This window comes from Amblyomma americanum, chromosome 3, assembly GCF_052857255.1.
Source record: "Amblyomma americanum isolate KBUSLIRL-KWMA chromosome 3, ASM5285725v1, whole genome shotgun sequence".
Lineage (NCBI taxonomy): Eukaryota > Metazoa > Arthropoda > Arachnida > Ixodida > Ixodidae > Amblyomma > Amblyomma americanum.
Window position 1 is genome coordinate 50033315 of NC_135499.1, and position 142953 is coordinate 50176267.

Consider the following 142953-nt stretch of genomic DNA (forward strand, 5'->3'; position numbering starts at 1 on the left):
GTCTGTGTCAGTCGCCGTTCATCCAACGCCAACCGACCTGCACTTTATATTATATAAATATATATATTATAAGAAGAGGGCACAGGCGAAAAGCACTTTATTACTATCATTGGTTCCCACATGAAGAATTAAGGTCCTCGCCGTGCATGGAACGAAGTCGAGGAGGTTCCTAACGTCGTCGATGACGGCAGGTGTTCCAGGCTGACTTGCGTCAAAATATTGGTGCAGATGCTTTGTTTGGGAGTCACCCAAGACGACAGTCGTGGTCGTACTCCTTGGAAATTTCCATGTGATGCGTTTCGCCGTGATCCGACCAAAATTCAAAGTTGGAGACATCCGAAATGAAAACGTTGGTTTCCGGGGTATGTAGCTTATAAGAAGAGGGCAGAGGCGAAAAGCACTTTATTACTTATCATTGGTTCCCACATGAAGAATTAAGGTCCTCGCCGTGCATGGAACGAAGTCGAGGAGGTTCCTAACGTCGTCGATGACGGCGCCACTTAGAGACACAAAAGCAGGTGTTCCAGGCTGACTTGCGCGTCAAAATATTGGTGCAGATGCTTTGTTTGGGAGTCACCCAAGACGACAGTCGTGGTCGTACTCCTTGGAAATTTCCATGTGATGCGTTTCGCCGTGATCCGACCTGAATCCAAAGTTGGAGACATCCGAAATGAAGACGTTGGTTTCCGGGGTATGTAGCTTATAAGAAGAGGGCACAGGCGAAAAGCACTTTATTACTTATTACTTATAAGCTACATACCCCGGAAACCAACGTCTTCATTTCGGATATATATATATATATATATATATATATATATATATATATATATATATATATATATACACATATCGCACAATAAATAAAAAGAAAAAGAAACATTCCCCTATGCCCCTATGCGCCTTGGTTTTGGCGACTGTTGATGTCCGCCATAAGTTTGTCAAACGAGCCCCTCATTTCCCTCCCCTTGTTTGCTATTTATATATATATATATATATATATATATATATATATATATATATATATATATATATATATATATATATATATATATATATGCACTACCTGCCCACCATGTCAGGTGGCAGTGCAATTAATCGCGAGAGGCTTCTTGCGAGGAGTTACATGGTCGCAACCGAACCAAAGTCCCACCGATGGTACACCTGCCACGGAAGGGCATGGAAGAGCAGTAGAAAGGCATCGCTTGACCTCTGCACCACTGTGCCAGACGTGGTATGAGCACTCTTAGGGATGTGCGAATGCAAAGGAGAAAATGACCAAAATGAGCAAACTCATTATCGCTCTTTGAACAACTTTCATCCTTCAACACTGGATCTGCACACAGAAACCAAAATGAAAACCGAATCGCAAGCGCACCTAATTTGGAATAAGCCGAACAACGCAAATCGACAATCATTTCGACAATCATTTCGACACTCTTTTAATGCTTTGGTTTCTCCTTGCGACGCTGACATGGTTTTATTTTCTATTCGTGAGCGGTTGCGACCTAGCCCACTTGATTGTAGAGTCCATGGGGGCAAGGTTAACCATAGAGAGCGACGTTTGGAGCTCTAATTTAAACAACCAGGAAAAATTGAGTGGCCTGCTGCATTCTTCATGTAGTTCAAGTATGAATAGTACATATGTTTTCTTTGTTTGTTCGTTGCCTTACCTAGAAGTAAATACTGGTTCCCAAAACACTTCGATTAGCCTACGACATGCGTGAGGCTATTAAATATACTCAGCGTGATGCATGAAAAAGAAGCCTGAAAATGAAAGATAGACATTACGAGCAGAATGAATGTTTTGTTTCTCTTGGGGGGGGGGGGGGTAATTTTCTTACATTATCTTCAAGCATTAAACAAAGGTTAATTTTTCATCGCACCAGAAAGAGGGTATTGATGTAGTGGATTGCAAGCGCCTTTCACCCACTTTCGTTTGGATGCAGCGATAGACAGCCTTGTCTGGAAAAAAAACCAAGTGTGCCTATTTAAGCTAATTCTTACTATTAACACTGAAAACAAAATTCTTGGTGAACCGAGCAACACATTGCGTCAGCTGATGTTAGACATGATGCAAAGTGGCGGTGTGTACGCACATCTTGCTGTTAAACTGAATGCCTTTATTGGAGAATGGTGAAGCTGGTGGGTTGTGGAAGTACGCACTAATTGACAATTTTGCATCAACATCTCCATATACCTCTGGTTCCCCCCCCCCCCATCCCCCCCCCCGGCTCTCTATGACTGCTTGTTGCACCTGCAACCCCAACACCGTCCACGCCGCATCCCACGCTATGGCCTTATCACCAAGAGTACAGACGCTCTCTACCCCGACGCTGGTAAATTGTACAAGGAGACATGAGATCGCATTAAGAAGCTTCAGAACATGAAAGTCTTTAACCCCGCAGATGCGGAAGAACTGGCACAGCTTTTAAAGTTATTCAGAAAAAGTAAGGTAACCTCACAAAGAAGTATAATACGAAGATTATTGAGCACAGGCTAATAAAGAGACGCAGACCGAACGTTGTCAAGAGGAAAGGGATTAGAAAAATGTGATGTATGTGCTAAGAGACAAGTAGGGCTCAGTAATATAAATAATATATATAAGTAAGATAGTTATGGTAACCATGGAGTTCTACATCTATCAATACAGTAATCAAGAAGATAATAATCAAGAAGATAATGACGGATGCATCATTGCAGCAAAGTTTGACACCCAACTGGTAACAAAATCGAGAGCAAAGAAAGTTTAACAAGCAAAGCAATGTGTAAAAGCACTTGGTGGGGATCAGGTAACTGCCTATCTTTTCAAGAATAGTCGAGAGACGGTTCTAGAAAAAACTGGCCACCCTGCGTACACAATACCTTTATGACTTCAATGGCACATGTTTGGCTAAATATTACCTAGAGCTCCACAGCGGTGTGGTTTAGTAGTTTATGCACTCGCCTTGCATGCGGGAGGTACACGGTTCGATCCGTGGTGATAGAGAGTTTTCACCTGCTTCTCAGCTTCTGGTTTGGTTTATGGGGTTTTACGTCCCAAAGAGACTTCAGGCTATGAGGGACGCCGTAGTGAAAGGCTCCAGAAATTTCGACCAGCTAGGATTCTTTAACGTGCACTGACATCGCACAGTACACGGGCCTCTAGGATTTCGCGTCCATCGAAATTCGACCCCGCGGCCGGTATCGAACCCGTGGCTGCAAACTACGTACTGTGGTCACCTCTTCACTACATTTTAACGAATTTCCAAGATTAGGGTATTCTTTGGAACCAGTGCCAAGAGAACAAATGTAAAGTTGTTCGTGATTTCCTATATATTTAGCATACAGGCGGCGTTTCTTGTTAAATTAATGCTAGTATTTCTTATTCACCCACGGTTAATTTTTCAGGAATCTGTTAATAGTTTTAATGGGATGTGATCTTCAATGAAAGCCATTAGTAATGAGGTTATACTTTAATGTATACTTTAGTTATTGGAATGGGAAGTGATCCTTTTGTGAACCTGTGAATTAGAATGCCAAACGTAATGAATCATGAATGACATTCCTTGAATGTTATCTATATGCAGTAAGGTGCACCAGTGGATAGAATCTGGTTGAGCGGAATAATGCGTATATCTTGTTTCTCTGTGTGTTGTAGAGGTAAAAAATGTTTTCTGTAAAAGTTTCACCATGAAAAAAAGCATTACTTAATATGACTATGAATCGAAGTGTACTATTGCGATACGATGATGTGTAACTTAAAATTAAGGCGAAGCTTAATGAGCACTGTTATGCCGTATGCGGTTTTACTTGTGAGGCATTTCATCTGTGGAATTTTAAATGGTGGTCAAGTTCTATTCCATGAAACATGGTGTGGTCAGTTGCTATTAGTATGTTATAGTCGAGGCATATGCTTGGAGATTCATGGATAGTCTTGTTGAAAAGAGAATGACAAAGCTAGATTTAGAGGCATTAAAATTCAGCATATTATCTCGACACAAGTTTTCAGCATAAGCCTTCGGTTTTTTATTTGGGCAATCAGTGCGCTTGTCGAATGCTAATATGGCATTATCATCGGCGTATAATATAAATTGGCAAATGGTAAGACACGATAAGAGAGCATTCATATATATTAGGAATAGAAGCGGCACAGGGATGAAACCACGAACGCCCCCATTAGTAGTCTTGTGTGCAGAATAAGTACCTCAGATGCAAACTGCTTGGACGCAGTTAAATAGCTTCGAATACATACCAGTGCAGGACGAGATACTCCAAGGCAGTTTGAATTTTCAAAAAGTGTTTCGTGACTAATAGAATCAAATGTCTCCAATGATTCCATGAATAATGCGCCAGTAAAGATACCATGATATACAATTCAAGAACGAGACCGCAAGCAAGATCGATTAGAAAACAGGTCAAATTACGATCACTATGCCAAAGAAGTTAAGACTAGCAATGAGACGGGAGTTGGTTGTTAGATGTTCCTTGCCTTTTTTGAAGGCAGGTATTAGTTTACCTTTTTGATGCGCTAGGGAAGATACCTGTCTTGAGGATTAAGTTGACACGTGAGAGAACACGCCACAAAACAGACGAGATATGAGCTAGGCAGTGATGTACATGATTGGGTTGAGCAACATGCAGCTGATCGATATAAAATGAAGCAATGAACGCAATCGCAATGTCGAGAGGGCCGTGACATATAGGCGTATCTGATTATATTTCGGTTAGTGAAGCCGTAATAGGCGTCCTATTTAAAAATGAGTTGATCATTTGCCATTGTTTTCTTAGAATCGCTACAAGCTTGGTTTATTTTAGGTTCATTATATTTCTTGGTAGCCCTTCTGAGAAGCATTGTAGATTACAATGCTGATATTTTTGTATCTCGTGCGTAAATTAATATATTTTTCCGCAGAAATTCTGATAAAACTTCTAGTAAAGCATGGTCTGTAAGGGTTGGAATAACTTTTCTTACATGATATCACTGTAGTGGGTGCTGCATCAAGGACTTTATCTAGTATATTGGTGAAAGACTGAAAAGCAGTTCCTAGGTTATCGGTCAACGTAATTGCAACCGTTCTGTGTTTTCAGATTTTTCAAGAAACGAATGCAAGCTTTTCTTCCTAATCTCTACGTGATCATTATTGGGAACATAATTTATCCGCAAAACAATAGTGTAATCAGCGGTTATTTCAACTTCGACTACACCAACATTAGCGGAAGTGATCAGACTTAAAAGGGCATGATCAATAAGTGAACCGTTCTCGTGTCTACAGTATCTTGTTGGTAAGTTAAAAGACTTTCGTAGCCATATTAACTGCTTCTGACCACACGATGTTTCTTGGAATAGAACTTGACAGTCATTTAAAATTCCGCTGACATATTAACTGCCCAGCAAGAAAAACTGCGTACAAATGGCTGTACGAGCGTATTTTGGAAAATCAAATACAAGTAGATTAACATCGCGGCAATACAATTGTTGTGATGGTTAATTTTAGTGACACAAGCACTACCGGTTTGTACCACACATGAAGCCTGGAAGCGCCATTATGAGGAAGGGGCCCGCGAATTTTACTCTATTATAGACGAAGATCGCTCTTTCACTGGTGCCCCGGTATCTGCAGCACGCTTCCCGGGGGCGCATCCTTCTCGTAGTAGCGTATCTGGTTGTCGCCGAAATCGACCATTTTGCGCTCGCGCGCGAACCCGATGAACACTTCGCCGAGCGACGTGTCGTTGACCAAGAAATCCTCAAATTTGATCTCTTCCTGGAGCGAGTGCAGCTTGTAGATAACCTCGCTCCAGACGAGCGGGTACTCCGTGTTTGGCTTCAGCCGGTAGCGCATCTGGTCCTGCGAACGCGCGGCAGTTTTGCATAAATTAGTCGCTTTGAAGCGGCTTCGTTGCAGAGCGGAAAACTTTTACGGGGTGAGAAACTCATGTCCGGCTAATGATGTGTGTAACCAGACGACATCACCCGTGGAAGCATTAACAAGGCAGACGCTTCCAGCAGTTCCAGTTCCAAACAGCTTCATTTCGCTTTTGCAAACTAATGGGACAGTGAGCTGTAAGAATGAAGTGCTGTTACATCGTCACAATCTTCAGCCTGGCAGTGCCCATTGCAGGGCAAAGGCGTCTCCCATATCATTCCAATTAACCATGCCCTGTTCCAGCCGCGCCCACTTTGCCCTAGCAGACTTCTTAATCTCATCAGCCTACCTAACTTTTTACCGCCCCGGGTACGCTTGCCTTCTCTTGGAATGAAGTTCGTTATCCTTCACGACAATCAGTTACCTTGTCTTCACTTTATGTTCGCTGCCCAAGCCCATGTCTTCCTACATAACAATATAAAAATTCAAACAGAATTTCCAATACCCAGTAAATCTTAAGACTGACATCAGTTGTGCCGACGCTTAGCTACGATTTCCGAGTTAAGGTTTATGGTTTATGGGGGTTTAACGTCCCAAAGTGCCTCAGGTTATGAGGAACGCCGCATTGCAGGGTTCCGGAAATTTCGACCACCTTGGTTCTTCAATGTGCACTGACCTCGCACAGTACATGGGCCTCTACAATTTCACCTCAATTCAAATTCGACCCCCGCGGCTGGGATCGAACCTGCATCTATCGAGTCAGCAGCCGAGCACCATAACCACTGAGCCACCGCGGCGGCTCTATTTCCACATTACAATGAGACTCGTGCGCGTATTAGTCACGTATAAAATTTCATTCGACTAAGTTAAAGACTAAAGCCTCTGTAGTGGTTCGTGGCATCCGCCCACACCGACACTATTATGCGTAAGAATCGATCGTTCTTCCCCAAAAAGCAAAATTCTAATGAGCCGGTAAATATATTAGTGTGGGCAGCGGAAAAAGAAAGAAAAAAAATGTTACCCAGCGCTCACCACCTAAGGCCCAACGGGCTAAGCAGCCGGTACAGCGGGAACGACATCGTCCTGTGCCACTAGATTAGGGCAGCGGGTATCAAATAATTCTTCCTGGATGGTTAAGGCGGATGCGCAGGCAGCCGGACGACCTATTTGTGAACATGCGCAGAATAGATGCTTTCATCGTGACGCAGAACTGGTACTAATTATACCAAAACGCAGAAAATATTCATATCAGGACTGATTATTTGACATGGTCTTCAAATCCACCACCATCAGTTGCGCGTTGGTGGGTACAGGCGACTTAAACACCAGAGCAAAAAATAATCTTTGCACCATTCAGACACCGCCGCGACCACCACCAGAGAGATCGTTTTTCACTCCAACCGCGTTCGAAGCCATCATTAGTACTCCGGCGAGAACGTGACAGGTGGGAAAGAAACGAATAGCTTAATAAAAAAATTCTGGACTGCCGCGGGTCCGGACAAGTTCAGCAACCGAATTCTAAGAAATTTGGACGACACGTCGATCCGACAACTCGCTGCCTTTATGCAGGAGTGTTGGGAAGCCGGTCGACTACCGACAGCATGGAAGGATGCGAACCTTGTGTTCCTCCCGAAGCCGGAAAACAGCCGGGTTTCGAGCACCTGCGTCCCATTTCGCTCACGTCGTGCGTGGGCAAACTGATGGAACATGTGATTCAGACCCGGCTGAACCGATTTTTTGAGGACAAGTGTTTGTATCCAAATACCATGATTGGATTTAGACCGCATTTGTCGGCATGTGATGTCATGCTGCAGCTAAAAGAACAGATAATAGAAAATATAACGCTAAACACCAGGGTGATCGTTGGTCTAGACGTGTCGAAAGCTTTCGACAACGTAAAGCACTCGGCCATTCTGGAGGGTCTGGCTGCGTTAGACGTGGGTGCTCGTACAACTACATACGCGATTTCCTTACAAACAGAACGGCATCTATAAGCATGGGGGGTAACACACTAACGGGTATTCAACTGGGCAACAAGGGCACACCGCAGGGATCGGTGTTGTCCCCGACCCTGTTTAATATCGCCATGTTTGGCCTCCCCGCACAACTGGACAAAATTTTGGGGCTGAACCATACGTTGTACGCAGATGACCTGACTCTGTGGATGTGCAGGGGCAGTGATAGCCAAATTGAACTTACGCTTCAAAGAGCTATAGATGTAACAGAAAAATACTTAAAACCAATCGGTCTCAGGTGCTCGGCCGAGAAATCGGAAGCGCTATTTCTCGCGCCCATGCGGTCGCCACATCGTCGGCGCATAAAGCAGGACGGACCGTATAACGCGGGAATCACACTCAGGGTCAACGGTAATGTAATTCCAGCGGTTTAAAGCATTAGGGTTCTAGGATTACGAATTCAGGCGAACAGCAGGAACTCGGAAACGATTCAGAGACTAGAGGCTAGCACCAGTCAAACTTGCCGACTCCTAAAACGAATCGCTAACAAACATGAAGTTATGAAAGAAGCTAACCTCCTTAGGCTAGTGCAATCTTTTATAATCAGCAGGATAGTCTACGTGGCACCTTATTTGCGGCTTTACCAGGCGGAAAAGGACAAACTGGTAGTTTTAATCCGTAAAGGGATAAAAACAGCACTAGGTTTACCACTCTGTGCGCCAACAAACAAGATTTTGAGTCTAGGGGTTTCGAATACCCTCGAAGAGCTCATTGGGGCTGCAAGGACCTCGCAGTATCAGAGACTTTTACGCAGTCGTACTGGTCGCAGCATTCTGGAGAAGCTGGGGCACGAGCCTCGAGCGTGCTCGAGACGTACGGACCCGGTTCCTAGACAGGTTAGGGACAAATTAAAGATACCCCCACTCCCCAAAAACATGCATCCCATCTACCATGAGAGCCGGAGGAAGGAGAGAGCAGTAGCGTTGCAAGCCCGCTTTCAGGGAAGACAGGATGTCTTATATTCGGATGCCGCACAATGCACAAACAGTTCGGGGCACATTTCGGTAGCCACTAGGGAAAACGGAGGCCCGGTAGCATGCTGCAGCACCAGACACTCGACAGTAACGGAGGCGGAAGAGTTGGCCATTGCGCTGGCTCTAACTCAACAACAGGTTAAAATTATCGTGAGTGACTCAAAATCAGCGATTAGAAACTTTGACGTGGGCTGCATTTCAGCATTTTTTTAGGGATGCAGCGATGGCGTAGAGGTAGAACATTCGCCTCGCGTGCAAGAGGACCGGGGTTCAAATCCTGGTGCCGCGCAATTCTCCACCGGGTTAAAAAAAAAAAATCCGCGTGTCGATGGAATTGCATAACCAGGCCTGGAGTGCGGCCTGATCTCGGTGACCAAAACCGACAACGCACTCCCTCACCAGAGCAGGATTTGGCCACCCTGGTGTAGTACTTGGCCACAACCTTCTATGATCAAACCAATTAACCCTCGGCCGTCAGTCCCCAGCGGCTGCAGAGCAACTGACCACGGCGGCGGTCAGACCTGTGACGCAGCGGAGGGTGCTAAGAATCTCTGGCTCCGGACAGGCCGCCATTGGAATCTGAACCTGGCAACGTTTAACGCTAGAACTTTAGCTAGTGAGGCTAGCCTAGCAGTGCTGTTTGGGGAACTAGCGGGAATTAAATAGGATGTGATAGGGCTTAGCGAAGTTAGGAGGACAGGTGAGGCGTATACAGTACTAAAGGACGGACACATACTGTGCTATCGCGGGTTAGAGGATAGACGAGAACTAGGTGTGGGTTTCCTCATTAATAAGGATATAGCTGGCAACGTAGAGGCGTTCTACAGTATTAACGATAGGGTAGCAGCTATAGCAATTAGGCTGAATAGGAGGTACCAGCTGAAAGTGGTGCAGGCCTACGCACCCACATCCAGCCATGATGACCAGACCGTTGAAAGCTTCTATGAGGACGTAGAATCAGCAATGAATAGAGTAAAATCGCAGTACACTGTACTGATGGGCGACTTTAATGCGAAGGTGGGCAAGAAGCAGGCTGACGACCACGCGGTAGGTGACTATGGGATAGGCTCTAGAAATAGCAGGGGAGAGTTATTAGTCGAATTCGCGGATAAAAATAATTTACGGATCATGAATACCTTCTTCCGCAAACGAGAAAACAGGAAATGGACCTGGAAGAGCCCCAATAGTGAGATTAAAAATGAAATCGACTTCATAATATGCGCTAAACCTGGCATCATTCAAAATGTGGCCGTCCTCGGAAGGGTTCGTTGCAGCGACCATAGAATGGTAAGGTCTAGAATTAGCTTAGACTTGAAGAGGGAACGGAAGAAGCTAGCGAAGAAGAAGACCAATAACGAGTTAGCCGTAAGAGGGAAAGCACAGGAGTTTAGGATAGCGCTGCAAAACAGATATTCGGCTTTAACTGAGGAAGATGATCTTGATGTTAATTCAATGCACGATAATCTGACATCAATAATTACGGAGTGCGCAGTAGAAGTAGGCGGCAGGACAGTTCGAAAAGATACCGGGAAGCTATCTCAGGTGACGAAAGATATGATTAAGAAGCGCCAAAACATGAAGGCATCTAACACTACCGATAGAATAGAACTAACGGAGCTATCAAAGTTAATAAATAAGCGCACGGTAGCCGACATAAGGAAGTTTAATATGGAGAGAATCGAGCATGCTATAAAGAACGGAGGTAGCCTAAAAACAGTGAAGAGAAAACTAGGCATAGGTAAAAACCAGATGTATGCATTAGGAGACAAGCAGGGAATGTCATTAGCAATATGGATAAGATAGTTAACGTAGCCGAAGAGTTCTATACAGACCTGTACAGCAGCCAGTGTAATCAGAGCGCTAAAGAGAAAGACAGCAGTGCACAGCAATGCGTCATCCCGCCAGTAACGAAAGATGAAGTAAAGAAAGCCTTAGAAGCAATGAAAAGGGGAAAAGCAGCTGGGGAGGATCAGGTAACAGCAGATCTGTTGAAGGATGGAGGGGACATCGTGCTAGAAAAACTAGCCACCCTGTATACGCAATGCCTTATGACCTCGACTGTACCAGAAGCTTGGAAGAATGCAAACATTATCTTAATTCATAAGAAGGGAGACGCCAAGGACTTGAAAAATTACAGGCCGATCAGCTTACTATCCGTTGCCTACAAAGTACTTACTAAGGTAATCGCTAATAGAGTCAGGGCAACGTTAGACTTTAATCAACCAAATGATCAGGCAGGCTTTCGTAAAGGATATTCCACAATAGATCATATTCACGCTATCAATCAGGTGATAGAGAAATGCGCAGAATATAACCAACCTCTATATATAGCTTTCATTGATTACGAGAAAGCATTCGACTCAGTGGAAACTTCAGCAGTCATACAGGCATTGCGTAATCAGGGGGTAGAAGAGCCTTATGTCAAAATACTGGAAGATATATATAGCAACTGCACAGCTACTATAGTCCTCCATAAAGTCAGCAATAAAATTCCAATAAGAAAGGGCGTCAGGCAAGGAGACACGATCTCGCCAATGCTGTTCACCGCATGTTTACAGGAGGTATTTCGAGGCCTGAATTGGGAACAGTTGGGAATAAGAATAAATGGAGAATACCTAAATAATCTGCGATTTGCTGATGACACTGCCTTGCTGAGTCACTCAGTAGGTGAACTGCAAATCATGATCAACGAGTTAGACAGGCAGAGCAGATCGATGGGTCTAAAAATTAACATTCAGAAAACCAAGATAATGTTCAACAGCCTAGCAAGGAAACAACAGTTCACAATTGGCAGCGAGAGCCTAGAAATTGTGCCGGAACACGTCTACTTAGGGCAGGTAGTGACAGCTGATCCTGATCATGAGAGCGAGATAACTAGAAGGATAAGAATGGGGTGGAGCGCATATGGCAAATTCTCGCAGATCATGAGTGGCAGTTTACCAATTTCCCTCAAGAGGAAAGTGTACAACAGCATGATCTTACCGGTACTCACCTACGGGGCAGAAACGTGGAGGCTAACGAAAAGAGTTCAGCTTAAGTTAAGGACAACGCAGCGAGCCATGGAAAGAAAAATGATAGGTGTAACGTTAAGAGATCGGAAGCGGGCAGAGTGGGTGAGGGAACAAACACGGGTTAATGACATCCTAGTCGAAATCAAGAGAAAGAAATGGGCTTGGGCAGGGCATGTAATGCGAAGGCAGGATAACCGCTGGTCTTTAAGGGTAACGGAGTGGGTTCCAAGAGAAAGTAAGCGTAGCAGGGGGCGGCAGAACGTTAGGTGGGCGGATGAGATTAAGAAGTTTGCAGGCAAAGGGTGGATGCAGCTGGCAAAGGATAGGGTTAATTGGAGAGACATGGGAGAGGCCTTTGCCCTGCAGTGGGTGTAGTAAGGCTGATGATGATGATGATGATGATGCATTTCAGCTACAGCAGCACGAGTGTTGGCCGGCAGTCCACCACCCGTAGAACTGGTAGCGCTCATCTGGACACCCGCGCACCAAGGGTTGAGGGGAAACGAGAAAGCGCACGCACTGGCCCGAGGATTAGCTACTTTCCTGGATCCCAGTGGCATCTTGTGCACAACCCCTTCCCCCTCGCGCTATGAGGAGCTCCTACAGTTCGAAGATGACCTTAACACGTATCAGGAAACCCTAAACCATTACAAATTAGGCCGAGCGGTACTTCCAAAAGCAAGTAAGCAGCTAACCAAAAACAAATAGGTTGCGTGGCGCAAGCTCCAAACCGGAGTATTCCCTAACCCTCAGCTTTATAACAAGTGGCACCCTGAGATATTCAGCCCCAGGTGCAAACGTTGCGACGGTATAGCGGACATGATCCATATGGTATGGACATGTCCGAGCTTTGGACAACTTGACCGAACAGATGAGTCCTGGGAGCACTGCTTCACAACGAGGTCGAAACTAAACAACGTGAAGTCATCCGTCTCGCCCTTGCCGCTGCTGAGATCCAAGAGATCCCGGTCGACAGCTGAGGGAGAGGACATGACTGGGACCGAGCGGCGCCTCGGATACCCATCATCCTTTTGACGGGTGCTAATAAATGTTATTTCTCTCTCTCTCTCTCTCTCTCTCTCTCTGGAGAACATTTAATTTCTCATTAGCTGTGACATTGCGACAGCATCGCTTTGCGTCCACCAACTAGCTTCCAATACAGGGCCGACCCGCTTTCACAGGCACCCTTGCATTTGTCGGTCGACTGTTCAAATCCAGTTTGGACCTGACGTTACGATTAGCAGTTCTGTGTCACATCTCACGCATATTCAAATGCAACCGGCTACACTGTAAACAAGAATCAACCCAATTGAGAGTTTAAATGGTTGGCGCCACCCTTTATACTCCATGTGCGGAAACATTTACTCCATCAATATGGAATAATATGTGCTACATTACCTATTTTACTCCCTGCACTAAATAATGGGGTATCAAGGAGGATTCTTCTCCTCCAATTTTTATATGGAGTTTCTTGGTCTCAATGCCCTCCAAGTCCCCAATGAAGTAAAAAACACCAATTTGTGCCATCCGCCCCGCCACCTAGCGTCTCGTCTGCTTCTGGTCAGTGGTCTAATAATGACGGTGAGTGACGACCCCTTGTTTACCATCGACGCTGGATCTCTGCTCACTTCTGCCCCTTCACGGGCGCCTGCCGCTTACACGATATCGGCTTGTCGCCGTTTTCCGCTATTCCGATTTTCCAGCTAGATAACTGAACCGCTCTTGTGATGCTTCCAGTGCTCTAACCATACCTGACCTTCTTTTCTTAGTGTCGCCACTCCGTTACATCCCCCAGTTAGGCCTAATGCTCACACCGTTTTTCATTGTTGTTCTCGCGGTGCGTTGCAGCGGATCATAGTGCGCTGCATAACATGGAACTGTGATAGAACATGGTGTCAACGCTGAGCTCTTGTTTGAGCTGATTAAGCTACGTTTTCCTGAGTTATATTGATATGACAAGCCTACAGAAGTGAATATGAAAGCAAACAATGTCATGCCAAACTGCATTCACGGGTGTTTTCAATTTCAACTTATTCTGCTCTGGTTTTTAGTAAAATATAGCGTTGTGCATGACAGTGAAAACTTCTCCGTGACTCCTTTTCAGTTTTAAAATATTGATTCTAATACTATATCCCTTTATCTACGAAGATAGTCAGCCAAACGAGCTCGTGCAGCAAAAGCAGACGACTCCTGCCGCCTACACCACCGCAGGCCCGCAGACGGCAAAAAGAACGCGTGACGCGGGAATCACGTTAGGGCAGCGCAGTTTCTCAAGTTGCGTTGCTGGTGGACCCCCCAGCTACTGCCCGTTTCCAACCCTGGCACTGCTGTAAGAATGAGCCTGGATGAGGATGAATATACACGACGCCATTTTCGGCACCAATTCAGTGGGTAGTAAAAAAATTACTACATTGTACTCCTAATAGCTCCCTTGTATAAGGGAGTAAATAAAATCTCCTTTTGGTTGTGCGCTAGAGGACAAGCCATTTACTCCCATTTGGGTGTTTTTTTGTTAACAGTGTAGTACCTGTGTGATAATCCAGGGAGTCACATTCTTTGAACCCAAACCACATCACTGGGCAAGCTGGTATGTCATTCTGTATACAATAGAAAGCCATGCTGTGTAAAGCCTGAACAGCAATGGCCCCGATAGGTGCTGTTCTTTTATCATATTCAAATGCATTCTGTTCCAATTCTACTCTATTCCTTTGTAGTTCTTGCAGCTGTACATACTTGTGCTGACTGTTATTGGTTAAGAATGCGTATTTTGCCACTTTGAAGACGCGACACCGTTTCGACCAATTGCGAGTGTTGTACCGCCACTTTTTGGGCGACGCCGGGTTCCGTGCAGGGGAGCTATGTAATGCTTTCGCAATAATAAACATGCATTTTTCGCTTTCTCGTCCTCTTCTATAGTCGGTTAACACTGAAGAACAAGCGGCCAACGAGTCTCAAAGAACACCTACCAGCCAATGGCGTCGACCGATTTTCATGACGCCGCGGCTAATCCCCTCGGACCTGCTGGGGTGACAATACAGCAGCTGGCAAAGGGAAGAGAGATTAACCATGGCTTGATCCTACTAACTGCGAGGTCATGAGCATCGGTCAACGCCAGTGGCTGGAGGGCTTCATTTCAAGTGCATCTGCCGCTTTGTGCTTGAGTTGTATGTCTCTGTCACTTTCCCAACACGCACGACGCCCTCATGTCTGGGGGTTTTGTTATCGGAAATTATATCAAACAACCGACAGGAAAGTCTGCGATGCAATCATGGCGGCAGTCATAAGAAGTATACTGCGGGATTTGCTTTTGCGGAGAACTCGCCAATAGCATTGTGTAGCCGGTTGCGAGAAGACAAAAAAGTGTTCACACCTCCCGCTTCTCGGCGATGACCGAGTTTGGGAACTCGCGCTTGATGCCCCGGCTGATGTCCTTTATGGAGCCCTCCTGCGTGCTCTGCTCCACAGTGAGCTTGATGACGATGGTGCAACCCTGCGTGGCCGACTGCTTCAGGGCCACTGTGTCGCCGACACGTGTGAAGTCGCCGCCGGACAGGATGCCCACACGCGTGCACAGCTGGTCACACTCCCGCATACTGTGACGTCAAAGACACGCGACATTTCAGGAGCTTTATTTCTTTCATGCATGCTTGCTTTCTCTCCCCCTTTTTCCGCTTTCTTTCTTTATTGACTTATTCAACTCATTTAGTTACAGAAATGGCTTGCGGAACGCGAAAGATGACAGTAAACACACCTGACGGGGCCACGCCCCCTCTGGTTGCGGCGGATGCACTAAAATGTCCTTCCAGAACACTAATATGCAACAGAAGTAAACTACAACTACACTGTGAACGAAGAAGGGTGAAAAGAGATTAAACTGTCCTCTAGCGCAATCGCTTTTATAAAAGGGAGTGTACTAGAGGACAGCTTACTACCTTTTTCACTCCCATATAGGCGTATTCATGTTAAGAGTGTATCACTAGAAGCGTAAGCGATGTAGGGTGCAATGTCCCAATACGCGTAGTCAAGACACTTTTGAACCAGTTTCAAATTTGGAAGCGAAGCCAGAGAAAAATGCATCCCGCCTTTGATAGCCACAGGAGAACTTCAGTCTCTGTCGCTATCATCCGATATGTCACAATCTTCAATTAACTGTGAAAGCAACATTTTTAAAATGCGGCGTCTAGAGCAACAAGGGCCTGTAATAGGTCCTCCAGAGTGGTTCGTAGCAAATGCTTGGCCTTCGGTACTGCAAAGTTAAGTTGAATGCGATCATGTTTCTTATGGGTCATTTCTTAAAGCGTCGATAATCGCGCTTTAAGACGTCATACGTGGCGAAATGCAAATAGTAGCGAGGCAAAGGAAATAACTGAGAAAGGAATGGTTTTGAAATATGACGACTCACGTTACTAGCATATGTCGGCAATAGATCCCGATGATAACGCTCGATTTTAATGGCGCAAGAGTTTTCACCAAGGACTGCCGTGACGCAAAGTGTTTTGCGTCTACACAAGGCGAGGTCAAAGAGCTATTTTCCAAAAGTTGCAACCCAGCGAATCAGAGCACTAGGCCAGGGGAAGCTTGTACCCATTGGAAACCAGTGTGTACCCGGTGACACAGGTAATCAAACAGCGCACTTCCCGTATTCGAGGTGGATTCTCAAAGAGCTAGGCCACCGCTGCGGTGGTAATAGATTCTCTGTGTGGCGCGCATTTTGCGGTGCAGGACATTCGATGTAGTTAAGCGTGATCCTGTACATTTACGTTCCAACAGCGTCATTCTTTGCGACGCCGATAATGGCACTCTAAGCAGATGTCGTTCGCTATAGGTTATTTGCGATCTAATTTGGTTCAACATCTGCTGCACTCGTTTCATTCCGTCTCATGGCCATTTAATAGCATTTTTCCAGAAAAAATATTATCATTGTGATTCTATTGTTTCCCATAACCCCAGAACGTTGAGAGGTTTCTAAAACTTCAACTTGGTACGCAGTAATGCTATGCGAGTCTCGGCGGGTAAATATATTGACAAGCTAGAACATTTCTTTCCTTACGTCGTGCTTATTTGGGCACCGAAATCAAATATTTAAATACCGATAGGGCGGAAGAACAAGTTGACATCCCAGTTATTTACAAAAGTAGTTCAAGGAGCGCCTATTCATTCACTAGCGGTTTTCTCAATTTCTAAAAGTTGGTAATCAAATTAGTATTGCGTGTCGTGCTACAAACGCCCCCTGCGTTCCGTACAGCGTAATGCAGACAACGATAATGGCAATTCACATCACTGTCACAATAAACGCATCAAGCATAAGCCAAGGGGACAGTACATAAAACATGCGTCAATTTTCTACTTTATACGGTTTGCACCTACCATAGCAGCAAATGTGCCCCAGTTGAGATTGGCAGCACCACCGTACCGCCCGTAAAAATTCGTGGTGCTGACTTGTACATTTCGGACCATTGTCACAAAATTCGAAGCACGGTTAAGCCTGCACTGTGCAAACAGAATGTGGTAATCGTCATCAGCTCGAACAGGCACTGTGAAGGCTATCAGCAAGGCGGAAGGCTATGCGTCGTCCACCATCATGGCAACTGTGATGTCATGTACTAGCTATCTGCAAGAGAAAGGCGCTTAGCACTGGCGGAGAGCCCGTGCCGTCGAAATGACGTTTTTGTTGCTTTCAAGAAAGCTCTCAGGCACGATTCCCGCATTCAACGCAATTGTCGGGCAGCCAGCGGACCAGCTAGGTATCGCGTAACGGTCTTGGGGATGGCCACTTAAGCGTTCTCGGGTAGAAGGACTGTCTCAGTGGCTGATTAAATTTTGTGTCTTTATTTGCTTCTTTATTCTGATAGTGTATTGATGTAAGATCTCCGCCTTGTTGCCGATCTTTTCACAACATTAACTCTGCATATGTTTTAATGCACTGTAGCGTCTCTATGTCGCACAACTTAACTCTCTTAACATTTGACGGCGACCTACTCTGTATGCCTTGCGACCGGCCGGCGAAGGTTGGGCGACAACGGGCAAGCCCCTTTGTCACTTGATAGTTACCTGGGCTCCGGCAGAGCTTGTCACATTACACCGAGCACATCTCCAGTGAGGTCAATTTGTGACACGTTGCTCACTGAATGGTCTGACATCCTCACCAGAGATGCAACCATTACGAACGTACAAGCAACACTGTACAAATGCAGACTAACAGATCGCTTCCTGCCATCTTGCCTTGGTTTTATTTTGAAAGCCACTGTGGCGTCCCATTGATTACCACGCATTATCAAAACCAAGTTAAATCCTTGGTGCTCCTGAATACTCGCAAGGAATACCCTTACATCAAGCATGATGCTTTCTTAGTGGGTGGTATGCAGTTAGTCTTGCATTACACGTTCTTGATTAAAAAAATTGACTCATCTCCATAAATTGCACTGATGACGTGAAACTACGTCGGGAGCGAAGAAAGCTGTTTCGCCCAATTTCAGACGAGGGTAATGAAGAAAGGGGCTTGTTACGATATAGAGCCTATTCATTCCGAAATTTTGCGGGTGGCAGGAGGATCCTCCGTGGCAACCCTAAACACCGCCGAATCCCATATTGCCGCGAATCTTTGCAGTGTTTCTTCCGTCTTTAAATCTGCCGCCACGCCATTTTATCGCTTTGTTTGCGGCACAAGGCGCGACTTGACTGATCTCGATTGATCGCAGCCGGGCAGAGCTGATTCTACGTTGTTCCGGAATGTTCTAGTAACTTTGCACGCTCTATCTAGAAAGTTCGCCATCAGCTTTAAATTGAGCACGGCGACAGCGGCGGGCATTCTGTTCGATGACCGCCGAGCACACTTATCGCTTCGCCGCCGCCGAGTGATTCAGTCCATTGTCGGCGCAAGTCAGCCCAATAAACAGTTTTCTTTTAGAATACCTTTTGTTCGTCTTCATCGCTGCTTCGACTGCCGTCACCACTACGTGACATCTGGTGGAGGTGCGGGGTGGCCTTCCATGTTCCGGACGCCCCCTTCAAGTTGGGACGCCAGCCCCCGCTTAGCACCGGAGGGCGAGCCAGCAGTTAACCGAAACAGAAGACGTCTCCAGGGAGAGTAGCCGGAGTTCGCGACCCAGCCGGACAGCAACAGAAAACGAAATGACGCCGCTAGAGCACCACTGCCTCGCCAAAAATGTCGTCTCGATCATACTGCAGCAGCCGCGGGCGCCGCAAGCTTTCAATGGAGCCCTAGGCAAAGACACCGAAGAATGGTTGGACCAATATGAAAGCGTGGCATAATTCAACAATTGGGATGATGCGGCGAAACTCCGGCACGTCTTTTTCGCACTGGAGGGCTCAGCACGCACGTGGTAAGAAAATCACGATGTAATAAGAACACAGCACACTCCTAATACAACACACACAGCACACCACAGCACACCACAGTAATACGAGCACAGCACAGTAATAAGCACAGCGTCACGAACAACCAGCCGAACCGTCCAGGCTCAGAACAGAGAACGCGTTCAGTCCAGAGCACGCAGGAGCGACCGAGCGTTCGGCGCTCGAGCTTCGGAGTGTTCGGCGCTCGAGCTTCGCAATGTTCGGCGCTTCTCGTCGTCTTCTTCGTTCAGCGCCAGCCTCTGAAGATTCTAAACCCCGTGTCCAGTCTTACAATTCCCCCCGGGCGAAAGGGCGCCATCCTGGCGGCCTAGGGCGATGTGACGATGGCGGGGTCGTAGTAAGGTTTGAGGCGGGTCGTGTGGACAATTTCGCGGCCTCGGCGGCGATGATCAGGGGATGGCGTAAGGGGTTCGATAAGGTAATTGACGGGGGATGTCTGCTGAAGAATGCGGTAGGGTCCCTTGTACTTGCTAACAAGTTTGGAGGAAAGGCCGGGACCTGAGGAGGGTACCCAGAGCCAGACCAAAGAGTCAGGAAGGTAAGCGGAAGGAAGTGCAGGGGGATCACGGGTGCTTTTCTGCTGCTGCTGGGCGTGAGAAGTGAAGGACCGGGCAAGCTGTCGGCATTCTTCGGCATAAGTTGCGGCTTGAGAAAGAGCTGTAAATTCGGAAGCAACAGGGCGGTAAGGTAGAATGGTGTCCATTGTGCAAGAAGGCTTACGGCCGTACAGGAGAAAGTACGGAGAGAATGCGGTGGTGGCTTGAGCAGCGTAGTTATAAGCGTATGTGACAAAAGGGAGAACGCGGTCCCAGTTACAATGATCGGAAGCAACATACATGGCCAGCATGTCGCCGAGGGTGCGATTAAAACGCTCAACCATGCCATTTGTCTGGGGATGGTAGGCGGAGCTGGTGCGGTGAACAACGTTGCATTCCTGAAGGAGAGCTTCTACAACTTCTGAGAGGAAGGCCGGACCTCTATCACTGAGCAGCTCTTTGGGCGCACCATGGCGAATAATGATGCGATGGAGAATGAAGGATGCAATGTCGTGGGCTGTAGCGGATGGTAAAGGCGATGTTTCAGCGTAACGTGTAAGGTGGTCGATGGCAACGATGATCCAGCGGTTCTCGGTTGATGTGCTGGGAAGAGGGCCGTAGAGGTCGATGCCAACACGCTCGAAAGGCTGTACTGGGCAAGGCAGCGGCTGCATAGGAGCGGCGCGTCGGCGAGATGGATGTTTTCGTCGCTGGCTTGTGGTGGAGGACTGAACGAACTGGCGGACGTAACGGGCCATCCCACGCCAGTAGTACCGTTGTCGTGGACGGGTGAAAGTGTTCAAGAATCCGGCATGGGCACACTGGGGATCATCGTGGTAGGAAGAGCAAATGAAGGAGCGCAGATGTGTCAGAATGACGAGAAGCCACTTGCGACCATCCGGGAGATTAAAACAGGGGAAACATCACGCCATCGTCACAGTTTGTACATCCCAATGCCGCCTGTCAGAAATGATTGCTTTAAATTTAGTTTTTTCCCGAGAGCCATTAAGGAATGGAATATGTTACCAAACTCCGTTGTCACGTCACAATCACTAAGCGAATTTTTAGATAAACTGCACAATATTTTATGTTCTGCTTGATTTCTATGACAATGTTTTCGTTTTGTTCAAGTGGCAAACACAATTATGTATGAAATTTAGTGTTGATCTCAGTGTTTGTTTAATGTGTTCTTTTTCTGTTTCAAGTTTGATTTCCACTCCTGTAATAGCCCGCCCAGGGCTGACAGTATGAATAAATGAAATGAATGAATGAATGAGTTGCGGCGGGAAAGGAGCTCGTCTCGGATGGCGAAATGGTGGGACTGACGACGGAGAGCACGGGAAGGAGGTCGAGACGATTGGCCAGATAGGAGATCAAAAAGGCAAGTGATCCACGGGTCTTTGCATTGCTCGGAAGCCATATCAGCGAACTCAAACTTAAAAGAAGACAGGGCGGATATACAAGGCGCTACCTCAGATGGTACAGGGGAACGTGAGAGGGCATCAGCATCGGCATGTTGGCGGCCGGAACGATAGATAACGCGAATGTCGTACTCTTGGAGACGTAGAGCCCATCGCGCCAGTCGGCCAGAAGGATCTTTCAAAGAGGACGGCCAGCAGAGGGCGTGGTGATCGGTGACAACGTCAAAAGGGCGCCCATACAGGTAGGGGCCAAATTTGACGATCGCCAAAGGATGGCTAAACACTCCTTCTCGGTGACAGAATAGTTGGCTTCAGCTTTTGTGAGTGTCCGGCTAGCGTAACCGACAACGTATTCGTCAAAGCCTTGCTTGCGTTGAGCGACTACGGCACCGAGGCCGACGCCACTGGCATCGGTGTGGAGTTCCGTCGGAGAACGAGGGTCGAAGTGACGCAGAATTGGTGAAGTGGTCAGGAGGTGACGGAGTGTCGTAAACGCTTCATCACAGGCTGGCGACCAGGCCGAAAGGTCGTGGGTGGAAAGGAGCTTCTTCAGGGGGTCGACGATAGTGGCAAAACTGCGGACAAAGCGGCGGAAGTAGGAGCAGAGGCCGACGAAGCTGCGGAGGTCTTTTGCAGAAGTGGGCTTTGGAAATTCGGCCACAGCTCGCAACTTGGCCGGGTCCGGGAGAACGCCATCTTTCGATAAGACATGACCGAGAATTGTGAGCTGCCGAGCTTCGAAGCGCCACTTTTTCAAATTAAGTTGGAGGCCAGCGTCGGCCAGGCAGCGCAGAACAGTCTCAAGGCGCTGGAGGTGAGAAGGAAAGTCCGGGGAAAAGATTACAACGTCGTCTAGATAACAAAGGCATGTGTGCCATTTGAGCCCTCGGAGTATGTTGTCCATCATGCGCTCGAATGTGGCGGGAGCATTGCAGAGGCTTAAAGGCATGACATTAAATTCGTAGAGCCCGTCGGGTGTGACGAATGCAGTTTTTGGGCGATCGGCTTCCGCCATCGGCACCTGCCAGTAACCGAGAAGCGCCGAACATTGCGAAGCTCGAGCGCCGAACAGTCCGAAGCTCGAGCGCCGAACGCTCGGTCGCTCGTGCGTGCTCTGGACTGAACGCGGTCTCTGTTCTGTGCCTGGACGGTTCGGCTGGTTGTTCGTGACGCTGTGCTTATTACTGTGCTGTGCTCTTATTACTGTGCTCTGCTGTGGTGTGCTGTGTGTGCTGTATTAGTAGTGTGCTGTGTTCTTATTACAACGAGTCTTCCTTTACGACGTGGGAGCTCTTCAAAAAGAAACTTTTGAAGGTATTCACCAGTGTCGTGAGGAAAGAAAAAGCCGAACGACTCCTCGAGTCCAGCATGCAGCTTCCGAATCAGCCCGTCCGCGGTTACGTGAAAGAGATGAAGCGCCTCTTTCGCCGCGCCGATCCCCAAATGGCCGAGGAAAAGGAAGTTCTGTTTTAATGCGCGGCGAAAAGGAACATCTCTTTGACAGCCTCGTCAGTCAGTCGTCAAAAGTACTAGACGAATTTATGCAAGAAGCCTGCACGATCGAAAAGACCCTTGACGTCCGGGCGCGGATGTACAACTGCCCTTCGTCTTTGCAAGTGCAATGTGTCCGGCAGTGTATCTGTGCAATGTGTCACGACGACCGCCACCAGCGACAACTTGCAGTAAGTGATCCGCGAAATCGTCCGCGATGAGCTACGCCGATTACTGCCATCCGCCACACAGCCGCAAGCAGCGACTCTCATGGACGTGGTACGGGAAGAAGTCCAACAGGCACTTGATTGGCACCCCGACGGCCACAGATCCTCAGAGCATAACCTATGCCGCTGCAGTACACACTCCTCAGCCCCAACGACAACACCTGCATCCTCTCCGACATGAACAACTTGTTCCCGAACGCCACCTCCCTGCCCCCACCCGCCCAGCCTATGAGCGACGCTCAATCGCCAGAAAATGTGATGCCTGGAAGACTTCCGACAACCGGCCGTTGTGCTTCCATTGCGGTGAGACCGGCCATACTCTTCGTCACTGCCCGTACCGACGCATCGGTCTTCGACGATTTGCCGTTGTCGCCCCATGACCACGCTTCGGCCAACGTCCGCAGGAAATACACGAGTACCTGCGTCGAAAGGAGTACACGCCGAACCACCTTTCGCGCTCACCATCGCCGTCATCTCGCGCTTCGCGTGGCTACGCCGCAGCTACGCAGCCGCAGTACGAGGAAGGTGTCCCAGCCCCCGTAGGGCACACTAAAGACAGCAACCTCTGGAGGTGAGGTTGCTCATGAGCGAAACGCCGAAGATCCTCCACAGACCACGCCCCATGAATACGCTGCACCCGCTACGCCGCATGAAGACGCTACACTCGCTGCACCGACGCCGCACAAAATGACAACCCCGACCACGACGCGCCTTCAAAACGACGCCGCCACAGAGAAAAGCTTCGAAGACACGCCCCACCCGCGATTCCCATACCAGACGAAGCCGTGCACCGACGCCGAGGTCGAACTGCAATGCAAGAGCCAGGGCATCCGACTTAGCAGCGACTATCAACGGCCGGAAAGTTATCGCTCTTGTCGACACAGGCACTGATTACTCGGTGATCAATGGAACATTCGCTGCGCGGCTGAGGAAAGTCACAGCCTCTTCGGACGGCCCACAAATTCGGAAGCGACTGTCAGAGGACATACCTATCCTGCGTCCTTTGTTGCGCTACCACAATGCTCCCGCGAAGTGATCTTGAGCATGGATTTCCTTAATGACCATAAGCCGATGATCTACCTGCGATCGAAGCTGATCACGCTTTCGATGGGCGAGGCCATCCCTTCGATGAAAACTCTGGAAAATCACGTCGCCCTGAGTTTCGTGGAAAAAGTGAGCGTCGCCACCCGTTCAAGCGTTATCGTGACCGTAGGCGCCACGAAAGCCATTAACGCTGAAGCGATCATCGAGGGGAACATGCAGTAGCTTCTGGACCGAGGAATCAACATCGCAAGAGGCATCGCACATATCCGCAATGGTCAGGTCGAAGTACTGCTGACTAGTTTCAGTGAAGAATGCCGGCACATTAACAGAGGAACGCCGATTCCTTTCTTCAACGAAATATCCGACGTACGAGACTCCTTCGCCTTCTCGGACCTCTCCGCAAGATTCACTACACCAAGAGAACTCACCCACTTTCGACATCAACCCAGCCCTGCCCCGGAACAGACAATATCAGATCTGCAATCTGCTTCAAGCTACAGCGAGTGTTTTTCGTCATCGCCGAAGATCCGTCAAACGCCGATTGCCGAGGGATTGCCGAACGCCGATTGCATTATAACCGAACAGCACGCCCGAACCCTCCGTTAAAGCCCCTACCGTGTGTAGCCGCGAGAAAAAGCCATCCGGGATCAAGTTGAAGAAATGCTTCGCGACGACGACATCCAGCCATCAAATAGCCCATGGGCGGCACCGGTTGTTCTAGTGAGAAAGACGGCGACGTCTACCTCCTGCCCCGCATCGACGACACAATGGACCGGCTCTGCAAGGCCAAGTATTTCTCATCGATGGACCTCAAGAGCGGCTACTGGCAAAATGAGGTCGATGAAAGATATCGCGAGAAGACAGCATTCATCACTCCAGATGGGCTCTTCTAATTCAAGGTGATGCGATTTGTCTCTCTTCCTCACCAGCGACGTTTCAGCGAGTAATGGATACAATACTCGCAGGCCTTAAGTGGCAAATTTGTCTGGTATATTTAGACGACGTCGTTGTCTTTGCCTCGAACTTCGAAGAGCACCTCAAAAGACTTCGAACAGTACTAGACCCCATCAAGTCGTCTGGCCTAACCTTGAAACCAGAGAAGTGCCACTTCGCCTATGAAGAGCTGCTGTTTCTAGACCACATCGTTAGGAAGGAAGGAGTGCGCCCAGACCCGCAGAAAACAGCTGCTATTGAACAGTGTCCACCGCCGGCCGATAAGAAAGCAGTGCGCAGATTCCACGGACTGTGCGCATATTACCAACGATTTGTGAAAAACTTCTCGCGCATCGCCGAGCCCCTGACAAAACTGACGAAGGCAGACGTGCCATTCAAATGGGAAGCCCCGCAACCAGAAGCCTTTAAAGAACTTCAGCGTCGTTTACAGACAACACCGATCCTCGCGCATTTTGATGACACCAATGACACTGAAGTTCATACCGACGCAAGCAGCGTGTGCCTAGGCGCCATCCTCGTTCAAAGAAGTGACGGGCTGGAGAAAGCCATCGCATGCGCTAGCCGTTCCCTTTCCAAGGCCGAGGCTAATTATTCAACGACTGAGAAGGAGTGCCTTGCCATCCTCTGGGCTACATCAAAATTCCGCCCCTACCTGTACGGACGACCGTTCAAGGTAGTCAGCGATCACCACGCGCTGTGTTGGCTTGCCAATTTTAACGACCCATCTGGCCGCCTCGCTCGATGGAGTCTGCGCCTCCAGGCGTTTGACGTCACCGTCGTCTACAAGTCCGGATGCAAACACTCTGACGCCGATTGCTTCTCACGAGCCCCCTATAGATGCGCAGCCGCCGGACAACGATGAGGACGCCTTCCTGAGACCCATCAGCTCCAGGTCTTTTGCCCATAAGCAATGCTCGGATCTCGACCTAAAACGTCTCATCGAGTACGCGGAAGGCAAGGTTTCTTCACCCCCCACCACGTTAAAGTGAGGGCTCTCTTCCTTTTGTGGAATAATGATGTCCTTATCAAGAACTTCCGCAGCGAACAACAGATCCTACCTCCTTGTTGTACCGGCAAGTCTCCGCAAAGATGTTCCACAGGCTTCACACGACTTGCCGACAGCTGGACATCTCGGATTTTCTCGCACCCTCCGCTCCAATCAAAACAAGTATTACTGGCCCCGATAGTCTACCGATGTCGCACATTATGTGAAAACCTGCCGAGATTGTCAGCGACGAAAGAATCCTCCCACACGGCCAGCAGGATTTCTGAACCCCATTGAACCCCTCACAACGCCGTTTCAGCAGATCGGCATGAACTGTCCTTTCCCAAAGTCAACGTCTGGAAATAAGTAGATCATCATAGCGACCGATTACCTAAACCGCTACGTTGAGGCAAAATCCCTACCGAACGGAACAGCAGCAGAAGTCGCCAAATTTTTTGTGGAATGCATTCTTCTGCAACACGATGCCCCCGATGTGCTCATCACAAACAGAGGAACAGCATTCACGGCGGAACTAACGCAAGCCATCCTGCGTTACAGCCAAACATCCCCCGGAGGACAACTGCATACCATCCGCAGAACAACAGGCTGACCGAGCGCCTGAACAAAACCATCACCGCTATGCTCGTCATGTATGTCGATGCCGAACACAGGATCTGGGACGCCATCCTGCCTTACGTCGTCTTCGCCTACAACACCGCAGTGCAGAGACTACCCATATGACGCCTTTTAGGCTCGTCCATGGCAGAGAGGCAACGACCACGCTAGACGCCATGCTGCCCAACGTTACCGAAGAAGAGAACGTCGACGTCGCCGCCTACCTTCAACGCGCGGAAGCCCGAAGGCACGCCCGATTACGGATCAAAGACCAGCAGCGAACCGACGCCTACAATTTACGAAGACGCAACGCGGAATACAAGCCAGGAGACCATGTCTGGGTTTGGACTCCCATTCGCCGCCGTGGATTGAGTGAAAAGCTTTTGCGCCGCTATTTCGGCCCTTACAAGGTTCTTCGTCGGCTAGGTTAACTGAATTATGAAGTCATCCCTGACGCAATCACTGCATCCCAGCGACGCCTCGTACGACCAGTCGTTCATGTCGTCCGTGTGAAGCCCTATTATGTGCGCTAAAGGACGCTGCGTTTCCACAATCTGTGTGTCCGGTTTATTTGTTGCTAGTCGCATTATTTGTTTCAATGCATCGGGTCGATGCTTCGTTGAGAGGGGAGTAATGCCGCGAATCTTTGCAGTGTTTGTTCCTTCTTAGAATCTGCCGCCACGCCACTTTATCACTTCGTTTGCAACGCAAGACGCGACTAGATTTATCTCGATTGATCGCAGCCAGGCAGGGCTGACTCTGCGTTTTCCAGAATGTTCGAGTAACTTTGCACGCCTTATTTCGAAAGTTCCCTATCAGCTTTAAGTTGAGCACGGCCCACAGCGGCGGGCACTCTGTTCGACGACCGCCGAGCATGCTTGTCGCTTCGCCGCCGACGAGTGATTCTGTCCATTGTGGGCACAAAGTCAGCCCCGTAGATCGTTTTCGTTTGGAAGGCTTTTTTCCGTCTTCATAGTTCTTTCGACTGCCGTCAACCACTACGTGACAATATTGTTGAATGGGTAGAAGGAAAGTTAAAAATGAGGGCATATTTTCAAGCAAAAAAAGTTATTCTTTGTCTAAGCAGCAAAGTGGTTTAGTGCGTCCACCTGTAGGCGTTCACGGGGCGCGCTTGTTTTAGCCTATATTGCACTAATTCTCAAAACACTTCTGGCACTGACAAAGCTTCCCATCCTCTCTCGTAGTGGATGTGGTCGGAATTTCCGGACATGGGAATGAGCCGGCTTATGTGGGCTCAATGCAGTGCGACTGCCAATGTTGTTGCGCCGCTATGGCTGCCAGCGTAGGCACGCCGCGCCAATTCCCGTAACATGAATACGGTGTATGCTATTTGTTGTTTGTATCGCCTGTTCCGTATAATAACGCAGAGTAAATATTCATAAATAATAAGCATAGTCCCCATTGCTGGTCAACAGGCGGTAGAAGTCTATACACGCGGCTGGTCGCACTTATACTGCCTTTCGTTATACTGGATATCGTACTGAAATTGTATTCCTTAAAGGTTTCATGTGGTAAAACGAGAACCCTCCAATACCTTTACTGCTCATGAAGCTCCGCCGTGAGTTAGATATGGAGACAGAAGTGGGCGCTAGGGGCTCCACTGGCCGTCTAAGGATATTGGCAGCGGCATTGCAACTGACTGTACAAATAGCACACGTTGCAGTTCAAACTCTGCGTGACGTTCATAGAACCGGATTACTTGCAAAGTATTTGTGTGGATATCTGAATGGGACGTAGCGGTAAAGTAAACGCTCGTGGAGAAAAATGGATGCTGTTTCTGCGAAGTGGTATAGTGCCCACATAAAAAGATGTTTATTGTGGTTTTCATACCCTATCACAAGTTTTCGCCAGCAGATTTGCAGGATTTGGTAGGTTGACTATGCTAATTGCACATTCAAGTTGTACTCGAAGGAGCAGCGCTGACGCCCAAATACATATCGCGCGACATATGTGTGGCGGTTCTTCCACAAGCGCGCACATTGTATAATGGAAGAGGGAGCATTCTGAGAAAACCTTGTTAAAGATAAACTGCTGTAAGAAAACTGTGGACGCAAATTTCACTCCAGCCTGGCACTGCAGTCAACGGTTACGAATAAAATTGAGTGTAAAAGAATGGAGCGGACACTTAAGCTCTTTTAGCAAGTGTTCTTGGCGGACTAGTTGGTCAGATTCTTCATTCTCTACGAAAGCCTTTTTGCGCAAAAATACGACACATAGACAAGACGACAGGACGAGCGCAAAGCTCCGCCTTATTTTTTTTATTAATTGGTTTTTGGGGAAAGGAAATGGCGCAGTATCTGTCTCATATATCTGCCTTAAATGTTAATGCCCATATATGCGGAATTGGCCACTCTCAACTTTACATTCATAGGTCCATGGGAGTCCTCACACCGCTCCTTGCGCAAAGGTGCAGCGGAATGAGGGATGCGCCACTGCCCTGCAATAACAGGTGCAGCCACTGGTGGGGCTTGTGAGAACCAGGTTGCTCCTCCCGAGCAACCTCTCGCAACCTCTCGCAAGAGATTTTTAGTTTAACTACCACCTGCCACAGTGGTCAGTTTGCTCAAAATCCGGTAGGCAGGTTGGCATGACGCCACAAGGTGAGGTGAAGTAGGTGGCCCACCTATGTTGCTGCTTTGAGGGATAGCCACCTAGGCCACCCTATGCCACTATTCTTCAAATCAAATCAAATCAAACCATATTTTATTCTCCAGCAAGTATCTGGATGGTCACCTGGGCTAAAAGCTGTGCGAACAGCTTGACGAAGGCCCAGGAAACCATTACATGGCCGCAGCAGACAGAACGAAATAGCAATTAATGAACAATACAGAAGTGGCCATCAATAAATAAATAGAAAAGAAATTATACAGCGTATGCATGAGAGCAACACAACAGAGATAAGATAACAGAACGTTTATCAATAATGAATGAATGCAAAAAAAGAGTACAGTAATAACAAATTTTCTCATACGACACATGAATGAATACAGATTACATTTTCACAAAGTATATTGCATGTGTTTTGGACTAAATCCCGCAGTATCTATATTTATTAACAAAAATGGCAGATTGTGAGCCAAGGATTGCAGCTTGTAATTAGTTCGAAACTGTGGTAAGGACCAAATGTCAGTACAACGAGTGGTAACTGTTGGTATACGATATTCAAGGGAAGCAAGTTGTTGTCAAGAAATTACTCATACCTGTGGAAGAAAAGTATGTTATTTGTAACAAACGAAGTTCATATATATTATCTACACGGATCATATTGAATGATGCTTTTGTGGGATTGACACTCGATGTTGTTTCAGTGTTTGCGATAAGACGAACAATTTTGCTCTGCAAAACGAGAAGCTTATTAATATTTCTTTTAGTTGTTGTTGCCCATACAGTGTACAGTAGTTAATATCAGAAATAAATAGAGCGTAATATATTTGTAGTTTAGCGCTTGTGGGAAGAAATCTGCGACAGTGTGAGATTACGCCAGTAACAGCAGACAGTTTTCTAGAGATATAAACAATATGAGCGTCCTACTTAAGATGGGCAGAAAAATACACACCGAGAACATTATGCTCGCTGACTATTTCTATATGCTGGTCTTGAAAACGAATGAATTCACCAGAGGAACTGTTTTATTTTGAGCACGAAAAATAACGGCCTTGGATTTAGTTGAGTTTTCTTTGATTTTATTTACTCTAGTCCATGCCGATAGTTTAGTAAATATATCATTGCATTTTAACTCTAGTCCGCTAATATCACTTCCAGAAATCAGTAAGGTGCTATCATCAGCATAGATTACGATTTTTACTGTGGTGTCGATATTTACGATATCATTGATAAAAGTATTAAATAAAAGGGGCCCCAATATACTTCCTTGTGGCACGCCACATGCTATTGGTAAGAATGCTGACCTTTGGTTGTTAATAGTCACGCACTGGTACCTATTTTATAAGTAGGATTTCGCTCACAACGCTGACGACGATACCGACGACGGCGGATTTTCTGCACAACGGGAGCCTTAACGCTATCGCGTTAATATGTTCCGCATCCTCTACGTGACACGGAAGTGCAACAGCTTTCACTCGTAAATGCGCGTATCACTTTTTTCATCTTTGAACGCGCATCTTTTTGAAATAATATTTGACGCACATTCCGAGTGGCTAAGTGCGATCCGTCTTGAGTAACACAAGACTTTATGCCACACTTTGCGCTCTGTCAAACACGCGGGACATGTGACTTGAGGCATTTCACGGGCGCTCAACAAAACTCCTAGTGACCTGAAGCGCCCGAGTTTTTTTAGTAATTCCTTGAGCTGCTTAGTTTCGCCTTGTAGGAGGTCGACTACGGTCAGTGGCTCCTCCTTCATTTCATGGGAACAGAGCGTATACCTGCCTTAACACGCAGCATAAACGTAGAAACTACGCGCAAATTCGTCACGATATCCCCTATGACATGGGTGGCCATCGTCGCAGCCGTCTTCTCAGTGCCCTAAGACGACACCTAGCGCCGCGTTGCTGTCTGCCCTGGCGACGTACACACTTCTGCAATAGCGTTAAAGATTTGTGGCCAGTGAAAATATTAACGGAATCTGGTGATGGGCATGCGACGTTTTGCGCCCGGAAGTAACGCAAAGGTTATGATGAACAACCGTAGTTGATAACTCTGGATGAATTTAGAACACCTGGGATCTTCAATGCGCGCTAAGATCGCACAGCACATTGATTTTTTTTCTTGCTTTTCCTCTGCATCCAAATGCGGCCGCTGCAGTCGGGATTGGTCCCTGCGACCTTGGGGCCAGCAGCCGAACGCCCCGATTACGAGCCACCGCAGCGGGTTTGAGCTCTGCTCAATGGTCTGCTCAAAGCATGATCAGCGGTTGGAAAAGCAGCCAACATAATGTTGGCTCCTAGATCGCCGTATGTAAGTCATATACGACATACTGCGGGTAAATTAAATTCAAGTGTAAATCAAGAGCAAGATATGGGCTTAGGCAGGGCATTTAAAGTTAAGGCAATATAACCGATAGTCGTCAAGCGTAACGGACTGGACACCAACAGAAGGCAAGCCTTTAGCAGGGGCGGCAGAAGATTAGGTGGGCAGATGAGAGTAGGAAGTTTGCGGGCATAGGGCGGCCGCAGCTGGCAAATGAGAGGTTTGAACAGAGAGACTTGGGCGAGGCATTTCCCCTGCAGTGGCCGTAATAAGGCTGCTGCGGATGATGGGAATGATGAATTCATGAATACGTAGGTAGTCATTACAACGCCGATGAATCAGCATCTTAGTACTTGGTCTGCCCGAATACATTGTGCACAGGCTGAATGCACTTGTGCAACCTTTGGTTCATAACTCAAACAAAGAAACGCAGAAATCACACGCCGTGACTGTCGCCACTTCCAAGCGAAAGCGGAGCACGTTGCGGCCGCTGCCAACGCGGCTACAGTCCTGGGGAAAGGGGCAGTACAGGAGCCTAAAGTTTAAAAATGCATTTCTTCAAAAGCTTGTTCAATTAGTATACCTGCCTGTTGCCAAGTGATTAGATCCAAACAAGCAGCCTTTGTGCGAGATGCTGTTAACAGCGCAAAAACATGAAGGCTAACCAGAAGCAGTCGCTCCCCGAGCTTCTATGTCCCGTCTTTACGCTGTGCCAGGTTTCAAAGTCCGATACGATACCAAACCGGCAAAGATCTTGCTACTAGTATGAGAATGGCAGCGAGAGATCCCGCATTTGTATTCACAAGATGTATACAACAACGAGAAAACAAAAGCCTGCATTTGTGCTGTCCGATCAAATATGCAAAAATGCGTCGTCCTTCATAGAATTCAGCCATTAGCAGAGGCAAGTGATGACACCAGACGGGAGCTGTCCATTTGGCTGGAGAGAAGGGACGTCACCATACGGGAGCATTCCCATTGGATGTAGTAAAGTGACGCCACCAGAGCAGGAGTGAGGTCACCTCTTGTTGTCAACACATAATAGATTAATAAGGGAGTAATTACTCATTGGCATCTACCCAAGCGCAGCCGTACGACTACAGATGTTTAGAGGGATTCCGCTAAACGTTTTACCCACAAAATAAAATCAGGTGTCCCTGTGAGTTTTTCTACTTATTTAGTAGCTCTAGTACCGCTGCCACAGTATGAGAGACACAAGGTGCGCTCGCACCTCGTGGCTATACCCTCTTTAAGTCATTTTATGTCCCTGCAAACGTGCCTTCATTCCGCCAGTGGCAGCGGCGAGGCCTTCACGCTGTTTAAAACGGCTGCGAACTTCTTGCAGGTTGGTTGTTTGTACTTGCTATCTTGCGTGAAAAATCCATGTTAGCCTACATTTAGTGCGGCTACTAAAAAGCTGTTTCTCTGCTGTTATGTTCGAAGTTATCTTAGCTGTTGTTATTTTGTACATTTTTTATCGGTACAGATAGCGATAGAAACTATGTTAAATGCATGAACGACGTGTCATCTGACAGAAGACATATGTCATGCTGTGACTGTTCAGAATTTTTTCCTTTGGGTTCTTGCTCTGGAGTGTCAAGCCAACTCTTAAGTCGAAGGCCAAAGACTGCCAGAAATCTTGGAAACGTACGCTGTGCTGAAAGGCTGTCAAATGCGCCACTTCTCAGCGTAGCTGACGAGACCACCGCTGATCTGCCTCTCGAGATGAATCGAAAGCTTGACGAGCTGCTACCTCTGAAAGAGGTGGTTCATGACCTGGAAGCATCAGTTTAGCTCATGTCAGACAAATACGACATCCTTGCCGGCGCATCCTGGCATGATATCGAGATTAAGCCTCTTGCCTCCAAAGTTTCAAAGCTCTAAAAAACAACCGGCTGTGATAGTGAACTGAAGGGCATTGACTATTCCGTAAATTACCACTTATAACAGGGCTCTGCTTAAGAAGGCTAACAAACGATCAAAGGCTAATGACTTCCGTTTCGTCTGGAACAGCGGTGGAATGATCTTTAATAGAAAGGAAGGAGGTAGGTGCTCATGGGGCAAAGAGTGAGGCTGGTTTGAACAGACTATCTGAAACGATGACTTAACCTGCATGTTCGTGTCATGTCTTGTACAGATTGGGTATCTCAATACTGCAGATCTGCTTTATTACGTTGGTCCGGAATGCTGCCTATCCACTAAATGTTTCCATTTAAACTGTCAGGTCTTCCCGAAGCTAACATAATGAGCTCGATTTGTTCTTTGCAAGCCTCATCTTTCACTTTGGTTTCATTGTGGTATCTGAAATGCGTACAAGCCCGATTCACTTGTTTGGCGTCTACCTGACTATCAATGTTTCAATCAATTCAGGACTACCTCTCGTGCTGGTGGTGTTAGGTTACTTATTCTCGACAGTATTAATGGTGACTACGTTGAAGAATTTTCAGGAGGCATGGATCATTACGAGGTTCCCTTCTTTCTTTTTGCTTAACTAATTCAGTACTTTATCATCCCCCAGGAGGGAACACTCCACCTTTCGTTCGTTTCCTTTATAAGTTCTTTAAGTCTTTCTATGTATAAATATGACGTCATCTGGGGTGACGACTTTATCATTGATATCTTAGCGGACACTCGCTGGGGGATTTCATACCTTGGTTTCGTTGCATGAATGCTCAAGCGTTACCTTCGTTCCAATGCGAGCAACCTGCACCGCATCCACTTCGCTAGGTTTGTTTAATCACCAGCATTAATGCCGCCGTTCTGTTGCGCAGTCTGAGCGACCACATGCCTATTTTACAGCGATAACTGTTAGGCGCCCGTCCCTGGCTTGCGCGTGGCCGTCGTCGTAACCGGTGGGTGAGTTAATGGCATCCACCTACCGGCTGTCGCATCACTTGACCACAACACCAGCTATCACTGAACCTCGCGTTACACTGTGAGTTTCTTAGTCTTAAACGATGTACAAAAGTGAAAGGATAGCGGTGTCCCCCGAGCCAAATGATTACACCTCATCGTCTAGAAACGTTTCGTGCTGAGATAATATTATTTGACTGTAGCGATGTATATGACACACGGCATGCCAAATCAGCGTATTAAGAATTTTTGTGGATTTTCAGACATTATGCTAAATCGCGCACCATCCTTGCACAGAAGCGTGAAAACTATTTAAGTTGACATTAGTATTCTAGATGAAGTGCTGCCCGACTGTTCTAAAAATTACTTTACTAGTGTTGCTGGCATATCTGTAGATATGAATGCCGACCGCTATGTTCATTTCAGAAGCCCCGACAGTATTTACCTATATCCTACTAAAGAAACTGAGTCATACTGAAACTAGGGAGCGCTACAATCAAGACAAGGAGACAACACCACATAAGAACACCACAAGATACGAGTGTTCTTATGTGGTGTTGTCCCCTTGTCTTGATTATAGCGCCCCCCGTTTCAGTATGTACAACCAACTAGCCCCCTACAAAGCTTACACTGAGTCAATTCACCTGTTTTCTGAGTTCCGTAATACTATGCCATGTGACACCGATTACATACAGATTACACCTGTGAAATATGTCTTGGACATCATATTACCTGTTCTAGGGTACGTTTGCGCCTTCTTATGGTATCTAGGATATTTCCTGCTAGAGGTGAGACCGCTAAAGTACTTGCACTGTTCAGAAAGTGCAGTAAAACTGAGATATCTGATTAGATAATTATTTTTGTACTCCCAGTATTCTTCAGAGGACTTGAAAAAAGATTTAAGCGAGTATCAGATTTCTTAGAAGAAAAAAAATTAACTCCTTTACTGATATAATTTCTGAAGAGGAAGGTACACCCAGCCAGCCTCCCTAGAAAAAAAAGAATTGACACTGAGAAAGTTTGAAAAAAAAGCTGTTCATGTCACAATTCTAATTGATTTCAGCTTGTTTTAAGGGTTTAACGTTTCAAAGCGACGCTGTAGTGAAGGGCATCGACAATTTCGACCACTTGGGGTTCATTAACGTGCACTGACTGAAATCAACTCATTGATGTTAATGGCATCAACTCCCAGTTTAAGCATATTGAAAGTTGGGAGTTCCCCGAGGAAGCATACGGGGCCCCCTTCTTTTCAACGTTTACGTAAACGACCTTGTTCTTGAGAAAAGTGAACCAAAATACATAATTACGCTGATGACAGTACGCCGACAGTCAGTAAACAAGTTGTATTTTTTCTATGAAATCTGATATTCGGCTATATATAATTCTGCGTCCTTTGGAGACTACTGGAGGAATAGAAATAGGTCTGCAATATGCTAAGCTTTACTGCTCTTTTTTAAAAAGTGCAAGTACTTTTGCAGTCTCCATTGTAGCAGGAAGTACCCCAGATACCAGACAAAAGCATAAACTTGATAGACAATACAGTAAGCTAGTTCTTCAAAATTTCAGCTTGCCCATTCCGCGAAAACGTTAGATGTGCTTTTTGACAGCCATATTACAAGGTCTCATCACAAAGACTTTCTTGCGGGGAAGCTTGCACAAGTCGCTGGAATGCTGTTCAGTTTAAGCCCGCTGGCACGCAAGGTCAAACTTGTATACAATGCCCTCTTCCTCAGTTATGCACCCTACTGTTGTCTCGTGTGCAGTATGGCCCCTGCTGCCAACCAAAAGCGATTGTTCTTGCTTCAAAAAAAAGTTAATTCTCATTATTTCCAATGCTTCATTACATGCGCATACCACACCTCTTTTACAAACGTCTCAATGCACTCGCGCTGTACCGTCTGTTCCGCATCGGCTCTTGCTAGCCTACCTTAAAGGCCAAAAACAAGACCTGTCATACATTACAGCTTTAGCGCACTCGATAAGAAGCAGACCGGAATGAAATACACCATCGCCTGAACACTGGCACGTGCCACTTCCTCGCAGTAACCATGATTTTCAAATGTTACATCATCGCTTTCCACGCCTGCCTAACAACCTCATGAGCAATAACATCGATGTGACTTCTTGCCCCGTTTCGCGATTATATCAATATTTCTCCTATATTTGAAAATAAAATAAGTTGTTGCAAAATCTGTTTTTTTTTTTAAATTGCGCCGGCTTTCGTGGCAGGTTGCTGTTGCTAAATTATTTTCCGTTGCATATTATCCTCTGTGAATTGTATTATCATGCCTATTTCTACCTCAGGGTTTATTTTGTAAATGATTCTATTACTGTTTTGAAGCGAAAAGCTTCACTACGCTAAGTAAAGCACTCTTCGGGTAGGCAGCACAACGACCTTAAACGACCTTTAGACCAGACAAGAATAGCCGTGTATGACCATATGTGCTACAGTTATGGTGTCGAACTCTTGACCCATGACCTTTAGTTGACCTTTGATATTGCGTGACCTATAGGTTGGCCTTAAGAGCATCCGATGGGGTGATGTGAAGCCACGTGATGACATCCGATGGGGTGTCCTAAGACCATGTGATACCACATCATAGCCACGTGGTCGTGTGGGTATATATAGAGCTGTTGCCGGGAGCGTGTAGCGGAGCTACCATGGACGAGCCTCAGATGCTTAAGAAGTACTTTGGTTTGGGCTAGTTGGTGCATAGCTTTTTGATGATGTCAGGACGGCGCCAGTCCTGTTGTGTTCGTGTGCCTTTTTGGTCCTTGTTGTTTTCGCGCCTTCGTGACATCATCAAAAAGCTCAGATGCTTAGCAAGTGGGCTTGCCTTTCACTGAATTCCAGGGTTAGCAAAGCACAGCCACCTCCAATTTTTTGCTGGTCCTGTAAAAACTGCATTTCTTACCTTTTGTACTTTGCTTTCTTATATTCAGTTCTGTTTGATAGCTTAAGTTTGAGCCAACTATATATTTTTATTTATTTATTAGTGCTGTTCCTGGTGCTGCTGCACCCGCTGCTGCACCTCAGACAGGGTTTAAGGCACGTTAAGTTGCTAAGAGCAACTGTTTCCTTTATATCCCCCATAAATTGTATATTTATGGAAATTAAGGCAGATTCAAATTCATTCAGGAGAGCGTACAAAGCGCAAATGGCGCACGAAGCCTGGCGACGCACCAGTGCGAGGTGAAGAGGACTGCCATGCCGCTTGACCGCTGGATGCGCGTAATGGCGCGGAAGAGGCGACCACGCGAGATGGGGTCCACGCCGGAGGTGCACTCGTCCAGTATGACCAGCGCCGGATCGCCAACCAGGCTCATCGCAAGAGACATTTTGCGCCGGCTTCCGGAACTAGGCGCAGAAAGACAAAACGAAGTGCAGTACTGGTTGGACTGGTGATGTGCGAGTGCAGCATAATGCGCGTAGATACCTGACAAACATTAATTGCAGAGCAAATTAGGGGACCGACTTTCCCACCACCTCGAGTATTCCGTGCTGTGTACAGTACGCGAACACAACGTACCAGTTGTACTTCTAAAAATAAAACACGATAAATATACGTATAGAACAAATCATTGTCACTTAGCGCCAATAAAATAGCTGCTTTTGTTCGGCCACTGATCTTTGTTGCAAGCATCCTCAGTTTTAGTTGGTTACGCTACGGTGCTTATCACCAAAGAGCATAAGATGGAAACGGCGCATGCTAAAGGCAGTCTCTATACGAATGACGTGCTTAAGATACAAAATAAGAACAGGAGCCAAAAAGAATTATCGGACTTATGTTCCTAGAAGCACCAGGAGTCCAATATGAATCGGCCACTATCTTTATTTCCTTAAGCACTTTAAGGGCTGTTGAGGCGGACATTAAATGTTCTCGTTATATTATGTTCCATAATGATGAACGAAACACAAGGTCTGTGCTTAAAGAAAGTAGAGCCTACTGAGTGCATTTTGCGTGCAATCAATTAATATACACGCCATAGTTAAACATACGACCACGTGGCATACATGTCGACACTGACACACGTTCTGCAGCCACGTATATGTAAATTTTTCTGCCTCATTTCCTCTTTGTGATATAGATAAGGCCTACAAAATATTGGAAAAAGGGCACTTTGTGCCCCATTTTAAAAATATTCAGCGCTGCTAGCAGCGCGAAAGACAGGCTTATCTTGCTTAATTACTGACCTCAGAGTGCCACAGCTAATTGCAAATATATTGGAAAACTTTTCGGCACAGAACTGCAGAAATATTTGCGTGTATAATAGAAGGTATTATCAGTGCATCCAAAAATGTGACCGATCTATCTCATGACGCAAAAGAGGCCTGGAGCAAGAGCTGTTCGCTGACGCGTTCGCAGTTCAAAGCTCTGAATGTATTCCACAAAGCGATGCGCATCAATCTTTATGGGCTAAGGCATTTTTAATAATGGGCACCTATTGGGTTTAAATTCAACTTGGCGCAAGAATTTCATCAAGCGTTCTGGGAGCGCACTGGAAGCAAGAAGCCAAAATTAATCTTCGTCATGCATGAAATGTCCTACCGACTGCATCTTCTCTCACAAGGCATATGAGTTGGCTTTTCCACAACACAAATCCCCTCAAAACCCTTCAACGACATATCTATAGACTTTCGCGCCCTCTAGAAGTACACGGAAAAATAGATGCACGTAAAGAAAACGTCAGCTTGGACGATGAGCGTCTCCGCACGTCTTTATAAGCAGTCCACGCGCGGAGACAGCATTCAAGTGAGGTGGCCCGGCTGGCTGCCCAGTGGCGTAAATCTCGGGGGAGGGGGAGTAGTCCTACCCTCCCGTTCGCTTAGGGTAAGGACGACACTGCCAACAGTGTCCTCCTGTTCGCGAGCTCCCCTCCCTCCCCCCGGATTCATGCCGGGACTACTGGGCCGGCACTAATGTTACTAGCAGAACACTCAACATGAGGAAGCCACGGTAGCGAGGCCTCTTCCCCTCCGCAGAATGGCTCAGCAGAAATCAGATGTTCACAAAAGAGTTCTGTCATAATTAGAAAATTAGAATCTGCCAGCAATCAAATGACATTGCATGACTACGTGTAAATGTATTTAACTTAAGGCCTCCGCTTTTCTGGCATCGAACCAATCTGTGACTGAGGCAGTTATGAAATGGTAGTCCTGAGCTTTCGAGGGTCGGTACCACGCAAACCCTCGAAGCTTTTTCGAAGTAGTTTTCTGTTCGGACCTGCTGAACGTTTTAACAGTGCCCGAGACATGCGCTGCCAGCTGGTTAGGTGAGATTCTCGCCTTGGCGGCGTGCATAATACTACATGGCTGCTGACCATCATTATTTAAAAAGGGAAATAAGTAGAACACATTGAGATGTCCACCGCCGCAACTTTCAGTTTCTTGAACCCCGCAGTCCGATTAGAAAATTGCGAATGCCCCTTCAACCCATCGGCCCACGCCTCCTATGAGCCAAAAATAAAGGAACATGGAGGCTCTGAATCTAGAGCGAGAAAATGATGCTGGTTAAATCAGTTGGTTATGAGGAAAGGAAATGGCGCGGTAACTGTTGCAGTTCTCAGTGAGCACCTAAACCGCGATGTGAGGGAAGGGAGGAACGTTGGGGTGAAAGAACAAAAAGGTGCAATAATTTCGACCATGTTGGGGCCTTTATGGTGCAGTGACGTCGCACAGCACACAGACGCCTATGCGTTTCGCATCCGCCGAAACGCAGCCGGCGCGGCCGGGTTCGAACCCGGGTACTCCGGCTAAGTAGCCGAGTGCCCTACCCACTGTGCCATCGCGACGGGTGCTAGTTAAATCCTCTAGAAATAGCACAACCGCTTTACTGGAATTTTCAACCGGCAAAACGCAGCCTATAGATTAAAGGAAAGCTGTAAAACATAACTTTACACTCGGTGCTAGAGGTCTGCGCGGGACGGTATCTATACTAGGATGCTTAGCAGTCATTTTGCGCATTGTTGCGGACTTAGGATTTGACTCGGTTAGCGGGTCAGGGTAGCAGCCGATAAATTAGCATTTTTGTTTCGAGGTGCACACAGCTTTACTTACATGGCGAGGAGACTTCGTTCGGCAGTGAGAAATATGGAATTGTGTAGTTTTCAGATAAGGAGACAGCTACCATTCAAGCAGAGCTTGTAGCTTTATAAAGGTCAGACCGTCTCTATATCAGAAGATAGGGATTCGCCAACCAGGCGTTACGCAAAGGTTGTCCGAAAATGCAGCTTTTCATAGGTCAGGAACGCAGGCGAAGGTACCATTGCACTCAAATGAAAAACGTCCATCGTCCACAAGTTTACACTCGATGCTAGAGGTCTGCGCGGGTCGGTATCTATCCTAGGATGCTTAGCATCCGATTAGCGCACACCAAAGAACTGTGCGCAAGGGGCATTACGCACGGTTTGTAGCTCGATAGTAATGGCCTTTCGTTAGGGGACGTTCTAGAGCCTTCTCTAGTCGACTGTCAAACTTTCTGCAGTATATTATCAAAGTCAGCTAGACTTTTGCTGACGGCGGCGGCTTTGTCAGTACTTAGGGCTATACTCGCACCTGGGACCTCAGGGGGCGGGGGACTGGACAGTCGTGTACCCCCCTGAAATATGCGCGGATTTACGCCACTGTCGCTGCCACTCACCCGTAGTCGATGGTGAGGTGCCTGGAGTAGCGCGTGAGTCCGACCTGGTGCAGGATGTAGTGGATCTCCTTGTTCATGACGTCGGCGGTGAGGCCTCGCAGTCGCGCGATCAGCGCCAGCATCTCGCGGCCCGTGAGCTTGAATATGATGGGGTCCTCTTCGGGGCAGTAGCCGACTCGCTTGAGGTACTGCGCAAGACACACCGCCCCCAGCGAGCCACAGGCAAGGAATAAATGGGTGATACCCGGCAGTGGAACAATTTCCAGACCTATACAATATAAATGTGAGGGTTAAATCACAACATATTCGCAGCTCCGCCTGTTTGGCTTCTTTATTTGTTTATATATTTACTTTATATTTACACAATACCGCCAAAGGTGCACTCATTACCATAATATTACACGGATGCTGGAGGAAAGTTAATACAGTTTATGTTAGAACTTTATTAATTTATTTAAGAATATCACCAAACGCACTTACGACGGTATTACTGGGAGTCGGGGACACAGGTTTTCGTGACAAGCAAAAGGCAGTAACGTGAGGTAATGTACGAAACATCAGCATATAACTGATCAAAGCAAACATTGGATTAGAAAGAGGGGTTAAGAAAGATACTTGAGAACACAAAAGAAACCAGATAAAACAAGAAAAGTTTGAAAATATTAAAAACAAACATTAGACGTAATAATAATAAGCTGGAGTTGCGTGCGCGTACTTGTTCTTGAAAGCTTGCTTGATTTGATTCTGACGCAGTGTTTGAAAAGGCGTTCCATTGTTTTGATGTGTGCAGTATGAAATAATATCGCGTGGGGGAGTGAATGGCAGTTTGTGCCCTTGAATTTAAATGTATGGGCAAAATCGCGGACTTAGAATAGTCACTACAAAAGTTGCATGAGGGACTTTTCCAGTGGTAAACAGTGTCTCCGCCGTTCTTGCCGCATGCATAGGACGTCACAACCAAATTCTCTATTCCGATAACTCTGTGCCACGGGCGACATGCGGGCCGACGATTAGGCACTCTCGCGACTGCGGCACCTCAGGTGATGTGATCAATCGGCCTAGGGGTGCATTTATAGAGTTTGCGGTTGTGCGGTTCGCTAGAATTATTGCAGTTAAGCCTCTTCGCCCCGGATAGGGTATAATAAAATAGGACCACTTTTCACTACAGATTGTTCTTCCGCCGTATTAGAGAAAATATAAGGGAGCCGAGCACAATTGACAGTGGATAAATACAAATCGTTTCCTCTCAGAAAGATAACATAGCTGACCTTTGAGTGTGCTCAAAAACAGGTTGACACGGCACAACAGACGAGGTGATACGATATGGAGAGGTGTGCTGTCGACTGTTCTGTCCCGTGTCGGTGCACTGTTCACTGATGTTGCCGAGGCGACATCAAGTACACCGAGCAAATACTGTTGTAATATACGATTTGTCGCGTGCATTCTTTTCCTTCACGGTTTACCTGGCTGTTGGCTTCATTGCTGCATGTGAACGCCCGTAATAACATTAGTTTCTTATGTGCCATAAAACGTTCGGGCTGTGCGCGTTTTCTTCAAAATTCGCAACCTGTACGCACATGATCCAGCGTTGTCGCTTTCACTTTTCGGCCTCAGGACATGGTGAAAACTTTTTTGATAACCGGACGCATTAGCAAGAACAACCGCGCGAACAACCGCGCATAATTCCTCACCTGCTTGTCGACGCTATTGGTTCCTTCCTGGCCATTTTTACGCCGTCTCCTTGGTGCAGAGGACAAGTTATTAATCTTGGTTGCGAGAAATGCCTCCATAACGGTTCTTTTACACTCATCGGCCGAGTTTCTATATACTACGGCTTTTCTATTCCCTTTCTTCTGTTTTCCCGTTTTGCTAATTCGACGTCACGCGCAGAGAACTATGTGTATTGATATCTCTCAATACCATCCAGCGTTCCTTACACATCCCTCTCATTATGAATTTCTTCACCTCCTACCATCGTTGCACAGCACCCCCAAAGGGCATGGTGCAACAAAGGAAACAGAAATAGAAGTTGTAGGAGGCAATGAAATAGGCTTATGATTTATAGGGTTTTAACGCCCCTTAAGGAAGGAAACAGCGCAATAAAAACGTAGGACAAGAAAAAGAGATACACGGACACGCGCTGAATTACAACTGACTGTTTTAATCGGAAAACCACATAAAAATATTCTATAATCACTGCGTCACCTCCTCACGTCATCATCACAAACTTACTAACCTAAAAAGAAAGGAAAATGACAATTGCTGAATCTTAAGCACCTACAGGCTCCCACGTTGTTCCAACAGCCATATCTCAGGCTTAGACAAGGTGATCGAAGTGCTGCTTACACACGAGTCACCTTCTGTGAAGATATGATAAGCCTCTACTACTTCCCGTACTAGTTGCTCTTTATGACGATATAGCACAACAGTGTTGTCAAAGTACGGAGTGCACCGACAAGATTTGCAATGTGCAACCAACTTTGGCGAACAAGAGCCTCCCAAAGAATTAGCGTGTTCCAACAGGCGTTCAATGAGGCACCTGCCTGTTTGGCCCACGTAGAAATGGCCACACGAGAACTGAATCCTGTACACCACTCCACCTCTTCACTGCACAAATTGAGTGCCGTGACGAACTCCACACCCTTCTGTGGCGTTACCTTTTTCTTTCTTGCGTTTCTCTGACGCCGGAACCTTGATCAATTTATTTGGCGCAGAAAAGAGAACCTTGCCACCAAAACTTCTCCGCCATATTCTTCTTCTGTGGTTGATGGAAGGGTGGAAAGTGGCAAGACACGGGCTTGTCTACTGGAGGGCTAGCCCCCATGCCCACTGTCGGCGTGTCGTAGAAAGAGGAGGGGGAGGAGAAAAAAGACTGAAAGGAGAGGGTAGGCGCGCAGCCGCAATCTTCTTCCATCTGTGGCATAGCCGATGAACATATGGGACCACCGCCCCTTTGTTGTTCTTACTGCCTCTGCCATCTTCCGCTTCTATTTTTCCTTTCTTTGTTTTTATTTTCAGGAGTAGCATGTTGCATGTAGACACTAGTAAATTTTCCGGAAAGCCTGCCGCTTTGCAACGAGACCATTGTGCGTTAAACCTTGAACCAACTTCATGCAAGCATGACTTCCTAATAGCGGCTCCCAGGCACTCCATGGCGATCCCATTCTTGACCAGCTTGGAATGATTGGAGTTAAAATCAAGAAGTGGCTTTTGCGTTCTTTGTGCGTAGCGCCAACATACATGGTTCTTTTGAAACTTGAAGTTCAATTTCAAGAACTGCAAGCGGTATACAGAAGGCATCTTATAAGTGAACCTTAGTTCAGGCGCCGTGCTTGAAAATGCTTTCATGATGTCATTCAACACTTGAGGGCTGGCTCCCGTCGGCAGTGCCACAAGATAGTCATCCACATATCTAAGGATGCTTGAAGTACAATCGAGTTCTTTTTCCAGCGCCCCGTCTACTGCGCTTAAATATATACTGCTCAGGACAGGTGCTACGCTTGAGCCCATGCATATTCCGGACCGCTAGACGTATATGCCATCTCCCCACGACATCAACTTACTCTACAGATGCACGCTTAATAGCTCCAGGAATGTATCTACCGAAATTCCGCATTCCATCACAAAACCACTATCGTCGTTGTATCCTGAGACATATTTTTTGACAAGTTTCACGAGAGTCGGATGTGGTAGCGAGTAATGTAGATCTTCTGTGTCGATTCTGAACGCGGATACAACGGCCAGTTCTGCATTCGATAACGTCTTAACAACCTTGAGAGAATTTTCCGCCAGGAATGGGTCCTTTATGTTCAAAGAAGATAGGTGCCTTTTCAGGAATCCTGACACCAAGTTCTGCCATGTTCCGTGTTCATTCACTATTGCTCTGAATGGAACACTCACTTTGTGGCTTTTGGCGGAGAAAAAACACTTCGACCTGTAGGCCTTTTGTACTCTGGACAGCTTTTTGAGGACGCTCTAAGTTTAGGTTTTGGAGCAGGGCGACAGCCTGTCGTTTGCACTTCTTCGGGCTAACTTGCACACGTTTGAAGGGTCTGTTAACTGCCGCCTCTGCTTTTTTCCCCGAATAAGCTATCAGGTAAAACTACAAACTTGCCTTCTTTGTCAGTCGGTATTGCTCGAAGGTTGTTGGCTAGCAGGTGTTCCACGGCCTTTGAAATAGGTCTACGCCTTTTATGCTCCTTTGAAGTGTCAACTGCATCAACGCAGTCGGCGGCGCCCCGGAACCGATCGTCTTCATTCACTTGCCGTGAGATAGCTCTCGTAAGAGCTATTTTTTCTGGTATGCTCAGTCCTGGATCAACTGATAACTTCGGTCCAAGGCTATCAACTTTTCATATTTTTTGTCCAATCTTACACCTCCCAGCAGCAGGACGTTCCTTTTTCCGTGACATCGCACAGTACACGGGCCTCTAGAATTTCGCCTCCGTTGAACTTGGACCGCCGCGGCCGGGATCGAACCCGCGTCTTTCGTGTCAGCATCCCAGCGCCATAACGACTGAGCCACTGCGGCGGCTAATGGCAAGATTATCTGCTGCACGTCAGCATGTGCTCTCGCAGCCCAAGTGCTGTTCGCAGCAGCCGAACCTTTAGTTCTGGAGCTGTTCGCGCTCACCGAAACAAAAAATTGTTTTCAGTTTTGACAGCGAAGTCAGTCCCGAGATTGTTTGAGAAAAACCAGTGGCTTAGAAGTTCAGGCGACAAATTGGCAGTTAAACTGAGTAGACGTGAAAATGCGTGTGTTTGGCCTCATTGGCTCATGTTCTTGCTTTTCTGGGTCGTTCACACGTCTGGCGACTATATTAGACTCAGGTTAAGCTCTGATTGAGGTTATGTTGATCTTGGAAGTTGATGAAGTGGACGATATGCAATGCACCGCGCGAGAGTGTATTCCACTTTAACACGAGGAGTGATCGGGTGCTCTCACGCAGCGGCCTCTGAAGCGGACCTGTTCGCGCCACCGCGGGTTCGACTCCCAGTCGTGGATATTGAAGACATTTGTGTTTCCCTTAACGTAGAGTTGCTGTTGCTAGGCAACGTCACAAGATCGATGTTGGTGTGGTGAGCGTATGAGGGATTTCGCAATAAAATGTGCCTGATTATTGACATTGTAGCTTGAACAGAGAGAAAAAGTAGACTGCTGTATTTTCGCCATCTCTTGCTGTGCGATGCAGAAGCGATAGTTGTGCACATAGTCATCATGACCCAATATCACATCACAGCAGATATGATAATTTTGAGAGCGCCGTTGCCTCTACCCGAATATTTATGATGCCAAACAGGCAAAGCTTACGCGGACATTTAATACTTGTAGACAGCTACGTTAGTTTCTTACGGCGCCGTGAGATATTTTAGCAGCTCTATAAGACCAATAACTAAGCACAACAAGTAAGCACCACGCACGCTGGACTTGAAATTAAATATACAATCGTTGTCATTAACCGATTAGCGTAAGTATTCGAGACATTTAGTATTTTATCTGTAAAGGCGACTGCATCAGTGGGCTTTGACACTCTATGGGAAAACAATTGCCCGCGCCCTACCAAAGTCAACTGCAGACCGAGAACCAATTTCGCCTTTCATTTTCTGTTTTGATTTTTGTTATTTTTGTTTCAATTTTGACTCAAGCTTTCCATCACTAGTATCGCAATGGCGGTAAACTGCAGCTGGTTCCCAGCGGGCGTGTTGCCGGCCTCTCGTTCATTCGTACTTCGTCTCCCTGCGCTGCTGCGCTGCATCACCCCTGCGCTCCCTGCGCTGCATCACCCGATAACATCCACATTTGGTGCAGTGATGTTGTTTATCAAAAGAGAAAGTCTCATAAAACCGAGAAATAAGAAGTCGGCCACTTTTTCCGACTGCTCCGCACTGATCTACAGAATGTCCTCCCATCGCGGGTGAAAGGCATACCTGCTTGGGGTTGCGACGGATGCCCCATCCCTCGATGTAGGCGTTGCCGCGGCCCAGCTCCCGATCGCCGGCCAGTATGGCGAGAACCGTGCTGCGGCCAGACTGCTGCAGGCCCAGCACGCCAAATATCTCGCCCGGTTGCACCGTGAAGCTCAGCTGCCCGATCACCGATACTTCCCTGCGGAACGGACCGACACAAGATAACCCATGCTGCGTGGCGTTGCTTGACGCCTGCCAGCTAGCCAAGTGTAGTAACTGCACTAGTAGGCACAATATGTACGGTAAGTGCCCTGTATGAAAGCAGAAGACAAAAAATATTTGCTCAGCGTTCGTCATAGGAAGATACAATGCTTACTTCCTCTGGTGTCCGTGCTATAGTACAACAGAAATTTGCTAATGAGGGGTGATCATTCGCGTGAGGAACGAAAGGATCACAGGTTGCAAGACTCTGCGTTGTTCCCGGCGGAAAGTGCTTCATCGCGTAACGAGACACAAACCAGAGAAAAGCCAACTTCTTGAGCTACAGCTCTCACCACTCCTGTGCTTTTCTTCGTGTCGGGGGGGGGGGGGGGGGGGGGAATATATCTAATTAGAAAAAATGTGTTACTCAGACAGGGATCCAACTACACTTTTAAAGCCACACTTACCAATGGCGTTCCCAGAGCTCTAGGTGGTCGATCTGGGGAAGGTAAAGACAGGTGGCCGGCCGGCTCTCCGAAAACTTCCCGTTCATTCTACTGGCCAGTGAGACTGCCATAAAGGTGGGTGCGGGATTTGGAGAAATTGGCTTTTGCGGTCGTATGATTTCTATGCACAAGACCCGCAATGCCATTGCAGTAAGGGCTGCACCTCGTGTGCAGACACTTCATGAATGCTACCACGCTTTCAGCGATGATTCGCAACAATCACACAGCTGCCGCTGTAAAACCCACCTTGTGCGCTAGAGTTAAGGGCGTCTTTATTTTTTTTTTGTTCTTGCATTTAATGTTTTTCAGTTCTCGCTTTTACAACGACGTTAGGTGGAGGAAATTGGTCTCGACCCGACTTAGGTCGAACTGGGCTACCTCCACGCGCTGTAAAGGGTGGCTATGCTTGTCATTTTCATTTCATTTTTTATTTCCTTAAGGACCCCCTTTAGGGGGTTTTCTATAAGGGGTGGGGTTAACATGAGGAAGCAAAACATTTTTTCATGATGACAGGTGGGATGTAATCTTTTATAGGAAGGTTGAAGGACAGGTTATGGCTGCAATTTCATGGGGAAGGTCGTTCCAGTCGCTTGCTGTTCGGAGGAAAAATGACTTGGAAAATGTAGTCGTACGGGCACGTTGGCGTGAAACTCTAAGCGATGACCAATGCGGTGAGACGTGCGTGATGGCAGTGCGCAGATGTATGGCTGCTGTTTGAGCTGGGAATAATAAAATTTGTCAAATAGGTGCAGGCTAGAAATATGCCGACGGAGGGAAAGACTATAATTGGGACTGTAGCTTGAGAGATGAAACACTAATATAGCATGAGTATGAGCGGGGAATGAAACGGCCGGCTGTGTTTTGCGCCGATTCTAATGAATCAATGAGGTAAGCTTGCTGTGGATTCCAGATGGAGGATGCATGCTCAAGTTTTGGCCTGATTAATGATTTGTAAGCAAGTAGCTTTACATTTCGAGGGGCGTCGTGAAGATGACGTTTAAGAAAGGCTAGTTTTTTATTTGCAGATGATATTAGCTTTGTTACGTGCTCGCTCCATGACAAGTCATTACCGATAGTGATGCCGAGGTAAGTATAGGACGGGACAAGTTCGACAGGAGAATAGGAAATCTTATAAGTAAATAAATGCGGGTTGTGACGACGGTGGAAAGACATGAGCTTGCCCTTATTGGGAATAAGTATCACCAACCAGTGATTGCACCATGATTGAATGCGATTAAAATAGTGCTGGAGGGATTCTTGATCAGCGGTATTAGTAATTGGCGCATAAATAACACAATCATCGCCGAACAGACGGACATGACATGATAAATTTTGTGGCAGATCGTTAATATAAATTAAGAATAGGAGGGGACCTAGGACAGTTCCCTGAGGAACGCCCGATGTTACCGGTAGACGGTTAGAGGAGTAGTTGTTAATAGTAACGGACTGTGAACGATGTGTGAGGAATTCTTTAAGCCATGCAATAATTTCTCGATGCAAGTCTAGCCTGAAAAGTTTTAGGAGAAGACGTTAAAGAGGTACCTTATCGAATCCTTTGACAAAGTCAAAAAGATGGCGTCAGTATGTAAGTTAGTATCAAGGTTGGAATGAAGATCGTGAAGAAAGATGGCAAGCTGTGTCTCGCATGATGAGCCCTTTCTAAATCCATGTTGGGATGGAGTGAAAAAAATTATGGAGTCTAGATGCTGCATTATCTGGGAGTAGATGACGTGCTCCATGAGTTTACAAGGGATGTAGTCAGGGAAATGGGGCGATAGTGCAGTGGAGATTTTCTGTTACCAGATTTGAAAACAAGAACGACCTTCCCCATCTTCCAGTCTTCTGGGATTATACCTGTGGCGAGTGACTGAGAAAACAACAAGCACAAAAACTTGGGTGAACAGTCCTTAGTGTTTTTGAGAAACATTGTGTTAATTTCGTCGATTCCGGCTGACGATGAAATTTTTAATTTGTCGATTGCGCATGAAATTTCATTTGGATTAAAAATGATGGCTGGCATTGCTAGTTCAGTAATGAAAAGTAGTGAAAGGAATGGATCTTCAGGTTTTTTCGCGACTACTGATGAAAAGGCAGTATTAAATATATCGGCACACTGAGCATCACTAACAGAGTCTCCGTTATCATTAGTAAGGGTGATGTCGTGCTTCTAGTCTTCCACTTGCAATTCGGAGGATGTGAACGCGTGACGGAAGGCTCAAGAGAGTCTGTGGTAGGTTGTCCAACATTATTGATGGAGGCCCGAGGACGCTTGGCGAAGAAAGGCGCGCAGCTGACGGACGCGTCAGCTCTGCGAGACAGCCATGGGCGTTCACTAGAAGCGCTGCCACTTCATCATCCTCTACACGCTGGCACATTAGGTGGCGTTACAAGTCAATTTTCCGCCATTATTAGTGACAGCCCGCACAGTGTAATTTTCCACCTCTACGCTGTATTGGATACTTGTATTAACAGCGAAACCATGAGGTTCATCTTCACCAAACACAACAGTTTAAGCTCTAGAACACCGGCTGATGTGGTTAGAATCGCTAACAATGCTCTAAATGTGCACTTTAGAAATTTGGCTCGAGTTTAATCGGACGTGAAATCTAAAGTCTGACGAAAACTCGTCTGGTCGGGTAGAAGATTCATGACTGAAGAAAAAGGAACGCCGACCAAAAGGTTGTTGTTTAACACGGCTTCCGTATGGAAGCCGAAACGTCTTCGTTTTAAACAACAACGTTATGGTCGGCGTTCCTTCTCTTCAGACATGAATTTAATCGGACGTCAGTACATAAAACTGTGTATTCGTCCTACCATGTCTGTAGACTTAACAACGGTTAAACAAATGGCTTAAAAAGGCCTAACATTTATAACAAACCTAATTGAAAACCAAAGTAAAGGTAACATAAAGCTAAAGAGAAACAAAAAAGATATTCTACAATCTCTTCTGAAGACAAAATTCTGCCTTTCTGCTCGCATATAACACCATCCATTTGGAAAGTCGCGTCAGCACTTGAACCCTTTATTAGCGTGAGGATCATAGGGATTAGAACGGCAGGTTTCTGTATAGCAGCTCTGAAACAGGTCCTTAAGAGAAGAAATCGTTACGCCGAAGTCGACACCTTTTCCCAAATCTGCCGCAGCGTTATACCCTGAAAGAACTGGCTCATTTAGGCCTCTGAATTAAATGCATGCAAGTCTCCCACCTTGTTCACGAGAAGAATCCACGATGAATACCGTGACGTAAAATTAAGCTGAGGATAGCGCAGCCAGATAAGGAAAGGAAAATGATAGGCGAGACTTTCAAAGACAGGAGGAGAGTAGTGTGGCTCAGACAATAAACTCGAGTACGATATTGTAGTCGAAATCTGGAAAATTAAGAAGAAATGTGTGTGGGCAGAATATGTAATGCGAATTCAAAATAAGCCCTAGTCTTTTAGCGTAACAGCATGGTTCCAAGATAAGGCAAGCGTAACAGCGAAGGCAAGAGTCGGGGGGGGGGGGGGATGAGATTAAGAACTTTTTGAGGATAAGGTGGCCACAGCTGACACAGAACAGGGTTATCTGGAGGAATATGGAAAGGGCGTTTGCCATTCAGGGGATATAGGTATGCTTAGTATGAAGATGACAATTGTGAGGATCAATATGTCCTACAGGCATCTCCCCAACATTGGTAAACGAATAAACAAAGTTCGAATCTCGCACTGGTCAAGCAATGAACTTCTCGGCACAAACGCTGAATTAAAGGGAAGAGTACAGCGCATCACGTATTGTACCTTCAGCGGCATCGCATGAAACTCATCAGCTGAGACTGCGTATTTGCACGCATAGTGTGAAAACTCGACATTTCGTATCGAACAGCACGGCACATACTATTCGAGACGTAAACACCTTAATTTCATTCTATAAAAGTTCGGCAGACGCCGGGAACGTCCGCAACGTCACCGATGTCGTACCTTAACGGCAATAATTCTCCTCACGTGCGAGGAAATCTTGGCGCTGTTATTGATTTTGCAGCAGCAGCACTGGCCTCACGTCATCGATGACTACGAGGTGCAGCAGATCACAGCTCCTGCCTCGCTGTTGTTGGCGGCGTGGGATCGGTGGTGCTGCTACAGCAGCATAGCTGCTTTTTCCACTGCATGGCTCAATTTCCCGCCATATTTCATTCCTTGCTGCCCGCGGGATTTTTCGACGCCATCGCGAACAAGACGGCAAATCTTTTAAATACTGCAGAGAGTGGTCCTCGACGCTTGGAAGGCATTACTCGCCACGCAGCTCATGAACTGGAAGAAATTTCGCTTTTACGACGAGGTCAAGCCGGTGTAACGGCGGCGCTGTGAGGCTGCGAGCTAATCAACATAAGGGCTTATCTGATAAAAGTTTGCGGGATTCTCTTGGAAAAACAACGGGTCTGAGAAACAATTTTTTCACTAACGGTGGCCGTAACTAGTATATTTTGTGAACTGTTGAAAGTAGCTGAAGGGCAAAGCGTTGTTTCATCGTTGGCGAAGTTTTCTTGCTTCCTTTACGACGTATGTAGGCTTGTTCGCGCTTTGCCCTCAGCGTTATGCGCGTATTGCTATACCTCCGTGTTAGAGAAATCGATTACCAAGAAACAGGTCGAGCTATGCGCGGGCCGATGTGCTACTCGCAAGGTTTTGACATGTGGGTGCCCACTCTCGGGCTTGGTAGCGCTAAATTATTCGAGAGACAGTAGCTGTCTCGAGTTACATAGAGCAATGACTTTGCGCCTCAACATTGCCAATGTGGTGCCAAAGGTTCCAGAAGAAATAATTGTACACTATTCACCTCTTGCTCCTCTCACCCCTTCCCTTCTCCAACCTGAGAGACTGATTGGATGAGCTTTACAGTACTATCCACCATATCCTCTTCCGAGGCCCGTATGCACAGTCCCAAGTCAATTACCTTGTCTCTACTTCGAATGCCGCAGTTTCCGTCTACTACATTATCGTGATGTCATCATTTGGGCCCTGCTAGAATATACTAAAAGCTATAAGTAAAAGTGGATATATATCGCACCTAACTGAGTGATTACGAGCTTAAGTCATTCAAAGATTTAAAAAAAAAAACTCCTGAATTCGGCCAACGCATTGAGTTTACAAAGCTAATTTCAATTATTTGAACAGCCAGCACTTAGGAAGAAAATTTAGGGCGAGCTTAGGACAACAGTATTCGTGAAAATAGTTTTCTAAATTTGCATGCTCAGCGTGGCAGTGTGGGTCACAGCAGAGTCGGAAAAATCAATCGTGTTTATCCCAAAGCATATTCCGCCACTGGGGTTATGTATTTTTCCTCGGCACGCACCTGTAGGTCTTGCCCAGCTTGTGCACGAGCAGTCCCAGGAGGCCCTCTTCCTCGCCGTGCGTCATGGCGTCCACCAGTGCCTCGACGCGCTCCCGCTCCTCCAGGATGGTGGGGTCCACGTGCTTCAGCTGCGCCTTCCTTGCGCGCAGCTCCTCGCGAGACATCAGCTCACTGGACTTTGTGCGCGACTGCAGCTTGGCGTCCAGGAAGACGCACACCAGCAGCAGCACGAGCCCCGTGATGAACATGATGAGCAGGTCGATGCGGAACTCGCGCCGCTCGTCGTCAGTCTGCGTCGCGCTCACCACGCACTCCTGGCCCGCGCGGAGAATTTCGTAGGTGGTGCACGACCCTGCGGAAGGGAGGGGAACTACTTCATTAAGAAGCACGAATTATGGGCACAGTAGACCGCATACGTTACTGACCAACGCGAGAAGCTCCAGTAACCCCCAATGAGAGACAGGCATTTTATAAAAGGCTGGCTAAAGGGAGTGGATAGGGGGAACAGGTAAGTTCGGAGAGCAAGAGTCAGTGCAGAGCAGGAAAGTGTTTCATGCTTACCCTATCTTCTATGCGAAATTATTCAGAGAAGCAATGGAAGCAGAAGAAACCGACCTTATCTGCGCAGGAGACACAAGATTCCCTTATTCAAGTGTTTTGTTCTTAAGATTCGCTTTTCTACGCATCGAGGATGAGGTGGAGTATCAACACTTTCCTGCTCAATCGTTTTGCGTCGCTACGCACAACAAAAGCCAGCAAGTACAGGAAGTTATTCGTAACAAAAGTTGATTAGGTAAATAGATCTCTTTTTAATTCCACATTCAAAGGCCGCAATGATGCACGTCTCTGAATTCTATAATTGCTGCTCTTTTCTGCTTTTTTGGATGTTCAGCGTATGTGCAGTCCTGAGGTTGGCTCAGTCCCATGCTGCCGCATGCAAAAATTGGCATGGTTCTTGTCACAATTACGGCTGTAGTTAATGTCGGCTTCTTTGGCGAGAGCTGCGAACACGGCTTGCAGCATATTACTTTTCTAGTCTAGCGCACAGAATTTTAATGCTGCTGGTCAAATGTTTAGGGGAATCCCACAAGGTGGAGTAGAATTGTAATAAGAGAGTAATGGCTCATTGGCATCCGCCCAAGCTCAGCCATACGGCTACAAAGGAAAGCTATACAGCTTTCTCAGAAACTTTGTAGTTAAAGAAAAATTCGTCCTGGTCCAGGGTTCGAACCCGAAACCGCCGCTTCAACGGAGCAGTCGCTCTACCAACTGCTGTGTTTACTGTTAGCAAAGTTACCTTGTTTACCGTGCACGAACATCTGAGCATGCACTGCAGTTTCGATAAAGCTCGTCTAGGTTATGTAAAAGCTACACCTACTCAGATCCAGCTCACAGGTGTGATCCGTGCATCATATGGAATTTCGTTTAAGACTAAGTCGAGTCGCAAAGCGGAAGGCCAACTAAGGTTATCATCGCCATCATCATCATAATCATCAGCCTTACTACACCCACTGCAGGGCAAAGGCCTCTCCCATGTCTCTCTAATTAACCCTGTCCTTTGCCAGCTGCATCCACCCTTTGCCTGCAAACCTCTTACTCTCATCCGCCCACCTAACCTTCTGCCGCCCCCTGCTACGCTTACTTTCTCTTGGAATCCACTCCGTTACCCTTAAGGACCAGTGGTTATCTCGCCTTCGCATTACATGCCCTGCCCCAGCCCATTTCTTTCTCTCGATTTCGACTGGGATGTCTTCGATCAACTATGATCACTTCGATCAAAGTGTACGGGCAAATTCGATGCTACGTTACCAGTCAAGCCAGTCGCTATCACAAGAGCTGCACGATCTGTCCCAGCAAGCCCTCTCCTCGCTGCGTCGCGGAGTCCACAACGAACACGACGCGCTAGCTATCTTCATGCATGGTAAGGTTCGACAAAATGAGTGTGTGAATAGAGTCCGCTTGATTGCATTTCGCATTTTGCTGCATCAGCATTTCGCTTTGTGCTTTGCTGGCCACACGTTTGTTTGTCCTAATGCTGCTTTCCTATAGTGTTTTTAGTGCGAACGCCAAAATCTGGAGGATGAGAGCCTACGAAAATCGAACCTTGCCGATTGTTTGTCCTGGAATTCGCGCCAGTGCTCTGTCTCCCGACCCTGTCCGCACATTGTCCCCTTTTACGTGGCGCTATTCCGTTATTTCATACTGATCCGAATGTAGTAAACATTCTCTGTCCATTTTTGTTTCCACCATTTTCTTTTTCTTGTACTTCATGTATGCCTTCTGCATAAACACTTGACAGTCGAGCTGACAGTATGTATTTAGTAAACAAAACAGTAAATAAATAAACCACAGCCCGCATCCCTGCTCTTCGAGGCGGACGAGGGCTCGTGCTCAAGAGTTGCGTCTCTTCTCGGACTCGTCTCCAGCTACCGGACTCCGAGATCCGCGAATTTTGCATGCACTTTGTTGCAGCAGTTTAGGCTCTTGGTGGAGAGAAGATGTTCTGCTTTAACGCACGCAGACAACCATGGCATAGATACGAGGAGCAGAATTCTGAATAGCGGAAGTTTGCTGCAACCAAACATTCTTCAAATAAAATGCAAGGATGGCGGCGATAAGAATAACGTAGCCTAGGAGAATCGGTAATCCGCACTAAAAAGCTGTCCGGTTCTTACGAGGCTGTTGTATTTCGTTCGTAGTCCGCTTCAGTACTGCTCCGTTTCTATAAAAGCACTCTATAACGTGTTAATAAAATGGTTTAGCAGGCAACCAAAAAAAAACTGCCGGAAATTGTTCCACGTACAGATGTAGTTATGTTTGTGTCAGTATGTGCCTAGTTGCCACGCACATAGTATCTGTGAACGGCTCCCATCATTAGAGCCTCTTATTGCTTCCGTGGCGCACTTAACCTGGGGTTCACTTGTGGGCGAGTATTCACTTTTCACGGAAAGAAATGACTTTTTCTAACGGTAGTTGTGCACGAGACTGTCTCGGAGCTGCCCAGCATGAGCATCGCTTATGTAAGTCGCAGCCAAGAGCCTGATGTAAATATTACATCCGAAAGTGTTCTTCATCGGGTCCTGAATTACGCCGAAAGCTATTCGATAATGTGCATGGCGGCGAAGGCGGTGAAGGTGTTCCACCATGCAGTTAGCACACGGGTGATATGCAGTGGTACGGCAATGCCTGGCGCCAAGAATATTATTAAGGGAAGCAAACAGGGAGGACTCAAACTGGCGTCCACGGTGGGTTGGTGAGGAGGTGAGGAGGTCGGTGAGCGGGCCAAGTAGCTCTGCACAGTGCGGGATAAAGCGGCGGGAGAAATTCACCAGCCCCAAGAATTGTCGCAGGATGCGCAGGGTTGTGGGCAGGGGAAAATTCTCGATGGTCTGGATGTGGGACGCGAGAGGGCGGATACCCACTGAGGATATGTGATGACCCAAAAACTCGAGCTCAGAAGCACCGAAAACAGACTTGGAGGCATTCACAACCAGGCCGTAGTGCTGTAGACGCTTGAACAAAGCACGTAGGTCTTGCTCATGATCATGAGGTGTAGGGCTGGCGATGAGGACATCGTCAAAATACGCGAATACACTCGGTAGGCCCCGCGTGACCTCAGCTATGAACCGCTGGAAGGTTTGAGCCGAATTGCGTAGTCCAAAAGGCATCCGGACGTACTAAAACAAACCAAAGGGCGGTGTACACTTCGTGGCCCGGTGGCGAAAACGCCTGTGGTACCAGCAGAGAGATGTAGGGCTGGGACTCCGAGCTTGACATGAGCGCGAAAGAGCGCGATGATCAAGACGAGACGGACGGGTCTCCAGAGGTCGGCTCCGGAGTGCGGCAACTGAGGCGGCAAGCTCCTCGAAGGAGCGAAATCGCTGGGTCCCTTGGCGGGAAAACAGCAGTGACAGACGGGGAGGTGGCCTCATGAACGTTATCTGCAAGCTCAGCCAGGCGATCGAGGGTGCCGTCACCGGCCGCCGCAAGGACGAGGCGGATGGGCTGGGGAAGGCGTTGGAGGAAAAGCTCTCGAAGCAACGCTGAGTGGTTGGGGATGTCACGCTCCCCGAGAAGCTGTTGCATGCGGCGCAGAAGCTGGGAGGGGTGCCGGTCGCCAAGGTCTTCCCCGGTAAGGAGCTGCTGGAGGCGGGTGCGGTCCGACGGCATAAATCTTTCCAGCACCTTGGTTTTCAGGTGCTGATACGGTGTAGCACCCATGGGGGCGGAGAGAACGTCGGAGAGCTCACCGGCAACGTCAGGAGGTAGGCTTGAGGCAACATGGTAGTAGCGCGTCGTCTCCAACGTGATGCGGGCTAGGCAAAATTGCGCCTCAACCCGGTAAAACCAAACTTGCGGGTTCTGGGGCCAGAAAGGTGGAAGGCGAACCTGCAGCGACGAGACGTCCTGCGGATGCGAATTCTGCTGGTGGATTTTGCGGGATCGGTCATTGCTCGTCCTAGGTCACCAATGTAGGCTTAACGTCTCAGGAGCGAAGGAAGCGAGACCACTGCTACAAGCCGGCACCAGAACAGAACTGCCAGCCGTGGCTGCACGAGCCACGACCAGGTGCCGTCTTTATTCTCTTCGCAGGGTGGTGCGCGCTAGCCGGGTTGTCGGCGCCGCCCAATAGAGGGTGCTACATCTATAAAGAAACTCCCCATAGGGCGCATGTACAAAAAGGTGGTGCCGCCAGTTTGTCCAAAATTCGCAGGTGAACAGACTGTTACACAACATGCAGCATTCAGGTGAACTGCTCAGCGCTGTTCAAAACACGGACAGCGTAGAGTAGTGACATTTGCCGGATGTCATAAAAAGCTGGCTGCTTAGCCTTCAAAAGGCAGCATCATCTGTTACTTTAAGTCGCAACTCCTTTAAGTGACCACCGGTAATAGCGCGGTTCGAAGAGGAAATTTCGTAACTAGTAGGATCAAAATTTTGCCATGTGTTTGGTTTAGCTTGGTTTGCGGTGTTTAACGCCTGAATGCGCCTGAGGCTATGAGGGACGCCGGAGTGAGAGGTTCCGGATAATTTCGGCCACTGGGGTGTTTAAGGTGCTCTGTCATTGCACAGTACATAAGCATGTCTTTTCGCCTCCATCGAAATGCGATTGCCGCGGCCGGCATCGAACACCTTCTTTCGGTCGGCACCCGGTCACAATAACCACTGAGTCACTGAGGCGACTATTATGCCATCTGCCGTCCCGTTAATCGTGACAACGGAAAATATGGCATCCTTATGGCGGACAGGTGCAGTTGAAAACCGCTACATCTGGTATTTCCCCCGTACTGATGGGCGGCAGAAAGCCCGGGATTTTTCTCAGGCAAGACTATGTAAGCGTGGTACCGAAATAGGACGGAATGGCTAGGGGGGCTCCTTCTCACCCGGGCATCCCTCGACCATGCGGTCCCAGTACTCGGTCTCGTTGGTCGTGAAGCGTGCCGTGCCAAACTGTCGCGACTCGTGGTTGCAGAGCATCATGAGCAGGTCGATGGGCAGGTTGCAGCAGACCAGCTGTCCCAGCAGCCGCTTGTTGACGTTGCCCACGCCGCGGTTGACGGCGAAGTTGGGCACCACACGCAGCGGCAGCTCCAGCTTGCCCAGCAGCCGGTGGAAGCGGGACTTCTCCTTCAGCGCCAGCACCACGTTGTTGTCGAACAGGAAGAGCACGATGCTCGTCACAGTGCCTACGTGCCCAAGCAAAACGGTCATGTAGAACATGCACGTCGTCGGCTCCGGCTTTCTATAAAATTGCACGAGGAAACAGGAGAATGCTGGACAGGAGGAAGAAAAAAACTGCTATTTCCAAGCTAAACGTTGATGCGTACGAAATGTATTTTGATTACGTGCTGAAGACAGACCTGGGAAACGGATGTGAACTTCATTTAGGCAAGGAACCTGGCGACCATCCCCTTCGTATTTAAGAAACGTGCGATACAGCACGTGTTGTTTCTATATTTTTTAAGGTTGTGTAGTTAAAGCATTGTACCAGTGTCTTTCAGTACTTTTACTGGCCATGATTCTTCCCCGCAGCGCTATGACGGAGATTTGTACACTTACACACGCAACAGCACCGTGGCGCTAGGATTCGTCCAAAGGCACCGAACAGACTGCAGGGAAGGTAGCCGCAGTTGTGAGATATCGTGACGTATAGGCGCATAGTTTTGAAGCGAAAGCTTCACTACGCCAGGTTTTCAGAAGGGTAGTGTAGTTCCGTTGATGACCTTTAAAACCTTTAGAGGTCAAACCGTGGAGCAAAGTCACGGAGGCCATGGTGGCGCATATATGCCAAACCTAAGTGGTGGGCCACCCCCAAATCTATCGAAGGTCAAGGCCAAAGGTTGAGTTGGGACAACTTACGATGCTGTATGACGATGACGTCATAAAAAGGAATTTGAGTAAGCAAGCACGCCTATCATGGAGCTAGATACTTTGCATGACAAGGGGCGCGCAGCCACTGTCTGTGACGTCAATGGAGAGCTGTGTATATATGTCAACGGCGCGCCGGCGGGCGTAGAAACCGGCTTTGCGATGGAGGAGGAAGAACATCCTGCCGGGACAACGCACCGGAAAGCGAAGCCGCCGTGTTTCAATGAGGCTAGGAAGCAACACCATGCCGAAAAGACAGAAGAACGTGCGACACGCGTCGGGAAACGACGGAAGAGTGCTACTGCGAAGAAACAGCAGAGAGTACTTCAGGCGGTATATCTAACCAGGGACGCACAGTCCGAGGTTTCTTTCGCTTCTCACTAGGTTTAACCAAAGCTAAACTACAGCTAATTTTTTGCTCTTCATTCCGGGTGCTGCGACTCGTACTCTGTGGTTGAGTGCCACGAAGGAGCCTGTGTGCTTGGCTGTCATTTCTAGTAGAAGAGAATGCAGTTAAGGGTGTCGTTCTCACTGCTTAGTGACACCGACTGCCGGAAGCCGGCCATATCGGGAAAGAGGTTTTTACGCTGCACGTCCGTATCTAAGACACACTTGTTCGTAAGCGGCGGTGTTCATCTCGATGGTTTCGGGCCACGACGCCATGCGAGATACCTAAGCTCAAGCGGGTTGTGATACTGAGTTTATCTGTCGGCCTGCCGACGCATATGTCGCTCCCGGAGCCATATTCGAGAGCTAATTAAGAGGGAGCGGCTACTCTACCGACCTTGTGCACGAGCTTCTCCGTCATAGCTGATGATGCAAACGGTGCTGCAAATGTAAGTTGACAGCAGGGCTGCGCACAATCCCGAGCATAGAGCGCACGTACTAATGGACATGTGCACACACGAGTCCTTAGAAAAACGAATCAACCGTTACTATTAACATGTCTAGCACGAGCTGCGTAATCTCGAGCGTCAAGCTAAACAAAGAGTAACGTCATCGAAGATGATGGTAAAACCTCTACTACGCGGCAACGTTGGGTCGTTGATATAAACGCGGCAGGAAGTTCTTTATCGTCTCTTTAAAACATATTCTATGACACTAAAAATTAGGGAAGCCCAGAACGAGAGCACAAAGTGCAGGAATGTAGTAAATATAGTGACTTCGGAGCCATCTGCTGTGGAATCGGGTTCCGGTGCGGCACACATACCGGTACACCATGACATACACAATAAAAAGGGGAAAGGCTTTGCCGGAAATCTTGTTTTCCAACTTCGTATGTCTGATTAAATTCTCCTGTGCCTCAAAATTCAACCTTTTTTTATTTTCATCTGACAGGCATGTCAATTCGGCTTTCTTGCATGCATATATAAGCACTTCACACTCGTATGGGGCGAAAATAAATTGCTTACATTAAGTAGTTAATTGAAGTCATCTTAATCGCTATACACAAGGTCAAAGCAATCAGCGCAAACTGCTGCGTAAAACCTCCGGCGCTTCAAATAAGTTGCACATGTTCCATCATCTGTGAAAATGCGCGCGCACCAATGCCCATGCAATGACGACAGAAAGAACTGTGATCCAAACCTCTTGCGTTACTAAGACTCTGCCGCATGTATAGCTTCACAACATTCCTTTTCCAAACCTCTCTTCGTCCTCATTTTAAAAATGGCGCGCATGCAGAAGAGAAGCGATACAGTTCTCGGAAGCCGTAAAAGAACGTCACCGCTGCCGAATCAGGTTGAACTCGGACGAACAAAAGTCAGCCGTGAAATCTTTACAATGTACTGACCATAGCGGGAAGAAACATCTTCACGCCCCTACTATGTCGCACAGTGCAAACAGCATCCGTTTGATTTCAACTTTCGATTTTGCAGCCGAAGTCAAGCTCCAGTAACTTCTCCGCACAAATCCATTGTGCGTCATATCACTTTAGAAACGCTGTAAACAGTCGAAATAGACATAAAAATGTTTATTAAGTGCGACATGTGCCGTAGAGTGCCAGCGTCGGCACCACTCCGATGCGCTTAAACAGTCATTGGCACCCCAAGCGGAAGCTCTTAGTCCCAATATTAAACATGCACAGAAACTTTATGACTAGTAAAACTTTAATGCGAGGTCCCGTACAAGCAAAGGTGACATAAGTGAGGCCAGCTACGTGCATTAGGCTTCTGTCGCCCGTTGACCATGCACCAACAGAGGCTATGCGTATTATTTACGAATGTTCACACTGAGCTGATGAGACAGGGACCAGCATGCATTATATAAAGTTGTTGTAAATAACGCTTTTACTGTTCGTAAACAGCATCTTCCTTTATTCTTTATTAAATAATTACCCTGCATTGCCCGAAGGCAAATTTTCTCACCAGAAAAAGACACTTTACGGACTTACCGTAGTCAAAAGATTTTATATATGAGGCAGCGCTCCTCAAACTAAAACAATTTTTTAACTCAGAGTATTCAGAAGTATATGGTCTTGAACAAAATCGGCACTACAAAATTACGTAACAGAGTAGACAGAATCAAGCGTCTGTATCAAGAAATTAATTGAAATAGTGTTTTTCGAAAGTGAAAGTATAGTAGCAACGCTTATAGAGACTTAGAGGGTAGTCGGAAACAACCTTCCGCTCAGGAATAATTCTGCAGAAAAGCTTAAATCGTGAAAAGACACACTAGACCAAAATATTGAGGGGCACTCCCTATCTGTCTATCTTTGTGCTGCACGAAGATAATCAATAGGGTGAGCCGCATGAAAAGCTTTCGAGTGCACCGTTTTACATTGCGTGCTGCTAGTATTACCGAGCTCTGGTTCGATGTACCCAACTAGATTGCAAGTACACTGTCAATGTAAAAACATTTCTACACAAAAGTTGTCTAGCAAGCGGAAAATTTACCCGTGATGAAGCTCTCAACGATGAGGCCGAAGTAGGCGACTGCCGCGGTCTCCACAAAGAAGGACGTCACGTAGCAGGTCGGAAGGAATGCCACTCCGAAGAAGCAAAACAGTCCTAGGTAGGTCGCTGTGACAGCCGAAAAAGGGAAACTCTCGGGATCGTATTTCCCACAGGGGATTTGCCTTTTCATTCCGTACCAGTCATGATAAATGAGGGTGGTCCATTAAGAACTCCTATGTTAAAATGACACGGCTGAACTCAATGGATTCCTTTGGATTCCTCAATGGATAGCAGGACACTCCCAAGTAGTTTGCCTGCACTCGCCAAGGGTCGTCCATACCCAGCACGCCGGCAAGGTTTACGCGACGCGATTTTGATAATGATTATGAAAATTTATGGCCCAAGGGCATCTACGGACACAGATCGCCATGCCACAAGGTACTTTCCATTTCTCAAGGTGGGGTCAAAGACCCATTTCGCAAGCATTTCACCCTAAAGAAGCCGAGCACCAGACCAGGGGAAAGCTTGTACCAATTGTATCACCGGTGGGTACCCGGCGGCACTGGGGATCGAATCCCGCACCTCCTGCATGCGAGGCGGATGCTCAACCACTAGGCCACCGCTGCGGTGGATTTTGCTGTTCAAGTCATATGATCCGAGTCCACAGCCTAGGTTTGATTTTAACGGCTGAAGTGCCAGCGTACCGTAATAGCAATTTCCAAAAGTGAAGGCCATATAATTACTGTGCCAAGAACTGGTTCGTGCGCAGGGGACAGGGTTGTTCCTGAAAGAAGGCAAGGTTCAGCATGCCAATAGAGCATTGCTAGCTTAGTAGTGCTGCTTGTCCGATGAAGCCAGGTGGTGTTAGGTAACCACCGTGAACCTCAGAATTGTTTTTATTGATTTTATTGGGGGTTTAACGTTCCAAAGAGACTCACGCTTTTAGGGGTGCCATAGTGAAGCCCTCCGGAAATTTCGACCACCTGGGTTTCTTTAACAGGCACTGACAACCCACAGTACACTGGCCTCTAGAAATTCGCCTCCATAGACATTCGAACGCGGCGGCCGGGATCGAACCCCCGTCTTTCGGGTCAGCAGCCCAGCGTCATAACCACTGAGCAACCGCAGAGGCCTGAATTGAAGCTGAAAGCTGGTTAAACAGAAACTAGTTAGTTTACATCGTTGACAAGCGAACGCAAAACTATTTCTAATTGGCTTTTTTTCTGAAAGCAAGCATTTGTTTTTTTTTTCATGCATATACTGTGTATCTAGCGCTACCCATATAGGGTTAGAATAGCAGGTTAAGTGCTCCGCATTTCAAAAAGAAAATTCGCAGGCAGTGGAGGCCAGAACGACGATATTGCTTGAAATCTAAAGGCAAATCTGCTTCTATTTCTGCTCTGCAGAAATGCGCAGGCCGCTCCCAGTATCGATCACGCGAGCTCATGCCCAGCAACATGACACCATAGCTGCTAAGCCGCTGAATCGTGTAGAAATAACACGAAGAGATGCTCACACCAGATGATGTTCGCCTTCTTGGTGAGACCCCAGGGATCGATGATGAACAGTGGCAGCAGGGCTATGATGCAGGCGATCGTGTAGGAGACCATGTCAATAAAGAAGCTCATGAACCAGTATCTCGTCGCGCTGATGCCGGTCATCAGCTGAATAGCCTTAGCCTTGGTGAAAGTCTCCTCCGTGGGCAAGAACACGTACACGGCCGCCAGTACAGATAGCAGCAGTGGTATGGTCAGCGAGTCGACGATGCGCGCGATCAGAACCACCGTGAACACTGGGTCCACCACGTTGTCAGTGACCTTCTGGATGTCGAACTTGAACAGTTCTGCCTTGGGGCCCAGGCGAATCATATAGTCTGCGAACAGCAAGGTGGCAGCTGAAGGTGTATCTGCAGACTGGGCCCTGTACGTGGCGCGATCTAAAAGCTCGCTGCAAGGTAGCTTGTGCGAACAGTCCATAGAAGTGGCTCCAAGTAATGGTTGTAGACGCCAGAGCTATAACATAGCAGTATACGCTGTCTCGGAGACATAAGGAGCAAGTGCTGCGCTTGTAGCAAAATTAACGCCTGAGCGTGCTATGGCACCATGCTATGCTCGAAACAAAACTCAGAATGGTCAAAACTTTAACATTAAAATGCGGTACCAAGAAAGAGGTACTCTTTATTGGTTTTTAAAATGCTGGCCATTAATGCAAATATTACGGCATAAACCAAAAATGTTGGCCAGCTTTATTTATCAATAAATCAATAAGTATTTGTTCGTTTCCGGGTTTAACGTCCCAGAGTGACTAAGGCTATGAGATGCCGTAGTGAAAGGCTGCGGATAATTTCTACCGTTTGAGGTTCTTTAACGGGCATTATTAGGTAATAAATTTTTGTCTAAACAAGGTTTGCAGAGGTAAATAACATCACAAACAGCATACAACACCCAAGTCGTGATTAGATCTACCTGCTCAGCATCTGAGAAGATTACACAGATAGAAGGGTGGAGTGGTAATTAAACCAGAAGAAAATGCCGGCTTGCTACGCTGCACAGTAGGAAAGGAAATTGGAGATACAAACGGGAAAAAGAAAATAGAGGGAATGAAGTGCGTCAAATAAAATAATAGTGCCGGCACGACGCCCTCGAGAAATGGAACAGCGCCTGCAGCTTGTCACAAAAAAAAACAGTGGGTGGCTCTTTAAAAAGTCCCTAGAACGTGATTACTACGACACGTAAGGAATATTTTGAAACGGACATATTTCTTGATTGGCAGCGTAGGACCGCAGGCAGGCTTCTGAATCTTGTCGCATTGTAAAACCGGAAAAGTTTCTCCCTGCAAGGCTGTAACTTTTTGTTGAGTAATTAATTCGAACGATACTGCATAAAGTTTGGAATGTCCTCATTTATAAACAATAAAGCCCCCACCATCATTTACACAATACTCCGCCGGCACACCGTTCTCACTTTAGCCTAGTGGAAGAATGGCAGAGCCTGTTGACAACACCAACGATGCACTACGTTAGTGACCTCTTCGTCGAACGTGAAACACATACCCTTAATTCTGAAATTCTTATTGCCGCGCTAGCATTTTAGTGGCAATTCCCGGCATTTAGTCTTTGTTTGTTTGGTGTCTATTTTCTAAACCCGGCTTTGTGGCAAGCTGCTCACCTGCCCACCGGGTGGTGGGAAACCTGCCCATGTGTTCGTATATATTAAAGCGAAAGCCTTTAATGGCACATATACTCGCGGTGTCCGTCCGTCCGTCTGTGACACTTTTCAACTCGATAAGAAAAAATATCTTTGTGCACGATGGGATTCGACCCACCATCCTTCCGTTCAGCAGCCGAGCGTGCTAACGACTACGCTATTTCCTGCCAACTCATATGTTGTTCTCCTTGTCTTGCGATAGTGTTTGCGGAAAAGCGTCGAATCAGGCGGACGCTTCCCAAGTGCCGTCGAGTGTCTCGAGAATTTAAGATTCACAAACAATTGTGTACCTAATTAAAGTCTTAGCCACACATCAGCGACACACGCAGCAACACCGCGCTAAAGGCTTTCGCCTCACCACACTTTAGGTCAACAAAGTGCCCCCCTGAATTTTGTTGCGGATGGAACCGGTGAAGGCTGGGCGGACTAGGGGAAATTGAGCAGGCCACCAAGCAGACGCCCTTTCCGCGTCTTCAGCTTCGTCCACTTTCCACAACGGTGGCCGCCTGGCTTTGTTCTCTTTCGACGCGGTGGCTGCGTGGCGCGTGACAATATATACGTAGGAGCCTGCCCACCGCGTCAGGTGGCAGCTCAATTCATTGCAACAGGCTGCTCGGGAACGGCGACAATGGTCGCAACCCAAGCCAACTCCCACCGATGGCAGCACCTGCCATAGAAGGGCAGCGGCGCATTGCTTGACCTCTGAATCACTGTGCCAGAAGTGGTATGAGGACTCCTAGGGATCTAGGATGTAAGCGAGAGAATAAGCGGTTCCGCATATATGGATATTAATCCATTATCGCTATCCGAACAACGGCCATCTGTCAACACTGGATCTGAGCACAGGGACCGAATCGAAAACCGAACTGCTAGCGCAGTTAAATCGCATTCGGCCTAACTACGCAAGTAGACCTGGGGAGACAGTTTGGGCCATAGGATCAGGTGAGGAGCTGCCGTAGCCCTTAAAATTCTGTGACAGCGTGCACATACTGGTGCCTTAAGTGTATGACCACACCTGGTAGGAAATTTACACAATGTTAGGTGTCCACTCGCAGCCAAGGTCCTTTTGATGTGCTGCTGGAAAATGATTCATTCAGAAGTGTCACATTTTGTCCTTTTACTTAAGACTCATGACATCGTCTACCAACAAATGGTGCTTTCACGATGCAGCTACAAGCTACGACGTTATTATGCGTATTTAGAAAATAAGTAGGGCTCTACGCGCGCATTCGAGCTAGAAATCACAGTTTGAAGTTCTCGGCTCTAAGCCCCGCCCCCTGACAGCGACGGTCATATTGAAGCAGCCTGAGTGACGTCATAACTCTAAAGCGCAATCGTCTGCTCCAAAACTGGCACACGCACGGTTGGTGCGGAGCATAGCGCGCGCCTACTTGTGTCCGGCCGTGGCATATTGCGGTGAAGTTGCCGAGACCAGGCAGACGCTAGACAGTAAAAGGAAGGACACAGACCTTTGATGTCCTATGTTTCTCTCAACTTCTCTCTTCACCCTTCCGCAAACCTAGCCTGAACATCTCATTTCCCTATGCTCACTAAGCGCAGTTCAGTTTAGGTGAACTAGAATATTGGTGCACTTTAGTTCAGTCGTTCTGACGCAGGCAAGCACGTGACCGTCGGCTTATGTCGTCATGAGTCACGAGCGCTCCAGTGTTGCCTGACTGCCTCATGGTTCAGCAGAACTTTTAAAGATTTAATTACAAATTACTCGCTCCACCAAATTAGCTCATAATTATTGTTGGTTTATGAATTATGAAGGTTTAACGTCCCAAAGCAACACAGGCTAAGAGACGCCGTAGTGAAGTGCTCCGGAAATTTCGACCACCTGGGGTTCTTTAACGTGCACTGACATCGTGCAGCACACGGGCCTCTAGAATTTCGCCTCCATCGAAATTCGACCGCCACGGCAGGGATCGAACCCGCGTCTTTCGGGCCAGCAGCCAAGCGCCATAACCACTCCGCCACCGCGGCGGCTCCATCATAATTATTGTGTCCAGTTGTTCCGAGATGTATAGCGAACAACATGCAAAAAACAGCTTGAGTCTGAAAAATGGTGTCGTTACCCCTTTAATAAAAGCGTGTAAAGACCAGAGAACTTTGAAATGCACGTCATGGTTACGATAATTTTACCTCAAAAGAATGAAAAAATTCTATACTTGTTCGTGTGTGCGCGTCACTGTCACTATCTCGCCCAGTCTGCTACGAGTGCATGCAACTTACGTTTGTGTGATAACACGCAGCAGACGATGAGACAAATACACCTGTGTCCTGTGACCACACATGACGCGGAAGGCGAGGCTTTCGGCGATGATATTAACTTAAACTGCATTTGGGAGTTCAATCGATGCTAGGTGCTACGCACCGTCATCATAAGAAGATAACCCAAAAACTTCATGGACAGCTTTCGTCGAAGTAAAGAGCCCAAGGGGTTCGCTGCTACTCCGACCAGTGGTGCTCTTGTAGCGTCCGTGGAAATAGTAACTTTCGGAGGGTTGAATAGGAAACTACATCACTGCTGTGAGAGATTTGGAACGCTGGCCGTGCATTGCGAGTCCCAAAGAGTGGAAAGCAAATCCTATGGGCTGCTAATTTTTAGAAAAGGCTGTATACTACTCCTTTACAGCCCCCCAAGATTTAACGGTTAACGCAAAGACTGACTGTGAGCTTTAGCCTAGTATAGACACGATCGTACTAATACTTCAGGGGTTTACCGCAGCTCATTAGGTATCTACTCGATTAAATGGGGTTGTACGCGAGCAGCGTATATACAACATTGCGATATAGCGCACCACAACCGCAGAGGGGGAGGAGGAACATATGAAGAAAAGAAAGGCGCGGTAGCTCTCTAGGTACCACGGTGATGGCAGCTGAGCAAACAGCTGGCTGGATACCAACTGGAGCAACAATGAAATTACCTCTTGAAGAAACGCGCTAAACATTTTACGAACAATGAAACAAAACTAAGGCACAACACAGAGGGCGAACTTGTTATTAGGCTGCTCGCCTGCCCACCGAGTTGTGCGCAGGTGAACATCCTGCCCACGGGGTCAGGCGGCAGCTCAATCGTGAGAGGCTGCTCGTGAAGAGCAACCTGGATCAAGCCCAACCCAAGCAAACCAAGTCCCACCGATAGCAGCACCTGCCATAGAAGGGCAGTGGCGCATCGCTTGAACGCGGCACCACTGCGCCAGGAGTGGTAGGAAGACTGCCAGGGATTTATGAATGTATAATACTCCAATTCCGCATATATGGACATTAAACCATTACCGCTTTCCGAACAACTACCATCCGTGAACCTTGGATCTGAACATCGAAACCGAAGTGAAAATCGAACTGCTAGCGCGCCTAATTCGCATTTGGCCCAACTACACAAATCGGTCATTATTTTTCTTCGTAAAAAGTTAGGCACGTTTTTTTTTCAAGATTTATGACCAACTAGGCCCAATTACCGCATTTCTAATAAAATGAAGTCGGTGACTCCACCCCACCAGATGCATTGTGCACCGCGTAACTGCCCGGACCACTAAGACTAGCTAAACGCCTTTAGCGACGTTATCGTAGGTTCCTTGTTTTTATTTCGGTGGTCTGTCGTATTGAAACAGGTCTTTCGCCGTCTTAAAAGAGCATGAGCAAGACTTGCAGCAGTTTTAACTCGACGCCATCGACAATGCGCGCACTGTTTGTTGCACAAGCGCACGTTACATTACAAATTGTCGTCGTGCGCCAGCATGCTATGATCGCTGATATTAACACACACCTTTGAAATAACCTGGAGGCTTGCAGTTTAAGCGCTATTCACTTCACCAGGAAACTCGTCGCGAAGGCGTCATGAGTGCGCACTTCAGCTGTAACTTCGACCCAAGGATCGTTAAGATTGCAAAGAATGGCTGTCCGGTCTAACTTGGGCTGGGGTGTGTCCCAGCGCTTTTCATGGCACAAGCGCGAAGGTAGTCACAAAGAATTAAAGTAAGCTTACACAAGTCCTTGAAGGCCGGCTCTTTCTGTAGAAGGGCTGCGAAGGTGGTGGAAAAAAAAGAGAAAGGTACAGTTCGGCTCATAATAATAATAATAATAATAATAATAGTAATAATTGGTTATGGGGGAAAGGAAATGGCACAGTATCTGTCTCATATATCGTTGGACACCTGAACCGCGCCGTAAGGGGAGGGATAAGGGAGGGAATGAAAGAAGAACGGAAGAAGGAGGTGCCGTAGTGGAGGGTTCCGGAATAATTTCGACCACCTGGGGATCTTTAACGTGCACTGACATCGTACAGCACACGGGCGCCTTAGCGTTTTTCCTCCATAAAAACGCAGCCGCCGCGGTCGGGTTCGAACCCGGGAACTCAGCGTGTGTCTCTGACACATCTGAACATCGATCGCTCTCACTCATAGGTCAACATTTCAGTTTTTACAACTTCGGCAGAGAAAGACATTTTCTTTCCACAGATAATAGACCTACTTTACTTCCTTTCAAATACAGCCGTAAAAATGCGGGCTAGTTGAAATAAAGAAGCCAACCAGTAAAGTACGTTGCTGCGCTGATAATTTTCAGTCATTTAGTCGATATGAGCATTGGCAGACAACGAGACATAATACCCGGAAATTCTGGACAGTGTTTTTTCAACGGGATATTGTTTACAAACAATCAATATATCAGCAGGTTCCTTTTCGAGACGCCTCTACTTTTCTGCTATTAATTGCCAAAAACGCACCCCACCGGTTTCCTATGCAAGTTTTACTACTCGGTGGGAGCACAGTAAAAACTTGAAAAGCGAGATTTTGCTACGCTCTGAAAGATTGACCATTCGCATCATTATTTTCACAGCAGTAGTTAGGACACTCCACTGTTGCCTCAGAAATAAAGGTCATGTTCTAGAAAAGTGTATTTATTTATTTATTTATTTATTTATTTATTTATTTATTTATTTATTTATTTATTTATTTACACGTACCTTACAGGTCTCAAGAGAGGCACCGTGTAAAAGAGGTCAAACACAGAAGTTTGAGGAAAATATGTTTGAAATCAAAGGCATAGTAAGAGCACAGCAAAACAGACAAAAAGAAGTGATTTCAGGTAATAAGATATCGCAATTCACTACAAGTGATAAAAGTGCAAGACTGCACGCGTCATGATACAAAAATAAGAAAAATTCACAAAGAGATATACAAGAGCAAAAGAAAACATTTCGGGCATACATGAAAACAACTGCGTATAAACAGAGCCAATGAGGCAATAGTCTCAAGTAGCTGCAAACATGAATCATGAGTATATAAATGGGTATATAAATCAACCAGTGTTTCAGTGCGCTCAGTCAGCCCAGTTTTCGACATGCTTGTCCGAAGAACGTTTTTCGGGCTCTACGCAAGTCTTCCCGCTACTCTCTCTGGATTATCTGCCTGCCGTCAGCACTGCGCCAGAGCAGCCTACCGATCTCGGTGGCCGTGGGCGATATGGGTTGCCTGGTGAGCTGCGTGCCCTTGACTGAGTCGAAGTGGAAGAGGTAGTAGGAGAGCGAGCGGATCAGCGCCGTGATGAAGATGCTGGCCACCAGCAGCGGGATGGCCACGTAGCTCCTCTTGCAGTAGCTCATCTTCTTGCAAGTCAGCGCCCAGAACTGCAGCCGCCACAGGCGAAAGCCTGTCACTGGAACGAAGTCCCGCGTGTAGGCTGCAGGAAAAAAAGAACACACGACCGGATAAGTCAACGACACCGGAACGAGCGCAGGTGTCCACGCGCCAACAACTACTTACGCGATTTCCTCACAGACACAACGGCAACTACCAGTATGAGAGGACGCCTAAAGGAGGGTATTCGACTCCGCAACAAGGCCGCACCGCAGGGATTGGTGTTGTCCCCGAGCTTGTTTAATACAGCTATTCTTCGCCTTTCCGCACAACTGGACGAACACCACACATTGTACGTAGACGACCTGAACCTCTGGATGTGCAAGGGCACTGACGGCGAAATTGAAGAGGCCCCAGCGAGCAATCTACGTTACAGAATGACACTTAAAACCGATCGGGCTCAGGTGCTCGGCCGAGAAATCGGAGGCGCTCTTTCTCTCCACAGTGCGATGACTCCAGCGTCGGCGTATAAAGCACGAAGGACCGTATAACCCGGCAATCGCACTCAATGCAAACGTAATAACACTAAAAGGAAGTAGTGGCAGATTCGTGCAGCAGAAGCCTTTCTCCTGCAGTGGCCGTGGTCAGGATGATGATGAGACGTCGCGTACTATCGGGCGCAAAAGTGGTACGTAACACTCTCAGTAACATGATTCGTTGTTCTTGTGGCACTTTCAGCACCTACGCCAAGCTAGAGCACCACGCAATGAACCGAACGAGCCGTCATGCCTCTGGATGAAAACAGTCACCTCGCCTGTCTGGACAGTAGGCGCTGCTAGAAAGTTGCGCTAGTGTTACATGCCACTTTTTTCTCACTACAATACCTCAGATGTTCTCCTCTCATAGAACGGCGTAGTTTTGGAGACTTATACGCTACTTTCTCGCTGTTTTCAAAAGCTAAGGACGAAATGGCCCTCGCTACGTTTGGCAGAATTCCGAGAGATCGCATTCAGCGATAGGTTAAGTCGCGGACACAGAGTCTCTGGAGCACGCGCTCTGTGTATAAGAAGCCGATAGCTCTTTGTAGCAGCCGGCTGCAGACCACACCCGTGGAGATGAAAGCCAAAATCCTGTTCTCCCACCTCGACAAGTAAGGTCGCCAGCCGGCGGCTGGTATTAGAGCAGCCAGCTGCGTTCATGGAGCACACAGTCCGCAGCCTTTTTCCCTCCCTACAGCACATACTGTTGCGAATCGCAGCTTTGTGCAGTGTTACCGCATTAGAAGATAAGAGTGAGTTTTGCAAAAGTGAGCTGCGCACGAACTGAATCTGACCGTTATCCAGTCTGTCTCTCCAAAAAATCTTCTCTTTTTGGCGAAAGTTGAGTTTGAAATTTTGGCGAAAACAGAATGGTTACGTAGTTTCAAGAAATTTTAAGAATAGAATTTTCCGCACTTCTTCCAAATGGACGAAATTTTCAAGCGTTGCTAGAGAAAAGGGGCTTGAAATAGTGGTTTTGGGTTCTGATGGAGGGCATTTCCAGTTACGGCATGGAACACTGCTGCTTTTCCTCTTCTAACCTTCCTCATCCTTGGAACTCTTCGTTTCCTGCTCCTTGGGCTTGGAAGGAGCATCGCCAAGTCCGCCGCTGCTCTCCGGCTCGCTGGACTCGCCCTCAGACTCCATGACCACGTTTTCTTCGTCCACCCTGCGCCGTAAAATCAATGCCGCTCTTCGTTTTGCTCTCTAAATGTGTGAAGGGGGGCTTCAATAAGTTCGGGCTTTCATAGTGGTGCCGTCCGTGTCCGGTAATATTTCGTTTGGTGCGAGCAAGCAAAATGTTTGCAAGTTGATTCTGCACGGAATAGAGGCGAACCTTGGCAATCCTGGCAAATGTCCAGATTGTCCAGAGAAAAATGTTGAGTGTACCACGGCCCTCCACAGTGCAGATTCGGGGGTATCTTCTCGTAAAGAGAAGACTTGCTTTGAGGAATTAGAGGTATTCGGCTTATGAAGGCTTGCTGCTTGCACACGTTACTGTTGCGAATGCTTAAATGAGGACTTTCTGGCCATTCTGCAAATACCTTTGGCAGTGAAAAGCGCAAAAAAAGGAAGAAAGAGAGTTAACGTTTCTGGTAACAACGCGTATTTACCTTGTCTTAGTTTATCCATTCCTGCTCCTAACACCGAGCGGTGTCGCTTTGAATTCTACCACACACAGTCTCCCAAGAACAAATGTAACCTCGTCCTGGCGTCCGCAAAACGCTATACACATCCAGCGTTGCGTTGTAGGGGACTTTATTGAAGCAACGACTCAGAAAGCTTAAGCGAGCGATAAGGCGGACACAGCGTACTACGTTATCAGTTAACCATGACTGCAATACGCTCTCACGACGACGCTGCTAACAAAGCATCGTCAGCGTATCACATTAACCCGATTCATTGCCATAAGTCGCACAATAAACTGTTTCTTCGCTGCAGCAGAATGTACTGGAATTGTCTGCTTTTTGCAATTAATGCAGTGATAGTATTGACGTAGTTAAATTATCGGTTCTAGAACTAGTTTTTGCTACTGTATTCTGCAGACAATGGGCTAACATGTAGATAAATGGTCTCGCTGGTTGCTTGTTCATCACCCCACTCTCGCAGCAGCCTCTCGACTTTATACTAGGCGCGCCTGTCTTTCTTGCCGCTCAGACGACGCACGACGCTAATCCAAATATATTGCTGCGAATCTGTGCACTGCTTGTTTGTTCATTTTTCAAGGCAGCCGGCAAGAAGCTTAATCGTTTTTGTGCAAAACGCGACCAGATTTATCTAGATTGATCGCATCGAGCCGGAGCTGCTTCTACATTGTTTCATAATGTTGTAATTTTTCACGTCGTATCTCGAAAGTTCGCTATCAGCTTTAAATTGAGCACGGCCGAGAGCGGCGGGCATTCTGTTCGGCGACCGCCGAGCACGCTTGTTCCTACGCCGCAGCCGAGTCTTTCAGTTATTTGTGAGCGCAAATCAGCCTAATAAAGAGTTTCGTTTGGAAACCATTTTCGCTTTATTCCTGCACACCGGACTGCCGTCACTACTACGTGACATCTGGTGGAGGTACGGGATAGCGTCTATGTACCGGGCACCCCCTGTAAGCCGTGCCACAAGCCCTCTGCGTTTCACACCGGAGGACGAGTCACCAGCTCACCGAGCCAACCGACGTCTTCAAGGGGCGTAAACTGATTTCGGGGCCGTGCCGGACCACATCCGACAGAGAAAAGACGCTGCTACGAGCACCGCAACCTCGCCAAAGATGTCGACACGATCATACTGCAGCAGCCGCGGGGGCCACCATCTTTCAATGGATCCCTAGACGAAGACCCCGGAAAATTGTTACACCAATTTGAGCGCGTGGCATCACTCGACAAGTGGGATAATGCGGCGAAAATTTGGCACCTATACTGAAGCGAAAAGCTTCACTACGCTTGTCAACACCACGCTTCGCGCGAGCCGGCGTATGTCGGAGCACGAGTGACATAACGCAAGGCGCAGGTGGCGGCTGGTGAGTTATGCGCATGCGCGAAAACGAGTGACGTCACGCGCCGCACAAGTGGTCGCTCCTCGCCGCAGCCGTCGCCGCCGCCGACTCTGTCACCTGACGCAGCAGCCGCGCGCTACTGCACATGTGCGTCATGTTCATGCGCAAGGAGGCTATGTATTGCGCATGCCAGAAAATAGGCGTGCGACATGTGCCATTGAATAACCAAGTCTGCGCCTATAGATAAACAATGTATACAATACCAGCGAAGCTACAAAGCATAACATGACGTCAAACCAAGCATAACTGAAGCTTTTCGCTTGTATATCCAGGCTTAACCAGAGCTAAGCCACTGCCTAATTTTTTCTCACTGGATGGCTCGGCACGTACGTGGTACGGAACCCACGAGTCGTTCCTAAAAACATGGGGCTCAAGAAGGAACTTTTGAAAGTATTCACCAATGTCGGGAGGAAAGAAAGAGCCGAACGACTCCTCGAGTCCAGGTTCCAGCTTTCGAACAAACCTGTCCGCCGTTACGTCGAAGAGATGTAGCGCCTCTTTTGCCGTGCCGCCCCGATATGACCGAAGAAAATAAAGTTCAGCTTTTAATGTGCGCCGTAAAAAAATAGCTTTTTTTAGGCCTAGTCCGCCAGACGCCAATAATAGTCGACGAATTCATGCAAGAAGCCTACACGATGGAAAAGACCGTCGATGTCCGGGCTCGGCAGTACAACCGCCTCCCTCTGTTTGTGCAATCCGTCCGGACACGACGACCACCACCAGCGACAACTTGCAGGAAGTTATCCACGAAATCATCCGCGAGGAGCTACGACGACTGCTGCCAGCTTCCCTACGGCCTCAAGCAGCGACCCTCATGGATGTGGTGCGAGAAGTGCAACAGGCATTTGGCACCGGGACTTCGACAGCCAAACAACCCCAGGCCATGCTACGTCCAGGTGCGCAGCCAAAGGCGTCCTCCCACTGAGCGTGAGGAGCTGTATATACACCGCTCCAAAGATCCCAATCGCCCGCCCACCCAGCTAAGTTATACAATACAATACAATACATCTTTATTTCCAGAAGACAACTGGATGGTCTCTTGGGCTAAAAGCTACACAAAAGCTTGACGAGGCCCAAGAGACCATTACAAGGCAGCAGCGTAAAGAATAGAAACATAATAGATGAATAGTACATAGGTAGACAGTAATAGGGAAATAATAAAACAGTTACTGTGACAGGTAATAATGATAATCACATAAAGCTACCAGTAATGAACTGAAACCAAAATAAAACAACTGAAAAGCACATACGCGGAAACAGCAAACAAAAATTAATGGATCACAACTGCACAAAACAGGAATGTAATTGTTTTTTGTTCAAGCCCACTGTGTGTCTATATTTGTTTAGTATTGTAGGGAGGTTATGGGTAAGTGACTGATATTTATAAAATGTACGAAAATGAGGAACTGCCCACGCATCAACATTTCTTGTTTGCACGCTAATATTTCGTCGCTCTAAGGATGCCAAGGACTTTAGAAGGTTAGTAACTTCAGGGGAGGAAAAGTAGATTGACTGTAATAGGCGAAATTCATACAACTTGTCTACACTTATGATATTGAATGATTCAAATGCTCCCACCAAAAAAGCCGACCTCTGGAGGACCCCCGACCACTGCTTCCACTGCGGCGAACCCGGCTACATTCTTCGTCACTGGCCCTACAAAAGAATGGGCTTGCGTGGCTTCTCAATTGATGCCCCATGAACCCGTCTCGGCCAAATACCGCGGAATGTCGACGAGCACCTGCTTCGAGGAGGAGCACGTGTCATCTAGCCGTCTCTACCGCTCCCCTCCTCCGTCCACGCCCCGTTTTGCGTCTCCGGGCCACAGCTACGCAGTGGCTCCCTTTAAGGCGAGGTTGTTCACCAGCGAAACGACTAAGATTCTCCACCGACCACGCCGCATGACGACGCCGCATCCACTACGCCGACAGCGCACACAAACACGAGCTCGATCCCGAAGCGACCGGTCATAATGACGCCCCCACCCAGAAAAGCCCTGACAACACGCCCTATCCACGATTCATATGCCCGTCGAAGCCATGACCCGACGCCCGAGGACGACGCCGAGCGCCGAGGAACATTCGCTGCGCAATTCAGGAAAATCACGACCGCGTGGGATGGCCCACAAATTCGCACCGCACGAGGACATCTCATTACGCCACCAGGAAGATGCACAGCGCGAGTGACTGTTAAGTGACATTATTATCCTACGACCTTCGTAGTGCTGCACCACTGTTCCCGCGATGTAATATTGGGCAAGGATTTTTTAAATGAGCATCAGGCGATCATTGACCTTTCTACGATCATCACGCTTTCTACGCGGACGATGCCGTCCCTTCGATGATAAAAATGAAGCAGCAAGCTCCCCTGAGTGTCGTCGATGAACAAGTGAGTGTCCCACCCCGATCAGGCGTCATGGTCACCATAGGTGCCACGGATGCCGGAACATAGGAAATTTCATCGAGGAGAGCACAGAGTTGCTTATAGAGCGAGGAATCAGCATCGCAAGAGGCATCGCATATTTCCGCATTGGTCAGTGGTCGACCTGAAATGCTGCTGAGGAACATCAGCGAAGAAAACCGGCACGTTAACAAAGGAACGACGATTACTTTCTTCGACGAACTATACGACGTTCGCGGCGCCTTCGCCCTACCCGATAGAGCCCCAGAAGATTCACCTAAGGAAGACCACAAGCGCGTCTTCGACATAAACAGCCATGCCCCGGAGAGAACAAGACCAGATCCGCAATCTCCTTCGAAGATGCAGAGAGTGCTTCTCGTCATCGCCGAAGGTCCGACAAACGCTAATTGCCCAGCATCACATTGTAACCGGCCAGTACGCCCGACCTCTCCGCCAGAGCCCCTACAGTGTGTCACCCCGAAAACGACAAGCCATCTGGAACCAAGTGGAAGACATCCTTCGCGATAACGTCATCCAACCGCGTCGAAGAGCCGCTGAGCGGCACCGGTGGTTCTGTTGAGGAAAAAAGACGGCGCACTTCCATTCTGCGTCGATTACCGTCGCTTAAACAACATAACGAAGAAGGACGTCTACCCCCTTCCCCACATAGACGACGCACTTGACTGCTTCTGTAAGGCCAAGTATTTTTCATCGATGGATATCAACTTTGGCGGCTGGAAAATTTAGGTCAATGAAATAGATTGTGAGAAAACCGCATCCATTACTCAGGATGGCCTCTTCTTGTTCAAGGTGATGTCTTGGTCTCTGTTCTGCACCAGCGACGTTTCAGTGAGTAATGGATACAGTGCCGGCAGGCCTGAAGTGGCAAATTTGTCTGGTCTATTTAGATGACGTTGCTCTCTTCGCCTCGAATTTTGAAGAGCACCTAAAAAGCTTCGAACAGTACCAGAAGCAATCAAGTCGTCCGGTCTGTCCTTGACCGCAGATAGGTGCCACTTTGCCTAAGAAGAGGCGCTGTCTCTGGGCCACATCGTCAGCAAGTAGGGAGTACGCCCATACCCGCGGAAAACAGCTGCTATTGCACAGTTCCCACCGCCGGCCGATAAGAAAGCTGTGCACAGATTCTTCGAACTGTGCGCTTATGCGCTTATTTCCGAAGATTTGTCAAGACTTATCGCCCATCGCCAAACAACTCACCCAACTGACATGTAATGGCAGAAGTACCCTGTAAACAGAACGCGCCGCAAGCAGAAGACTTCAGGGATCTTCAGCGTCGTTTACAGTTCCCACCAATCGTCAAGAACTTTGTTGAAAACTACGAGTCGAATTCATACCGACGCAAGAAGCGTAGGCTTAGGCGCCGTCCACGTTCAGAAAACCGACGGACTGGATAATCTAATCGCATACGCTAGCCGTTTCCTGTCTAAGGCCGAGGCTATCTATTTGAAAGCTGAGGAGTGCCTTGCCATCATCTGGGCTACATCAAAATGCCGCCCTTACCAGTATGCGCGACCGCTCGGGGTGGTCCACAATAACCACGCACTGTGCTGGCTTGCCAGTTTGAAGGACCCTTCCTGCCGCCTCGCCTGATGGAGATGGAGTCTGCATATCCAGGAGTTTGACGTCGCCGTCGTTTACAAGTCCGGACGCAAGCACTCTGATGCCGACAGTGGTGCAGGACGGGGCTTATTAATTTCAATCTTTTTTAGTTTGCCCAAGCATAACGAATGTCTGTCACGAGCCCTTGTAGATGCCCCGCCGCCGGACGAGGTTGAGGGCGCTTTCCTGGGCCCATCAGCTCCAGCTTCTCTGCACAGCAGCAAGGCTCGGACCCAGACTTAATACACCTCATCGAGAGGGCAAGATTTCTTCACTCCCGCCTCGTTCAAGCAAGGATTGTCTTCGTTTTGTGTACAAAGTAGTGTCCACGTAAAGAACTTCGCAGCGAACGTAATAGCCTTCCTCCTTGTTGTACCTGCTTGCCTCCGCGAAGAAGTTCTGCAGGTTTCACACGACGAGCCGTCAGCTGGACATATAGGGTTTACTCGCACCCTCCGCCGCATTCAAGACAAGTATTACTGGCCCCGACTGTCGGCCGATGTCGCACATAATGTGAAAACGTACGGAGATTGTCGGCGACGAAAGACCCCTCGCACCCGACAAGCAGCACTTATAAACCCCATTGAACCCCCCTCAAGGCCCTTTCAGCAGATCGCCATGTACTTGCTTGGTCCTTTTTCAAAGTCAACGTCAGGAAATAAGTGGATCATCATAGCGACCGACTACCTGACTCGCTACGCCGAGGCTAAAGCCCTACCGAACGGAACAGCAGCAGAAGTTGCCAAATTTTTCGTGGAGTGCATTCTTCTTCGACACGGCGCCCCCGATGTCCTCTTCACGGACAGAGGAGCAGCATTCACGGCGGAACTAACGCAAGCCATCCTGCGTTACAGCCAAACCAGCCACCGGAGGACAACTGCATACCATCCGCAGACCAACGGACTAACCGAGCGCCTGAACAAAACCATCGCCGATATGCTCGCCATGTATGTCGATGCCGAACACAAGACCTCGGACGCCATCCTGCCTTACGTCGTCTTCGCTTACTCCACCGCAGTGCAGGAGACCACCCAGATGACGCGTTTTGGCTCGTCCATGGCAGGGAGGCAACGACCACGCTAGACGCCATGCTGCCCAACGTTATCGAAGAAGATAACGTCGACGTCGCCACCTACTTTCACCGCGCAAAAGAAGCCCGAAGACTTGCCCGAAAACGGATCAAAGGCCAGCAGCGGACCGACGCCAGACGCTACACCCTAAGACGACGCAATGCGGAATACAAGCCAGGAGACCGAGTCTGGGTTTCGGCGCCGATTCCCCGCCGCGAATTGAATGAAAAACATTTTGCGCCGCTATTTCGGCCCTTACAGGGTTGTTCGTCAGCTAGGTAGAGTCGACTACCAAGTCGTCCCTGAGTAAATAGCTGCATCCTAGCGATGCCTCGCAAGACCAGAAGTTTTCCATGTCGTCCGACTAAAGCCCTGTTATGCGCGCTAAAGGGCGCTGTTTCCATTCTCGGTGTTTATTGTGTACTGTTCTTTTTATTGGTTGCTAGTCACCTTATTTGTTTAAAAGCATCCGGTCGATGTTTTTTTGTGAGCGGAGTAATTCCTCAAATCTGTGTACTGTTGTTTGTTCATTCTTCCAAGCTGCCAGCACGCGGCTTTCTCGCTTTGTTTCCAAGACGCGACCAGATTTATCTAGTTTGATCGCATCTAGGCGGAGCTGATTCTACGTTGTTCCAGAATGTTGTAACTTTGCAGGCGGTACCTCGAAAGTTCGCGATCGCTTTAAATTGAGCACGGCCAAGAGCGGCGGGCATTCTGTTCGACGGCCACAAGCACGCGTGTTGCCACACCGCCGCCGAGTCATTAAGTTCTTTATGGGCGCAAGTAAGCCTAGCGAAGAGTTTCGTTTGGAAACCCTTTTCGGTGTCTTCCTGCACACGGGACTGCTTCGCTACTACGTGAAAATATTCAATTGAAATAACCCCGGTAGGATGGCTTGACCACTCCACATGGTCCACTGTCTTCATTATCCAATCATTCAGAAGCGTAGAAAAGTGCTTCAGGCCGTAATTCTTTTGAAACACTCATCGAAATCCCCGATTCTTGCGTTCCTATGGAAGCATAACCTTTTTTAAGGATGCCCTGATCAACCTCTTCACTCATGTTACCTTGAATGCCTGAAGTAGACAAAGTCCACGAGTGGAGGATCATTCCTGTGCCATTACGTTTCCACCTCTGTGATTTAACGTGGTGAGCTGACGAGGTGTATATAAATTGCGTTTGGGGTGACGCATACAACGGAATCCCACCATTCCCGCACGGCAAGAACTTCGATTCATGTAATTACTGTTTTCCATTCGTGACCTATCCACGCCGGGCGTTCATTTACCGACACCATCCTGGAAACCCAATTCTTTTCGCAGATGTGCGGAGTATGAGCTCAGCTCCTTTCGTTTAGTTCAGCATTCTGCATATGACGTCTAACTGTCCATGAAGTTACTACAGAGCCAAATAGCAGAGTGGTATCATCTCAGATATCTATAATAGTGTACATTTTTCTAGGCTGGCGCGAAAAATGTCTTTCTCAACAACTTAGTTGTTCGTTCTGGCATCTCCTGCGAAGATCGAGAAACCAAACCTCCTTTGAACCTATATGACTTCAAAACTTGTGCAGGCGTAAGCTCCGGTACTCTGAAATCCTGTGATATCTTTTGGTCTTTCTTGATATAGTTGCTGCCGCAGATAACTCCTATTTGAAGAATGTATGATTTTTATGGGGGATATAACGTCCCAAACCGATCCAGGCTGTGAGGAACTGCGTAGTGAAAGGCTCCTTAAAATTCGACCACCTGGAGTTCTTTAACATGCACTACTACCTGATGGCGTTATGGTAACCTCACACCCTCACACTGCACGTATTGCTTATATATATATATATATATATATATATATATATATGCACTAATACATTAAACCTCAGAATATGTCACCTGAAAGCGACACAAGTTAATAATACTTAGAACAGACGGCAAATGAACGCAGTGAAAAGCGCCTATGAAAGGACAAAGCTGGAAAACGAACTGAAGGCAAACAGTTACACCTCCAAGGCCTCCAGACGAAGGAACGTGGTATTATTGCATCATAATATATTCAGAAATAGCAAATAGCCCTTTTGTATTCCTGATATTTTGACTTCATGCGAAAAAATAGTAAACACCCATATCTGTTTGTTCGATACTGTATACAGCGCCGAGAATTGTGTATGCATCGTGGGATTTTCGGTGTTGTGTTGCATTTCTTCTGTTGCGTCCCCTCGAGTAACCTTTTTCTTGATTAAAGCACCAGACACAAGCGCTCTTGCAACTTCTGTGTTCGGGCCTCCGCCAATTCAAACGTGTACCAACAACATCCGCATAAGACAAGTGACATTCGGCGGTAATTGGTTCAAATGACAATGTGCGAGAAAGGAATGCGCACTTCAAGAGCACGTCCTCCAGTGACGTGGCGGCCAGGCCCAGTGTGAAGATGCCGAGCGAACGTTTGTTTGCCTCGATGGCCTGCAGCAACTTGACTAGCTTCACGTGCTCCGGGTTGCCGAGCGAGAACACGAGGAAGCCTCGGCGCTCGAGAAACACTTCTGCGCCCTCAACGACGGTCTTGACGAAGCCGATTATGTGCTTCACGTTTGGCATCTCGGTCGTTGTCATGTGCAGCCGGTAACCAATCCCTGCAACGGCACGGAATGATGACGCCTACGCCATGAGTTGTATCAAGCCCAGATGCCCTGTACGTTAGACTTAATATTATTCACAAGCGACATACGGAACATTACCAACTACAGCGCCATCTGTTGGATACCAGCAGCGAAACCGTCTAACTCAGTGACTATCAACAGTTCTGCATTGGAGTGCATTTTACTTATTTCACATATTCTATCCACTCATTTAACAAAGTGCTTGAGGACTGAGTGCTTTGTCATATAATGCGACAAAGACGATGCGAACAAGCTCTTCGTGGCGTTGGAATTTTTTTGTATCGATCCAGATACGCTATGAGCTATCCGTTTCCAGCAAACTTCATAACAAATATCATTCTCATTGCAAGCGGGGCTTCAAGACTGTCGGTAAGTTAATTTTTTACGAAAACAACGAATCGCTGACCGAAATATATATTTAAGAACTGCGCCAAGATTAGTGTTTTCTGGCATGTAGGCGCAATGCCTTATGCAGCCCGTATCGAGAAAGAAGGTTAAAGAAAGCGCTTCAGAACCAAGCGAATTATGAAAATTACCTACAGAGTGTGGTGCACCACCTAAGACATGCCACAGAAGGCATCGTGTTGGCGGCGAATAGGTGCATTACCGAGCAAAATAAACAAAAGGTTTGTTTGTCTTCGTACTATGATTTAGAAGAGCAGTATACTTCGCAACTAGGATACATCTGACGAACTGTCAGCAGTTAGTGCATTTCATTGTAAAAGAGGCCCACCCACAAGCAGAAGTATGTATAGCGCAAAACTTCAGCTCAGTTCCTCTTGCATTGTTCATTTGTATCTCTTATGCTGAGCCTTTCATGAAGATCCTGGCGACGAGCGGAGAGGTTTCTAAGCGCTCATAACTTGAACAAGCTGCGCAGCCTAATGCAAGGCGGTTACTGTACACTGGCATAAATCGGCGCTGGTCTTGTCAATAAAATTTTGGCAGTGGCTTACCTCGGCTATGACAGGATATGCGTAGCAAAAGCTAATGCCGGTTAGCCTTGGTTAATATTGATGGCAAGTCCAGGTTAGTCTGGTTGTGTAGCTATTATATTATTATCCGACATGTTAACAGGCATGCGACGCTGCTGGCGAAGCGAGCGCAATGACGAGGAACACCGTGTGACGTCATACCAAACGGCGGCGAGCCGCGCGGCGTGACGTCATGCCAGATGGCGCAGCGAGTGCGCGAAGTAGAGTAACCGTCTCACGTATCTCGATGGACACCCGAACCGCGCCGTAAAGGAAGGGATAAAGGAGCGAGAGAAAGAAGAGAAAATTGAAAGTTGTATTTTGAGGAAAGGCGCGACGCTGCGCAGCGGCGGAACACCTGTGGCTCGGTGCTACTAGTGGCCATGCGCAGTAGAGACTAGGGAGCGAGAGAGAAATATTCACGGCGAGGCGCGCGTTGTGGTGTCATGTGCCTCCTCGGAGCACCACCACGGCGAAATCGCAAGTTCGCGGCCAGTAAAGCATTCGCTTTAAAACGTTTATCACCTACTTGGCTCCAGAACCGCTCCCAGTTACTTTTGTTCCATAAATTTCTGGTTGACAGAAAACTGCAGATAAAAAAAATACCTGCGCCTGTTCAATGTGTGGAAGAGAGCCAATGCGGATTGGTGATGAACGTCACGCTGCATTCGGTACATATTTCTCCGCTGGCCGTCACCCAGCACGCCGCTCGTAATGTTTCCAGTAGCTAACATTAAGCGCAATACACGCACTACACAAACCCATGCATCTTTCCTGCAAACCTCTGCAATATGACAGCTTTTCCACTCTTGTCTCCAGAGTTTTGAATTGGCTGCCGTCCTATTACAGCTGCTCTACAGGATCCAGAAGCTGGCACGCTGGCCTAGAACCTACTGAGACGGCCGCACACCTTAGACTCGCTTGCTTAGATTTTATTATTTTATTTACTTATTTAGAATACTCCCAGTCTTTGGTTGAGAACTTAGCAGGTGGGTATTGCATGCATCGGAGTTTCTAAAAGAAACTCTGCAAAAGACAATAAATTAGACAATTCATACAGCACACAAAACTGAAAAGAAGCTAACACATTTGCACAATTTCAAAACTGTAAACATGGGCACAAAGCTCAGTCTACTTCATTAAATATTAAAAATGAAGGAAAAGTTCCTAACCTCGTCACAAGTGTTTAAAATGCAGCGTCTAGTGGGAAACAGAAATTGAACATGGATCAGCATGAGTAATCGATGCGTCCAAGCGGTTCCATTCTCTTCTTACTATCGGGAAGAGGGTCTGAAACTGTCGCTGTGGTATGGATATCCGGTTAGCGTATACGTGTGCTGATTCCTTAACGTTTGTTTCCGTGACAGTAAAATGTACTTTGGTGAACCGACCTTAAAGGTATTATTAAGAAGCTGATAGAGGAATTTTAGACGCGCCCGCTTTGTCCTTGTTGATAGTGTTTAGAGCCCAGATATTTCAGCTAGTTCTGTTTGCGAGTCTGTCTGTTGTGAATCAACCTCAGTGATTTATGCTTTATTCTTTCAAGTCGTAAAATATCATAAACAGACTGAGGAACCCAAACAGCGTTAGCATATTAGGTACAGGTCTAATAGACGTTTTGTGAGCTAAAAGTTTTGTTTCTGCTTACGCAAGGCGAATATGACACCTTATAAGGAAAAACAGCTTCCGCTGTGCAGTTTAAAGGATGTTGCCTGTGTTTGCCCCATATAAGATCGTTACTTAATGTACCGCCCAAGTATTTGGGTTCGTTGACGAAGGCAGTGGAGTACCATTGGCTTTGTACAAAAACTCGATGGTTGTTTTTTCTACTCAGTGCAATTGCTTCAAATTCCAGTTTGTTATTTGACATTTGCCGGTTATTACACCCGTCTAAATGTTTTGTTTGTTAAGCATGGCATGATCTTCCTATCTTTCGATTTCTCTGTACATTATGCAGTTATCAACAAAGAGCTTAATGTAACAGGTAATATCGGTGGTAAGGTCAATAATAAAGACTAGAAAAATCAAGCACCTAAGGACAGAGCTTTGAGAAGTTCCGAATGTGACTGCAAACGTTTTGGATTGAATGTGATGACACAAAACGAAGTGGGAAAATGGCCGCAAGAAATCTTCAATCCAAACCAAAAGTTTCCCGTCCCCGATGAAACCCCGTAGTTTGGGACTAGTTTGGAATTGCATACAACCTCGAAAGCTTTAGCGAAGTCTAGTAATATGACGTCAATTTGGCTGTTATTGCCAATACTTCAAGCAAGGTCATAATCAACTCCTGTTATTTCATCACTCATGGCCTGCGAAAATGTTGAGTATATATGCTACGCACATTTTTGCGATATGTTTGCTGTGCAAGAAAGACAGTTGGGGCTCGATGCTCCAGCAGCCAGCGCCGACGAAGCACAAAGACGAAGTTGACGAAACTCGGGTCTGTCCTCACATACGCTGATCTCTTCAGCACCGCTGTTATAGCAAATATTGTGGCCATCCACATTGTTTTATTTGCCTTGTAACACTTGGTGGAGGTGCCGCCTGGTCTCACGCTGGAGCTACGCAGTCGTACCTTACCAGCCTCTACCACGATGACCGACACCCCGACCCAAGCTGGGCAGCCTCTTCCATCCGCTGTCATCTGACAGGTGAGCTACATGCTACACCGTGGAGTGATCCAGCCCTCTCACAGCCCGTGGTCTTCTGCGGTTGTGCTTGTTAAGAAAAAGGACGGTTGAACTAGATTCTGCGTAGACTACCGCCGGCTAAACACAATTACTCGGAAGGACGTCTGCCCCCTGCCTCGTGTCGATGACGCGCTTGATGACTCCCTTCAGGAAGGAAGACCTTTTCCTCTTCGGACTTGCGCTCTGGGCACTGGCAGGTGCTGATGGCCCAAGATTTTCAATGTGGCGGCGTCGTTTTGAATGCGGGTCGCGTCTTGGTCGAGGTTGTCATTTTGTGCGGCATCGGTGCAGCGAGTGTAGCTCCTTCATGCGGCGTAACGGATGCAGCGTCTTCATGGGGCGTGGTTGGTGGAGGATCTTTGGAGTTTCGCTCGTGAGCAACCTCACCTCCATAGGTTGCTGTCTTTAGTTTCCCCTACGGGGGCTGGGAGACCTTCCTCGTACCGCGGCTGCTTAGTTGCGGCGTGGCGATGAAAAGCGCGGGGTTGACGGCGATGGTGAGCGCGAAAAGCGGTTCGGCCTGTACTCCTCTCGACGCAGATACACGCCGATTTCCTGCGGACGTTGGCCGAAGCATGGTCGTGAGGCCTCAACAGCAAATCCTCGAAGACCAATACGTCGGTACGGGCAGTGACGGAGAATATGGCCGGCCTCTCCGCAATGGAAGCACAACGGCCGGTTGTCGGAAGTCCTCCAGGCGTCGCATTTCCTGCGGCTTCAGCGTCGCTCATAGGCTGGGCGGGCGGGGGCAGGGAGGCGGCGTTCGGGAACAAGTGGTTCAAGTCGAAGAGGACGTAGGGGTTGTCGTTGGGGCTGATGAGTGTGTACTGCAGCGGCCTATCATGGCTTGGAGTTCTGTGGCGGTCGGGGTGCCAAGTGCCTGTTGCACTTCTCATACCACATCCATGATAGCCGCTGCGTGCGGCTGTGGGGAGGAAGGCAGTCGGCGCAGCTCCTCGCGGACGATTTTGCGGATGACTTCCCGCAAGTTGTCACCAGTGGTGGTCGATGTGTCCGGACGTATTTCACAGACATAGAAAGGGCGATTGTACTGCCGAGCCCGGACGTCGAGAGCCTTCTCGATCGTGTAGGCTTCTTGCATGAATTCGTCGATTGTTTTTGGCGGCTGGCGAACGAGGCTGCCAAAGAGTTGTTCCTTTAGTCAGCGCATTAAAAGCTGAACTTTATTTTCCTCGATCTTCTCGGGTTCGGCGCGGCGAAATAGGCACTTTATCGCTTCGACGTAACCACGGACGGGCTCGTTCGGAAGCTGGATTCTGGACTCTAGCAGTCCTTTGGCTCTTTCTCTCATCACGACATTGGTGAATACCTTCAAGGATTCCCTCTTGAATAGCTGCCACGTCGTTAGGGACGACTCGTGGTTTTCGTATCACGTACGTGCTGAGCCCTGCAGTGAGAAAAATACGTGCCTAATTTTTGCCGCGTCATCCAGCTTGTTGAATAATGCCACGCGCTCAAATTGGTCCAACCATTCTTCGGGGTCTTCGGCTAGAGATCCGCTGAAAGTTGGCGGCACCCACGGATGTTGCACTATGATCGAGGTCGACATCTTTGGCGATGTTGTGGTGCTCGTAGCAGCGTCTTTTCGCTGTCGGGTTCGGTGCGGCAGGGTCCTGATCTCCCTGAAGACCTCTGATAGCTCGATTAACTGCTGCTGTCGCTACTTGAAGGGGGCGTCGGTAACATCGAAGGCTGCCCAGCACCTCCACCAGATGCCACGAAGTGGTGACTGCAATCCGGAGAGCAGAAAGTCTGCGAAAATGGTGGCTAAACAAAACTTTATTTGGGCTGACTTGCACCCACAATGGACTGAATCACTCGGCGGCAGCGTAGCAACAAGCGTGCTCTGTGGTCCTCGAACAGAATCCCTGCCGCTCTCGGCCATGCTCAATTTAAACCTGATAGCGAACTTTCGAGATAAAGCGTGCAAAGTTACTATAACATTCTGGAACAACGTAGAATCAGCTCTGCCTGGATGCGATCAATCGAGATAAAATGTCGCCCGCATCAGTATGAAGCCGGCACGATGAAGGAAATGATTGATTTACTGGCTGCAGTGCTATAACGATGGCGTGCAGCCGAACGGCGCGTGATGCCATCACGAGGAGGCAGCGCAGTTCGGTTGCACTTCGGCGTCGTCATCCACTGCGGCTGGTGCTGCTCTTGCTGCGGTAAGACCGCTGCTGCTGCTACAGAAGCCCCCCCCCCCCCCCCCCCCCTGCTAGTGAAGGGGTCCGGTGAAGCTGGAAGCCAGAACGATACTTTCCGCTTCTGAGGAGTGGCGCGGAAATATGGTGGAGGAGGGAAGCTGGCCGGTTGGGGCAGAAAAAGCACACATGAAGGTCCAGTGGGCGGGGCGTACTCTGTGAAGGCTGGCTTCAAGAGGTCGATTGAAATGGTATCAGTGCGCCCATGAATATCAACGATGAAGAACCTCGATGTTCTTTCGAGTACACGGAAGGGGCCGTCGCAGTGTCGCTGAAGCGGCTTGCGGACACAGCCTCGGGGAACAAAAACAAAGACGTGTGTGCAAGTCGCTAGTTCGGATGGAACATGTGAAGATGGTCGAGACTGGCGTCGGAGATGTGGCGCTCTGAGATGACGGCAACAATAGCGAAGCTGTGTCACGTGATCGGTAGGGTCGGGACTTGTAGACGAATCAGTAGATTCGAAAAATTCACAGAAAGACGCAAGGGTGAGTCGAATACAAGTTCTGCCAGAGTGCAACGCAGATCTTGTTTAAGTGTAGCATGGAGGCTGATCAGAGCCAGTGGTAGAGAGGCAGTCCAGTGGGCGGTGTCGAGTAGGGCTTTGAGGGATGTTTTTAGCGAACGATGGAAGCGTTCGATCATGCCGTTGGCGATGTGATGGTAAGCAGTAGTTCTTATTCGGGAAGTTCCAAGTAAAGTCATAAGGTTATTAAAATGTGAAGATTCAAACTGGGTGCCACGGTCAGTGGTGATGGTCGAGGGAACCCCTTAACGGGAGACCCAGCCGGCGACGAATGTTCTGGTGATGGTGTCACTGGTGGCGTCAGGCAGAGGGAACACTTCGGGCCAGCGAGTAAGCCGATCGATGCAAGTACGAAGATATGACTGTCCAGCGGAAGGTGGCTACGGACCCTAGATATCGAGATTAACGTTGTCAAACCGGGCTGACGGCGGAGGGAACGAGCCGAAGGGAGAGATCGTTTGTCGCTGAGTTTTAGACTGCTGGCAAGCCAGACAGGCACGGGTCCAGGCGCGCACGACCTTGTTGATGCCGGGCCAGACGTAACGTTTTGTGAGAAGATGCTGCGTGACGCGAATTCCGGGATGGGACAGGCCGTGGAGGGCGTCGAAGACAAGACGACGAAAGGCAGAGGGGACCAAAGGCCGCGGAGTGCCGACCGATGTGTCGCAGATGATCGAGACTGAGCACGAATGGAGGAGAATTTCACGGAGAACAAGTGATCCGGTGTCCTTGCGAAGGTCAATAACTTCCGAGTCATGCTGGTGTGCTTCTGCGATGGCGGCAAAGTCGAGGTTCGGTGATGGAGCAGCAGAGGCGACGGAAGCAGTAACACGTAACAGAGCATCCGCCGGCGCGTTGCAACACCTTGCACATGTCTGATGTCGGTCGTGAATTCTGCCACGTACGGAAGGCGACAAATTTCACGGGGCAAGAATTTACTGCTCCCGATTTGATGGCAAAAATAAGTGGTTTGTGGTCGTTGACGATGTGGAACTGCCGACCTTCTAGGAAGTACTTGAAATGCCACACGGACGTGTACATGGCAAGTGTTCTACCTTTCATTATCTACGCATACAACTCTGCAACGCAAGCAACCATGGGTTCTTCCCGTATTTTCTTCTCGACGGCCGGGAGCCTTTCTTCTCGACGGCCGCTGCGCATGCACGAAGAATGCCGTCAAGTCGCCCGTTCCCCTACATCCCACGAACAGCACAATCAGCAAAGCACCCCCGCCGCTTCTACCTTTCTGCTGCCCTCTTATCGTCCTGAATCCTCGGTTTGACTTTGGGTGCCTTCCTCTAGACTGGCCCAGTCTACAAAACTGCTTTGCAAATTCCAGGGCTCCTACAGCGTTGTTCAGCAAACATCTCCAGTCAATTATCTCGTCGAGCCTCCCACGCCTTCAATTGATCACCGTCGCCGCGGCCGTGAAATTGCACACTTCGACCGGCTGAAACCCTACTATGACATTCTGTAGGAAAACAGCGAAAAAACAAACCTTGATGCAGTTTCCTATTATGACCGAGCTACCGCCTCGTCCCCTTAGGCCGCCAGGGTTGCGCCTTTCACCTCAGGGGTATTGTGAGAAAGCCAGCTGGAGCTTGATGACCCCAGCGGCTAGCGCCGACAAAGCTGAAGCAGCTGGGGTTTTCCATCACGACTGCTAATCTTCTCAGCATCACTGTTCTAACAAAGAATGTGGCCGTCCGCAGTGTTTTATTTGCCTCGTTACAGTTGTTATCGTTTGTCCTTGTCTTCCCCACTTTGTAAAGCATTCGTTTTCGTAGTTCATTACTAACAAAAAGTAGGGTGGCGCTTCAGTCACCCTAAGAGTAGAACACGATAGCCTAGATTTCATATTTGTGGCAGTTTCTATTGCTACTTCTGTTTGTGTTTGCATGAGTTCCTTTAGAATTGTCGGTCCATCAACCGCCATATTCTGACTGCTAGCAGCAGTAGCAGGTATCGGCTATGCAGTGACGGTGCCGACATTTGCATATATCGCAACTTTTATTTATTTTGATATTGATTCTCTACCTAGGTTGCTGTCTAGAAACTCAGTGGGCAGGTTGTGATGATGTCACAAGGTCATGGCAGTTCTTTCGACCAGTCATTAACTTATTTGCAGCCTGCCACGGTGGGCATGTTGTGATAGTGTGAAAAGGTCACGTGACCTCTATCGGCCAAACAGGGAATTTCATGACACCGGACATTGGCGGGATTTGATGCGACAGCGCTAATGCTATCGCATTGATAAATTATATGCGCGCGCACCGTATTTTCTTCGCAGAAAGATGGACGATCCGCAGCAGCGCACGCTTCCTGTCGAGATAATGGCCGACCGGTCGCCGAGGATGTCGGCTTCCTCGATGGAGTTTGTGGCCAGCAGGATGCCCCGCTGTGCGCGGTTCTTCAGGATGGCATGCCAGAGCGCATTGCGCGCCTCCGTGTCACAGCCCACCGTCGGCTCGTCAAGCAGCAGCATCTGCGCCGCGAGCAGCGGGCGGAGAATACATCTTGTGTTTAAATATCACAAAGGACGCCTGATGAAGACAGACTGCTTGGGTGAATGGTTTTTCCTTCTTTGTATGACATCGTTCCTGAAATGCCTCGTTTACTTGGCAGTCGTTAACGCCAAACAAGTTAGATGAAAGAGGGCGCTGCCTTTTTTCCGTACGAGCTCACGGTGCTCAGGTGGGTGTCACTGAGCATGGTTGTTCCCGCCACCACCCCATTCTAAAGGGGACACTCTTAATACCCGTTCATATATACATGGACCATATAATTAATATAGGTAACAACACTTGCTGTCGGCCTAATTGATATATTTTCGTGTTTGCGAATACGTGTAGCGTGACGGACGAATAAGAACGGAAGACGAACAAGATTGCAGCGCTCAGGGCGCCATCGAAATGAGAACGAAGAAGGCGCTGCCTTCTGTCTGTGTCCTGAGTGCTCCCCCTCCGTGACTAGAAGCAAGCGCCATAAGAGTAGTGCTTGTCCCCTCAGTCTGCAGAAATTTGTCGTCTCTGTCGCGCTGCAAGCATTCGCTGAAAGCTCCTAACTGACTAGAGCGATATCAGCGGCCCACTCCAAAGCACACTCTCTCAACATTGATGGTAATCATGGCGGCAGCCATTCTTGCAACGCATAGCCATTCATTACCCTGCGGACAGAATTCATGGTGTGCTGAGCTGCAAACAACCATCAACATTTTAGTTCGCGTGATTCTAGCCGGTACCGCGATGGCTGCTGCAGAAAGCACTTCATTTATTTTACCCCTGAGAGCCCATGGCATTACAGAGGGGGAGTGGTGAAAACAAAAAAAAAAGAGCGATACTTATCGAAAACACGAAACTAAACTTACTGTACAAAAAATGTGTAAGGTTAGAAAGAACGTGAATATACAATGTCAGCTAAAGCAGCACGAAAAAGTTGGTTGCCAACGATATTCACGAGTTTTGCAGGAAGATGCTTTTATTCTTGTGCAGTACGCTGTGTGAATGGTTGAGCACGAGTTTCTGTTCATGATAATCGCAACTTTATGGGGACGGTCGATACGAATTGATATGTATGGAGGGGAATGTATGAGATTATGGTGCAGTGTGGGATGATGGTAAAATTCGTGAAAAAGCTGAGCCGACAAATTTTTTGACGATCGAGTCCGAATTTCATGTTAGTATGACTAGCTGAACTGTCATATTTTGATGGAATAAAGCGAAAAAAATTATTTTGAACCCGTTCAAGTGAATTGCATAGTTTCTCGTGATAATGGATCCCAAACCAGGCGTCGTGTATTCAATTTCAGGGGCGTTTTTGAGACACAGTGTTTACAAGTGGGAAAACATGATCATTAAAACATATTTTAAAGCTCGTTGAAGTAATGACTCATTAATTTCATGTCTTCTTGTTCAAGCACCCTTAACCCTACCATGACGCCATGCCATAGGCCAGCAAACTATGCAATGTCCCCACCTGCGGTTCACCAATCAGAGCAATTCCGAGCTGCAGCTTTCTTTTCTGGCCAGTGTTGAGGCGCTTAACGAGCTTGTCCTTGTACTCTTGTAACTGGAAGGACATGACGATCAGCTGGAGGGAGTCCAACGCTTGATGATCGCTCATTCCTCGTATCTGCAGGAAAAAAAACACAGGTCCTTGCAACAGGTTATGCAGTATCTCATAACCAGCACCGCGACGAATGCAGCGCTGCGCGTTCCGGAGAGAACAGGGCTGAAAAGCTAGACGATAATGATTGCACGCCCGTGTCCGAATACTTGTTTCGTAAATGAGCCGACAGGAGTTTCCGGTTGGAACCTCACCGGATTTAGTAAGGAAGCCTGTTCAGCCAACGTTAGTGGGTTTCTTTTGTTTTCCCTCTCCTTCACAATTCTGTTCACCATCGACTCAATAGACTGGACAGTGAATTTAGCTCTGCGAGAATGAAGAAATCAAGCATTCTCATGACCTTATCAGGACGAAGTTGTGATTTTTGAGAGGCCAGGTGCGTCATCCTCTGGACATGCAACAAACAGATGTACCCTGTTAATGCAAACTTCAGAGTACATAGTGGTTAATCTATTAGACCCGCACGTGCTCTTATGAAGTTCACATTATCTCTACCACTCTAGTAAAACCAACGCAGTCGAACGAAGCCGAAGAACGCCGGGACTGTAGGTCCACAAGAAGCAGTAAAAGGCACCGGCAGTATCGCGAAATTAATTTCGCGAGATACGCTTTCATAAAGTGCGCAGCATACTCTGCCGAAGAGCCAGAGGTTCTCCTCGACGGTCATCTCACGGTACAGGGCGAAGTGTTGCGGGCAGTAGCCTATGGCATGCCGCACAGCCTTCTTCATCTTGCGCACGTCCATGCCGTTGACGAAGCAAGTGCCGGTGTCCGGCTTCACTGACCCTGAGAGATCGGAAAGCAGGTGAGGACCACTAAGAGCTTGCAGAGGACGACACCGTTACACTTAGAATTGGATGGCCGCTTGAAGTCACCGCCATTTATGCCTTTTATTTTTTGCTCTCCACAAGAGCCATTACAAAAAATATATATTTTCTTTTGTAGCGATCGCTACATTACGGTAGCATTTCGAGCGTGGTTGCGCTGCCACCCTGTGGCTGTGCCGCCACGCTGTCCCGTGGTTGGTCACGTGGTTCAGAGCAGCTGCCGACGGCGCGGCGCCGTGGCTGATAGCTGCCGACGGCGCGGCGCTGTGGCTTATCACGTGGTTCGTCACGTGGTTGGTCACGTGACCAGCCGCGTGGTGCGGAGCAGCTGCTGCTGCCGGCGGCGCGGCGCGCCGGCGAAACCGAGCTACCACAGCTGTGCGCTATCAGCGTGTAAAAGGGGAAGAAGAAAAGGAGAAGAGGAAGAAACGGAGCGGCGAAAGACTGACTTTGCAATTCAACGCAAGTTCCACTCGGCCAGCTGTAGCTGTCGCGTCACTCCAGGTTTAAGCAGAGCTAAACCACCACCGATTTTTTTTTCGCCATGGTCATGCGCGGTGATTTGCAGACAACATCGCAACGATCACGAACAGAACTGAGCGTAATTTCATTGCGGATGATAAATGTCCTCCGCTACTGGACTGAAATATAGAGAGTGTGAACAAAATGCTGGAAAGATCGGTATTCTGGTGCGCTTTTGCACCGACGTGCCTGCATTCCGTCTGAAAACACTTGCTGCTTGAATATTTATATCAGCAGCGGAGAGTAACAGCATCCTTGTGCCCACGCACATGGCATCGAGTCACAACATTGTTGACAAAAGGAGCGTCTCCCTGGCGGGAAGTAGCTGTTTATTCACTAATTCTTCTCTACTTGTGTTTCATTTAAGCATGCTGCGATGTGCATGTGCAAAGTTCAGTTTATGCTCAAAAAGTTCAGCCGCATAAATTCATGGCTCGATAGAGCAATATTCATTGCGGAAGGCTACATGCAATAGTCAAGGGGTACTACAGCTTCAATGAACATGCTTCAGGATGCTTATCGGCATTTAGCCCACCTGCATTCAAAGGCGAACTCTCTAGAAAAACGGCGCCATTTCTCGTCCCAAGAAGTCCATCATCCCACTCTCGTTTTATTATGCCGAATGGATCTTCTGCACGTGCGCAGGACGTTCGTGGGTAAATATCAGTTTCCATGTAAATGCTCCGAAATATAAAAAGGATCGAACGGCTTATATGAAATGAAAACCTTGGATTATCACTGTATTGTTCTCCACAAGAGCTACACGTTTCCTTGAGATGCATCTGTGCAAGTATCGGTGTCAATCTAGGAAACACTGCTGCGCAGGAATAGCGGTGAAACACCTCTTCAACAAGTTGAATCAAATTATATTGCTCACCAACGATGGTCCGCAGAAGTGTCGATTTCCCAGCACCGTTTCTTCCAAGCAGGGAGGTTATGTGGCCCTGGAAGATCTTGAAAGTGATGTCTTTCAGAATGACCGTGCGGCATATGACGGGTCCAAAAGTCTGCAGAAAGTAACATGTGCGACAATTCATTCACTTACCGTGTAGCAAAAGATCGGCTCACGCCTAATTAAAATGCTTCAGAGAGAAACGGTCGGTCATTTTCGGTTCGGTTCTGACAGCTTGAGATTTCTTAGCAATGCTCTGGTACTAAAAACGCTAATTGAAATCAAAGAAAATTACGATGAACGCAAAACCGGAGTCTAAAGAGGGGAATGCCTCCATCAAGTATGCGCATACCTGCAGCTGCTCTACATTTGTACGCAGTAACTTGAATAGATACTGTTGCAGACTTCGCAGAAAGAACATATCAATATGTCTCTTTACACGTGCTGTGTTTCTTCGACCCCTGGCTGTTTTCAAGGGAAGTGAAACGTGACAGTTTCTTTTAACTGTGTTTCCCTCCATAATTTTGCATTTAATCCCTGTAATTACTTATGCGAGATAGTGGCGACCAGTCCTCCATCCCAATGTGGTGCAGGTGCTGCGCATGGCGTTTTGTTTTCGATTTCGCGAGATGAAAGTGACAGTGGGACCGGTATCGGCGTCATCTGTTGCTTTACGCCGTGGAGAGATAAAACGAACTCAGCATCGCCATGGCTTAATATGCGTAAATAGTGAACTGCGTTGGAAGTTCGCAAACTAATAACTTGGAGCACAGGTATGCCACGTGGATTTTCGTACGTAAACGATCACCTCTTTCCAACAAAAACATGCACGCCAGCTGGAGTAGATAAAGTTTCATTTATTAAAGCGACAGCATTAGAAACCGCCTCCTAAAGTAGACGAAATGGTTATTCAAAACTCGCTGATTGGTCAAGACAGTGTTGACGTCATAAGGTCACATGGCATGGTCGGGCGCTGATTAGACGAAGGAGTGCGAGGTGTCGTGAGACCACGTGACAAGGCCGAGCGCGGTGGCGAGCTCGACGGCAGGTGGCAGCTGCGCTATGTCGCGTGTATACGTGTCTAGAGAGCACCGCTTAGCAGGCTGGAATTCAGCTAAATCAACGCCGCGCGGGTCTACCGCAGTTGGAAATCCTCTCAGGCGGAGAGGGCGATCACGTAAGTATGTCGCTGAAGGTAGATTACCGGCGGCTACGCAGGCTCAGCGTGTGAGGCGAGCAGAAATGACTGAGGAGAAGCAAACCGAGCGGACTTCAGACTGGAACGCTATTCTCGATACGTAATATAATTTTCTCCTAAACCTTTCATTTTACTTAATTATTATTCTTAAGATAGCAGTTTCCTTCTCAAAGCGTGTCAACAGCTTTCTGTCGAATGGTTTGAAATGACGTGCAAGCCAATTTTGCATCGCTTCGAAAGAGTTGGTTGTGTAGCAAGAAATTGCTCTCATCACACCTTACAGGAGGCAAAACGCGTGTTTGGGCTGAGTAGAGAACCGCTGTACGCAGCGAGCAGTTACTGGCAATCGCACTGTTCGGATGCTGGCTCCGTTATAAGCATCTCTGGCGCTGGATAACGGATGCTGCCGAGGGATGAGCCCAGCATCATATGAGTGGATTTATTATAGAGTGTGCATCTAGAATTCACATCACAGCGTTTGACCTCCTTATCAAGCCACACTTGTTTTTTCACCACTAATTCCAAGGTCTCAGGACCGCATCCCGTCCGCGGCGGCCGCATTTCGATTCTGGCGGAATGTGCTCTGGGAGGTCCGAGCACGTTATAAAAAAAATGGGCACCACTTCAGCTCCATCTTTAAGGATATGACTCGATAAAGTTGGTGGGTCCCGTCAGCGGCTCCACTTACCCATGCAGACATGGACACTGTTTCCATATTATGTGAATATAAGCACGCGATATAGACATAAACACAAGCTGTACGAACGTGCCTGCACGGCCTAGGGGCAGCGTGTCCGACTCGCTATCCTAGGGCCAGAGGTACGATTCTCGATTAATTACCCAAATTTTCTTGCCGACTCAATTACGCTGGGCTCTTCCCCGAACGTGACCCTTAACGCTACCGCATCGAAAGAATTTCATCTGAATTAAATCGAGGCCCTCTATCGTAACCTCAATCCTAGCCTGTGTGCAGCTCCAGGTCGTTAAGCCCCATATACTATTACCATGCTACTTACTTCCTCCATACAAAACACGCAGTAAGGAGGACTTGAGCCATTTATGAGCCGCTCACAGTTGAGAGCGAAATATATTTTAAGAAAGCGACAAATCACACCCGAACTAAGCGCCAGCCAACAAGATACCTGGGAACCTATGCTGAAAATCTTCGCCCGAAGACCTCTCGGCATTAAACTTCAAACAGTAAATCAAATAACTTTTTTTTCTGCATCGACCGTGAAATTGAAACACTCGAGATGCTACAGGGTGCTTGCAAAAACCATGTAACGGCTTTCCAAAAGGACCAGCACCCCGTTTACAAAGCTAAACAGCAGGGGACAAAAAAGGAGCAAAGTAAAAGAAAAGCCTTGCAAGCATAGCGACAGGATTATAAAAAAAAACACGTATATTATGCGTGGGGCTAAAAACTTGGAGGCACAAGACTGCATGTGTTCACCATAACTTCAGTACAGATTCGCACTGTTGTATAGATTAGTATGACGATTTAAGGATATCATGTATAGGTTTTGTGCGTGAGTTATAAGGAGTGCTAGAAATGATCCTTACAGCTTATTTCTGCAGTTGGTAAATTTTAGACAAGTTTGTGTCAGTCGTAGTGTCCCACACCAAGTAACCATACGTTAATGTGGAGGCGAAAAAGAAATTGCATAAAAGGAATTGAATGTGTTCTGGTAAAAGTAACAGAAGCGTGTAACAATACGAACTCTCCGAGAAATTTTAGTGAGCTAAGTCGTTATGTGCATTCCATTGTATCGTTTTCCGAAAAGAACACCCAAGGTTTTTATTACCGGAATCAATTCTACGCCAGGATGATATTTGAATTAACTGGCTTATTTCAAGGGCAAAAAACTGCTGATTTTGTATTCGCGACATATGTAGTAAGGGAAGTTGTTTGACTCCAGGTGTTCAACACATCAAGCACTTCATTTGCTTTTTTTAGAAGACGTGGTAAACTGTGATGTGAGAAACATAAACTTGTGTCATCGGCATAAATAACGAATGAAGTATTTGCATCTATATTAACAAGGCCATCAATATATAAGTTGAAAAGCACTGGCCAAAGAATGATGCCCTACGGAACGCCGTGTAATAATGGTTTGAGGATGGAGCGAGAGCTGTTTATGTGCACCCTTTGCTGTTGGTATCGTAGGTAGGTAGCTACAGCTATCGTCAGCGATCTGGAACCAAGCTTTGCAGCACATTGCGAGCAAGAATGATCCGTGGTAGGCTCGCATACAGCGCTGGGCAGCCCCAGCAGCCTGAGATAGCAGAAGCGGCGGCACGTCACGCACCGTAATTAAACGCTGGCAGCTTTGATAATTACGGCTCTGATTTGACTACCCACGCTTGTTTTCCACGCTAGTGCGAACAAACTGTGAAGCGGAGTATTGGATCGTTGCAATTTACAAAACTCAAGCGCGCACTATCCGTACTCGCCTTATTGAGCTTGTAAAGGATGACGTTGGGCTCTAGTGTGGCAGCCACAGGCTCGAACAGGTCCGGGTCTTCCTTGATCGCCTTGGCTTCTTCGGCTGAAATTCCTACGCTTCCGTAGAGTCCCCAGTACTTTGGCTGCAGATAGCGCAACAAAACCACGAACCCATCACTTGAAGACAAACGGCACTGGGCAGTCAAAGGCAAGTTGCAACAAATGAGTTCTTATTTTGTGTGCCTGAAAGACCCGCCAGTCAAGATGAGAGTTCAAAGCCCGGCAAGAGCAACGCGGTAAATTGGAAGTCTGCGCAGTGAAGTTATCTGGTTCCACGGATCTATAGTAGGTATTTATTGAAGTGATGAAATCTTCAACGAGGTTCTGCTTCTGCGTTAGAACAATTTAAGCTTTTTTTATTGTTCTTCAAGATGTCGTTTGTCATCTACTGTCTACATTAGATCCGACTCGAAATCCAAGCACCGGCCACGCAGAAAATATCTGACGCAGATTTTATCCCATATAATAGAAAACTTGTTTATTTCTGTTTTGCTTATTTGCGCTTTGTTCGTTCCTTTGCATTTTGTTTGTTTGCTGCTCTGGTTGTATTTTGTTGGTTTCTTTGTTTTAGTGAATTTCGTTTGCTTCCTTTTTCACGCATTTTGTTTGTTTCCTTGACTGCTTCGATTTTGTTTGTTTGCTTATTGCGTTTTTCTTTGCTGGCTTGTTTGCTTGTTTGTTTCCTGTTCGTTTCATTATTTGCTCCATTGGTTGCTTGTTTGCTTGCTTGCATCCTTGCTCTTTTCATTATTGTTCGCTTGTGTGCGTGTTTGCTTAATTGCTATTTTGTTGTCTGCTTGTTTCTGTGTTTACTTATTTGCTTGCTTGTTTCTTTCCTTCTTTGGTTGCTGGTTTGCTTGCTTTTTTGTTGCTTGCTTGTTGGTATGCTTGCTTGCTTTCTTGCTCTTTTGCTTGCTTGTTTGGTCGTGTGTTTGCTTAATTGCTCGTTTGTATGCTTGTTTGCTTGCTTCGTTCGTTGGTTGTTTACTTATTTCTAGTTTGCTCGCCTGCTTGTTCGTTTCTTTGTTAGCTCATTCGTTCGTTCATTTGTTCGTTTATTTGTATGTTTGTTTGCGTCTTTATTTGTTCCCTTGCTTGCTAATTTGTTTGCATGCTTGCATGTTTGCTTGCTTCTTTGCTTGATTGCATGCTTGCTTGCTTGCTTGCTGGCATGTTTACTTGCTTGCCTGTTTGCTTGCTTGCTTACATTTTTGCTTGGTTGCTTTTTTGTTTGTTTCTTCGCTCGTTTTTTCCTTCGTTTGTTCGTTAGTTCATTCGTCGGCTTATTCGTTCGTTTGTTCGTTTGCTCACTTTTTTATAATAGTGTCAGTCTCAATCTGAGACCATAGCTGGTGACTGAACAATAAAACAAAAGAAAACAATTTATGGCAGTGCACGCGTAGATCGCAATCAAAAAATTAAATTGCGCATGAAAAGAATATCGCGGGGTTGAAGCAAAACTACCCAATCCGAAAACGAAACTCATCAGAGGCAAGTACATTGCCACAGTAAAAAATGAAAAGAGCTGCAGCAAATTTTAAGCGAAAAGGAAATCCGTTTCACGGTAACTTAAGAACGCGTTGAAGTAATTTTAAGCGTTTTAAGTGGCCTTTGCCCTGTATTGGGTGTAGTCAGGCTGATGACGACGAGCAAGACTACCTATTCATTTCTGATTATGAACGCTTTCCGCAAAATTAACTGAGATCACGAGCCTGTGGCAACGATCTCTTGTAATGGTAGTGAATAAATGAGCTGAATTGCATTGATGGAATGATCGAGGCGATCCCAGTTTGTTAAAACTAGAAGACAGCAAGTATGAACGAACTTGCCACTGCGTCATGAGTATTCTTCCTGAGGACGGGCATATTTATGGCGTGATGCTCGTGACGGAGAAAGAGATATTCATTTTGATAATCTTTTACTGATCGTGAAGCAAGTCAAGTGCAATTTTCACCCGAGCTTGTCCTGGTGGACAGAGCCCTCAGATCTGAAATAACCGCATGGTATTTGGGTGCACAATAGGCAGCTTATATTTTCTGCATCAAGCGCCTTCAATAACGTTTTGCTTTAAAAAACGAGTTGATGTGCTCTAAAGCTGGTCTCACGAATGTAGTATCGGTCAGAAGATCTGTGTACACAGGTGCGAAACATACGCGTCTTTTAGTGCAGAAATTTGACATTATTTCTTTGTGTTCACGCACGCACCAGCAATTTCCCATCTACACCTCCTTCTGCTTCGCCATGATTATCGCTGTGATGCCTTTGTTCCTCCGGGAGCCAAAGTTTCTTTCTGCTATTGCTGGTGTCGGCGTATCAACAGCCTCCCCAGAGTGTTTTGCCACACGTGTCCTGCCGCTTGCCTTCCACTATACAATTCCACCTTATATCGCCTGGTGGCGCTGTGCCTATCGAAGAATGTAACGTTGTGTAAATGAATTTACGGAAACGTACTGCGGACAAGAAAAATGTTCTATGTATTCGAAGGCTTTAAATGTCAAGCACAAGTCAACATCAGATCCATGCAGGTGAATCAGCCTCCCTGATTATCTAAACCTTCTTTGTCATAATTTGTTCCTTTTTTCACGATTTTCTGAACTCGTGTCCCGTGGATGTAAGCTGTGAGTCAATGAAACATAACAGTTGTTCCCATACCGGTTTCAGTATTATTAAATTGTAGACTTATTACCTGGTGAATATGATATTTGGAAAGAGGTAAAAGGATCGGCAGACTTTTACTTAACCTTTATCATTTTTTAATAGGCAAAGTTCGCATTTTTGACGCGCTAAAAGTATTCCATTGTTAATGTTAGTAGTAGCACCCCATAGCAACATGTCATTAGCAGTTTGGAATAAAATAACGAGTAATATAAACATTTCTAGTAACTGAATATTAACGGGAGCCGCGTAACTATTTCCTTTACACAAAAAACAGGCTATTCCAAAGTGGTGGATCCGCTGCACTGCTGGAGTGTGGAATCGTTCAGAACAAGCCCGGCGCCTTCAATAAAGACCGGAAAGCTATGAATCTCGTCGGCAACGGCAAACATGAAGGTTACAGACAGGCACCTGTCGATATACCGGGCTGGGAGGAGCAGTAATCTCTGTCTGAACTAAAATCAGACAATTTGGCGTCGTTGTTTCGAACAAAACTGTCGCTTGCATCTGCAAGGCCAAGGATTGATGCTGCGGAATCGCGAGGTGACCGCCGTAGCTGAGCAAGGTCGCTGCAAGACGAGGACGCCACATATGCTCGCCATGTTCGCTCTGCGTTCATAGGTATCCAGAGAAGTTTTAAACTCTCTCCCATACGGCTGACCAAAAACACAATCGGAAACTGCAGCGCAGTTTTCTAACATGTTAGGTGTTGTCACTTCTCCAGAAGCGGCCAAAATGGAACATTTCGCGCCATCGATAAAATTGGACGATTTGAATAGGGACGGCATCAAGAGTGTTAAACACCCGACCGGAAGTGCTCGCTCCGAAACAGCGAAATCAACATGATACGTCCATGACAGATGTTCTTTAAACCGGAATCCAAGCAACTTTGGGACTGTCCTGTATCCAAGCACTGGCAATATAATTCCTATGTTGTCCCATCACGTACTTATAGATCTGTTAACTCTATACTCTCCCTTTTTTGTATATTGAACTGGAACTTTTTTTACAGCCACTCGGAGAGCTCTGCCAGATAGGCACGAGCTTCGTATTTTTTTAGTGTCTCAGCTCTTGTTAGCTTTGTGCGACGCATCAGTTTCGCCCCGCCGCGGTGGCTAAGTGGTAAGAGCTAGACTACTGAGCTGGAGGACCAGGCTTCGATCCCGGTCGCGGCGGTCGTGTTTTGACGGAGGCGAAATGCAAGGCGTCCGTGTACTGTGCGATGCCAGTGCACGTTAAGGAACCCCAGGTGGTCCAATTTACCAGGAGCTCTTATCTACGCCATCCCTCCAAGTCTGAGCAGTTTTAAGACCTCAAACCCCATAAACTAAATCAAACCATTATCAGTTTCGCGCTGTCATCGTCGGCGTCCGCAGCGCCACCTACCGCTTGCCTTCGTGAGAGACGAAAATCTGAAAACAAAGGAATTCTACTCTCCAAGTTTAGAAGGAGGGAGGGGAATGTAGGACAGAGACGGTTGGAGGCGACGGGTGGCGTAGTGGCTTTGATATCCGTCTCGGCTGTGGGAAATATTTGGTTCGAAACCCACCGCCGACTAATCACGCGTACAGCCTGTACACATTACTTATTGTGTAAATAATTTGTGTATATTACCTCTGCCCATATCCTCTCATCCTGTCCCCTCACCTCTTTCATTTTATTTCTGCATTCTGCCTGCTATCCTTTATTTCCGCTGCACCAGTTCAGGCGCTTCAGTGTCGTTGGCAGATGCCGGGGCTACCAAAAATCTTTTTCTTCCTTTTTACTATTATTTTAATAAAACCATTTACTACTACTACTACACCGCCGGACAAAAAAAATTGGGGGGGGGGCACTTTGTTGACCTAAACTGCGGTTAGGCTAAATCCTTTAGCGCGGTGTTCCTGCTTGTGTCCCTGATGTGTGGTTAAGACGTTAAGCACTTGCGTTTGCCCGCGTTCTGAGACTCCATTGAAGCGAGCGCTGGGAGGGATGTTGCGCGCCACCCGACTCGGTCGACAGTTGGGAGGCTTCTGGCGCGGGCGCGACGGTAGCGTCACCTCGCGCATGCGCAGTGAACTACTAATGCCGCAACACGGCCTCTGAGATCACCCACTCGCGCTAGCGTGCGAGATAATCTCTGAGGCCATGGGCATAAGAACGCAACAGACGGAGGGAGGGACGCCGGACGGACGGAGCATGGGCCATTAAAGGCTTTCTCCGCCTTAAAATGGCTAGAAGCGTCCCCCTGACCGCTGCGCGGCTTCTTTCATTGCTGCCACACCACAGCTAATACTCGCGCATTCGCTTTAAACACTGCTAACCGTCCTATGATTTTTGATTTCCTGGATGCTTCCAACTGTACAAACACACATATGTCGTCAACAAGTAATGTTATTTCACATGTGCGTTCCACCTTCGTGATATCATTAATATGAAGATAAAAAGTACTTGTCCCGGTATGAGCCTTGTGGTGTACCCGCCTTCTTTTGCGCAGCAACCGGAAGAACGCTATACCAACGCAACACGCGACACGGCTTTCAGAGCCTATCATCTCTTTTCATCGTCTGTGGTCATGGGCGCATTGACCTCTCTGCGACGCAGTTTTCACTTATGTTGTTTTATTGTCAAAGGTTGTACGTTGGCGAAACGAGATGCAGGAATCGAGAGTAATGGTTTATGTTGAAAGGCAGAACAATGAGCGCGTTGGTGAACGCTCATATTCCAGATACGTATAGTGCTACATGCACTAAAAGACAACGACAGGCGAAACCGCTACACTCATCTGACGTATTTAAACGCTTCTTTTTGTATTCATGTCGGCATATCGCAGCGATTTCTCAGATGTTGGTATAGCTGCCACTAAAAAAAAAAAACGTGTGCGCTGAAGTGATACAGCTCTAACGACGCACCGAAAGTACGCTTCTTTCATTTATGAGTGGCCTGGGGCTCTAAATCTGACGTTATCATGTAGTAACATTCACATGGATTGTTCTTAACTTCTGCCTTTAAAAGCAGTGTCGGGCCCGGAAAACAGCGGCTATTGTCCTAAGTGCAAAACAGAGCGCGCAGTTCGAGCGCTCTAAACAAGCGTGTGGACGACTGTTCAATGACGCATTCGCGTATTAAGTCTAAATACGGTGTTTTCGCCTATCCGTCACGTAAATCGTGTCAGTTGCGCCACCTATACAGCTCATGGTTCTTGCTCAAGGACAGCATCCGCACGCGGCGTCGTGCAAGAGGCTGGTGCCCACGACGGCCCCTCACCATAAAGAGGAACCACCACGGCTTGGGGAAGCTGTAGCCGAAGGGCCAGACGTTCTTCAGGTACCAGGCCAGGGCCAGGCTCACTGAACAAGACGTGAGGAGCGCGATGGAGATCTTGCGGAGGGACAGCTGGTGGAAGGTCTTGTGCGACGCAAAATTCCGCCACGTCACGCCTTCGCCTGCGCATGACAAAATCAGCACTTTACAAGGCGCCCTTTTGCAACGGTCAGTTCTCGTTCTCGGCCGGTTGGAGTAAACTGTTCTTTGGTCGTGTGCGGTGGGCAATACGGCAACACCCTTCTCTATAATGACGCATTCGACATGTTTAGTAACTAAGTTACGTTCTGCACCTTCGGCACTTAAGAAACCCTTTGCTCATGGTGTATTAAATTGCTGCTTGGATTACATGCTTCCCTCAACAACATCATTCACCACCACCTTCGTTTTATTGCCCCTGTCCTGTACTAAGCAACAGTCCAGGGCTTCAGTATAATTGGGCTTTTCTGGAATGTTTTCCTCCTTCTCTTGCTTCGAGATTTTGAGTCAAGCCATTCATAGTAGGGAGAAAGGCACTCCCAATCTTCGCTATGATGTGTCAGGCTGCGAAACTGCTCTTCTATGAGTAAGTACACCAACCACAGCAAACCTAATCGGTGATACCCAGATGACGTGACTTGAGAACTCCCATCTGAAACCAGACTATCACCGCCAGGAAGCAAAATATTACGGCCGCATGCTTGGTCAAAGATGATGACGAATCATGGTTCTTGTGTTCCGACATGCTCGTACATCGCGAGCCAGTCCTCCAAGTAAAGATCGTCTGCTCCGCAGAAGGTCCCGAGGTCGCGTGGGTGCGCAGTGATGACCGTGGGGGCAGCAGGCGCCGGGGCATCATCCCTTTCGAGTGACACAGTGGAACAACATGGAATAAGGAGTCCGCTGTGGAGTTCCGTCTTGGGTGTGGCGGTATCCAGCACGTCGCCCAATAGTGTAACGGGTAGAAATATATATTTACAGAAGGAGATTAATATATACAGACAGAGGCCGCCAGGGAGGCATACAATAGGAGCCAGCCCCCGAATACCCTTCGTCCTGCTCGTCCACCATACACAAGCACCATGCTTCGTCATCATCTTTGTCCAAGCCTACGGCCGTACCAATTGTTTGCGTAATCTCCAGGTGCCTCGGAGGGCAAAATTTCCCAGCCAATGTGATCGCGCGTTTAGCGTCATGTTCATGCTTTAGAGTATAAATTTCCTCGTGTCATTGTAGAATTTGGGTACTAAGAGTAAATGCAGGCGTGTCGAACTACAAAGCTGACCGATTGCGTCGCCATAAAACAATGGCAAACTTGGACAATTTTACAACAAAATCATACTAATTCCGTAGACAGCTCTCACTTGTCGCGCACGCCTTACCTAGTTCCTCACTCTCGCAGATCAACGTGATGCCGTAGGCAAAGCCAACATTCGGCAAAAGGCAGACCGCCTGGAAGATGAGGTTGTAAGGGTTCGGTGGATCTTTCCTGTCCATGAGCGTGGCGCCGGACACAGCCAGGATGGTGATTGGCAGAATCAGGGTCATCACCATCACGACGAACGTCATGATCGCTGCTATGTTGGCTACAGGACAAAGGAAGCCGGAATTGAATGAAAACTCAAGCCTCTCGCTGGACGCAGAGATAACAGACTTCTAGATGCAATAGTGAACAAGGAAGTGCTGTAGCTGTAACTAATCTGGCGATTATCAGTGACAATAAAGAAAAAAATCTGCAGCGGAGTTTGTTGTCTTATAAGGCAAAGAAAATTGTTCAAATCGCGAGATCGCCCATGAAGTGAGTCTTGCTTTCTTTGCAGGGCTCAGGCCTTTCCTCACACATATTAGAACTGGTTTCTATCGGTTCGCCGCGCCTACCATACGACAGCATATTCTCGCGGAGCATATGGAAACCTAGTGGTCGAAAACGACGGCAGATAAAGCCGTATCTTTTGCCTTGGAAAAAAGCTCAGCACAATACCTTCAAAGATTTTGATGAAAACATATCTTCCCATTTCGATGCGCACGAGTCCTGTATCTTAGGTTAATTTTTTTGTCATACGACATGCCGTAACTATGCAAAAAGAATGCACTTCCGGCGACCATCCTAAGAAAAATTACTTCAATGAATCACTCACGAAACAACCTAAAAAAATGAAAGACCTGAAGCATAGAAGTCTCAGTGGACGTAACTGGAGAGATTCGTAAAAGTGCCGCTGCAATCCCAAAAAAAATTTACGCAACCCTAACACGAAAGAACTAAACGCACCGTCCTTCATCATTAGGTTTTAAACGGGGGAAAATTAATTGTTACACGCTCTAACAATCCACTTCGTCATAAGAACAACTTTAAACGTTCTACAAAAGCTGTGTAAAAAGTCTTTCGAACACCTGTTGGGACAATTTTAGTAAATGATATATAAAAGTCACGACGTTTTGGGATTTCAGGTTTCAACGAAATCGGCGGGATTATTTTCATTTTATTTACTAGAGGGTGAGAAGAGCTATAAGAGCAACGGTGTGTGTTGCTTCTCCGGCGGTTAAGCACTGGGCTGCACAGCCTGCGGGCTCTGTGGAATAACTGTCTGTTCCTGTCGACTGCCTTCCGCGTATACAATGCCTCATTGAAACCTTGTGCCAAAGGCAGGGAGTGAACATGGCTGTACAAGTATAGCAAGCCCATACAGCGTGAGGCGGCTTAGCTTTTGAAAAGGCCGTCGTCTCAACTCACGTCTAGGGCTGACGATGGCGATGATGATGGCGAAACATGAGGCCGCGGCGGAATAGACGGTAAAGAACACGACGAGCACTGTGGTGTCGCTGCGGGTCCAGAGACCCTCGGCGCCGGTGAGCGGGTCGTAGCGGAAAAGCGTGATGAGCGGCGTCTGCACCAGGAACATCTCGAAGAAGGCGCCCATCAGATTTCCCAGCCAGTAAGCCGTCTCTGACAAACCATTGATGCTCATTAGTTCCTGCAATGAGGCAGCAGTGCAAACCATATCTTTACGCACGTTCCGTCAGTGCAATTCCAAAACGGAAGCAGAAGAACGGTGCCGCCGAATCATCAGCAAATAAATATTTCCTGCTTGAGAAGAAATACAGGCTAGTCCTATTAACGCATCCATGCAGAGGTCTTCGCGCCATCAAATCGTAAATCAATTGCACTACTAGTCAGCCTGACTAGATTAAAATCTTGTTGCGCTGCTCCCATTTTGAATGTCGGGTTCGCATTTCATTGCACGCAGACAACACGTGCGCTTGTAAGCCGCATGGATTACTCCGTAGACACTGAACTAACATGGCAACCAGATATGAATGCCGTTGTGGCGCTGCGTGGGCTAAATAAGCTGAATTTATTTCTGCAATAGCATAACATATGTGAGGCCAGCAACTCAATAGGTTAACACAGCTATGGAAACCATTCTACGCTACGGTCGGGCTTCCCCGGAAAACCGAGTATATCACTGAGCTGCTTGTGGCAGTAGACGGTACGTGCGAATCTATCGAATATGCCTCGAAGAATGCTGCTTAAAATATACCACGCATACTTGCGCTTCGTCAAAGCACCTTCCACGTACTCACCAGGCGCATTTGTGAATGAATTGAGTTCAGCGATCAAATTTGTGGCGGTAGATTCGCAGCACCGAAAGTCGGTATCAAGCGCAAGAACAGATCAAACGAAGAAGCATGCCTTGGCGCCCGACGTGAGCTCCTCGCAGAGCCTCTTAGTGAACACGGGCAACATGAAGAGGAAGCCGACCACAGTGGGCAGACAGCCGAGCGTGTGGCGCACCGGGTTCTTGGCGACGCTCTCAGTGTACGCCTCTTTCCTCTTGATCTGCTCCGGGGTGAGTTCGTTCTTCTTGCCCTTGCCTCCTTTGCCCTTGTCCTTGCCCTTGCCCTTCCGAGCGAGCGCCCAGCGAAACGGCACCGTCTGCGAGGCACATCACAGTTCAGGAATAAAGCGGACCTTATTGCCGATGCAGTCTGTGCATGGTAAGAATAAAGATTCTGATACAGAGGACAACACACAACTAAGAGGATAAAGGAGAAGCACTCGTCGTGTGACTTCAAGGCAATTCAAGAACGTAAAGGTTTATGTTTTACTGGGGTTTAATCTTCTGAAAATACTCAGGCTATGAGGGACGCTGTAGTGAAGGGCTCCGAAAATTTCTACCACCTGGGGTTCTTTAAAGAGCACTTGTATCACACAGTACACAGAGCACTAAAATTTCGCCTCCGTTGAAATTCGACCGCCACGGCCGGGATAAAGCCCGCGTCTTTCAGGTCAGCAGAAGAGCGCCACATAAACTTGGCCATCACGGTGGCTGGAAGGTTAAGTGATATTAAAACGCAACGTCACTCTGTCAACTAATGTGCAGTAACGACATAACGTGCGTGGTGGCATTGTGACAGTGCGCTGCGCGTTATGGGAAGGCCGCTATCTCCGGCAACATCTTCCCGTTGTGGGACCCCGGACGTGCTTGAGCAACAGACAGTATGATGCCAGGAATCTCGGGGTCAAAAGAGCTACTACTGAGGATAGTTGGAAATGCATGCTTGAAGGTATTGGTGAGCGCTATCAAAATACGGAAAGGGAGGAACACAGAGGACGAAGCGCTTTCTAACACCTATGTATTATCTGAAGAAACATGACTGTACGTCATATCATACACAGAAGAGGGACGAACGCACGGCACTGACAATAGTAATATGAAAGAAAAAAACAGATCAACACGTGCCCTTACAACAGCCGAAAATTACTATTCTTGAGGTAGTTTAATTCAGTTCTCCCTAACATCACCGAAGGGGAGCTGACACATTGCTTATCTGGAGCAACATGAATAGCGTAAGCTTCGAAAAGTTCGCGTTCCCGCCCCTGTTTCTGGCCCGACCTATTACCTTGGTGTTTTTTAGCATCGGGGAGCATTTGCAGTGTGCGCAATGTGGTGCCAGATTGCCGGATTTTGTAACTTGTTTGCATAATCTTTCGTGCTCGCTAAGCCTCTTGTTCAGGCTTAGAGAGCACGAAAGAAACCGAGCTATGAGGGACGCCCCGTTGCGACGCCGTACATTCATAACATCTCCCACAGAATAAAGAAGACAGCTAACAATTACGGAGTTGACGTGGTTTCTTCAGCTCCCAATAAGCTCATTGAAATGTGCAAAAAGGTCAACGAGAATGAAGACCACAAAAAGAAACCTGGGTGCAACGTCAAACACCAAATCACCTTATGTAGAGTGTGACGAAAACGTCATTTATAGCATTCCGCTTAGCTCTCAACGAATCTACGTAGAGCAAACGGGTAGGTGCCTGAACAAGAGGCTTAGAGAGCACGAAATATTATGCGAACAAGTTGCAAAATCCGGGATCTGGCACCACATTGAGCACGCTGCAAATGCACCCCGATGCTAAAAAACGGCCAGAAACAAGCGGGAACGCGAAATTATCGAAGCTTACGCTATGCATGTTGCTCCTGATAAGCAATGCGTCAGCTCTCCTTCGGTGATGTCAGGGAGAACTGAATTAAACTACCTCTAGAATAGTTACCTTCGGCTGTTGTAAGGGCACGTGTTGATCTTTTTTTTTTCCTTCATATCACTCTTGTCAGCTCCGTGCGTTCTTCCCCCGTCTGTGTATGATATCACGTAATTATGTGTATATAGTCATGTTTCTTTACAAAATAAACGTGTTAGAAAGCGCTTCGTCCTGCGTGTTCGTCCCTTTCCATATTTTCATAGCGCTCACCAATACCTTCAAGAATCTTGGGGTGTCGGGCGAGAGGGCTCATTATAGGTCTTCCTGGCAGCCATTTTTAAGCATTCAACCTGTCAAGCACCCTCCCGGAACCCACACCTGGCAAGAGTGGCAATGGCGCCGGCCAGAGAAGAAAAGGTTTCTGGCCCAGTTTATAGCCCTCTTACGAAAACCAGAGCTAAGCTCTGGTCCACAATGAGGGCGTGGGTTCGGACCTCACTTCTGACCCCACGTGCGACGACCCCACATACTGCGCGGGTCCACACAGGACGAAAAGGCAAAGAGACACTGCTTGACTCAGAACAAAACAATACATTCAACAATTACATGTTAAAGTGTACACGACGCAGAGGCTGGAGTGTCCAAGCTTGCATGCTGCTGCGTTGGGGCCGTAGTCTTCCTCAAAAGGAACGGAGGCGCTGCGGAGTGTACCTTGTTCGTTCGATCAGGTTTGTCGTCTCTTCGAAGGTTTGGTCGCTTCGGTCGCCGGTGGAGCGACTGCCAGCGTGTCGCCTCGAACCTTGCTCATCGCCAAACCAACTGGCTTGTTCTCGTTTTTTCCCGTCATTTCGGGCGATCCCTATTTCCAGGCTGGAGCGCCTCTCTCGTCCTCCTCTCAGCGCCGGCGACTGCGGTATTCCCAGTATTCCCCCGCATCGTCCCACCGGCCGGACGTTTTCTTCTCTTGCCGGCGCCATTGCCACTCAGCCCGGGGGGTGAGGGGGGAGAGGGTGATTGATAGGTTAAATGCTTGAAGATGACGGCCATCATTATCATCATCAGCCTGAATACACCCATTGCAGGGCAAAGGCCTCTCCCACGACGGCCAGGCAGACCTATCCTTCTCCTCTACACCCATTGATTTCTGGCGCCATACAATCCGTTGTTCAACCACGTACTGGGTCCCACAAAGGGAACATGTTTCCGGAGATAGCGGCCTTCCGATAACGCGCAGCGCACGGTCACAACATTAAAAAACCGGTTAAAACAACATTGCAACAGCCTTCACCTTCAATATACGCATTGATAAATGGCAAGGAATAGTGCATTTTCTTTCGAAATTCACTCGCTATTGTTCTAGCTACGTTCTATACAGGAACGCTCTTGCAATAAGTATTTTCCAAAGCGGTGCACAGGCCCACAGCTGCATCACACCGGCGAGCCACGCGCACAACAAAGTGAGACGATGAATGCGATAGGTGCGGCACAGTATGCGTTAGTCCCACTGGACAAAGCACGGACTGTCCCCCTGGACCATGCTGGATAGTCTGGTCCAGTCCATCAGTCACCATGTGGCATGCCGTACGCGCTCTCCTCACAGCCAACCTCCTCTCGACTCTGACGACCATGGTTTTGTTCTTGCCACCCGCTGCCTCCCCCGACTCGCCCCACCTCCCTTCCTCCTCTTTCCACTCTGTCTCCTCCCTCAACTTTGCTTTCTCTCTACCGAGGCTTTACGCGACAATGCCAGACCGTTCATGTGCTAATGGTGGTTTTATGCTAGCGCATTAATCAGACTGCCGCACATGTGCGAAAAAATGGCAGTGGTTTAGCTCTGGTTAAGCCTGGAGTGACGCGATAGCTCCAGCTGGCCGAGTGGAACTCGCTCGGTCGAAATGCAAAGTCAGTCTTTCGCCGCTTCGTTTCGCTGGGCGCTCCATCATCTTCGTCCCTGGACGTGGATTCACTCTCTCCCCCATCTCACCCTCTCCACTCCTCCATTCGGTTTCGCCGGCGCGCTGTGTCGCGCCGCCGGCAGCTGTCACTGTGTCCACGGTGGCCACGGCTCCGCCACGCTGAAAGCTCGGAATGCTAGCTTAATTTGTAAACAGCCCGAAACAATAGACCATGTTTTTTTGCATTGCTGGGAAGGGGTTTATTTTTGGGATGTGTTACAAAGGACAATAAAGAAAGAGCTACCACTTGACGCGCAGGGAATTCGTTATTTAAGCACAGACAATGAGGATGGGGTACCATTTGATCTCATAATGCTGTTGGGCCTCCACTGTATATGGCGCTCCAGAATGGCAGGCTATTATTGTGACAAAGACGCACGACCTGCCCGAATTTATTTTATGGAAAAAATGGACTGCTTTCTGGCCATCCAGAAAGCCGCTGCGGAGCCTCCCGAATGGCTCTCGAGGCTAGAGCCGCTCTGTATGCTTCGTGAATTTTAGAATGACGAAGCCAGACTCATGCTGGCTGACCACGATAGTGTCTTATGTACATAGTGTTTTGTGTGTTTTTTGTTGAGTGTTTTTTGGTTAAATGTTATGAGCCAAAGCCAGGCAATAAAGAAAAAAAATGCTAGCGTAATGTAGGCGCGCTGCGCGCACACAAGATGCGTGCTCTGACGTCACTCCGCGCAAGAGCACAACTGACGAGGTGGGCAGCGTCTGCTCCGCCGTCGGCGCAGAGGCGAGGCGCGCGGCGCGCACACCAGCTGCCGGCTATGACGTCGGCTACTGATCCGGAGTTCCCGGGTTCGAACCCGACCGCGGCTGCTGCGTTTTTATGTAGGCAAAACGCTGAGGCGCCCATGTGCTGTGCGATGTCAGTGCACGTTAAAGATCGCCAGGTGGTCGAAATTATTCTGGAGCTCTCCACTACGGCACCTCTTCCTTTCTTCCTTCACTCACTCCTTTATCTCTTCCTTTACGGCGCGGTTCAGGTGTCCGCCGAGATGTGAGACAGATACTGCGCCATTTCCTTTCCTCAAAAACCAATTATTATTATTATTATTATTATTATTATTATTATTATTATTATTATTATTATTATTATTATTATTATTATTATTATTATTATGACGGACGTCACTACGCGCATGCGCACAGCTGGCGGATCGGTGGTGCCACGGCTCAGTGCGCAGCCACGCTCACCTCGCGAAGTGGCTGGCGTAGTGTAGCTATTGATACAAAACATTCGCGATAGGGTCGCGCGCGGCTTCTTTACCTTGTTCAGGTATCGCAGCACGGCGTCACTAGAAATCTCTTCATCGTCCCAGATGTCCACCTCGTCGACGTGCAGGATACCTGCGAAAAGGCGAAGCGCGGTGGAACTCTCGTTCAGCGACTGTTTGGCGTGTGGGACGTCATGCACCCTGCCACAAGGTTCACTAGATCGAGACCACTGGCACGAAACAAAGCAAGAGTATTGATGCAGACACCGTGACTTCTGCGTGAAGGTATGAGGCGTGATGTACCGATGCACAAAAGCGAAAAAGTAACGACGCAGAACCCAGACAGGCAACACTGTGCTCGAAAACTCATTACCTGTCTCGTTTTTTCGTTTCGCGCATGATAAAATAGTCACATTTTCAGCTATGTTGACATCTCCAGTTGCGAATTTTCGAAGGCGGCCGGATCACAGATATGCACTTTTTTTTATATTCTTGGGTTTAGCTCATTCACCATCATCACTCCAATTTATTTTCACAGCTGGACGAAAGCCTCTCGTATCGATATCCGATCAGCCCTGTCGTGCGATAACCATATGATCACCGTTAATGTCCTAATCATAACTCCCCACTTAACAAACCAGCTACCGAGTAGCTTGACAGCAAATTTGTTTCGTTAAAACGACACCGGGTGCATCTTCAACGCTACGTGCCCTTCCCTAACCCATATCTTTATTTTTATTACAGCTTGGATATAACTCACGTTTGTTCTCTAGTCCAGTCGGCTTTATTTTAAGTTTACCTATGACATATTTCTTCCCACCATTTGAGTTAAAAAAGGGAAGACCACATATTTAACAATGCTGTCACTCCTCTTCCTTTTGCATTTTTTTTTGTGCTGTGAAAGAGGTTTCCGGGTGTCCGGGGGGCAACCCCGCACTGGCAATCCTCAGATGGTCACTCCCTTAATTGTCAGACTTCCTCCAACAAGGGCCTGCACACCTTGATCTAGCCGGTGAACGTCGAGAGTCTTCCAGGCACCTCATGACAACACTGCCAGGAGATGAAGCAAGTGCTTATATATGGTGTGTTGGTTTAGGATATGTATTGAGTTGCAAGCGTGAAACTCCTGTTGACCTTGCCTCCTTGCAGTCTTTGTTATGATGCGTTATCTTTCGTCATGTACAAGAGATAGCCCAAGAAGGCTTTTGAGACATAATCTCTAAGGCGATACTTAAGCAAACATTGCAATTTCTAGACAGTGACCGCAGAACTGAAAAGTAACTTTCTCAAAAAGAAATCTATTTTGCCATACCTTGCAGCTGCACCCAATATGCCGCAATTTCTACAAATTAAAAAAGGGCGCACAGAGATATCAGTTGTCAGGGCCGTATCGCCAGGAATCTGCATTGTGCTCGTGCCTTATTCGTGAAAAGAAAAAAAAATATGGAGACGCCTAAGTCACCATAAAAGTGGAATGCGACCGCTTTATATCCGCTGCTGTCGACGTACTTGGGAGCGAGAGTCTGTTAAACTAGATTGTTGACCCATACGAACTGGAGCTGGCCGACGCACGTCGAAACTATATGACGAGCAGCTCCACAATAACCCAGCGGCCGCGGCGAACTCGTCTCGCCCTTCCGCGGTTGCGCGCTCCCTGCTTGTTTTCAGTTTTCAATTTTTGGGCCCTAGTCTCGTGACCTTGTTACTACGCAACACTGTCGACCATTCTGTGACCTATGACTAACGCAAGACGCAAATTGCACGAACTGAAGTCTTTTGCTGTCACATTAAAAAAAGGAAGTGCCTATAGTGGACTGCCTTTCTCTCGTATCTGCGTGAGGAGGAGGCGGGGGCGTAGGAGAGGAGAAAAATTTACAGGGACGCCCAATTACACCATGTGTTGGAAATGTGATAGCATTAGAAGTTGTTATATTTATTTATTTATTCATTCATTCATTTATTCATTCATTCCTTTATTCAGGATACTTACATCATCAGAAGGCATTGAAGGTGTTTAGTACATGGGGGTCACACTAACCGGCAAAAAGTTTGCCACAATGCAAATGAATACACCAGTGAACAACGACCAACACTAAAATCAAAAATACTGGAAAACATACAAATAGTGCAATAACAATGTAGAAAAATAAAAGGAAACGCATAAGAGCAGCTCCAGAGTAGTATAGGCAAAAAAACTACAAAAACTCAATGAATAAACCTATCAATAGAATTTTCAATATAAGGCGCATCCATCACTTCATACGGGAGCTGGTTCCAGCCATTAATCGTGTTAGGAAAAAACGAATTTGTGCCATTCTTTCAATGTTATGTTTGCGAACCCCTGCACGTCGGTCTGCACACAACCAGACATCTCTCCGGGTCATCTGACTGGTGTTTCCCGATAAGTGGCTAGAGGTGGCGACACGTGCGGTGCGCAATGAGGTTACATTTAAACGTATAGCTGTTACTTCCGGTCCTCTGAATAATGAGACCGACAACGCATTTTTTCGACGAGGCTCCTAATGGTATGCAAAGAAAAAATTTTAATGTGATGCGTGCGTGGCAAGGAGGGATCTGCATCACATCGAGAGCAGGCAAAAATCCCTCTCCTGCGCAAATCACACGGGCATCCCGAAGACGAGCGGAACGCCACTCACTCCACCTAGGAGGGTGGGGAGAGGGGATCTTTTGCATCGTCTAAACGTGACGTTTCCATCACATGATGGATGGTCGCCCTACCCCTAAAGAGCGAGAGATCGGCCGTTATGACTACGTCTCATGCTTACACACTCTAGACTGCCTGTTCGTCGTCAAAGGCGTAAAAGTCAGGAGGTTGCTTGAAACTACGAGCCGCTACTCCTCCTTGTTCTGCGTGTACTCACCATGCGACGCAGGTGCCAGGGCCATTCTTCCGTAGATGGCCTGCGTGGCGTTCTTGTGGGCGTGGCCAATGAGGCCCCCGTAGCTGAACATGTAGCCCATGATGACCGGCACGATGATCTCGATCATGGTCAGAAAGTAGTGGCGCCGGATCTGGATCATGTACACGTTCTTCCAGAAGATCAGGAACAGGTGGGTCATGAACGCCATGGTGCCGGGGATGGAGCCGCACCGCAAGTGGCGAGACCGAGTAGCGACCGTTCAATACTCCAGCCAGCGGACGAAGCCGGAACTGTGTTACGACCGACAGCTTCGCTGCTGATCTTCGCCTGTTGCAGCGTTGCTTGCAGAGGTATCGTTCTCTGAGCGCGTTGCTCTCTGTGAGGTGTCGGCGGATTGGCCGCAAACAAGCAAAAGAATCTGAAAATGCATTACGGTACCTAGAGATGTGCGTTCTTGATTCGGTTGGGCGCGAGACCTCGCTCGGTAGTGACGGAACAGCCCTGCACTGGCCGAGCTTGCGCGTCTACCTGCGCAAGAGAGAAACGCTGGGAGACGACGTTGTTCAGCCGACTGGAGCGAAGCTAGAACGCTGCCTTCTGGACCATCGTCTTGTTGTTGTTGTTGTTGTTTTTGTTCTTAGCCTACTGACGAGGGGGGCGCACACGTGCAGCGCGCGAAGCTCGTAGTGTTCTGTTTCTTTTCTCTGCCTCAGGAATGAGCGCGCGCTTTTAGGAAACATGCACACCGTAAAGGCCATGTATGTACCCCAACCAGGTGCGGGAATGTCGTTCTCAACCACATAACACACACATTCTTTTTTTTCGAAAATGGTACCAAAATGATCATTTAGTACTTCTACTGTCATTTGTCGGATAGCTAAGAAAAATGCTTTGGACGAAAAAGAAATTGAACTCACTGCAGCCTTCACTCAGTTCATATCAATGGCTACATTGCAAACCCCAACCACAGCCACCCTCAGTGCAGGGGCCCGAAAAATAACTCAAGCAACCATTGGGACCTCAAGAGTGGAGCATTACAATGTCCAAAAACTCTTAGTATAAGGTCACGGTTTTGCAGGGTAACATTGGAAGACTCATTGCCAAGCGAAGGGCTTTGGAGATGAAAATACTACACCTGGATTGCAAACCCGACACCACATGCATGCAGCGCAGACACAGGCTGAGTGCAGATTATCAGGTTGCACTACTTACAATGAAATCACGAAAGGCAAACCTCGCTTCGCCATCATGGTACAGAGGAATATGGCAGTAAACCGAGCTTAATTGAAACTGGCGACATTAAAGTCATATGCACCTTAATCTAAATATTATCACTCAAGTCGAGGAGGAAATACAATACAATGATTATTCAACATCTCAGGGATGTTTGCAGAACGGGCAAAAAGCCAGAAGAAGGCTTGACTAAGGCCTGTACCCCAATACTTGCTTCAGGCCCAGCCTCTCGACTCGGGACGTACTCTGGATGATTCAAAACGACGTCATTCCTCAGAAAAAAAAAACAAGAGAAACGCGTGCATACTATCCTGAGCACAGGCCTGAGCAAGGCTTTCAAAAACGTATCCTATAAATCGATTCTTAAGGGTCTCTCCGAGATGGACATAAAGACCAGGAGGATAAAAATTGCGTCAGAAACTTCCTTTGTAACAGAACAACCTCAATTAAATTTGGGACGCTATAAGGATCTGAGAGAGAGAGAGAAAAACTCGTTAATAAAATCTTGACAATTTAGCCGGCATTTATAAGCAGCTGTCATGCTACTCTGCATCGGGAAGGTTGTAAGATAAAGACGGAATGAGAACGGCCCGGTAAAGGTAAAATAAAAGAAATAAAAAGGGAGAAGACAAAATCTGGTTATTAAATTCTTACTTGTGGTAGAGCATCCGCCTCGCATTCGCGAGGTGCTGGCTTCGATCCCCAGTGCCGCCGGGTACCCACCGATTTTTTAATGGGTACAAGATTTCCCCCGGCCTGGTGCTCGGCTCTTCTAGGGTGAGATGTTTGGGAAGACCATCCTGGGCTAAAGAGTTGCTTGACGGATCAGAGATAAGTTCCGCCGTCAAGCAACCCTAAATCCGCCTCGTGCGGTAGAAGCCCAACTTGCGCCCCTTTTCTTAAAAAAACGAAGCGTGGCCTTATGGTTGAGCATCCGCCTCGCATTCAGAAGGCGATGGGCTCGATCCCCAGTGCCGCCGGGTACCCACCGGTTCTTTATTGGGTCAAAGATTTCCTCCCGGCATGGTGCTCGGCTGTCCTAGGGTGAGATACTTCGGAAAAGGGTCCTTGACCAAAAAGCTCCCTTGACGGATTCCTCCGTCAAGCAACCCCAAATCCGCCTCGTGCGGTAGAAGCTCAACTTGTAGCCCTCTTTTTTTGTCGCAAAGTCGTACAGCCGGAAAAACCGGTCTTGCCCAGGACCGCAGTGATACTCAAGTTGCCGCTCCGGACGGAGCAGTGCTGACCTTAAAGCTGGTTAGAACGTACGAGCTTTCAGTCGAACTCTTCACTTTACAGTTAAACACGAACCACATTTGCAGGCTGAGTGTTCGAAACTGGGTTTGCCCCCGAATGGGCGCAGCGGGGTTTGCGGAGCCTCCTGCAAGTACACACCCCTGAAGAAGCCGGGCGCCGGGCCGGGGATGGCTTGCACCCGTTTTTACTCTTCGTTTTCCGGCGGTGGGTTCCAAACCAACCACCTCTCGCAGCCGAAGCGGACACCCAGACCACTAGGCCGCCAGATGAGATGAAGTGAATATTCTGACAAACGAATAAAAAAGCTCACTGCATGAAGAATGCATTAGGGTAGCATGAAAGGTGAAATTAAAGCTTGTCAAGAGGTCCGATGGCATTTAAATATGCAAACAAAAAATGGCCAGGCTTAGCTTGGTTAAGCCAATAATGCGTTGCATATCTCGATGGAGTTCCGTGCTGCTCCGTTGACTCGATAGGCTATTGATTCGATCGCCATTGAAACTGCCCGTGTAGCAGCGCTCGATCGCCTTTGAGTCGATAGACTATCGGTTCGAGGGCCCTCGAAATGCCCGCGTGACAGGGGTATAAGACTGTCCCGGCGAAGGAGCGCAGCTCTTTTATACATATGCCGTGACGTCAATCATAGCGCAGCGCCCCTAGCGGGAGGAGCGGGAGTCAGGTGGGTGGTGGCTGCGGCCGCGCGCGACCGCGCCAGTTGGGGCCCAGCTTTTCCTCCGTGACGTCACGCGCCGGTGCAGCGCCCCTAGCGGGACGAGCGGGAGTCAAGTGGTGGCTGCGGCCGCGCGCGACCGCGCGAGTTGGGCCCAGCTTTTCTTCCGTGACGTCACGCGCTGGCGCAGCGCCCCTGGCGGGAGGAGCGGGAGTCGGGTGGTGGCTGCGGCCGCGCGCGACCGCGCGAGTTGGGGCCCAGCTTTTCCTCCGGCTGTCGTGGCGTCACGCCACGTGGTTGCACTAAAGGTCAATGGTGGCTGCCCGGCCGCGCTAAAGGGCTGAACTGAGTGATTGCAATATGCAACGCATAAAAGCTTATTGCATGTCTCTATTGCCTAAGGAAGCATAAAGGACCAGTTCATTGTTGGAGGCACTGGGGGAGCTTTTTCCTTCGATGTTGATAGTGCGCTACGCTCGTCAGCATACGCAGAGCACACAAGCAGAATATGTCCCACAGTCTTGATCGAGCCGAAGTTGTCAGAAAGCGGACTGTTCATTTGACGGAAACGGTGTCGCAAGCAGTTTGTAAATGCAGAGTTCAGGCGAAGTCGGTGATAAAGTGCTTTCAGGTGATGAGGAATTCTGAGTGGGAGTCTTGATCTGAAATGTGGTTCGACTGAGTACAGAAATTGGTAGCGATGTGCCGCCATGCTCTACAGCCGATACCTTTCTTCGAAAGCAAATCTTTTATGCATTTGTGATGCATCAGATTTCGTTAAAAAAGTCTGAATGTATCTACGAGGCCGCTTCGCCTACTTTTTCATTGGCCAGAATGCCACAATGTACTGGTATATACTGTAATGTTATGCAGTGGCCTACGGCAATAGCCAAATTATGCATACAAACAATGGCAACGGAAATTGGCTGATGGTTGGACAGGATCAGCAGGGTGGACAGGATCAGCAGAGATGCTTTGGAGTCGGTAAAAAGAACCCATCGGCCGGTGGTTCGGAGCAGGATATAGGAAACAGCTTCTTTAATGCTGTAAATCTCAGCTATCGTAGAGGACGTCTTCCGCTGCAGTCTGTAAGAAAGCACATGACTTGTTGAGGGTATGTAAGGCCACAAAAATACGTTTCTTGCGCAGTTGAGCCGTCGGTGAAGATTTGGGTATGATGTGTTTATTCATGAGTTAAGTAGGCGAGAGTAGCTTGTAGGAGCGCTGCCTGTGGCATGCGGCTCTTTGCATACACACCTGGAACAACCTGATTCACCTTTAGAGGCGAGAGTCCAGGCGGGAAGGCCGGCGGTAGTATTTTCTAAGACTGACTGAAAGTAGGGAGGGGCAGGAGCTGCAAAGCTTAGTCAAAGCCAGAGTTGCAGTGAGTTAGGTGGATACGGTGTAGGATGTGCTTTTTCCCTTGAAGGACATGACGGAGATAAGTAGTTACAGTTTCCTGGGCGGCAATCACAACTAGTGGGGGACAGCCTGCTTCCGCTACTGTTCCCGATGCAGATGAATCCATTGGGAGGTCAAGTCATATCCACAGGCAGTTGTTTCTCGTGGCCTCGGGAATCTTCTTGCTTGTTTGATCTTTGAAGCTTCGGTAGAAAGCAGCGCAAGGTTCCACCAATGTACGCTTTTTCAAGCAGAACCTTTGATCGGCAGTTGCTACCCCACCGTGTTCCCGTCATGAGCCAGAGAACTTGCAATGCCACAGTGATCTTCTCTCGGAGTTTTGTTTTATCTGAGGTGACCACGAGAGATTGATGTCTATCACAACACCTAGGAATCGCTGAGTGACCGTCGACCCAGGAGGAGCAGATATCGAATCATCGTTTTTCTGGTAAAAGCCATGTCAACACTTTCTCTGGCGAGAGACGAAGACCTCGGACAGCCAGGTACGTCGAGATGTGCCGTAACGCTCTCTGAAGACGTTGCTGGGTAAAACAGCGTGAACGCGATGAGTTCCAGAGGCAGATATCATCTGCATAAATGTGTACTCCTCGAGGAACGTTTCTAGTTGTCTGCATAAGGGTAATATTGAACAGGAGAGGGCTGAGAACCGCTTCCTGAGGTATGTTCTTCTGAAACTTCTTTTAGGGATTCTCGTTCATGCATAGAGAGTGCAGCGATGGGGTGAAGTTGTTGGAGCGGAGTGCGCATACTTCAAACGATCTGCCAAATTTTCATTACTGGTTCGCGCACATCCAGCGTAGAACAAAAATCATGCCATCTTTGCCGTCTGAGATTATCACGATAGCGCCGAATCTGACGTTATGTCCGTCGGCAGGCATGACGGTCTTCAAGGTTTTTTTGTGCGCAGAGATTTCCTTTCAGCTCCCAAGCGAATAGTGCACAGCCTATGAAATACGTCATCTTGTGAAGGTTTTCAAATAATTCATGTACTTTCTCGCAGGCAATGAGCCATTGTCATTACTAGTCCCTCTTTCCGGTTTGCGGCAGTAATTCCTCTGCTTGCAACGTCCTTGTATGCATCCCAGTCTGTAGATTTTATAAATAATTTCTTCTGCGCCGTGTGCGCGCGGATAGCTATGAGGACTGGGTAATGGCACTTCCACGTGTTTCAAAATCGGTGCACCAGGCAAAGTTGTGGGCAGCTGAACTTGTGACAAAGGTCACGTCGATGCTACTGGCGGTCGTCAGACCTCGGAGGTGGGTTATGCCGCCGTCACTTAGCGGCTAAACTTAATGTGTTGAGAGTTCTGCAGGCTTGGCACCCCGGGCACATGCTTGTGAGCTGCCCGGATTCCATTGTGAGGATTGAAGTCTCCACAAAGAATATACGAAGAGGCCATCCTTTCAATCAAGTTTTCAAGCCTCGGAGCATCGAATGACCTGCCTGGCTAAAGGTATACTACAATGAACGTGTACGTACTCTTGTCTGCCAACTACTGTTACGGTGCACACGTATTCGTTGTCTCTGTGAGGCGGGACCTCAACCAAGGAGGCCTGTATATCCTTCCGAAAGCCTCTTAGCAATTTGCTGACGTCATCTGGTTGTTTTTAATGGTGAAAATAATATCCATACAGTCGAAAATTTTCCTCTACGCGTCACTCAGAGATGACTTTGGACCTCCTGCATGTTTGCAAACAAGCGATGTTGCGCTGCAGTCACTAGCGGGCTCGCGGTAGGCAAAAGACCAGGTAGTGACGCGCGGAGAGGTGTTGAGCGCTGGTTTTTAAGGCTCGTAGGCGTGTTTTCAGTTTCTGCGAATCACAGCAATGGTTGATGCTTTCAACTTAGTAATTTTTTGAAGTGCACGAGCTCGCGTTGGCCACGTGCGGCGTATTCAGAGAGTTTGCCACTGTGTATTGTATATATGGTAAGCAAAAAGCGTTTCTGCCGTTGATTTCTACGCTAGGCATTGAATAAAATATGAAGTTTTGACACTCTGCTCTAGCCAGAATAATTTTACTTCGAGACAGCAGTGAGAGGATGTGCTGGCGTTCTTTCGGCGGAGCAGACATGCGCTCACAGTCTGCTTACATACGTACGTGTCACGCTGTGCGAAAAGTGGAGACAGCCTCGTGTCCCTATTCTCCTCTGTCTCGCTTAAGCGCTGTTTTAGGCCGCAGGATCACGCACCAGCCAGGCCGACTTCTCTCCCCTTGTTAAACTTGTCGATTTGGTGAAAGTTTTTGATTTCTGGAAATATTTTCTTTCTTAGCCATGGGGTCTTCCGTTCCGTGCCGAAAAATTAAATGAAAATATTCAGCAGAAATTTATCAACTACGCTTTCTAGATGTGTGATCGTCGAGAATTGTGAGCTGATTTCTTTGATTCCTTTGAGGCTTGCTTTGAGTTCAGTGCCGCATTTCCTTGACCAAAGCACAAGCGAAGAGGCCAAAAACGAGGAAATGAACGTTAAGGATCGTTTTCTGACCTTTCACATTTTCTGCGATTGGCATCACTCACACCTTCGTAATTTCGTAACGCATGAAAATAGAATGATTCTATTTGTCGCAAACGATTCCTGAGATATTGAATAGTGTAATAAATCTCTCGACAAAAAAGAATACGTGGTGCGTGCAGAAGGTATAGTAGCCCGCAGAGGGTGCCGCTCGCTCCTGTTTGCACGTCCGCAGGGATAGACGAAATTCCAATCAAGTTTATTAATGGCCCAAGAGGCAAGGAAACACTGATAAAAGCATTGGAGGCAGTCATAAAAATAAGCAAAATCTGCACAGCTGGAAACCGAATAAAATTAATTTGATTTATGAAGAGAAAGGCCATAAAACTAACATAAAATCCTTCCGACCGATTACGATAACATCAGATAACAGGCTGGCGATGCAGCCGGAAAAACTAAAAATTCAGACATGGGTAGAAAGTAATAGAATACTCGGAGAACTTCAGAACGGGTTCAGAAGTGGTAGGCGCTTAGATGACAGCCTGTTCGTACTTACCCAGTGCGTATAGATACCTAAGGCGGAAAGCAGACCTCTGTATTTAGCCTTCTTGGACATTAGCGGTGCATACGACAACGTGAACAGGGAACTCCTGTGGAACATGTGAAATGATGAAGGTATCGGTCATGTTGTAACTGATTTTCTACGGGAAATATATCGAGAAAACAAGGTTGAAATAACATGGGAAGGAATTAGGAGTACAACAACTGTCCAGATACACAAAGGATTAAGGCAAGGTTGTCCTCTATCACCGCTGCTGTTCATGCTTTATATGATAAATATGGAAAGAAGGCTACAAGGAAGCAATCTAGGTTATGATCTGTCATACACATTCGGCGGAAAGGTCGTTGAGCAATGACTACCAGGTTTAAAGTATGTGCACGATATTGTACTGTTAGCAGATAGCCAGGAAGATTTGCAAACTCTGGTTAATTGCTGTGGAGATGAAGGAGACAGTCTAGGTTTCAGTTTTAAGTTAGGTGTGATGATTTTCAATGATACAACTGATCAGGAGCTTACAATACGAGGCCATGAAATACCCCGAGTGGCCGAATACAAATATCTCGGGGTATGGGCAAACGAAGGGCAGATGTACATGGAAAACCACGAGCAGTTTTAGCAAAATGGCGAAGACATGCCGGGATAATGAAACATAGGGTATTGTGGGAGTACAATAGGTATGAAGTACTGAGAGGTATTTGGAAAGGAATAATGGGGCCGGGGTTTACTTTTTGGAATGCGGTTCTGTGTTTAAGGGCAGAAGTTCAGTCGAGATTCGAAGTAAATCAGAGAGCTGTTGGAAGATTAGCACTAGGTGCCCACGGGAAAACCACAAACGAGGCAGCACAGGGGGATATGGGTTGGGCAACGTTCGAAGCACGGGAAGCTCAGAGTAAAGTAGTATACGCAGAACGCCTGAGGAAATTGGATGATAACCGGTGGGCACCTAAGGTATTTAAATACCTCTACAGAAAGAGCGTTGACACACAGTGGCGGAAACGAACTATAAAGCTGGCCATTAAGTTTGCCAGAGACGAGGAAGGAGAAAGAAAGAGCATTAAACGACAGGTTAAAAACGTCGGAGGTAAAAATTGGATAGATTCAATGGAAAAGAAGCATAGTGTAGAACTATATCGATGCTGGAAAAAGCAGATCAGGAAGGAAACGTTTTATGATAACTCAAGAGGCAGTGCCCTTCTCTTTGAAGCTAGGTCAGGATGTTAGAACGCGCAGATATATAATGAAATTTAATGAAGATGACACATGTGCTGTGTGTGGAAAATCTGCAGAAACAATAGAACATCTCATACTAAAATGTGATTGTATCCATCTAGATGTCGATGCTGGCACAGTCACTCTTCCTGAGGCCCTAGAGGGCTCCCAAGCTCAAGTTTGACGGCGCGACAGCAGCGCCGCTTCGGCGCGAGGCGAAGTTGTAGGGAGTGCTGCGCCTAGGAAAACCAAGCGCAGCGGCGCGTTTAAAAGTGTCAAACGCTCATCTCGCGTGATATTATTGCAGTTTTTGCAATGGCATCAGCTTCTTCGTGTTCACGGAAACCTCGAAGCCATTACTGTTGTGTTGTGGAGTGCCATAACAGTCTGCACAACATGAAGAACCGGGAACCGCCGGTTAGATTTTACCGCTTCCCTTGTAAGTGGTACGAGAAAGAGAAGTGCCAAGCGTGGATCTCAGCAGTCCGCAGAATCAAGTAAGTGTTTCCTTTGCGGTAGTATGAGCTTAATTCGTATCGCACAGCAATACTAGTGATCCCAGTCATACCTGTGAGGCTAGCTAGCGCGAAGACTGGCTTAACCCGCTACCGATGCGCACGGCAGTTGAATGTGTGGATGGGCTCTTATGTTTATCGCGCACTTGAAGGCAGTGCGCGTTTTTAGCAGGTAGATTGTAATAAGTATGACAGTTCCGCATAATTTGCAGGCTAGGAAGTTTAGTGGGTTTTTGATCCAATCTAGATTAGCAGCGCTACAGGACGAAACACCGAACGAAAAGAAACGCTTGTATAGCTTCTCGTGTTTTTCGCGCTGCTTTTCTAAATGGCACTAAGATATTTGACAGTTTTCGTTTCGGCTGTAGTTAGTGACAGGTCATGAAGACACCAGATTGTTGGATTCGCCTGGTAAGTGTGTCGTGATAAGCGAATTCATCGTCGTCAGCTGATTTATGAGGGAGGGCCGTGGTAGGGCGGCCGCTTTTTAAGGATAGGTAGAACAACTATCCGTTATTAATCTCCTGAACAGCTTTTTCCAAGGCTACTTTTTGTTTAGTGTTACCATGGCACGCTAATTTTGAGCTATATATTAATATTATGCTCACTTATGGGCTACAGCTCCTGACAGGCACTTTGATCAATGACATTTAATGCGGAGGTTCAGCGTCTTTGTTTTGGGATTGAATAGTTTTTTTGCACTGTGATTTTTGTCAGTGTAATGGGACCGACAGGCGCAGCGCAGCGAAGAAGCGGACGAGTTCAAGCGGGACAACGAAGAAGCAGACGAAGTGCAGCTGGGTTTTTCGAACGACGCCTGTGAGTGTGCCCGTCGTGTCGCCGGAAAACCAAGACCAACCGACCTGTGCTTCAAATAAACGCCTTGACACTTGGTGGAGGTGCCTCGGTTCCCGTCCCGGTCCTCATCCTGGAACTTCGAAGTGGAACGCTCCTCGTCTCCGCCACCATGCCGGAAGGTCCGAGTGAACCATCGCAGCCCCTCCCTGCCACCGTACTCTGTCACGGGGTGCAGCGCCAGCGTGACCCTTCTCTATTTAGTGTCACCGATGACCAAGACGTCGACGATTGGCTGGCCTCCTATGAGCGCATCAGCACTTACAATCGGTGGGACGATTCCGTGAAACTTAGCAATGTCCTATTCTATCTAACGGACGTTGCCAACCTATGGTTTCGCAACCATGAGGCCGACCTTCCCACCTGGTCGTCCTTTAAAACAAGCTTCGCCGACGTTTTCGGCCGCCCCGCCGTCCGGAAGCTTCGCGCCGAGCAACGTCTTCGTGCTCGATCTCAGCTCCCTTCCGAGACGTTCACAAGCTACATCGAGGACATCGTTGACCTGTGCAAGCGTGTCAACCCCTCCATGTCCGAAGGGGATAAAGTCAACCACTTACTTAAAGGCATAGCCGATGACGCTTTCCAGATGCTGCTGGCGAAGAACCCCACCTCCGTCGCCACCGTCATCCAGCTGTGCCAAAGCTTCGACGAACTCCGCAAGCAACGCGCATCTACGCGGCAGTCCGGCGCGCCTGCGCGGGGTCTTGCTGGCTTGGCCCTTGGTGGCTCGTCTGCTGAGCAGTCCCTGTTCATGCAGCAGGTTAAAGACTTCATCCGCGAAGAGATCGCTCGCCAGCTTTCTCTGCTGCATCACATTCCCGACCCCGTCTGCCCTCCGCACGACCTGGCGCCATCTTTCACGCCCACTATCCGTCGTGTTATTCAGGAGCAGGTCGCTGCAGTTCTGCCATCCAGTCCCCCACCTCCTCCTGTGGCAGCGCCGCTCACCTATGCTGAAGCAGTCACCGGTACACGGCGCTCGCCCACCTCTGCCGCCTACCCTAGCAGCCCGGCCTTTTATGCTCCACCGCCGTCTATACCCCCGCCGCAGGTCCCGGTTCGTCGACCCCGCCGAAACCCTACGAACCCCTGGCGTACCGAGGACAATCGACCGATATGCTATTCCTGCGGTCTTCCGGGCCATGTCGCACGCTTTTGCCGTCAGCGATCTCCTCGTTCTGGCGATTTCATGCGCAATTTCCGTTACGATTCCGGGCCGCCCTTGCCTCATGTCTCTTCTGCCTCCTCTACACATCGCTCCCTGTACCCTACTCGTCGCTCGCCTTCCCCTCGTCGACGTTCCATTTCTCCGATGCTCCGCCGCCCGGACCATCTCCCAGAGGAAAACTGACTGCCGCAGTTCAGGAGGCAAGAACTGCGTGTTTTGCCAACTTTTTAAGTCCTCCGTGTTCTCCTGCTAACGTGATTGAGGTGTCTGTTGAAGGCGTCCCCGTTCTCGCGCTCGTCGACACGGGTGCTGCAGTGTCAGTAATTAGTGATGCTCTTCGCCGCAAACTTCGTAAGGTGACAACGCCGCTGTCTGACTTTTCACTACGTACGGCCACCTCTCAGCGCATCCACCCCATCGCAGCCTGCACGGTCCGCGTTTCTATCAACGACGTCGCCTATACCATCGAGTTTGCTGTGCTGACCGCCTGCTCTCACGATGTCATCCTCGGCTGCGATTTCCTCTCGACCCACCGTGCAGTGATTGATTGTGCCCGTGCGGAACCTGAGCTTTCTGCCCTGTGTGATGTTTCGTTGTGTGACCTACCTGTGCGCTCCGCTAAGCTTCTTGTAGCTGCCGACACCGACATACCTCCTTCCTCTTCAGCCCTCGTTCCGCTCCGCCCCGACTCTTTCCTCAGCGGCCCTGTTCTTTTAACACCTACCGCAGCACCCACTCGCCATCAGCGCCTCCTCATTCCATTCGCCGTTGTCTCGATTTCCGATGGCCACTGCGCCATCTATGTCACCAACCCATTTTCTTACCCGTCGTTTGTTCTTCGCGGCGAATGCCTCGGCTCTATTGAAGAACTGGACCCTGCTCTTGCTTCCGAGTTCTCCGATACCCGTGCCTGCTCCCCAGTTACTGCCTTAGCCTGTTGTGCGACAGCGCCCGATCCGATTTCCATCGACGTCTTTCGTCGTAACATCGCTCCCGACCTTCCGTCCGCTTACCGTGACCAACTCTTGGAACTTCTCTGCCGCTTCCGCAACTCTTTCGACCTTTCCCAGCCCTCCTTGGGGCGCGCATTGGCCGTCTCTCACACAATTGACACTGGTACCCCCGCTCCCTTGCGTCAGCGACCGTACCGAGTCTCGCCGAGCGAGCGCCGCGTCATCCGTGACAATGTTGACGACATGCTTCGGCGCGGCATAATACAGCCTTCTCACAGCCCTTGGGCCTCTCCTGTTGTCTTGGTGACGAAAAAAGATGGCTCCATCAGGTTCTGTGTGGACTACCGCCGTCTCAACAAGATCACACGCAAGGATGTTTATCCTCTACCCCGAATCGACGACGCACTGGATTGCTTGCAGGGAGCGGAGTATTTTTCCTCCCTCGACTTACGCTCCGGCTACTGGGAGGTCCCGATGGCGGCGAACGACAGGCCGAAAACCGCTTTCGTCACCCCAGACGGCTTGTATGAGTTCAATGTGATGCCATTCGGCCTCTGCAATGCTCCAGCCACATTCGAAAGGATGATGGACACTATTCTCAGTGGCCTCAAATGGGAAACTTGTCTGTGTTACTTAGATGACATTGTCGTTTTTTCCAAAGATTTTCCTTCCCATCTACACCGCCTTCAGCGCGTACTCACTAGCCTTACTGACGCCGGCCTCCAACTAAACTTGAAAAAATGTTACTTCGGTGCAACGCAGCTCACAATAGTGGCCATGTCATCTCCAAAGACGGCGTTCTTCCTGACCCTGCCAAACTTCGCGCCGTCGCTGACTTCCCCAAACCAACCACCTTAAAAGAACTTCGCAGTTTTATAGGCTTATGCTCATATTTTCGCCGCTTCATCCGAAATTTCGCCAGTATCATCGCCCCTTTAACGCAGCTTCTTGCCGGCAGCCCGAACCTTTCGTCTTGGTCCCCCGCCTGCGATACCGCGTTCAGCACTTTACGCCGCCTGCTGGTCTCTCCCCCCATCCTTCGCCATTTTGATCCCGCCTGTCCGACGGAAGTTCACACTGACGCGAGCGGTGTGGGCCTGGGCGCAGTTCTTGCCCAGCGAAAGCCTGGGTATCCGGAATACGTCGTCGCTTACGCCAGCCGCGCCCTCACCAAGGCGGAATCAAACTATTCTGTTACAGAAAAAGAATGTCTCGCCATCATTTGGGCAATTGCCAAGTTCCGCCCTTACATTTACGGCCGGCCCTTCTATGTCGTCACAGACCACCACGCCCTATGCTGGCTATCCTCCCTCAAAGATCCTTCTGGCCGACTCGCCCGCTGGGCTTTACGTCTCCAGGAGTTTGATATACACGTCATTTATCGCTCCGGCCGCAAGCACTCGGACGCCGACGCCCTTTCTCGTTCACCACTCCCATGCGAGTCAACCTCTGCCCTCGTCTGTGCCTACGATTTCTCTTCGTTCAACATCCCTGATATGCTCTCCGAACAATTGAAGGATCCTTGGATCACCTCGCTGCTAAACTTCCTGAACACTCCCTCGCCGCATCCTTCGACCCGGACCCTTCGCCGCCAAGCCCCCCACTTCGCCGTTCGTGATGGCCTCTTATACCGCCGTAATTACCTCCCCGACGGCCGGAAGTGGCTGTTGGTCATCCCTCGACACCTCCGTGCTACAATCTGTGCCTCTTTTCACTCCGCTCCACAATGCGGCCACGCCGGTGTACTGAAAACATATGCTCGCCTTCGTCAGCGATTCTACTGGCGAGGTATGTACCGCTACATACGTCATGACATTCGGTCATGCACCGCCTGCCAACGTCGCAAGAAACCTGCCCACCCCGCCGCCGCTCCTTTGCAGCCGTTACCTTGCCCTGGCCGTCCCTTTGACCGCGTCGGCATTGATCTTTATGGCCCGCTTCCACCTACTTCGGCTAATAGTCGGTGGATCATCGTTGCCGTTGACCATCTCACCCGTTACGTCGAAACGTCGGCTCTCAAATCTGCTACCGCAAACGATGTCGCTCACTTCATTCTACACAGTCTTGTTCTTCGTCACGGCGCCCCGAAAGAACTTCTAAGTGACCGCGGCCGTGTTTTTCTCTCGGACGCCGTCGAGGCCCTGCTCAAGCAATGCCAAATCGTTCATCGCTACACCAGCGCCTATCATCCCCAGACCAACGGCATGACTGAGCGGTTCAACCGCACTCTTAGTGACATGCTCGCCATGTACGTTGACACCGCCCACTCCAACTGGGATCAAGTGCTCCCGTTCGTCACGTACGCGTATAACACAGCTACTCAGACAACAACGGGGTTTTCTCCTTTCTTCCTCTTATATGGCCGGGAGCCTACATCCACCATGGACACCATCCTTCCTTATCACCCTGACCCTTCCGAGACCACCTTACTCTCCGAAGCTCACCTGTATGCCGAAGAATGCCGGCAACTTGCCCACTCTTTCACCACACAGCAACAATGGGATCAGAAGCACCGTCGGGATTCCCCGGACCCTCCAGCGTCATACCCATCTGGCGCCCTCGTTTGGCTCTGGGTGCCTTCCTCCACTCCCGGCCTCGCCACGAAACTACTGTCTCGCTTTCACGGACCTTACCGGGTTGTCCACCAAACTTCTCCGGTGACTTATATCGTTGAGCCGCTCGTTCCCTCTTCGGACCACCGTCGCCGGGGGCGCGAAACTGTGCACGTTGAGCGCCTCAAGCCTTACTATGACCCGCCCATCCTCTCCTCTCCGTAAGTCGCCAGGATGGCTTCTTTTTCGGAGGGACAGTAATTGTAATGGGACCGACAGGCGCAGCGCAGCGAAGAAGCGGACGAGTTCAAGCGGGACAACGAAGAAGCAGACGAAGTGCAGCTGGGTTTTTCGAACGACGCCTGTGAGTGTGCCCGTCGTGTCGCCGGACAACCAAGACCAACCGACCTGTGCTTCAAATAAACGCCTTGACATCAGTAATAAATATTACTACATTCTGCTGTTACATTAGAGAGAGAGAGAGAGAAAACTTTTATTTCTTTCCAAGAGGTTCGCGGGGATGAAGACTTCCTGGTCGTCTTGCTTGGGTGCTGGCGACTTGAGTCTTCAAGCAAGAGTGGGCCCTCAGTCCAGGGCTCCACTGAGTTGTGCCGCTTCAGTTGCGTGCTTTACCAAGGCCCTCTGGACCTCAAGCTCGCTGCTGAAGAGACAGCTCTCCCATTGCTCCGCACTCGGTGTTTGTTGATTGTGGAATGCTATGTTTCTCTTGCATTCCCAGGTGATGTGATAGAGTGTGGGCGTACTGCCGCACCAGGGGCAGTCTGGTCTGAATTGCGTTGGTGATATCTTGTTGTATGTGTGTAGGTTAGGGAAGGTGTTCGTCTGTAGCCTACGCCATCCTACAGCCTCTTCCCTATTTAGTGCTTTGTGTGGTGATGGATATCTCTTTCTGATTCCCCTATATAGTTGTAGGGTCTCTGTGTAGCCCCCCTCGCATATGAGTAGCCGTGACTCCGAGACGATCGATAAGCCTGCTCGGTAAGTGAGCCCTCGAGCTAGACTGTCCGCCCTTTCGTTTCCTGCTACGCCTGCGTGGGCTGGCACCCAGATTATATGTTGTATGGGTATTCTTTCAGCTGAGGCTGCCGCCTCGCTGATTATTCTGAGGGCAGTGCCGCTGATATTGCCCTTCGTATAGTTTCTGCATGTTTCTTTCGAGTCCGTTAGGATATTTAGGGAGCGACCTTTTCTGTAGCCTTCGGCTATCGCTAGCGCAACGGCAATTTCTTCGGCCTCTGCTATCCCTGACACCCCTACTGAAGCGCAGGTGATAGTTTCCCCTGTACCGTTGACCACCGCTACCGCGGCTGTGCGTTTCTCTGCTCTTGCGTACATAGAAGCGTCTGTGTATAGTGTGCTTTCGGATTGGCCTAGCCTTCTGTTTATCTGTTCGGCCCTGGCTCTCCGCCTTTCTTCGTGTAGGTTGGGATCCATATTTTTAGGTAAGGGTCCCACGTTGAAAGTTCTTCTGAGGTCGTCTGGAACTTCTGTGTATCTGTCAGCCAGACCACTTGCGTTCCGACCTAGCCTTTTTAGGAGCGCCCTTCCTGTGGGGGAGCCCCTGAGCCTCGTCAATTGCGCACCCATTTGAGCCTCTGCTAGCTCGTCAAAGGTGTTGCTGACTCCGAGCTGGAGTAATTTTTCATTTGACGTGTTCCTGGGTAGGTGCAGAGCGATCTTGTAGGCCTTCCTTAGTATACAGTCGGCTTGCTCTCTTTCCGCTTTTGTTGTTGCGTGGTAGGGCAGCGAGTATGTGACCCTGCTGACGATTAGGCTGTTTACGAGTCTTAGGGTGTCGTCTTCCTTCATTCCGTATCTTCTTTGGGATACTCGGCTGATCATTCTTCCTACTTGTTCCGTGGCTTTCCTGAGCAGGGTGATGGTGTGGCTGCATTTGCGGCTACTCTGTAGCCACATGCCCAGAATGCGGATTATGTTTTTCTCCGGGATCGGTTGTCCCTCGAGGACGACGTCCAGTGGGGCTTGGGTAGGGTGTCTCCCTATTCTGATGAGCTCCGATTTTTCGGTCGAGCATTTCAGGCCCCTCTCCTTCACGTAGTCTTCTACGCAGGTGGCGGCTTCCTGTAGTCGGTCTTGTTTTTCTCCTAGCGATCCTTGGGTGATCCACACGGTTATGTCGTCGGCGTACATGGCGTGTTTGATACCCGGGATCTCTTTGAGCTTTCTTGCCAGTCTTAGCATTGACATGTTGAAGAGCACCGGCGATATGACTGAGCCTTGGGGTGTTCCTTTGCAGGGTGTGGCGAAGACGTCACTTCGCAGCTCGGCTAGCCCTACGGTCGCTGTTCGGTTGCTTAGGAAGGCCCTGATGTAGTTATGGGCTCTCCTTCCGCAGTTCGTGTCGTTTATGCCTTCCATGATGGCGGCGTGGCTTACGTTGTCAAAGGCTCCTTTGATGTCGAGGGCCATGACAACGTTTTCTCCGCTTCTCGGCATTTTTTCAAGTACTTCCTCCTTTAGCTGAAGGAGTACGTCTTGCGTGGACAGGTGGGCTCGAAACCCGTACATGCTATCAGGGTAGAGTTGGTTTCTCTCCAGGTGTGACTGAATTCTCTTCGTTATTATTCGTTCGTACATCTTGCCTAGGCACGATGTGAGGGATATCGGCCTGAGGTTTTCCACTTGTAGTTTTTTACCGGGCTTCGGAATCATCACCACGACCGCGTGTTTCCATTCGGCGGGTACTGTTCCTTCCTGCCATAGTTTATTGAGGTACGCGGTGAGCTGGTCAATAGCTCCGTCGCTTAAGTTTCTGATCAGTGAATTGCGGATTCTGTCTGCTCCTGCTGCCGTGTTTCTTGTTGCCGACCTGATCGCATCGACCACCTCTTCCCTGGTTATGGGCCTGTCCATGACGGGGTTCTCTTCGCCTTGATATTCCTCTTTGTAACACTCGACCTGGTCGTTGCCGTAGCATTTGACCCGGACCTCCTCCAGTAGTTGTTTATCTGTACCGGTGTATTGGTGCACCAGCCTTCGTATTGCTTTGCCGCTCTCCGACTTGTTTTTGCTTGGGTCCATGAGGGACTTGAGGATCTGCCACGTTCTGGCCGTGCTCAGGGTGCCGTTCAGCGCGTTGCTAAACTGCTGCCATCCTTGTCTGGCCAGCTGCGTCGCGTACTCCTCCGCCTGCTTGGTGATTTCAGCTATCTTGGTCTTGAGCTTCCTGTTCAGCTTTTGTCTTTTCCACCGTGCGGTGAGTCCGCGTCTCGCCTCCCATAGCTTGAGGAGTCGCTTATCCACCTCCGGGGCGTGTTCGGTTCGGTCCACTTCTTTGGTGTAGAGGTCCTGGACCTCCTTGAGCTGTTGGCTCCACTCCCCCACAGATACAAAGTCGCCTCCTTGCATCTGTCTACAGTGGGCCCTGAAGGCGTCCCAGTCGACGAGACGGGTCTTGCCTATTTTTCGTTTTGTGTCTTCGGCTGTGATGCTGGTTTTCAGTATATAGTGGTCGCTTCCTAGGTTTTCGAGTAGGTTTTCCCACTCGACCTGTCTGGCGCCCCTCACAAAAGTCAGGTCGGGGCAAGTGTCTGGGCTGACGCTGTTACCCTGTCTGGTTGGTTGGGTTTCGTCAGTTAGGAGATCGCAATCCGTTTGCTCTGCAGCGTCGCTGATTGTTCTTCCTTTTTTATCGTCTTTGCTGTAACCCCATTTTGGGTGCTTGGCGTTGAAATCGCCTGCTATTATTAGGGTGTTGTTGCCCGCTAGTTTTCTAGCCTCTGTAAAAAGCCTGCTAAAGTCCCCATCCTTCTGCTTAGGCGGGCTGTATAGGTTGATAATAAAGGTGCTCTTGGATTGTGCTTTCTTTTTAGGTATAATCTCTGTGATCGTGTGGTCGATCCGAGTGTCCGTTATTTCGTCGTGTGCTGTGGCTACCAATTTCTTGCTTACGAGGGTCGCCGTACGGCGAGCTTCCTGACACGTATAGCCCCTCAGCGAAGGTGTGCAGTTGGTTTCCTGTAATATAATTACGTCTGGCGGGGTTCCTTTGGCATAAATGTACTGCTGCAGGAGGCCTTGTTTTTGCCTGTACCCCCTGCAGTTCCATTGCCATATCTCTAATTGTTGGAGGCGTTCTGCCATGATGGTGTACTAGGGTTGGAGTTGAGGGTTTCTGCGCCGAACCTGCGTTCGTTATATAGGCGTTCTCTAGCGTCGTTAGTCGTTCTCTGCGCGTTCTGATTCTTAATGTGTGTTCTAACGTTTTGCTCTAGAAGGGCAAATTTCTGCTGCATAAATTGCATCTGCTCTTGCGTCTGTTTCTGCATGTTCATTATGAGAGCCTCGAGCTGCCCATCTTGTGGCTGTGTTGCTTCCACCATTGGGGGTGGTGGGGTCTGAGTTTTGGGCTGTGTCTGCCCTGTCCTGATTTCGCGGAGTTCTTTAAGGACCTCGCTCAGCTGCTTTCTGAGTTGGCCTAGTTCCTGTCTGAGGGCTTTGTTCTCTTCCATTAACTGTTTCTCGCGAGTGGATTGTGTGTTTGTGTTTGAGTGCGGAGCAAAGAGCGTTTTGGGAGGGCCGTCTCCCCAGCTCACCTTGACACCGCCGGTCTTCTTTTTCTTCTGTTGCTCTTGTCCTTGCTTCTGCTCCTGTTGCTGTTGTCCCAGGGGCGGGAAGGACTCGTCCCGCTCGGATCCTCGACTCCGGCTCCGGTTGCGGCTGCGTCCGCGGCTGCCGCTGCGCCCGGATTCCTGGCTCTCGTCTCGGAACCACCGCGGCCTTCTTCTGCGGCTGCGGTCCCGGCTCTTGCGTTGCTGCTGCAGGGGGCCCCACCGCAGCTCGCACGCTGATTTGAGTCGTTGTTTGCAGTCCCTCGTGCCCGTGATGTGGTCGCCGTCACACACTAGGCACTTGGGTGTACACTGGTGGTCCGTCGTTGGGTTCTGAAGTCCGCATTGTCTGCAGACCTTGGCGTTCGGGTTTGGGCAGACGTCCATGCGATGCCCCTGTTGGCCGCAGGTGTAGCATACCTGCCTTGTTGGCCTGTACGGGTGGCACCGGTATTCGCTGCTGTGGTAGATGACAAACTTCGGAAGAGTAGGGCCGTCGAAAGTGATGAGGGCCGTGCTTGAATTTCCAAGCATTCTTGCCGTTATGACTCTGACGCCCTGGGTGCGAAGTCGTATGTGGGCCTTGAGTTCCTCGGATGTGGTTTTCGGTGCTGGGCCGTGAATAACTCCCCGTAGCGTTCCCTCCGGGGCCGCCGCGTGTGTGTTCACTGCAAAGCTTTTGCCTCCAAAGTTGATCTGCCTGATGTGCAGAACCTTCTTGGCTGCGTCTTCGTTAGCTGTGCTCACGATTATGATGTTCGAGCCGTGGCGAAGTCGGACGAGAAGATCTTCTTCCTTGCATCCTCTTCCGGTGGCCGCAACCACCGCTTCCACCACTTTGTACTGCGGTAGATCCTTGACTGCGAGTCCCCTCGGCCGGAGGACTATCTTGATGTCGTCTTTCGGGAGAGGAGGCAGTCGCAGCCTCGGCCCTCCCTCCCATTGTTTCTTCTCCGGTGCGCCAGCTGCGCTTCTTCCCGCTTCGTCGGAAGATGGCGACCTTCCTGCGCCGTTTCCCGCCAAAATTTGCGGTTTGTCGCCGCCATTTTGGCGTCTCTTCGATTTCTTTGACTGGACGACCGCCCAGCCTTCTGCTTTGTCTGCGTCCATTCCGTTAACTTGTGGTCGTTGTAGAGTCGATGGGGTGCTGCATCCCGGGGCTTGAGTCCCTGTAGCGACGAGGCCGTCGTGGCCTCGCGGTACGTGGGTCACGTCGATGTTGTCGTGGAAGTCTTCTTCCATGTTTTCGGGCGGTTCCGTAAAAAATCCTGGTTGTCTTGTGATTGTGGGTTGTTCCTGACTCGAAGTTTTCGTTCGGGACATCGCTCCGATGCGTCTTCACCGCGGGCCGAGGCCGGGAAGGCCGTGGAGCCCCGAGCTCGTGCTAAGCCTCGTTAGGCTTAACGCCTGGCCGACCACGTGGGAACTTCAAAGTCCGATAAAATCCTAAAAAATGGACCCACCGGCTTGGAAGTGGTATCCTCGTGGTCCGCTTCACTTTCGGCGTCGGTTCCAGCAAGAATTTTGGAGATCCGTAGGGATTAACCGGGTCAGAGGACCCAAAAATCGCGGAGCGCATGTGAGGCACGTCCGTGCTCTTCGACGATCGCAGCGCCCTCCTGTTACATTAGAAAATGCAGTAAAGCACAGAATACAGCTTTAACACATTTCTTTATGATTTTCTTGGTTTATGCCTGGTGTCTCACTACACTACGTACTGTTCTTTATGCAGTCCCGACGGCACCACATGGAAGCCAAATGCTTCATCAAGAATTTGCAGCGACCACTTCGTGGGCAACTCTAAGAGTGATATCAGTCACCATCCTTCGTATGTGCCCAGCATCTTCCCTTCAGTCTACAGGAAAAAAATGCCAAACCAAGAGAGGGCAAAAAGGTATGTAAAAATGCCTTAGAAGTATGTATACCTGAATGTACGAGTGGCAGAGACAATTCATAAAGAGTGGTAAGATGCATAGGTATCCTATCAAGATATTGCGCAAAGCATGTATTCATTCAGCTTTCAGAGGATGGCAGTCAGTTTTTTTGTTTATACAACACAGGTGGCTGAAGCGTCTTAAACAAGCAGCATCATCACCTGAGGAAGATGATGTATCACGGCAGCAGCAGAAAGTGGCGGTCAATGACTCCACTCCAACATATGCTGCTGATGCGGCGAACTCCATGGATGACCTGCAGCTTGCGTGTATGAACAGCACTGCAGCTGAAGCTCCCCTCCCAACACATGCTGATGTTGTAAGTACATCTTTAATTGCAGACACTTCAGTGTATCGGAGAGCACCTTTGCAACATTGTAGGGCATTTTCACCATCACCTTCAGTTCTAGAAGCTATAACAAAGATAATGACATTCAAGCAGGTTTTGTTCTTGAGTTGCTAGACAAAACCTGCTGAACGTGGAAATTCTTTCTACTTGTGTGAAGAATGGGGCTGGGGCAGCAACCTCTGCTGCTCACTCGGCTGAAGTGTGGCTCTAAATGTTTGTTTGCATACATAAATGATATTGTGACGAAGAAGACGAACTGTGCAGTGGCGCGAGGCACTCGACCCATCCATCAGCAGCCCTATCGTGTGTCTCCTCGGGAGAGAGACGCTATCCAACAGCAAGTCAAGGAGATGCTCGCCGATGGCGTCATTCAACCTTCAAGCAGCCCATGGTCGTCGCCTGTAGTCCTCGTTAAAAAGAAAGACGGAACACTTCGTTTCTGCGTTGACTATCGGAAACTTAACAGTATGACAAAGAAGTACGTCTATCCGCTGCCACGGATTGACGACTCTCTCGACCGACTTCGCCGAGCCAAGTACTTCTCCTCCATTGACCTCAGGAGTGGTTATTGGCAAATCGAAGTTGATGAGAGGGACCGTGAAAAAACTGCCTTCGTAACACCAGATGGGCTCTATGAATTCCGCGTCCTCCCATTCGGGCTCTGCTGTGCTCCTGCAACCTTCCAGCGGATGATGGACACTGTGCTCACAGGTCTTAAGTGGCAGACATGCCTTGTTTATCTCGACGACGTGATAATTTTTTCACCGACGTTCACAGAACACCTGCGCCGCCTGAGAACTGTTCTCGAAGCTGTCCGGTCTGCCAACCTTTCTCTCAAGCCTCAAAAGTGCCACTTCGGGTTCACCGAATTGAAGTTTCTTGGGCACATCGTGAGTGCTGATGGCATCCGAGCTGACCCTGAGAAACTTGCTGCCGTTGCTGCCTTTCCCGTCCCCGCCCACAAAAAAGCAGTCCGACGGTTTTTGGGGCTGTGCTCCTATTATCGTCGCTTTATCAAACACTTTGCACAGATGGCCAGCCCTCTGACTCTCCTAACTCGAGATGACGCATCATTTTCCTGGGGCGCCGAGCAGCAGATGGCTTTCGACGAGTTACGACGCCGGCTCCAGTCACTCCCGATCCTGGCACATTTCGACGATGATGCCGACACAGAGTTACACACGGATGCGAGCAACGTCGGCCTTGGTGCCGTTCTAGTTCAGCACCAAGACGGGGTCGAGAAAGTAATTGCCTACGCCAGCCGTGCACTTTCCCGTGCTGAGTGTAACTATTCCACCACTGAAAAAGAATGGCGGTAGTATGGGCCGCTGCCAAGTTCCGCCCGTACCTTTATGGCCGACCGTTTCGGGTCATCACTGACCATCACTCCTTGTGTTGGCTGAAAAACTTTAAGGATCCTTGCGGCCGCTTAGCACGTTGGGCATTGCGCCTGCAGGAGTTCGATTTCGATGTTATTTATAAGTCTGGCCGGAAGCACACCGATGCTGATAGCCTGTCCCGCGCGCCCGTCGGCCCTCCTTCGTCAGATGCCACCGACGACGATAGCTTCCTCAAAGCAGTCACTACGTCCGATCTCGCCTCCAAACAGCGTGCCGACGACGAGCTGCGACTGATTATTGATCATCTTGAAGGTGGGCATCCTACAATACCCCGGTATCTTGCTCGGGGGTTGTCGTCGTATTGCCTCCGCAATGGGGTGCTTTATAAGAAGAATTCTACGTCGAGTGCGAAAACATACCTGCTAGTCATACCGGCTGATCTAAGGCACGAAATCCTCCTGGCCTGCCACGACGAACCAACTTCAGGGCATCTTGGCTTTACACGCACCCTAAACCGAGTCCGGCAGAACTATTACTGGCCACATCTTTCTCCGAGCGTTAGACGTTACGTACAGACTTGTCGACAATGCCAGCGGCGAACAAAACCCACGCTCAAGCCATCCGGTATGTTACAATCTATTGAACCACCCCTCACACCCTTCGAGCAAGTGGGCATGGACCTTTTAGGCCCATTTCCTTTATCCTCGAACGGACACAAGTGGATCGTAGTCGCCACAGACTACTTAACACGCTACGCCGAAACGAAGGCCCTTGCCCGAGGTACTGCCGGCGAAGTTGCTCGATGCTTTATGAACGACATTGTGCTCAGACACGGTGCACCGTCGACCATCATTACTGACCGAGGAAAGGCGTTTACAGCTCGGCTACTGCGGGACACCTTAACTCTCAGCCATACCGAGCATCGCACAACAACAGCGTATCACCCTCAGACAAATGGATTAACGGAACGACTAAACAAAACTTTGGCGGACATGATCTCAATGTACATCGACGTCGAACATAAAATGTGGGACGAGATCCTGCCGTATGTCACCTTCGCCTACAATACGGCGCCGCAGGAAACCACGACGTTTACGCCGTTCCGTCTCGTATATGGCAGAGAGGCACGCACGATGTTGGACGCGATGCTCCCGTGCGGGGAAGAAGCGGTCGAACCCGATGCCGCCCATTTCGCAGAACAGGCAGAGCAAGCCCGTCAGCTGGCCCGCCTGCACATCAAGGAGCAGCATGCCACCGACGCTCGCCACTATAACCTCCGGCACAGGGAAGTCCACTACGAACCAGGGGACCAAGTGTGGGTATGGACCCCCGTGCGCCACAAAGGCTTGAGCGAGAAACTACTCCACCGCTATTTCGGACCCTATAAAGTCCTGCGCCGCTTAAACAACGTTAATTACGAAGTCATTCCAGATGGAACTGTGACCGTCAGTGTTCGACGCCAGCGGCTTGAAATTGTGCATGTGGTGCGCTTAAAGCCATACTTTTCGCGCTACTGAGCGCTTCCTGCAAGTGAAACCTTGCGTTATTGTACAGTTCACCTCATTTTTTTTTCTTCCTCTCACCTTGTCATCGGGACGATGTTTTCTTTCAAGGGGGGGGAGGGGGGGGGGAATAATGCCACGTGCCTAGCGCCGCGCGACAGCCTTGTTTGGTGCCGACGACGATGAAGCGGTTGTTGTGGGCACGAAAAAAAAAAAGAGACGCTATGATCGATGGCAATGAGATTATTTAATGGCCGGTAGCCAAGCGCGAGCGCTCCTGCCCGCGCCACTGCACAGTTCGTCTTCTTCGTCACACTATGTTGTGTTTGGTGTTTAGGAATGAACGAAAAAAAAAGGTAGTGCAGGTAATATGCTACCATAATAGGAATAAGCCTTGCGACTATTTACCAGGTATTCACATGTACCATGACAGCCGTGCTGCTTTGAAATGAAGTAATTTCAAAACTATTTTAAAGCACATGCACTTACCATTGTCCAAATACAATGCAATCCAATGTGTTGCAACTGCTTGTAAGGAAAATGTGTGCCTTAGGGGAAGGGGAAAGCTGCGATTCGTGGAAATTTATATTTACATAATTTGTAAGTTTTTGTGTTCATAAAGAAATTGTAACTACTGCAGGCTGTGAGATGTTCACCGTAGATTGAAAAGCCCTTGCGATGTGGCACTTTATCTGGGGTTAGAATCGTACAGGGAAGCATCGAAATAATTGTGCTTGAAGATTATACACCTATAAATTTATTCTTTTAGGACTGCCAAACAGCACCCTCTTCTTCAGGACGGCTGACCCTGCTTCTGTGTGTGACCAATGGGAGTGAAGCATACACCCAGGTGGCTCACACAGAACTGACAGACCAGGTTTGGCTAATCTTTATTTGTAGTTCAGTTCTAGAGACCTGTGTTCTAATGCAGTGCATTAGTCATTTTTATAATTACTTACCTTTAAAATGTTCCATTTAAGTAGGTGTCTTTTCAGCTTGGTTTTTAAATACTCATTTTCATCCTTGAAGGTGACCTTGAGAGATGGGTCGTGGAAGAGAAGCTGTGGTTTTTCTGGATTTTCTTCTCTTGAAGACAACGAAGAAGCACTGCGAGACCTGCGTGGAGTCACACTGCCGGTTTTCTGCCTCCTACTAAACTTGATGCCCCGTTCTAGGTACAGAAGGGATATGGCAGCTGAGGACAAACTGTGCTTGTGTCTTACAAAGCTTCGGCTCGGTATTGCCTATGCCGTGCTGGCAGTCATGTTTAATGTAACAGCAACGACAACATCAAATGTGTTTGTGAAGACTTTAGACATTCTTAGTGTGGCCTTGCAAAAGTGGATTTTTGTACCTCCACGAGAGTTGATTAGCCTGTCTTTGCCACCACCATTCAAGGAACACTACCCTAATTTTACATTCATAATTGACTGCACGGAAGTCCGAACTGAAACATCATCTAGTCCTGAATGTCAGTATGTGATGTATTCAAACTACAAGAGCGGCTACACTATAAAATTTCTTGTTGGGATCATACCAAATGGAATGATCGCATTTGTGTCTAATGTGTATGGTGGGCGTCAGACGGATTCTTTTATAACTCAAGATTCTGGGTTCTTCGAACTCCTGAAGCCAGGTGATTTAGTCCTTAGTGACAAAGGGTTTCCTAGCATAAGAACTACTGTTGAGGGGAAAGGTGCGGTCTTATGCCTCCTTTTAATGTAGGAGGCGGTCAACTGTCTCAGGAAGCCATGGAAAAAACTTATGAAATCGCATCCGTTCGCATTCATGTTGAGAGGGTTATTCAGAGACTAAAAATCTACCGCATTCTGAGCAACAAAATTCCTCTCAAGTTGATGCCAACATGAACAAAGTAGTTTCTGTGTGTGCTGCTCTTGTTAATATGCAGCCACCAATCATCAAGAAATAAGGCTGGTGTGTTCACCGCAACTATCATCATCGGTCCAATATGCCAACTGCAGGATGAAGGCCTCTCCCGTATCCCTCCACTTATGCCAGCTGCGGCTGCCTTAACCCCACAAGCTTCCTGATATCATATCCCAACCCGGATGTGTTGCACCTGCTATGTTTACGTTCTCTTGAAATCCAGCCTGTTACCCTTAGAGACCATAAGCTAACCCCTTTACTAATCAATGCCT

At 48.3% G+C, this 142953-nt stretch overlaps 3 protein-coding genes across 3 annotated transcripts; all 3 read right to left on the reverse strand.

Moving 5' to 3' along the window:
* Positions 1-5544: 5544 nt before the first annotated feature.
* LOC144122945 (phospholipid-transporting ATPase ABCA3-like) lies at positions 5545-70989 on the reverse strand. Its single transcript, XM_077655894.1, has 11 exons — positions 70797-70989; positions 69343-69378; positions 63662-64018; positions 62146-62271; positions 58267-58569; positions 52883-53234; positions 46869-47046; positions 40941-41128; positions 37484-37657; positions 15217-15439; positions 5545-5828 (listed from the first exon to the last, which is right to left on the reverse strand). The coding sequence occupies exons 1-11, from the start codon at positions 70957-70959 to the stop codon at positions 5577-5579; spliced, it is 2352 nt and encodes a 783-aa protein (XP_077512020.1). The 5' UTR covers positions 70960-70989; the 3' UTR covers positions 5545-5576.
* A 1518-nt stretch (positions 70990-72507) lies between these two features.
* Positions 72508-95150, reverse strand: LOC144123713 (cholesterol transporter ABCA5-like). The gene is made up of 6 exons (XM_077656491.1): positions 95028-95150; positions 93433-93587; positions 92652-92807; positions 90951-91161; positions 81982-82231; positions 72508-72640 (listed from the first exon to the last, which is right to left on the reverse strand). The coding sequence occupies exons 2-6, from the start codon at positions 93544-93546 to the stop codon at positions 72508-72510; spliced, it is 864 nt and encodes a 287-aa protein (XP_077512617.1). The 5' UTR covers positions 93547-93587; positions 95028-95150.
* On the reverse strand, positions 94262-116822 carry LOC144123714 (phospholipid-transporting ATPase ABCA3-like). Its single transcript, XM_077656492.1, has 10 exons — positions 116664-116822; positions 116226-116515; positions 113397-113476; positions 108375-108617; positions 107415-107655; positions 106066-106269; positions 104648-104826; positions 98695-98829; positions 95028-95157; positions 94262-94269 (listed from the first exon to the last, which is right to left on the reverse strand). Exons 2-10 carry the CDS (start codon positions 116431-116433, stop codon positions 94262-94264), a joined length of 1428 nt encoding a protein of 475 aa, XP_077512618.1. The 5' UTR covers positions 116434-116515; positions 116664-116822.
* Between the last annotated feature and the right edge of the window lie 26131 nt (positions 116823-142953).

Coding starts and splice junctions, on each gene's coding strand:
- LOC144122945 (XM_077655894.1), bottom strand. CDS start 70,959: ATGAGCTACTGCAAGAGGAGCTACGTGGCCATCCCGCTGCTGGTGGCC. Junction 47,047..52,882: donor AAGCTGGGCAAGACCTACAG/GTGCGTGCCGAG, acceptor TCCGTTCCGCAG/GGAAGTATCGGTGATCGGGC. Junction 5,829..15,216: donor TCATCGCCGAGAAGCGGGAG/GTGTGAACACTT, acceptor GCGCGTTCGCAG/GACCAGATGCGCTACCGGCT.
- LOC144123713 (XM_077656491.1), bottom strand. CDS start 93,546: ATGGACGTGCGCAAGATGAAGAAGGCTGTGCGGCATGCCATAGGCTAC. Junction 91,162..92,651: donor CTCTGATTGGTGAACCGCAG/GTGGGGACATTG, acceptor CTCGCGGCGCAG/ATGCTGCTGCTTGACGAGCC. Junction 82,232..90,950: donor CTTTCTGCGAAGAAAATACG/GTGCGCGCGCAT, acceptor GTGCCGTTGCAG/GGATTGGTTACCGGCTGCAC.
- LOC144123714 (XM_077656492.1), bottom strand. CDS start 116,433: ATGGCGTTCATGACCCACCTGTTCCTGATCTTCTGGAAGAACGTGTAC. Junction 113,477..116,225: donor CCTGGCACCTGCGTCGCATG/GTGAGTACACGC, acceptor GCCTTTTCGCAG/GTATCCTGCACGTCGACGAG. Junction 107,656..108,374: donor AGCTCACGTCGGGCGCCAAG/GCATGCTTCTTC, acceptor GCCTCATTGCAG/GAACTAATGAGCATCAATGG.